General features: G+C 42.1%; 2 protein-coding genes, 1 long non-coding RNA gene and 1 pseudogene across 8 annotated transcripts; 2 read left to right on the forward strand and 2 right to left on the reverse strand.

The window, feature by feature from the left end:
- Positions 1-1,750: 1,750 nt before the first annotated feature.
- TRDMT1 (tRNA aspartic acid methyltransferase 1) lies at positions 1,751-47,468 on the reverse strand. Of its 6 annotated transcripts, none has more exons than XM_077808172.1 (11): positions 47,361-47,468; positions 33,074-33,183; positions 26,717-26,793; positions 21,142-21,213; positions 16,526-16,591; positions 14,454-14,523; positions 13,453-13,536; positions 12,216-12,586; positions 8,397-8,454; positions 7,184-7,313; positions 1,751-5,337 (listed from the first exon to the last, which is right to left on the reverse strand). In XM_077808172.1, the coding sequence occupies exons 3-11, from the start codon at positions 26,752-26,754 to the stop codon at positions 5,237-5,239; spliced, it is 990 nt and encodes a 329-aa protein (XP_077664298.1). In that variant the 5' UTR covers positions 26,755-26,793; positions 33,074-33,183; positions 47,361-47,468; the 3' UTR covers positions 1,751-5,236. The 6 variants fall into 6 exon arrangements, with proteins under 6 accessions (XP_077664298.1, XP_077664292.1, XP_077664297.1 ...); XM_077808166.1 differs by lacking the exon at positions 47,361-47,468 and adding an exon at positions 47,264-47,358; XM_077808171.1 differs by lacking the exon at positions 47,361-47,468 and adding an exon at positions 41,487-41,620.
- A 21,086-nt stretch (positions 47,469-68,554) lies between these two features.
- Positions 68,555-79,231, forward strand: VIM (vimentin). Its single transcript, XM_077808173.1, has 9 exons — positions 68,555-69,193; positions 70,109-70,169; positions 74,971-75,066; positions 75,146-75,307; positions 75,897-76,022; positions 76,977-77,197; positions 77,304-77,347; positions 78,119-78,204; positions 78,869-79,231. Exons 1-9 carry the CDS (start codon positions 68,643-68,645, stop codon positions 78,908-78,910), a joined length of 1,389 nt encoding a protein of 462 aa, XP_077664299.1. The 5' UTR covers positions 68,555-68,642; the 3' UTR covers positions 78,911-79,231.
- A 27,331-nt stretch (positions 79,232-106,562) lies between these two features.
- On the forward strand, positions 106,563-107,144 carry LOC144260721 (ubiquinol-cytochrome-c reductase complex assembly factor 1 pseudogene; annotated as a pseudogene).
- A 1,035-nt stretch (positions 107,145-108,179) lies between these two features.
- LOC144259896 (uncharacterized) lies at positions 108,180-112,040 on the reverse strand. Its single transcript, XR_013344925.1, has 2 exons — positions 111,997-112,040; positions 108,180-111,875 (listed from the first exon to the last, which is right to left on the reverse strand). It is a non-coding gene; the product is annotated as an uncharacterized LOC144259896 (long non-coding RNA).
- Between the last annotated feature and the right edge of the window lie 3,927 nt (positions 112,041-115,967).

Here is a 115,967-nt window from a genome sequence, read left to right on the forward strand (position 1 = left end):
GTGGGCATGTAACAATTTTGAGTGCATTAAGACAACTTAAAATAGAGTTTCATTATGCGTACAAACATATGAATAGCTGCTGTGTATGCACAGTTTATCTTAGACATTACAACAATTTTTTAAAAATCTTAAATAACAGAAATTCTTTCTGAACTGCTTACTCAAATTTGACTTTAATGCCATGCTGCTTTTGAGTTATACATTCTCCATTTGATCCACACCTATAACTCTCATAGATAAGATAGCACCATTTATTCCTAAATATCAGTCTCGCAGTGCCCAAACTTTGCAGCATGAATGGCCACTTTGGCAGCTTACCATAACACATTCCACTTTGTATTATTAAATTACGCCATTTAAAAAAATAAATTAAAAATACATCTATATTTGCTTGTACTCATATAGATCGCTCGAAAGAGGAACAAAGATTCCCTTTACTTTGAGTCCACTAGCAGTAAAAACCTATTGCTGATTAACTTTGTCTTCACTGTACGATTACAGGGCAGTTACTGATCCTGTTGACAAATACATTTCTAACGCACCCCATCAACACAGTTTGTAGGGCTGATAATAAAACTATGGGTCAAAATAAATTCTGCTCAAAATAGGACTTAAACTCCTTGCCCTATAGTAGATTATCCAGGAGAACATCGAAGGGTTCTTCTGCTACTCAAGGGGTGTCCAAACTGTGGCTCTGTTACCATTAAAGTGTGGCATACGGAGCCCCCCATGTCCCTCCCATTCTCCACCTACCAGACTGGGAGGCAGCTCAGGATCTCTGCCTTGGTGGTGTGATAGAGACTTCTGCCCAGTGGGAAGTGGGGTCTTGGGGCTTCTGCCCAGTGGGGATGGGGATCTTGGGGCTTCAGCAGAAGCAGGGCTGAAGCCCTCCAACCTCCGGCTCCTGGCAGGTGTTCCCCAGCTCTTGAACTTCTGAAGATTGTTGTATGTGGCTCGGAGGTCCAGTAAGTTTGGCAACTCCTATGCTACTCAATTAGTGCAACAGACCAAGTAAAGAAATGGATCTAGGTTTCATCCTCACCTAAGAGGAGAGTTCAGCAGCCAGGGCTTTTCACAAGAATGTCCTGCCCCTGCCCTCAGACAGTATGTCTACACTGCAACGTAAGCCCAGGGTTAGTGAGACTCGAGGCAGCTGACCCATGTTGGAGAACCTGGGGCACTGATGGTTAACCCTACATTAAGAATTTTCTAACCCAGACTCAAACCTGTGGCTCTGTCATCCACATCACAACAGCACGCAGACCCGAGCCAAACCAAACATATCTCGGACACCCTAGCCCCCACCTGAAATGTGGCCGCTGTAGCCCTTTGATTGTGGTGCACCGTGAAAAAACTTTACTCCCTGTGATGGGTTGGGTCACAGAAACCCCCTTGGGACTGCCACCTGATGTGCTGAGACGACCTCTGAGCCTGTTTTCCCTGGCAGCTTCGGACTTCAGTTCCTTGCCTGGTTGTGCCAGACACACTAGCCTGCTGCAAACACAGACCCAGGTCTGAATTACGTCCCCCAAAAGCTGCAGACTTAACTGAAAACAGCTTGAGAAGTGCTCCTGTCTCCAGCACCCAGATACCCAGTTCCCAAAGGGATCCAAACCCCAAATACATCCATTTTCCTCGGTATAAGGCTTATACAGGGTAAACTCATAAATTGTCCACCCTCTATAACACTGATAGAGAGATACACACAGCTGTTTGCTCCCCCAGGAATTACTTGCCTACTCTGGGTCAATTAATAAGCAAAAAGTGATTTTATTAAGTATAAAAAGTAGGATTTAAGTGCTCTCAAGTAATAACAGACAGAACAAAGTAAATTACCAAGCAAAATAAAACAAAAATACGCAAGTCTAAGCCTAATACAGTAGGAGACTAAATGCAGGTAAATCTCACCCTCAAAAATGTTCCAATAAGCTTCTTTGACTGGCTAGACACGTTCCTAGTCTGGGTCCAGCGATCACTCACACCCCCATAGTTACTGTCCTTTGTTCCAGTTTCTTTCAGGCATCTCTTTGGGGTGGAGAGGCTATCTTCTGAGCCACCTGAAGACCAAATGGAGGGGTTTCCAGGGCCTCTTATATTCTCTCTCTTGTGGGCGGAAACCCCTTTGTTCTCCGGTGCAAAATCACAACAACAAGATGGAGTCTGTAGCCACCTGAGCAAGTCCCGTGTCGATGGATGATTCAGCTTTTTGCAGGCTGATGCCATTGTTTACATGTTAGTTTGAATGTTCCCAGGAAAGCTCAGATGTGGATTGGCGTATCCCAAAGTCCATTGTCAATTAAGTGTTTCTTGATTGGGCACTTACAAGTATAGTCCTTTCTCAAGAAGCTGACCAAATGCTTTACTGAGGCTATTTAGAATCAAACAAGTACATAGCCAATATTCATAACTTCAAATACAAAAATGATACACACATACAGACAGCATAATCATAACCAGCAAACTACAACCTTTCCATAGACACCCCACTTGGCCTCCTCTGTACAAGACCTGGTGCAACCGTAGGACCCTTGTTGCCACAATGATCTATACGGTCACAGTTCCTGTCAATAACGTCACACTGCACATGACAGGAAGTTTGAACAGCCAGCCGAGCAACATGGTGAAGGCAGGCTTTTTCAAGGATTTCTCTTGCTTGCACTTTCACTCCTTTGTCAGGAAACGGGCAGAGCTTCCATGGGGTGTTGCTGGACATTTCAGCAGCCTTTTCTGGCCCACCACACACACCTGACAGAGCTTATGATGGAACAAGAGGATTACCACCACCACCACCACCACCACCCAGGCATGCTGACTCACGCTGGCTGATGAAATCATTACTCCAGTATAGCTGCGGATGCTCCCTACATAGACTGGTGCTTCTGGTGCAGGGTCGCAAGCACAGACTGGTGGGATCATATGGCCATGCAGACCAGGGATGACCAGCAGTGGGTCCAGAACTTAAGCATGAAGAAAGCTACATCTCTGGAGCTTTATGAGCAGCTTGCCCTGACCCTCCAGCATAAAGACACACGCATGAGGCCACCTTTGCTGGTCCAGAAGGGGGTTGCTATAGCTGTCTGGAAGTTGGCTACCCTAGACTGCTACAGGTCCAGTGCCACCAGTTTGCTGTAGGAAAGTCAACTGTGGATAAAGTGGTTGCAGAGATTTCTGAGGCAGATGTTTACCCCAAGGGGGCAGACATAAAAGAGTTAACTACTGGAGAATGGGGTTTCCTAACTGCGCCGCGGCCACTGATGGGACTGATGTCCCTATAGTTTGTCCTCCTCAAAGAGCACATAAGTACCTAAACTGCAAAGGGTACTATTCCATTATTATGCAGGCCCTCATAGACCAGAGGTGAGTTTATGAATGTTGACGTGGACTGCACGGGGAGAGTTCATGATGGTAGGGATTTTCACTGATTGGGAGTCTACATTAATGGACAGGCTGGGAGACTATTCCCACCAAATAACAATGTCACAAATGGAATTACTGTCAACACTATTCAGGGGACCCTGCACACTCCCTTTTGTCTTGGCTTATGAAACCATTCCCTGATGTCAGAGGCCCTGGTAAAAGGTTTAATTACACACTCAGCAGGTGGAAAATAGTTGTTGAATGTACTGTTTCCCAGCGGCCCCCTCTGCTGCTAATTTCCTGTTTTTGCTTGTTGCTCCTCAGCTGGGCTCCCTCCCTCAGTCAGTGGGTTACTTAACCACCTGATTCCCCTCAGCTGTGATCTGTCGGGTTAATTAGCCTCCTTCTCAGACTGCATTAACCCTTTCAGGGCAAGTGCAGTATGAATGCCTGATCACAAAGGGGGCTTGATTGTCATATTCACCAAGTACACTGCATGGTAACTTACGAAATAGGGGAGAGGGGGAAGATTAACAGTATGGAAGTGATGAAGTGTGGATTGCTGTACCTAAGTGTACAGAGGAATAGAGTTTGCTTACTAATACCTAATTGGTCTTGATCATGTGTTTACCTTTATTATTTTAAATACTGATTGTAAGATGAGATGCAGTGATAGCAATAAACTTTCCTGATGACATAAAAAGCTTTATTTATAGCTTGTATTAAAACAATACAACATTCACTCATTGCCAGGCAGGCCTGCTGCCATTACCACACCAAAGCACCAGTCACGACAGAACCTTTCCAAAACAAAAAGTGCATGAACAAGTGCAAACAGTGAAATCAACCTAACGACAGAAACTCCCCACCTGCAACGGCATGTCCCCTGCCCCCACTCGCTTTCCCTTCTTTACCCTTTTTCCATGCAGTTGGCACGGGGGTGGATGCATCTGCAGGGGAGGGGGTCAAGACGGAGGACTGTATGCAGCTAAACTACCTTGCCCAACCGCTTATGGGGCCCAACTGCATGGGCCACGCCGCCACGGAGTTTTCCAAGCTGTTTCTGGACTGAGGATATGTTGCAGGGGGCTCAGGCCAAGGTGTGGTAGAGACAGCAGGGAGAAAAGGTAGCACATGATCAGTGAGGTCAGTGTCAGGGTTGTAATTTTTCTTAGGTTACCATTAAACAAGTCACACCAGGCTCAGCCATGATTGTGAGCTGGGGACATAAGTACCTAGAAAGATTAGATGGATACTTATGTTAGATTTGGCATCTTGTTTTTTTTAAAACTATTATATATAAATACTGAACTTATCAGTTTTACAAAAGTTACATTTGTTGTAAAAACCTAACAAAATTACAATAAATTGTCAGAAGATATTCACAATAGCTTTTTCTTTTAAGAATAAAACAAAATAATATTTACAGCTAAAGAGATTCAACACGTAGAACACATTACCTGAACTTTATTAAAATAACTGCCTGTCACATATTTTTTATTCTAAACGACAGCTTCTAGACAAACTTGTTTTAAGTTGAAGTGACAGTTTTACCTGTTTTCATTGGCAAATGCTGCAGTTCGTATTTTACAAGCTAGAAATAAAAATTAAATAGTACAAGTATTGGCAACTTCCATTTTAACAGTGTAACTGTTTGCTCCAACAGTTCAGATCCTCCATAAACAAAAGGTATTCAAGATATACCAGTTGTTCAGCAGAATAAATCTATTCCAGATAGATACTTTGCATGGACATTTAAATGTCAGTGATGATTTTTGTGAAACTGCTACAACCTTTACTAAGTTTCTCAAAGAAGGAAAGTATATGCTGAGTTAGCAGGACCTATATCAGAGAACACTCATCAAGTTTGGGTTCAGAATCATCCAGTCAGAAGTGAGATCAGTTTAGCCACTACATGTACATTGAGACTGTTTCCCAGGAGACGGTAGCGTTGCTTCATTGTTATCTTGTCAGGAAAGCCTAAAACAAAAACAATGTACAATACAAAGTTAGTCTGGTCTGTTCCTGATCTTCCAATCTATTGGAACTTGCACAAACATTTCCTGATGCAGTTACTGAGAGCTGCAATACACGTGTCCCCCACACTGTATCTGAGCCACACCCCACTGGAATAACTCCCACTGAGCTCACTGGATTTTGGATCAAGCCGACGGAGAGCAACACACACATTGTTAAGATTTTACTAACGGCCATGAAGCACAGCTTTCCCTGCAATCTATGCTAATTCAGCTTCACTGGCATAGCACAGATGTGGGGGCAGGAGGGCTAGCAGTCTAGCAGTAGAGCCCCCAAAGATGGCAATTTTGGCTGGAAGGGGGATGTGGTCATAGCAGCCAGAATGTGCTGATTCAGCAAGTTTCCTCGCTGGGGAGAGGCTGAACCAAGGGAGGGATGCCCAGGAGATGGCTGGGAGACGTTGTTCCAGCTTTCTCTGCCAGCTATTAAGCCCCTGAATGCAAACTACTGTAGTAAAAAGCATCTCCTGCCAGCTCCAGCCATTCTGCCCAGCTCCCTAGCACCTAGACTTGGGCAGCCACTCTCCTCCAAAGGCTCATTTGTGCCTGAATTCCTCCCCGGGATCCCCATCCACATTCCCCAAGCAATCCACTGTGTTAGGCTCAGGATTTACACAGGTTTAAAAAGTATATATAAACACACACATATATATATATACACACCCACACACACACACCCCTATAAGCCAGCTAGAACAGTAATGGCTCTTGGGCTGAACAGACCACGCTGGACACGTTTTCTCAGACCCTGCTCCCTCACCTGCCTGTATGAATTATCTCAGACTTTGTACTTCCTTGGCCTAAGTCTAGCCAACATCACCAAAGAGAGAGTTAGTGCCTAATACAGTTTGTGGGGGGCTCACTGCACAATTTTGGACCTTGTCTCACATAATTTAGGTCACATTTGCTTTTTAAGGATGCTGCTCTGCTGGTGACACCCGCTGGCAGAGAATGCAGACTCTACTTGCTTTCAGTTTGTTTTCCCACAAAACATTAAGGGCCTGATTTTCATTACACCATGGCCCCTTTACAATGCACTGGCAAAGCTGTAACATCGTAGATGAGAATTATGCCCCAAGCATTGGCTTGTTTTGGGTCATTCTCCTACCTCTCTCTCTCTCTCTCTCTCTCTCTCTCTCTCATTCTGTATCAACAACAGGAAAGAACAGGAAAGAGAAAAGCATGAGGTCATCCTCCTGAAAGCAAGTCACAGGTGCCAGAAAGAAGGGGGCAGTTTTGATAACGTTGCTGTGTTAACCTTATGGGACCTATAATATTGACCGCAATAAAACAGTTAGTCTTTTATGGTTCCACATTGTAATTACTTTTGCCAACAGCTGAATGCTAGAAGCACCAGTAAATCTATTTTTAAAGTCAAAGGAGAACATGAATTACGATAATGGACAGCTTTCTGCATCTCACTTGTTGGAAACAACAAAACCAAACCCCTAAATTAGAAGAAACAAAAACTAAGTCAAACGAGTGCCTCTCATCACTGCCTTTTCATGATACAGCAATTTTTCATTCCAAAACGCATTGTTTTTCCCATTTTACATTCACAAGCCTATTTGGCTATACAACACATAGGTTTGATCTTATAAACTGGGAAAAACTGATAGAAGTTTAGAGAAATAGTCCAAATAATAATAATCCATCATTAAAATAAAGTCATATTGTAGTAACTAACACACACAAAAAGTGAAGCATTCTTCTTCAAAATGCCAGCTTGGCAATTCTGGATGTAGTTCTGAAAACTAGATGAGCAACAGGGGAAATTCAGAGGCACATACCAAATTCTGGAGGGAATCCATGGAGATTTTCTATTTCTCTAGGAGTAAAATATCTTAGTTTTAGTGTTGACAATTTCATAAGCTTCTCTTCTTCTGATAGCATCTCAATGGATTTAAACACTGATTCTAGCTGTGGGGAAAGTACAAAACAACAGATATGGATGATGGACAACGACTACATAAAATTACAGCATAACGTATCTTTATGAAATATTTAAGGTGATTGCATTGCTGAAGACAACAGTACAGCTGTGCATTCAGTTTAAAAGTATAGTTTGTGCTATACTTTTGCACTCAACAATGTCTCAACAATTACAATTTACAAGAAAAACCGTCACGCTGTCAAGAATGAGTAATCATTTTTTCTGAAGTCTGAGGCTATACAAATATTCAAATATGCAACCATAGGATAATAAACTGCTGTCGAACACTGGAGAAGAAAGATGACTCAATAAGCAGGAACTAACATCCTGTACTAAAATTATGCTATGTATACTTTGTTAAACCTGACAGCTTTGATATTCCTCTATGTTCCAACACTGCATTCCTTGTACACCCAAAAATGCTATTTAAATTCTGGCCAAGGATTAAAAAGTGAAGTCTTTCCATATATGAATGATGGGGTCTGTAAAACAGTAAACAAATTTCTGTGATGTTTCATCAAAAAAAGCCTGCCATTTCATTGTTTTACTTTTCCTGTGCTAAAATATCACTTTTTAATGAATTTCACATTAAAAGTGGACAATTTCAAAATGTTGTGTGTTTCAATGCAAAATAGAATACTTTTGAAATTTAAAAAAATTGAGTTTTAATTGTTTGACATTTTTGCTGTAAAATAGGGTCATGTGTGTGCAAAAACTGGCCCACAAATGGCCCTACAGGCAAAAATCTGTTGTACTGTAAATTATCCACAGACCCAGCCCATATCAAGGTTTTCAGGTTTCATTGTGAATATTACACATAGCAATAGGCATGATAAAACAGTCGCATACCCACAATCTTCCCACAGAACCATGACTTTAATATACTCCATCTGGGTACTCAGAGTAAATTAATTGGAAATACTGGAAGATCCGGAGAGATAGTTGGTCTGTGCTGTAAGATTTAGTCCTGAAGACATTTTTGGTTATAATAAATCCAGAATAGTTAAGCCAAAGTAGTAAGACAAAAAAATAATAAATCATTCTGATATGATTTACAATACATCCTGTACCTGCACATCCTCTGCTGTCTGCAGCACTGAGCCCGTTCCTTCTACATAGTGACCATACCTTAAAAACAACAAAAAAAATCATACATGAAAAGTTCTATTAGGCTTTACAATATTGATGAGTGAAGAAAAGCATGGAGGTTAATTTGCTGGCACTAACAAATAGTCTTCTGGAAAGGTTACACAAAGGCCTTCTTATTAACACAACTAACCCTGGGACTACAAAACCAGCCTCTGAAAATAATCTTTGGGGATTATTCTCCCATCAGTGCTCAGGAGATTTATCCCTGGTAACAATCTATAGAGCAATCAGTCAAGGATTTCAGGCATAATATCTTCAGAAATGGCCACCTAAGTTTCATACACAAATTATGCATTTGTAAGTGCAAATGGGCTTTTGGGTACACAACTCGGGAACTTCTCCAATTTAGCATCTATTTAGATTTGCATGCAAAATGAAAATGGCCACTTTTGAAAATTTGGTTCTTTGTACTCAAAAGGAGGAGAGGACCATTAGCGAGAGCCTAAAATTTTAATTTTCACTCATGAAGAGCAGAGAAATTCAGTCAGATTTTGGCATTAGCTGAACATATTTTTACTTGCTTTCTTGTTTACAGCAGTCAAAAAATATCCAGCATATAATAGTAAAAGTTGACATTATAAGCTATATTTTGGCTCTTTTGGAGGGTTTGTGGTTTATACTGTAAATACATGTTTACTCAACAGTCTCTCACAGACTATCATTTAAATATAATTATAGGGTTGCCAGACTGTCAGAGATATACACTGCTTGCATGATAACTATTGTGCAAGGAAGTCCTGAATAGACAGGGATTTAGAAAGCAAAATAAATGGGCTTTGCACAGTGAACATCTAAGGAACAGCCAGCCATCTGCATCACGCCTCTGGATGCACTTATTCCACACAACCACTAGCCATGCCCTCACCTTATGCTACTCGCCACACTGCTCCTCACCATTGTCTAGACCGCTTTTATGGAGTCCTCTGCACAGCTTCTTGGGAGCTTAACTCACCCCTTCCAGATGCACTGATAAACTATGGTGGCTGCCTTTTGTTTTGGGCTTTACATACCTCACAAAGGGAAAAAGCGGTGGGAAAAGTCCTTCCCTGCCCCCCACAGGTGCAATAGTCTGGTTAGAGCTCAATCCTGCATGAAGCTGAGCACTCCTGCACTGATTCAGGAAAGAACTTCAGTGGCCCAACTGAAGTCAACAGGACTACTCATGTGATTAAAATTAAGCTTGTATGTAAATGCTGTGCTGGATCAGGGCCCCAAACACAGTTATGGATTATAATGTAAGCAATTAAAACCATCTTCTAAATACATGGTCTTCAATTGATTAATTTTTTAAACATACATTTTTAACAAATATTTGTTTTCACAAGGTAACCCATATGAGAGGAATTCTAATGTATTATATATACACAAAGTACCTGCATTTATAAATAATAATAATAAAAAACTTTGGCGGCAAAACAACTAAAATAATTGCAAGTAGTTCCTAAACTGGTACTTCAAATCTGCCTTATTCTGGCAGGTGATCTTTTTCATACATCCATATTATTATAAAAAAGATGCTAAATGATTCTAAATGATTTACGCTGAAGGAACTGTGGAAAACATGGTAGCATGATATATACTATGTATGGTGGAACTGCCCAAAAATTACAATATTTTGGTTTCTGTAGAGAGATAATGTAATATAATTCTAAGCGAATACTCTGAAAGGTCGCCGGCTCTTTACAACTGAATAATAGTTTTTATAAATTTGGGAAGAATTACATCTTTTCTTATTAGCTGTTCATATTTCTTTTTATTGTTGCTGACTAGAGATAACTCAACAACCCTAACCTAGACTGAGTACTTAAGGAAATTTGGGAAATTTTGGCATAAGAAAAAAAGAACATTAGTACTTGGGCAGTTGGTTACTTTTCAGTACTTATATGGAAAACAGACGCTGGATTAGAAAGCCATGTTCTACCTTTTTACTTTACTGAAGTTTTATTATTTTGTTGTTCTTCTCTTTATGTACGTAAACTACTTAAAATGTCTTAGTCTGACTCAGGCAACCTAGTCTCTGTCTGGGTATAGTGTATTCCCTTGTGACTCTAATAAAAAAATCAGTTTTCTCTACATTATATAGAGCTCTCAGTAACTTGCTTTACATGAGTTTTCAGGTGATTGATTCCTTTGGCAATAGCATATCCTTGTCAAGGCTACATGGATTTATAAAGGGATCCACCAGAGCAGTCTCTGAAAGAGGGTTTAACTTGCTCTGTCATTCAAAATGTCCCATACCTCCCTCTCATTGCCTGCACCACAGCCTACAGTGCTGTGAAATGCTTTGTACTTGTACACTCAGTCAACAAGATAAACATGTTCTTCCCCCATCCTCAATCCAGTTCAACAGCGAGGGGTGATCGAGTGCTGTAGTTATTCCCAAAACCAGCTGTCCCACAACTACATTAAAGCACTTCAGTGAGCCAGACATTTTTCCTATTTTGGGCCATTTTGTAACATAAAAGTATATTTTAAAACCAAAACATAATGAGCCAAATTCATCCTTGCTACTGCAGTGAAATGTCTGGAGTTACACCAGGAATCAGTTTGGCCCAGGGTTTTTAACTAAGTGTGCTAGTTATGGGCCCAGTCTGGGTATTCCCCTCAACTTGTATTGGTGCTGATGTCAGTCAGGGCTGGAAGAAAAATGATCTTCCCATCCTGTAAAAATTGTCAAGGTTTCAAAAAAGTTTCCTGCCCTGAACAAAAAAGAGTCAATCTTAAAAAATGTTCACAAACTGAAAGTCTGGGGGGAAAAAGTGGTTTGGGTGAACTGAAACATTTTGTTTGGATAAAATGAAATATTTTGAAATTGATTGACCATTTTTTATTTGTAAAATGTTTTTGCTCTATAAATTAGCTTATGGAAACATTGTGTTGAACTAGAGAACCAGACATGTTTACTTTAGAAGTCAAAATATTGTTGACAATTTCAAAACTTAAAAATATCTGAGTCACTAAATTACTTAAAAACTGACCCGTTTCCTGTGAAAAGTTTTGGTTTCAATGAATCAAGTGTTTTCTGACCAAAAAACAAAACAAAAAACTTTTCATCAAATAATTCCCAACTAGCTCTAATGTCAATGGGAATTGAGAACACTCAGCACTGATTGTGTCTTAGAAATGCAGAGTACAAATTAGGAAGCTACTAGACCAGTGAGCAACAGATATTAAACTGAATGAGCTGTCATTTGTGCATTTCTTCATTAAAAATGAAACTAATCGTTGTAAATAAGGACTGTATGGCCAGATCCTTACGTGATGTGAATGGACATAACTCCATTGCCTTCAGTGGAGCTACAGCTGAGGATTTCGCCCCACCGTTTACAACATCAATTAAATATACATTAGCGACAGTTTTAATGAGGAAAGGAGCTGTTACTGAAGTTACAAAGCATTATGTGTAAGTAATATAAAGAAATTAATTAGTGCATTAGCTTTCCACCAACCTACTGGAACAATGTTTCCGCCAGGGGTAATTAAGCTTCTCGGAAGGTCACCAAACAAATGGCATGGTCTTTGTGAGTGCTTTTGTGTGTAGGGCACACGATGTTCTGCCAGAGCGATTCTCATGCTCATATTCTATTGAATCAGGAAGCATGCAATAACGAGAAATGTGTTACAGTAATGTCTTGCTTTTTGATGGAACACTGCTTTTGTTTTTTCAGATGACTGCAAAGAAATGTTTGCATTTAACATGTCTGGATAAGGTCCCCCAGAGGACTCTCCTGGACACTTACCCTTTTGTGAAGCAAGTGGATCTCCTGCAGCTGGGTGTCACAATGTCTAACAGGAAAGCATAGCGCAGTAAGGCCTTTGGTGGCAAGAAGTACTGACTCATTTCTTCTCCATCCTCTTCAAGGAAGTCTTTTAGCATTTGAATAGAGAGATCACTGTCCTGGTTCCGCTTTCTTTCCATTTCTTTCGCTGTTTCAAGTTTAAAAACGAACGCTTCCTTCTGCGAACACTGTCCGCTGCCAGCATCAGAACCAGAGTTTGGCTCAATGTGCTCCTCTTCAGGTGACGTGAAGGAGCTCTCTTTTTCCAAGCCTGCAGCAACTCTGTGCTTCACTGAAGCTTTTGGCTCCTGATCTGGGAAATTTTCCAATATCTAGCATGGAACAAAATAGGCAAATGATTAAAATACTGTACTTAGTACTGTAATAGGTAACTGCTGAGAGAAGTCCATGTAGCAATGTCTGGGAAGTCATACAGAGCTGTCCAGTATAAAATAAGACTTGATTCTGTGTCTATTAAGATTTTGAAAGGATTCTGGCATTATGAAGCGCTAACTTGTACATGCTTTGTAGATGTACGCAGCCAGTTTAAGGAATATGGATCTTGACGTTTCACTCCCATGAAACAGGGGAAGAAAGGATTGTGCAAAACTATCATAAAGAAAGCTAGGACCAGGTGAAAGTTGCTTGGTTAGAGGCTTGGCTAGTAACCTGAGACTCAGATCAGATTTGCTGAAATGTTTGTGAACCTCTGGTGAGTTTCACACCCCCTCCCACACATGCCTATGTCCATCTCAATAGGCTTGGAATTCACCATTACCTTTCTACGTCGTCTGGGCATCTTCTTCACTCTTTTCTGGGAACTTGAGGCTTTGTAGGCCACTCCCTCCTCTATGGAGATCTTCAAGGGGCACAGGGTGGTCCCCATTTTCTATCTCTAAGGGTCCTAGAGGACATTGCTGCATCCTGCACCCTTCCAAGAAAAGGTTCCAGAGTGCCCAGCACCTTGGTCTCTTCTGAGTCAGCAAAATTGTTCCTAGGAACTACTTTAAGCTATCTAAGCCAGTGGGAGCCATTTCAGTCCCCAGCGAGGCCAGAATCAGGAAAAAAGGAAAGGTGGCTTACAGCCATTTTACTTGTGCACACACTCCGCACCTGAGCATAAGCTTTGCACAGATGAAGATCTAGCCCTCAGTCTCCTTGAAACAAAGAGTAGTCAAGGAATAGCAATGAATCTCACCTGACCAGGAGCTTGAAAGGTAAGTAACTCTGACTGAAGCTTTGCAATCAGAAAATATCGCAGCCTGGAATTGGGAATGCCAAGCTGTAAGCAAAACCCCATAAAAACAATCAGTCCACATGGTACAAAGAATCAAAGCAATCTGCACCGTCACCAAAGGAGCAAGTTACCACTTTTTGTATTAATATAATATTTAGCACTTAAAATGTTTACCATTTCAAAGCTGTTAACTTTAACCAACATTACCCTAGACTAATGCAATTTTCAACTGGCCTAAAATTGTGTCTTAAAATGTGCCCATGAAGAAATCTCTACATCATTAGTTTGTAGTTAAGGATCTGCAATACAGGCAATTTTCATACACTGTACAACTCAGATCTTTCCATCCATTTGCAGTATGGTGCGTGCCCTCACTTCCCAGAGATTTATTGTGCCTCTGATCACACCTTCCCTACCTAATCTTTCTCAAGCAAGAGAAATACTTGATTTTTCTCAGGTTTCTGACTGTTGTCTGCAAATCAATAGAAAAGTTAAACTTTGTATGTAAGGTGGGAAGTCAGAGAAAAACTGAAATGTCTTTAACTACAATTTTTAGGGCAAACATAGTGCCCATTACCTGTCACAATGAAGAAGCAAGAGGAGATGTTCAATCACATGAACAAGAAAATTAGATAAGACATGTCACAATGAAGGATGACCCTGGATCGCAAAGATACAGAGATTTACATGTAACACAGTAATGGCCTGATCCTGTCTTGGACAAGCAAAACTAATTTAATTACTGATTTAAACAGTACCCATTGGATGTTCACGCAGTAATAAGCAGAACAAATACGTAAATATCCTAACCTAACCCAAAGCTAAGTCAGATGGCACCACCAGTCCAAAGAAATGTCCACAAAATTGGACATCACCCTTTCTTCCAGCATGTGAAATTCTTTCCAAATATCCCATTTATTCTTTGGTACAGTTGGATGAGTTATAATAATCTTACTACTCACGTATGTTGGAGACAAGAGAAATTCTTGGTATTTAAATCCACACTTCTTTAGTGTTTCTACAAGTTTGTCTCTGATAATGAAAAAAATAAATAAAACCAATTACTGCTCATATGCAATTAGACACAGAATGCAATATACTCTCTGTTCACATCTTTTCTTTTCTTAAATAAAGATCCATTAAATGCAATACTGTAGTCACTAGGACAGTCAGCAGACACACTAGAATACTCAAACACAGCTTTGTAGACATCCAATATGGTCATACATTTACGTTCCAGGAAAGAACGCAAAGTATAGCATTGCACTAGCCAAGCAAGGAGCAATTACAAAAGACTTTCATGGAAACACCACAACTACTTTGTAGCAAACATCCTCCGAAGAAAGTATCCGGTCTCTCAAAAGTACTTACAACGTGTTGTCCAAACAGTAGGAGACAGTCTCATTAGATGAGGTTTGCAAAATTATTTACAAGCACTGGATCAGAAGTAGGATATTAAAACTCCTACTTAACGATTCTTGAGTTGACACCTCAGTATCTCCCTATGTTTACGTCTGAGCTTGTTTATTTAAGTACTACACCAGTACAATAAAGGAAAGACTGTTTGAAGTAAGGGATTCACAACAATTGGTTGCTTAGCACAGGGGATTTCTAATAAAAGTCTACTTCATATATTTGGAGGAGACTATTAAAATGGAAGGTTGCTTACTAAGGATAGTGTCTGATATAAGGTATACTATACTCTGCAGCCTAACAGCAGGCTGGATCCACATTGAAAGTAAGGACTATGAGCTAAATCCTGGCCTGGCAGGGACCACATGGAAAAAGAGGAATGTTCTCTGGTGTGTTTTCTGACATACAGATCATTTCATTTATAGGACAGGATCCCACAAGGTAGACCAGGGACACGCACGGGCCAGTTTACAGCTCTTGCAAGCAGAAGGGCGCCTAGAAGCCAACAGGGAGCTGGCAATTGGCAAACAGTGTTCATGAAGGCATGTGGTGATGTGCAGGCTGGCATATAAGGCAGCTTCCTCTCTCTCCTACTGCTTTTATCTATGGAAAGATCCTGACCTATTGTTTGCATGGGGGGAGGAGAGATTAGGCAAAAGAGGATCCCTACAGCCTCTCCCCACCTGGCACAGCAGTGGATAGGATTTAGTTTTCCATTTTTGGGTTAAGCCCCAGTCTCTACCTCCCAATTACTAAGGCTATGGCTATACTAGAAAGCTTACAGCGGTGCAGCTGCACTGCTGTCAGCTCTCTGTGTAGTAATTAAGCCCATGGGAGAGCTCTCTGTGTAGTCACTCTATGCTGACAGAAGAGAGCTCTCCCATTGGCTTAATTACTGCAGCCCCCACGAGTGGTGGTAGCTATGTCGGCAGGAGAACCTCTCCCGCTGACATAGTGCTGTCCACACCAGCACTTAAATTGGCATAAACTATGTTGCTCAGGGGGTGCCTAATTCACACCCCGAGTGACATAACTTATGTTGACTTAAGCTGTAGTGTAGCCGTAGCCTAAATTTCAAAATGTAAGTCGAATTACGATTTCCAAAACTTTTCCAGGTTAGAAGCCTACTATTTGCCTGTGCAGTTTGCTGATGAGGTCACACCAAATTCTCAGTGCCAGCAGTCAGTCAAGCAGGGTACGAATACAAGGTTTTCAGCTAACCCTTGCCCCTCTACTATGACCACTAGAAAGGAACCACAGTAAAAGCTGTGAGAGCTACACCCACGCCCTGTGTTGTTCGATAATATTGTTCTTTGAAAATATAGATCTCTCCTGAATGAAGCAAGATGACAAAACAGGCAATGAAGATGCACATCAGCTTCTACCAGCTAGCAAAATATTTTAAATTATGTTATCAGTTTGGAGAAATCAATAACTTTTCAATAAAGTCCCCCATGCCCTAAAAATTTAATTGTAAAATTAAAATAGTATTTTTAACCTGAAACTGATAAATGCACTATTTCACTCCACTCCTCTTTTAATCTAACTTCCAAAAAAATAAAATTACCTGCCCCTCCCCTTTACCTAGTACTGTTCCTAATTAAAAATGATCATACCAGACCTGGCAGAAGACGTTTCAAATCCTTTCACATTTTCTAAAAGTATATATTTTGGCAGCCTCTGGAGCCTAAAAGAAAAGTCAATGTAGTTTAGTAAGATGTAAACCATATTACATCAACAGCACAGATTTGTTTAGTAATAAGAAAGATTTAGGTGAAAGTTGCCAAATTTAGGCTAAAAATGGTCTGATTTTCAGAGATGCTGAGCACATGTAATTCACAATGAAGTTAATAAGAATTGCAGAGCCTCGGCGCTTCTGAAAATCAGGCCACATTTGCTTAGGTGCTAGATAAGGATTTAGGTGCCTACCATTGAAAACACTGACCTTTATTCATTTATCAAAGCATCATTCTCATTCATAAGGCTATAAGTTAGTGGTCTGGATGATACATGATGAGAAGAAAAAAAAAAAAACCCTCTCATCCAGTGTGTGGAAAACTTGTAACAAAATGGGCCTGATCCTGCTCCCACCCAAGTGAGTGTCAGAAATCGCGTTAATTTTAGTGAAAGCAGGATTAGACCCAGTGTTTCGTTTTAGCAGACACTGTTTTCAGAGCGTTTCGCGTTCAGACATTTTCTGTTGTGTCTAATTAGCTTTTGTGGAAATTTACTTTAAATATGGGGCTAGTCTGAAGACCTGTGGCATCAGTGCTAGGCAGGAGCTCAGAGTCTGGAACCAAGCTCATTGCATAGGCAGTAGGCTTAGTCTCTGGAGGAGGGAGCTCCTCATTTTGTTCTGGAGCATTCTTCTTTGGCTGATTCATGAGTCACACATATGAGCTCCACAGAGCTTCCGCCAGTTTCAAACATTTCAAACATGATTGGGAAGGTTAAAAACGGAGCCCCAACACACAAAACAACTGCATCATGATATACTCCTAAACTCTGATAGCAAATACAATAATGATAAAGGAGGTGTGACACCTTCTTCAGGTGCCCAGGACTCGAGTCACCTTGTTACCCTCCTGCCTCAGCAAGAGAGCAACTTGCTGATGCTTAACTGCATGTCAGCTCCCTGAAACCACCAGTCTGATGGCTACCTAAGCAACCTCCTCCCAGGCCTTACTTTGCCTTGCAGGTTAACAAAAGGTACACCCCAGCCCACAAGCCCTTCTGAAAGCATCCCCCTGTAGTATTCAGCCCATCACTGGCCACTCATAGAAATGATCAGGTTTGTGAACCCCAAGGGAACAGAATGCACCAGCTTGACTGGTATAACTCAGGATCAGGTCTTTTGTAACACCCCAGCACTGAGATACAGTTATAGTAAAAATACTCATAAGTTTTTCATCAAAGATAAAGATTTAAGAGATACAGAGTCAGGATAATGGAAACAGAAATGGTTACATATAAAACAAAAAGTATAACCCCTTTCTTAGAGTCTAAACTTTAAACAGGCTAAAACCCTTGTCTAAAGTTGCTTCAGCTGAGAAACTATCTCCCAGCGTCTCCACCCTTCATGAATGTAAAAGGAGCCAGAACATCTACACTGCAATTTTATAGCCCCTCAGCCTGAGCCAGCTAACTTGGGCTAACTTGCTATGGGTCTTTTATTACAGTGGAGACATGCCCTCTGTGTCCAGACTCCACCTCCACCGGCTGAAGACTCCTGGGCCTCCTCAGATACAGAATATCTCCAAGTTCTCCCTTTCCATGCCTTCATACGTTAACCACCCCCAGCGTCCCCGACAGCCCCACTTCACCAGTATTCCTCTATAAAAGATTGGAAAAAAGGTAAAAAACAGGAAAGGAAGTTGCAATTACTTTATAATACTGTGCATGAAATTTGTGCAGGATATTACAATTACGGATACAAAACAGGAACTCCTACAGTTTACACACTCCAAACTTTACTGAACGTTTTCCCATTTGGGCTAGAATTTTTCATGTCTGGTCTCTGGCAAAGAGGTCATTTCCAAAAACCACATGCACACTATCTCAGCAAAACACGCTCCCCTGGAGCTGGAGGACTCTGCAGCCATGGCTACCCCAGCCTTTTTGTGATCTCTCCGCAGCCATTCCAGCTTCCTTTTGACACTCTGCCCAAGAGAGATTAGCAGCATCTTTTGGGACACAGAGATAAATTCTCCCAGCCAAGCCCGACTCCTTTGCCCTGTCATGATAAGGGTCACATGTACCACAGTCTTATGTCTTTTAGCTGAGAAAAAGAAAGTTTCTATCTTCTCAGTCTAACCACGCAGCAATCAGAATGCGCCATTTCCACTTTGAAAGCAAAAAATTGTCTCCAAAGAAGAGCTGCCCCCTTTCAGTTTCCTCAGCTGTAAAATAGAGACAATGGTACTGACATTCCTTTCTGAAATGTGTTGTGATCTATGGATGAGCTTAGTAGCAATCTAATAAACAATTAACTGATAGACCTATTTTTTACAACAAATTCAACATGGAGGAAGGATGCAATTAATTGCAATTAAGGCACAGGACTGGGCAAGATGTGGGTCAGAATCATAGAATCATAGAATATCAGGGTTGGAAGAGATCTCAGGAGATTATCTAGTCCAACCCCCTGCTCAAAGCAGGACCAATCCCCAACTAAATCATCCTGGCTCAGCCATTCATTTCCTTCGTGACTTTGGGCAAGTCACTTAATCTTCCAGTTCTTCAGTTCCTTATTCATAAAATGGGGAAAATAATCAAACTTCCTTTTACTTGTCATTTGTCTGTCTTAGCTATTTTGATCATAAGCTCTTTGGGGCAGGAACTCTCTTACTATGTCTCTACAGTACTTACCCCACTCTCATGTGGGGCCTTTAATTTCTACTGTAATACAACAGTAATAAATCTATTTTTAGCATACATAGCACACGAGACTTGTGAAGATGAGACTCAGAAGACCATCAATTTATTTGAGAATTACATTAACGTTCCGTTCGTGGGCTCCAAGAACATTTAGTATCTTGGTGCTGATCCTCCCACTATAATTCAAATAGCTAGTGAACCAAAGTGCTCAGATATCCAGTGGGTGTGAGTTTCATGCTAGATTTATGCCTTCACTGAAAGGGAAGAGGTGAGGGCGGGGAGCCTACGCTTGTTGCTTGTTACCCAGAACGATGAAAATACATCTTCTACCATCCTTCTTATAGAGAAGAAGGATGATCCAATGACTAAGGTTCTAGCCTAGGCCTTGGACAACCTAGGTTCTATTTCCTGCTGTCACTGACTTCCTGTATGACCTTGGGCAAGTCACATAGCCGCCGTGACTGAGTTCCGCATCTGTAAAACGGGGACAATAGCACTGCACTGCCTCACAAGGGTGTTATGAGGAGAAATACACGAAAGATTGTGAGGTGCTCGGAAAATAAAATTATGGAGACCATAAAAGTTTAAACTGACCATAGCACGTTGTGCTAGATTCCATCAGAAGCCAATGCAGCATTCCATATGCATGACAGGACACATGAATCTCAGCCCTAGGCAAAGTGACACAATGTCACCATGTGAGAAAACAAAAATAAAACAACTGACACTACTGCTGTCATGCACCCAGTTACATGTGCAGAAAACCTGCAGAGATAGTTTGGCTGGAGTCAGGATCCTTGGGACCACCTCCTTCCCCTTGCCATCAATATCTCAGGAAGAAAGAAGAAGAAAAGATCTTCCAAAGACAACAAGATATTTTAGAGGAAAGGTTGCTGATGGCCCAATTCCCACTTCGTGTAGCAAAAATTTGAAGAAAAGCAGAAGGTGGCCAGATCATAGATCATAGAATATCAGGGTTGGAAGGGACCTCAGGAGGTCATCTAGTCCAACCCCCTGCTCAAAGCAGGACCAATCCCCAATTTTTGCCCCAGATCCCTAAATGGCCCCCTCAAGGATTGAACTCACAACCCTGGGTTTAGCAGGCCAGTGCTCAAACCACTGAGCTATCCCCTCTGCGGGAAAGGATTGAAAAGCAGGAAGCTGGCAGCCTGATCCCAACTTCCAATATAAGTAGGATCTCCGAGGAATGACTGATGGTTAGCTGATCCCTCACAGGGGCAAAACCCAAATGCTCACATTGATGCCACCTGGTGCCCAATCCAGCTGTGTGGGAGGGGGAACAATGGGGGAGGCACCGGGGGCTAGTCTCCTGGTCCAGGACCTCAGGGGCGGGGCAGGAGGGTCCTGCGGGCCGGATGTGGCCTGCGGGCCGTAGTTTGTCCAGCTCTGGTTTAAACCATAATCAGTTCAAAAGGTGGAACCAGAAATCTTTTTCACCTGGAGATTTCAGATGTACTGGTCTTGATATTTATACAACACCCACCAACAAGGACTACAGGACCCAACCCTGCTCCTAAGTAAAGTCAATTTTGCCATTGAATTCAAAAGAATATTCTGCCTCTACTCTTTATGGTGCGTCCAGAGTTTTTTAATGGACTTGTGAAAGTCATGAAAACCAAACATGGAAATCAAAACAATAAGCTGTAAATTGTTATTAGTGTTAGCAAGAAACTAGAATTTACAAGCAACAAAAGATTCTATGAAAACAAGTGGATGAGCACAGTGCAATTATACTATCATCCTTTAAAATCAATATGGATGGCTTCCCTTGGTAGCAATATTATACATGCCTAGTAACTTCAAAAGTTTAAATGGCTGAGCTAGAAGATCAGTTTATACCTTGGGAGAATATCAAGGATGTAAAGAAAACTGTTTGTCCTTGGATCAGATACATCACCTTGCAGGCCAATTCTAAGGGAGGACAAAGAAAAAAAACCATGTATAGAACACAATTATCAGCTTGTCATCTTAGGTATTTGCTTTTAAAACAAAACATTTACAACTCTTCACTTAGGTCCTGCTTACACAAGGGATTCTGCACAGGCACCAGTGTCTGCACACATGGATATACTTGAAGGATCAGGACCTTTTTCAGCGCTCTAAGGAATGAATATTTACTCCCAGACTCAGTCACAAAGAGGTTAGGGATTAAGAATCACATAGGACCCAATCCTGTAAATATCTAACCTTGGTCTGGACCCTGTAAAGTGCTAAGCTCTCTGGCCCAATCCATCAAAGCACTTAAACGTGCTTAACTTTAAGCACATGAGAAGCTCTGCTGAACTCACGGGACTACTCACATGCTTAATGTTAATCACAGGCTGAAGTGCTCTGCTGGATTGGGCTCAGAGTACTCAGCAGCTTCCAGGATCCAGTCCCACGAACATAATTGTATTTATATGAGTAAATCCATAGACTTAAATGGGATTACTTGGCAATTTTGCAACAGAAAAGCTTCAAAAACAGACTCCAAGGAGAAACTGCTGAGCTTGAATTAATATGCAAACTAGACACAATTAACTTGGGTTTGAATAGAGACTGGGAGTGGCTGGGTCATTACACATATTGAATCTATTTCCTTAAGTTAAGTATCCTCACACCTTCTTGTCAACTGTCTAAATGGGCCTTCTTGATTATCACTACAAAAGTTTTTTTCTCCTGCTAATAGCTCATCTTAACTAATTAGCCTCTCACAGTTTGTATGGTAACTTCTAACTTATCTGTATGTGTGTGAAAAATATATATAATCTATCTCTTATTATCAAAAAGAAAAGGAGTACTTGTGGCACCTTAGAGACTAACCAATTTATTTGAGCATGAGCTTTCGTGAGCTACAGCTCACTTCATCGGATGCATACCGTGGAAACTGCAGCAGACTTTATATATACACAGAGAATATGAAACAATACCTCCTCCCACCCCACTGTCCTGCTGGTAATAGCTTATCTAAAGTGATCATCAGGTTGGGCCATTTCCAGCACAAATCCAGGTTTTCTCACCCTCCACCCCCCCACACAAATTCACTCTCCTGCTGGTGATAGCCCATCCAAAGTGACAACTCTTTACACAATGTGCATGATAATCAAGTTGGGCCATTTCCTGCACAAATCCAGGTTCTCTCACCCCCTCACCCCCCTCCCAAAAACCACACACACAAACTCACTATCCTGCTGGCAATAGCTCATCCAAAGTGACCATTCTCCCTACAATGTGCATGATAATCAAGGTGGGCCATTTCCAGCACAAATCCAGGTTTTCTCACATCCCCCCCATCCCCATACACACACAAACTCACTCTCCTGCTGGTAATAGCTCATCCAAACTGACCACTCTCCAAGTTTAAATCCAAGTTAAACCAGAACATCTGGGGGGGGGGGGTAGGAAAAAACAAGAGGAAATAGGCTACCTTGCATAATGACTTAGCCATTCCCAGTCTCTATTTAAGCCTAAATTAATAGTATCCAATTTGCAAATGAATTCCAATTCAGCAGTTTCTCGCTGGAGTCTGGATTTGAAGTTTTTTTGTTTTAAGATAGCGACCTTCATGTCTGTGATTGCGTGACCAGAGAGATTGAAGTGTTCTCCGACTGGTTTATGAATGTTATAATTCTTGACATCTGATTTGTGTCCATTTATTCTTTTACGTAGACACTGTCCAGTTTGACCAATGTACATGGCAGAGGGGCATTGCTGGCACATGATGGCATATATCACATTGGTGGATGTGCAGGTGAACGAGCCTCTGATAGTGTTGCTGATGTTATTAGGCCCTGTGATGGTGTCCCCTGAATAGATATGTGGGCACAGTTGGCAACGGGCTTTGTTGCAAGGATAAGTTCCTGGGTTAGTGGTTCTGTTGTGTGGTATGTGGTTGTTGGTGAGTATTTGCTTCAGGTTGCGGGGCTGTCTGTAGGCAAGGACTGGCCTGTCTCCCAAGATTTGTGAGAGTGTTGGGTCATCCTTTAGGATAGGTTGTAGATCCTTAATAATGCGTTGGAGGGGTTTTAGTTGGGGGCTGAAGGTGACGGCGAGTGGCGTTCTGTTATTTTCTTTGTTAGGCCTGTCCTGTAGTAGGTAACTTCTGGGAACTCTTCTGGCTCTATCAATCTGTTTCTTTACTTCTGCAGGTGGGTATTGTAGTTGTAAGGGCCTAATAACATCAGCCACACTATCAGAGGCTCGTTCACCTGCACATCCACCAATGTGATATATGCCATCATGTGCCAGCAATGCCCCTCTGCCATGTACATTGGTCAAACTGGACAGTGTCTACGTAAAAGAATAAATGGACACAAATCAGATGTCAAGAATTATAACATTCATAAACCAGTCGGAGAACACTTCAATCTCTCCGGTCACGCAATCACAGACATGAAGGTCGCTATCTTAAAACAAAAAAACTTCAAATCCAGACTCCAGCGAGAAACTGCTGAATTGGAATTCATTTGCAAATTGGACACTATTAATTTAGGCTTAAATAGAGACTGGGAGTGGCTAAGTTATTATGCAAGGTAGCCTATTTCCTCTTGTTTTTTCCTACCCCCCCCCCCCAGATGTTCTGGTTTAACTTGGATTTAAACTTGGAGAGTGGTCAGTTTGGATGAGCTATTACCAGCAGGAGAGTGAGTTTGTGTGTGTATGGGGATGGGGGGGATGTGAGAAAACCTGGATTTGTGCTGGAAATGGCCCACCTTGATTATCATGCACATTGTAGGGAGAATGGTCACTTTGGATGAGCTATTACCAGCAGGATAGTGAGTTTGTGTGTGTGGTTTTTGGGAGGGGGGTGAGGGGGTGAGAGAACCTGGATTTGTGCAGGAAATGGCCCAACTTGATTATCATGCACATTGTGTAAAGAGTTGTCACTTTGGATGGGCTATCACCAGCAGGAGAGTGAATTTGTGTGGGGGGGTGGAGGGTGAGAAAACCTGGATTTGTGCTGGAAATGGCCCAATCTGATGATCACTTTAGATAAGCTATTACCAGCAGGACAGTGGGGTGGGAGGAGGTATTGTTTCATATTCTCTGTGTATATATAAAGTCTGCTGCAGTTTCCACGGTATGCATCCGATGAAGTGAGCTGTAGCTCACGAAAGCTCATGCTCAAATAAATTGGTTAGTCTCTAAGGTGCCACAAGTACTCCTTTTCTTTTTGCGAATACAGACTAACACGGCTGTTACTCTGAAACCTATCTCTTATTATATGTTCCATTCTATGCATCCGATGAAGTGGGCTGTAGCCCACGAAAGCTTATGCTCTAATAAATTTGTTAGTCTTCTAAGGTGCCACAAGTACTCCTGTTCTTTTTACTTGGCTAAGTGGTTCCAGGCCCAGAGCTTGTATTTTTATTGGCTTATTTAAAAAGGAAAACAACAACAACATCATTTTGGTGCAAGCATTTTGGTATTTTTCGTTTCCCAATTAATCTTACATAGCATTGTCTTATCAGTACATAACCAAAACAGAAAAGGAGTACTTGTGGCACCTTAGAGACTAACCAATTTATTTGAGCATGAGCTTTCGTGAGCTACAGCTCACTTCATCGGATGCATACCGTGGAAACTGCAGCAGACTTTATATACACACAGAGAATATGAAACAATACCTCCTCCCACCCCACTGTCCTGCTGGTAATAGCTTATCTAAAGTGACCATCAAGTTGGGCCATTTCCAGCACAAATCCAGGTTTTCTCACCCTCCACCCCCCCACACACAAATTCACTCTCCTGCTGAGTTAGTCCCTAAGGTGCCACAAGTACTCCTTTTCTTTTTGCGAATACAGACTAACACGGCTGTTACTCTGAAACCTGTCATAATCAAAACAGTAGATTTGGGAGGAAACAAACAACACCACCCACTTCACACATTGTTTTGAATCAAAAACACATTCTTAAAGATCATCTTTTTGGAAATTAAAGTCATTGGGATGATCAGAGGGCCAGATTCTGATACCCTTAATCATGTTGAGTGGCATCTTACTTCACGAGTAGTTCCAGCAACATCAATGGGACGGTTCATGGAGTGAGGGACTACTCAACAAGAGTGAGATTATTAGAACCTGGCCATGTGATCTGTTCGAGTTAAAGTAATTATTAAGGCTGTCAAGCGATTAAAAAATTAACTGTGATTAATCGCGTGATTAAAAAAATTAACTGCGATTAATTGCACTGTTAAACAATAATAAAATACCAGTTATTTAAATATTTTGGGATGTTTTTCTACATTTTCAAATATATTGATTTCAATTACACCACAGAATACAAAGTGCTCACTTTATAGTTATTTTTATTACAAATATTTGTTCTGTAAAAAACAAAATAAATTGTATTTTTCAATTCTCCTCATACAAATAGTGTAGTGCAATCTCTATCATGAAAGCTGATCTTACAAATGTAGAATTACATTAAAAAAAAACCTGCATTCAAAAACAAAACAAAGTAAAACTTTAGAGCCTACAGGTCCATTCGGTCCTACTTCTTGTTCAGCCAATCGCTCAAACAAACAAGTTTGTTTACATTTGCAGGAAATAATGCTGCCCACTTCTTGTTTACAATGTCACCTGAAAGTGAGAACCGACGTTTGCATGGCACTGTTGTAGCCCGCATTGTAAGATATTTTTACGTGCCAGATGCTCTAAAGGTTTGTATGTCCTTTCACACATTATCTCCAGTATCCACACAGGTGTCAAATAGGTTTCAAAATCCTTGTGACTTTATATAAACTCTATCTAGACCCTGATTCTGATCCCCTTATTCTCTGTCAAATCATAGTATTTATTGCAGAATAAGCCAGTACAGTTTAAAGTACAGTATGTGTCCAAAGTCAGTGCATATACAAGGGAAGATTGTACTCTTGGCGTAACCCTGGAGTAATTCCAGTATTCTGTCTCGAGTTACTCTGGATTGAGAGAGATCAGATGCTAACCATTAACAAGCAAGGGGAGGTACCTTAAAAGGCCAAAAAAAAAAAAAAATCACAAACTTTCACTTTCACAGGTCACGTACAGGATGCAAAATAAGTGGTACGTCAAGCTTCAGTAATTTTGACTGAAGTATGAAAGTATGACTAGCCCATCACCATTTTTACTGTAGTAGTAAGGGACTACTCAACAAGCGTAAAATTATTAGAACCTGACCATGTCATTTGTTACAGAGTTAAAGTAATTATATTCATCTATTGAAACCTGACTGTTACTTGGAATTAATCAAATAAATGTACATCCTAGCAGAGCTACTTCTTATCCAGTAAAGATCTGTCCAGTACCCACACAGAAATAGGCATAGCAAAAGATACATGGGAAAATATAGATAGATATGAACCACAAAGTGTATGGATCTTGAGAATTTTTTTAACTTAATAAACATTCACAGTTACTGCATTTTTCTCCAGAACTGGAATATTTGTTATACACACCTTGTAAATGGCTGACATGGAGGACTCATCAAAATCATATCAAAAGATAATCTGTTTAACTCCGCCAGTGTTATGCCCTGAATAAGGAAGAAACATAAACATGCTTTTGGGATTGAGAGTTTTTTCTTTTACTGTCAATTACTGCTTTCTAGATACCAAACTTTCTGGTTACTTCCACTGTTAGCAATCCCCTAGTAAAACCTTTCTAACCTGGTTCTTTGGCCTAATAACTGCGTCCTTCTCCAATACTTGGCAAACACCGTAAAGTGCAGATTTGTATTTACTTCGACAGTGCGCTAGCAGCACTGGTGAGGGCAGAGCACTTTCTTGATCCTGGGTTTGCCAATCACGCTTTTAGAGCGGCAGGAGATAGCTCACGTTTCTTTCAGTGGTCACATCAAAAATGTTAGCTATATTTTTCTCCCCCAAACAAACAAAGCACCTTTATTCAAGTATTTAACCATTTGTTGGTCAGAAAAAATATTTTAAAAAGCATCAAAAAACTCAACAGGAGAACAGAATTAGATTTTGAAAAAGCATTTTCCTCTCTGTAGTCACCTGTCCATAACAATCTCTCAAATAATAGTCACTTGTCCATAACAACCTCTCAAATATTATGTCTTTCTGGAAAGATAGCAAATTCCTTATGCGGAATCAAATGCCCAGAGGCTTTGCAGAGAATCTTCACGAAAACTTGGGGAACCTGTTTTTTCCACGTAGGCCACAAAGCATTAGGAGAGGTACTTACATAATGACAGGTTTCAGAGTAGCATCCAGGTTAGTCTGTATTCGCAAAAAGAAAAAGGAGTACTTGTGGCACCTTAGAGACTAACCAATTTATTTGAGCATAAGCTTTCGTGAGCTACAGCTCACTTCATTGGATGCAGTCCACTGAACGCATCCAATGAAGTGAAGCTCACGAAAGCTTATGCTCAAATAAATTTGTTAGTCTCTAAGGTGCCACAAGTACTCCTTTTCTCATAGCACTTAGGAGCCCTAATCATGGACCAGGGCCCCCAGTGCTAGGTGGTGTACAAACACCAAACAAGAAGTGCAGCCAGGCTGTTCTCCAGCCATTATTGCAATGTATGGGCTACAACAGCAGGTGTTGCCCTGGCACTCTTCCGACAGGGATAGCATGGTACTTACCAGAGCTGTTTTTTACCACATAAAATCCTGGTTTTTACCACCCTGGGAAAAACTAGCTAGGCATTTTCTATTTTAAAAATGGTTTCATTAATACATACCACATTACACTTAGTTTTATTTACATATACAAACTGTGGTTACATGAGGCAGTAGATTCAGAGATTAATATAGGGTTGTACAAATAAAAAGTAAAACTGCTGTGGGTGTAATCCTAATATAGGTAATTATAATACTAAACATCAGAATGTCTGTACAGTGGAGTCGCATCTTACGCGGTGGTTAGGTTCTAAAGTCAGCGCATAAGGCGAAAATCGCTTATAGTCAAAAAGACAGAGAAATGGAAGAATGAAAGAATAGAAAAGGGAGAAAGACAACTTCAACATCGTTATGCGCAAACCAGAGTGACTCAGGATGGCCAGGAGCATTGTCTATGATCAGAAACACTTTAAAGTCAAGTCCTTTCTCTTAGAGGTACCGCTTGACCTCGGAATGAAATGCTTGTGGAACCAATCCAGAAATAATGCTGCCATCACCCAAGCCTTTTTATTTGATCGCCAGAACACGGGCAGGAGATTTTTGTTCTTGCCTTTTAGGGCACGGGGATTTGCAGCCCTGCAGAGTAAGCCCAGCTTTATTAAATGCCCGGCCGCATTGCCACAAAACAACACAGACATACAGTCTTTAGCTGCTTTGAAACCAGCGGCCTGTCTTTCTGCTTTTGAAGTGTAAGTGCGGTTGGGCATTTTTTTTTCCAGAAGAGCCCAGTCTCGTCAGCATTAAGAACTTGTTCAGGAAGATAGCCCTTTTCTTCTATGATTTTCTTTAATTGTTCGGGGTAGGCTTTTGCTGCCTCTTCATTGTCTGATGCAGCTTCACCAGTAGTCTGCACGTTTTTGAGGTTGAAGCGGTTCCTAAAACTGTTAAGCCAACCTTGGCTGGCTTTGAATTCCTTCTCATCAGAAGGCTGTCCCTCTTCAGTGGGAGGTTTGAATAGCGCGTAGAGGCTAAGAGCCTTTTCTCACAACGTGTTGCCATTGATGGGCACACGTTTATGGTTCATGTCTTCCTGCCATAATTAAATGCCTTTTCAGTCTTCACTAAAGTCTTATCATGCACCTGGCTCATCACCTTAGCCGTTATTGGAGCACTTGATGCCATGGCTGGACGAATTTCTCTCTCTCGAATCTTGATGGCACAGATGCTAGATTCGTTGCAGCCATATTTACGCACCACGTTGGAGACCGACATACCGTCTCTCAATAAGTCCAACACAGCCAGTTTTTCCTCCAGTGTTGGAACAGATTGCTGTTTCTTCGGTTGAGCACCAGATGAAGTAGTTGGCTTGCACTTAGGGGGCATGTTGTATGAAAAATACGTATCTTTAAACACTAGAATCACACTCAGCACGGCAAGATGCTCACCGGATGGGTGGGCAGCGATCGATCCAGCGGGGGCTGATTTATCGCATCTAGTCTAGACGCGATAAATCGACCCCCGAGTGCTCTCCCGTCAACTCCTGTACAGTACTCCACCACTGAGAGTTGTTATTTTTCTTTTTTGTTGCCAAATGCATATAGTTGAATTTGCGTAAGTTAAATGCGCGTATGATGCGACTCCACTGTATACATTTTGGTTAAGTATTTTCTTGAGGAAGTTTATACATGTTGACTTATTTCAGTTTTCAACATTACATAAACAAAAATGGAAATTATTTGATTACATTGAAACAATAATAATGCAGAGTTGTAAACTTGAAACATTAAGCAACACAATCAGAAGCACACAGAGCTGCAGATAACTGGTCCAGGTCCATTTGGCCATGCAACATTTTATAGCAGAAGAGCAACCCTGAGGTAGTGGAGAGACTGAACCTATTCCTCAGTTCTGCACGTGCATATCCAAAGTTTGAAAAGATTCATTCTGTGCTTGCTGGACACTGCAATTGCACCACCAGTTCCATTCAGTCAGATGGAATATCAGCATTCTTCAGATTTTTCTACCATGTTTCAGGGGAAACGTTTTCCTAGAAAGCAGATGAAAAATGCTGATTTTTGGATACAGGGCTTCTGCTACTTTAAATGCAAGAAAATATGGCAGAAAGTTGAGATTTTTGCTGAGCATCCAGAGTCCTGCAATTTCTTCTTGTTCAGCTGACAATTTCTTTCCTGCATATTCTGGATGAAGGCAGTTGGCAAAACGTGTACTGGAGTAATTGTCTCACAGAATCTTTTTGTGCTTCTGCTTTGTGTGATACAAGATCTTCATTTATCATTAGCTCCAACCACACTTTGCATGCAACAGCAATTGTTGATGTGTCCCTTTGGAATGCCAACGTGGATCGGGCTTTGTTGAGATGTACTTGGCAATGATAATGCAGTTTTACCAGTACCTCCAATTCAAATCTTCACACACGTTTAGCCAAAGTCAGTTATTCCAGTGTCTCTTTGTCCTTTCCACTGCATTTTGCAAAATGTTTCCTCATAGGGTCTGCCTTCCCACTCCATTTTGCTTCACAATTTCTGCATCAAAAGACTCTTTGCCATCGTAATGAACTTTCTCAACATAACCATGAATCGGGTCAAGTGGTCTTCCACCTTTGTGCATGTTGAAATATTTTTACTTAAGTCACTGTACTCAGAGTTCAGTTACAGCAGTTGCTCTCCAGCCAGCCAGAGCAAGAGGCAAAGTACTGGCCTGGACAGTTAGTTCAGCAGCTTATCTCAAATACTGAAACTTCTGAATCTGGGGATTTCTCTTCTTTGCTAAACAAACATCTGATTTTCATTACTAAACAAAGAAGGGGAATTCCCAGATTCAGTAGATTTTGTTTTAAATAGCCAAGGCAATAGCATACAGCACTATACTGAGGCTATATTTTGTGTTATTTTATTTGATTTATTCAAAATTAAACAGACCATATTACTGAAAAACTATTTTCAAATTCCTAAATGTTTTTCAGTAATATTCATTAGTCTATTCTCAAAGTAATTTTATTGTTCCCAGTTTAAACTAGTATTTACCAAGGCCCCACGCTGAACTAGTTTTCCCTGGGAAACTCCCAACTCTGTCTCCCTATGCATTTGCTTTTGGCCAGCAGATCCACATGGTTGTGGAGCAAATAACCAGGATCGTATACTCAACGTGGCATCCTACCAAATCTCCTCTCCAGACTGACAAGGACGACAGGGCTATTGCTTCGCAGCAGGCAAAGAGTGCATCATTCCCACGTGCTGTTTTTCCATGGCCTGCCTGCCTTCTGCTGTTACTTTTAGCTTTGGGGGCCAGGACTTGCTGCACCATACTCTGCTAAATAATGTGGACAAATTCTTACACAGAATGATACTGTCCAATTAAATGCGTGGGGTTTTTAGGTTTATTGTTAGTTAGGACAAAGATTTTTTTAAAACTAGTAGACTGAAAGTTGTATGTTTAACTGGCATGTCTAAGGTTCCAGAAGTGTTAGACCGTAAAGACTCACATTTCATCCAGAAATACCATTATAAACAGAATATTTCATACCATGTCATGTGCTGTTGCTTAACAAGTCATGTGTTATAGCTTAACTGTTGGGTAACCCTAACAGGAAGGGTTTTAACTTAGATCTTACTAGTGGTGAAGATGTTTTTTCTTTAAGGTACACTGTGAAAAGTTTATTCTGGTCCTTTCTGTGTAAAATCCCACAAAGCTAGTTTTATGGCTTACTGGTCATACAATACAAAAAGACTTTTGTTTAAAGGAGGAAGAATTAGATGTGTGTTGCAGAATTACTACCAGAGCTACAAGTTCATTAAACTGCACCAGAAGGTTTAGCTAATACTATGTGTGGTTTTTTTTTTTTTAAATAACTTAATAATCAGCCAACCTGTAACATCCCACCTAGAGAAACAGAAACAAGAAAGTAGGTCTGATTATGGTCATGAAAAATAATTGCTGCTTTTTATTTATTTCAGGGGTTAGCTTTATAAAAGAAAAGTTACTAAAATTCCATATAAAAACAGCAACACAAGAGAGATTTTACTGTTTTCCCACAAAGCTTAAGGAAGATTTTATTGACTTGAATATACTCTTAAAATCCATCAAGGACATAAAATGTAATTCCTCTTCTTTCTTTTCCCCCATTTAAGAAACTCAGATCTGACACTAGTCAGCAAGTACCAAGTGCTGAATAAGCAGGCAACCTTTAGCCATCCACTCTGGTTTTACTTAAACTGGTGTGTTAAAACAAGCTCAGAAACTTCTACTATCAGGCTGAAAACTGTGATGGGAGATTAAAAGGTGTTCAGTAATTTCTAACCACTCTGAAATGGACGTATATTATACAAATCCATGTGGCTAATTTATAATTCCCCTGTCATATTAAACATACTAGAACAAAAATGTGTAATTAAAATTTGTGGCATAAATCAACAAAAGCATCAAGCCTTTTTATAAGCACTGAAGTTAATTTTACAAAACTCTTTTTCAAGGAAATTAGAGAGGGAAGAGACTTACTAGGTCACCTGATCGATCCAGCCCTCTAACAATGCAGGATTGTTCCCTACAGTGTATTTTAAATTGCTTTTTCCAATCCAGTTTTAAATGTTGAATAAATGAATGTCTCTTACTAATCTGACAAAATTCTTTTACACTTCTTTTTATTTTGGGGGTTGATGCTTGGCTATGTAGCCTTTACTGGCACAGTAATCAAGCATCCTTATACAGCAGGGTTTCAGGAAAAACAAAATCCTTCTCAGCTAATCAAGGGCTTGTCTACATTGAGACGTTGTCAACAAAACTTTTTTCTTGCATGGGTACTTAAAAAAGCCTCCCCGCAAAAAAACAAGCAAGTTTCGCCAACGCAAGTGGCAGTGTGAATGCGGCTTTGCCGCTTGCAGGGCTGGAAGTATTTTGTTGGCAGAAGTGCCAAAAAAATACCGGTAGAGAGCGTTCACACGTGCTGAATTTTAGCGCCAAGGTTGTGTCAACCTTAGTGTAGTGTAGTGTAGACTATGCCCTAGAAAGCATCAGTCTGTACTCTATGCATGTGTGTATCTCCCTCAAGCAGTAGTTACACCTCTAGGAATCTACCAAAGTCATTACTACACATAATCCAATAAAGCAATCCTTTTACATTACTGCCTCCCAGTTTCAAGTGTTCTGATTTCACATTCCCCACTAATACTCAACTGAGATGGCTAGAGCAGAAAGAGACACGTGTCCATTACTCACCTCAATTGTCTTTGCCCACAATGGCGTGCTGGGAAAGTTGTGTTTGTACACTTCGTTAGCAACAGTGTTCACATCAACAGCAGCAACGACTTCTGCAGATATACAGCTTTCTGGAATTAAGAAAGGAATTTGCAAAACCATACCTGTGCTTTAAAATACACTACATTTTCTCATGATACCAGAGCTAATGCACAAATAGTTTTACAGGTAAAGGAAAAAAGAGAAATAATGTGCTCAGAGCTGCTGTGTCGACTCAAACTTTACACAAAATGTACCACAATCACTTCATTTTATAGCCAAAGCTGCCTTTCTCCACCCACTGCACTCTAAAAAATTATTTGTAATCACTGTAACACACACACGCACACAAACTCCATCCACCCTCTTCTTGGTCATTATTCTAGCTATATTTTTTCTAAGTAAGAACACAGGGGACATAGGGCTTTGCAGATCAACATGCCGCACCATGCAACAATTGACAGAAATACTCTAGCTACTAATCAGAGATCTTACACCCTGGAAACCAGACTTGCCACTCTTGAAGCATATTGTTTGTCAGTTTGGGAAACTGGGTTAGTAAAGTTGCCCTTGAACTTGGGTCATCTATGTTGCTACACTGCAACATCCAGAAGGAGGATTTTTAAGGTCACTGAATCACTTTATTGCTTGTATTGCACCTTGGGCCCTGACTCTGAAAATGTTTTGTATGAGTGCAAGGATCCCCTGGCATAGAGTAGCTTGAAGGACAAAGACATTAGACAGCTCTTAATGTAACACCATAGCTTCTTAGATGAAAAGAGAAATGACTGACTTCTTTAAATATATTAATGAAAAAGCAGGAGACTGCAGTATAAATCTAATAATAATTATCCAAAAGGAAAAATGCAGAAAACAGACACAAAGTACACAATGAGTTTATAGAGCAACAGAACAAGCCAATTCTACAAAAACTCAGATCACAAAAGATGCTGTTCAGTCTATCACTGATCATAGCACATTGCTTCCTGATAGTAATCACATCCTCTAGAGCAGGGGAGGGCAAACTACGGCCTGTGGGCCGCATCTGGCCTGTCAGGGCTTTCAATCCGGCCCACAGGATTGCCAGCCCCATGGCATAGCGGGGCTAAGGCAGGCTTCTCACCTCCCCTGGCCCCGCACCGCTCCTGGAAGCGGCCGGCACCACGTCCCTGCAGCCCCGGCAGGGGGGGAGAGGGACAGAGGGCTCGGTGCGCTGCCCTCGCCTGCAGGTACCGCCACCCGCAGCTCCCACTGGCCAGGAATGGGGAACCGCAGCCAATAGGAGCTTTAGGGGTGGTACCCGCAGGTGAGGGCAGTGCGCAGCAGAGCTGCCTGCCCCACCCCACCCCCCAGGAGCCACTGCTGGACATGCTGGCCACTTCTGGTAGCGGCCCGGGGCCCAGGGCAGGCAGGGAGTCTGCCTTAGCCCCACTGTGCACCACTGCCACCCCGGAGCTACTCGAGGTAAGCAGTGCTGGGTCAGAGCCTGCACCCCAACCCTCTGCCCTGAGCCCCCGCCACACCCCTCCTGCATCCCAACCCCCTGCCGTGAGCCTTCCCGCACTCCCTCCTGCACCTCCAACCCCCTGCCCTGAGCCTCTTGCCGCACCCCATACCCCACACCCCTACCCCCCGCCACAGCCCTCCTGCACCCCAACTCCCTGCTCTGAGACCCCTGCCACACCCTACACCCCCCATGCACCCCAGCCCCTTGCACTCCTGCCCCGAGCCCCCTGCCACACCCATCCTGCACCCCAATCCCCCACCCTGAGCCCCCTCCGGCTCCTCTCACCCTTCCTACACTCCAACCCCTTGCCCTGAGCCCCTTCCTGCACACCGCACCCCCTCCCACACCCCACACTCCCTCCTGCACCCCAACCCCCTGCCCCAGCCCTACATTCATGGCCCTGCATACAATTTCCCTACCCAGATGTTCCCCTCAGGCCAAGAAGTTTGGCCACCTCTGCTCTACACTGAGCCATTTTACATAAATAAATCTTTATGTTCATCAACAGAAGCACAGGAGGCAATCATGCATGCACTTTCTACTGTAAACTACATCAATTCCAACAGCAACTCCACAAGCTGCTTGCCATGTTATTCCAACTTCAGCATTAACAATTTTAATTTGTTTTAGTCCAAAAAGAGACAAGATAGACTTCTTTATTTTAATAACATCACTTTTCAAAACGACATGCTCTCAACCTGAGTACATCATATGAATGATTGCTAATTATCCGTTGAGTACTGTAAATGTTCAGGATACTTTACAAAACAGAGTTAAACACTTTCCATGCCCAGCAATTTCGGAGCAGGAAAGCCAAGTACAGGATTCCAATAGTGACAACTAGAGCACTGAAAATTAAAGCCTCATCTACTATATCTGATTGGTAGAGCTTTCAAGCCTCTTCCATCTTACTCACATTTCTCTGCTGTTCAGAAATATTTGAAAGGTCACAGTGTGAAACAATATATAGGAATTTTCATTCAGGCAACTAACATTTTCTGGTTTGCTCACTTAATTTAACCAATGACAATCTGAGCCTCATGGGAAAAAGATGAATAGATGAACTAAGTGAACATCTATTAAAGGCTCGTTTTATAGCGTCTCTTATTTTCCTTCTTGACACTGTGAACACACACTGTTACAGATGTATTACACACAGGTATGTTCATAGCAGAGCAACTGTGATGACTACACCTGGGACTATGGATCCGGTATGGTAACGCTGACATCCAGTGCGGAAAAAAAAAGCCAGTTTAGCAAATCAACTATCTAAATTTCGAAGCGTATTTAAAATCCAATATGATGGACTTCCTACAGCACAAAAGTAAAGCTTAGGTAATGGATACAGATTTCCAGTACAGCAATGGAGATTCCTTTCGAAGACATACTGCCCCTAACTAACAGTGCCTGCCCTGTGGTGCCCTGTCAGGAATGGAAATTAACCATCTCCAATCATTATCCCATCAAACAAACAATAAAAGTGGCAGAAGCTGGAGGCTCTGACAGCCACTCTTAGGTCAGTTGTTCACCCTTTTCACCACCACTATTTCCATCCCCTTAATAAAAAATTAAAAACAAACAAAAAAGTGAGGGACTTCAATCAAGGGCTTTGTAGGCCCTAAAGGCTGGCCCATGGTGGTTACTTTTAACCCAAACCATAAAGGCTAATTCTGGAGGGAAAGGTATAGAAACTTTGTTCTAATTCTCCTCATCCAATACCTATTTCTCCAACTCCACAATGCTGGGATCTTATAGGATCTCATTTTCATGCAAAGGATGGATTTCACTTTCCTCCTATTGAGCTGAAATAGCATTAAACTCAAAAAAATTTACTAATAAGACTTTTCTTCAGTGTTCAGATCCCAACATTCAGAAGTGAGTAATGTAATGGAAAGCACGGCTATTTTCTTTTTTTAGATGAGCTTTTTCAAGAGAAGCGGGGAAAACAATGCACCTGGTATGACTACAATAGTTTTCCTGAGAGCACAGCATAGGCAGCGTGATGCCATTGCCCAGCAGAATCAAATTTGTTAGCATAATTAGTTACGTTAGCCTACTTCCCACTATATCTATATAGTCAAGTATAGAATTTTGTCTTTACAAAAAAACACTGTTACCAAGGTCAGGTTTTTCTATGGGTTTGGAGAAACAGCAAGTGTGTCTTATCTATCAGTCTTAGGTTCTTCTACAGAGATACTTCAGCACAGTTCTAAGCACCTTACAAACAACATAAAGTACTAATAGCTTTTCTTCTATGTTACAGTAAGTAAAAGAATATACGAGCGTTTCAGTTCACAAAACCTCTTGGCAAACTAAGAGCACTGCTGCTTTATATGAATTGCAGACTCTGCATTACAAGAACAGTAATTAATCAATATATACTGGGCAAGAAACTTCCTGGTGCAACCAAATTGAGGTCATCACATGAGCAATAGGAAGGATAGGGTCACCTTTACAGTCACATTTCCTGGGGCCCCATTCAATCTCTGGTGTAAATCAGAGGAGTCTCTGGGCTGCTTTGACTTACTTCCAGCTGTTCATGGCCCCAAGGAACTGTTCTGGCAGCTCAGAATTGCAAGGACACAGGGTAACCCCAGCCACTATCCCTCTCTACCCAGGATATCCCACAATGGGGTACCGGGGCAGAGCGTTGCACAAAGCCGCCATGCCAATTCTGCATTCCTTGGGAGTTCCTCTTACACAAGTGATTTCGTCAGAAGGCGGCTTTCTGGTTGCTTTACACCACTGGAACTGAACAAAGCAGCTGGAATGGACAAATTAATCTGGACCACTGTATCTAGCAAAGGAAAATCTGCATACCCAAGATCTCACCAAAAAAAAAAAAAAAAAAAAAAATTAAAATCCTTTGTGAGATTTTATTAAAATCATTTAAATATTTAATCTGGATGCTAAATTTTGATGTGAATAACTCAATGGCCACCACATTTCTGTATAATTGTCTTTTTCCATCATTCAGGGCTTTTTTCTGAAACCAAAAGAACAAACTTACGCTTTATTTTTAATTATACATTTTACTTAATTATCCAGCAATGGGCAAAAAATCTATTTACTTGTCTAGAAACATGTAACGTTTAGGCATTTCTGACTAGGTTACAGCCAGTTAACTGAACTCCCAAGAAAAAAAACCAGCACAAATAAAGAAACATGCATTGCCCTCGAGATGTCTCTTAAAAGAATAGGTGTCAGTTTTCAAGGGCTGGCAAAGTAATTAAACTGTAGCTGTGTAGAAAACAACTTAATGTTAGGAAGACTAGGAATAAGGCATACATTTTTAACAGTGAGGGCAATTAACCACTGAACAACATTCTTAGGGACATGGTGGATTCTCCATCACTTGAAGTCTTCAAATTCAGACTAGATAGCATATCTTTTGGAAAGCTATAAATTCAAACTGCAGTTATGGGCTTATGCAGAAAGTACTGTGTGAGGTCATATAGTCTGTGCTACCATAACATCATAGAAGACTAGGGTTTGAAGAGACCTCAGGAGGTCATCTAGTCCAACCCTCTGCTCAAAGCAGGCCCAACCCCAACTAAATCATCCCAGCCAGGGCTTTGTCAAGCCGGGCCTTAAAAACCTCTAAGGATGGAGATTCCACCACCTCCCTAGGTAACCCATTCCAGGGCTTCACCACCCTCCTAGTGAAATAGTTTTTCTTAATATCCAACCTAAAATCTCCCCCACTGCAACGTGAGGCCATTGCTCCTTGTTCTGTCATCTGCCACAATTGAGAACAGCCTAGCTCCATCCTCTTTGGAACCCACCTTCAGATAGCTGAAGACTGCTATCCAATCCCCCCTCACTCTTCTTTTCTGCAAACTAAATAAGCCCAGTTTCCTCAGTCTCTCCTCATAAGTCATGTACCCCAACCCCCTAATCATTTTCATTGCCCGCTGCTGGACTCTCTCCAATTTGTCCACATTCTTTCTGTAGTGGGGAGCCCAAAACTGGATGCAGTACTCTAGATGTGGCCTAACCTGTGCCGAATAGAGGGGAATAATCACTTCCCTCGATCTGCTGGCAATGCTCCTACTAATGCAGCCCAATATGCCTTTAGCTTTCTTGGCAACAAGGGCACACTGTTGACTCATATCCAGCTTCTTGTCCACTGTAACCCCCAGGTCCTTTTCTGCAAAACTGCCGCTTAGCCAGTTGACCCCCCAGCCTGTAGCAGTACATGGAATTCTTCCGTCCTAATTGCAGGACTCTGCACTTGTCCTTGCTGAACCTCATCAGATTTCTTTTGGCCCAATCCTCCAATTTGTCTAGGTCACTCTTGATCCTATCCCTACCCTCCAGCATATCTACCTCTCCCCCCGACTTAGTATCATCTGTGAACTTGCTGATGGAGCAATCCATCCCATCATCCAGATCATTAATGAAGATGTTGAACAAAACCAGCCCCAGGACTGATCCCTGGGGCATTCTGCTTGATACCAGCTCCCACTTATGCAGGAGGTCAGAGTTGATCCTAAATCTGGCCTTAAAATCCAAATTTTAGAGCACTCGTGTCCACTTACTGCTATGGCGAGAGGGGGAGATAGTGACCTAAAGATGCAGAAATTCAAACAGAAGGAAATAAAGTGGTTACCTCTGTTCGTTTTAGATTTGGAAGAGGCAATCCACAGTTTATAGATCTTTGTAAAAGCTTGAAAATAAAATTTCGTTTGCTACCAAATATGTCCTTTTACACTTGACAAACCGATTCCCCTGTCATGTGTTTCTAACAGACCTTAAAATTAGCATAGATCTGTTTACATTTATTGCTGCACTCCTGCACCAGAATCATCAATGTCAGCACAGCACATGGAATATATAGCATACTGCCAAGGGCAGGGTCTGGAAGATCTGAAAACAAAGGGAATTCAGAACCAAAATAACTATCTACTGTAGAAGATTATGAAAGCAGATGTAAAAAGAGAGAACGGACACATTTTATGCCAGTTCAGTTTCCTTTTAGAATAAACAAAGATTTCATTTTTGGTCTATTATCGACTTTTAGGTATAGATATTAGCCTGGACCATCAGTCAACATGATGCTTGATTCCTGCAACATAATCAATTTCTTCCTTTCCATCACCACACACTCAGTATCTATGCCTGCAGAGTAGAACAACCAAATGTTGATTTTTATAATTTTTAACCAACACTATTCTTCTGCCAAAGAAGCTACCTTTTAGAAATTAATGAGAAAGAGACTGCCCAGATTGACAATATGGTTTCATCTGGGGTTTTACTGGACTATATTTCTGCCTGCCAATTTTTCTTTTATTTAAATGTAACTGCTCTTAGTGATAAAAAATAATTACTTATATTGAAACTTACATTAATCACTGGGGAAAAAAATATACAATTGAACTTGTAACCTAGAAGTGGTACCTTTTAAAGTTCTTCTCTCATATTTCATGCACAAACAAATTTTAAACATGGGTGATCCAGATAACTAGACGTTTGCATGGAACAGACTTGGAGTTAATTGTGCATGGGAAAGCTGCCTAAATTAATAAGCCACGAAAAGTTTGTTTTATTTTGTTGGGTTTTTTGGTTTGGTTTTGATTTTTGCCTGTTTGTTTGGAGGAGGGTTGCTGTGGAAGAGGACTAGATGGAAAGATGACTTTTCTAAAAACAAAACATAATAATTACCATTGCAGATGTTCTGTGGTTAAACAAATATATATGGCAGTTTTTGGTGTCTGACATCTAACTGTCAAAGTCTCCTATTTCTTAACAGTGGAGAGTCTGGCCTGGAGCAGCAATCAATCACATTACCTTGTAATGGGAATAAACAGGATTACATTCTGCTTTCAGACACCCCGAGGTAAGGGCCCAATCCTGAAAGCCTCAACAATGTGTGCGATCCCGTTAACTTTAATAGAACTATTCACACACACAGAACAGGGCCTCAATGAGGGGGATACTGCATTGGCTTCAACAGACTAACCGGACATGTCTGAGAGCACAGACTACTGCATTCTAATCCTAGATCTGTCACTGACTCCCTTTGTGACCTTAGTTAAAGCACTTATCAGAATTATACTTATGTTACTAAACATTAGAAATCTCCTTACAAAATTGTAAAGCTCTAAAACAACATACTACAAACTTCACTGTGTATACTGAAGTATCTCTATGTAAAGTATAAGCAAAGAGCTGCAGATTTTTCACCAGGAGTTTCAGGACTGATAGCTAACTTTAGTAATAAAGGATTGAACCAACACTCATGTCTCCATTGACAACAATATACTAATGCTCTCTGTGTGCTACTGAAGTGAAAATATTGGGGAACACGCCTAGTCTGTATAAATAAGTCACCACCACGCCACATGTGTCTCCTACTATTGGATAAAAACTGTGGATATCTCAGAAACTGCTATATTGAAGTACTGTTGCCAAATGTTGATTTTTTTAGGGCTTCATTTGGTATGTTGGTTGCCATTATCTTGCAAACTCTTACACATATACTTTAATTTCAATATGATTACTCACTCATCTTAAATACACATGTAAGTTGTTTGCCAGATTAGAAACTAAAAAGATGCCAGGAAGCAGGAGGGAAGGTATCCTTAAGCTTGATTATGGAAAATATATATTCACCAATTACAAACACTAATGATTTTACAGAAAAACACAAGTTAATCTACCTCTAAGTTAGATGCTAATGTGTTAGGGAACCAACACTGATACTCATCTTGGCAGCATTGTAGAAATCCTTTTGCAGAACTAGTTTCTCTTGCTGCAGACTGTCACTAAGGTTTTATATACAATCTTTTCTTTTTTAAAATAACAAACAGCTTCTTTTCCTCTCATTTTTCTTGGACAAACACATTTACTGGAATCATTATTAAAAGAAGCCAATGAGCAACTTACTCTTGATTTCTCATGAATCCTGCTGACTATACCACACACCACTGGTGAATGCAGGATCTCTTTTCTTCCCAAACATTTGGAGGAAACTCCCATAATGCCTCAATACCAGATGGTGCTGAGAATTCTATTGTCTCCTGTCACATGACAGCAGAAGAATTCTATTAGAGAAATGTATGCCATGGTACCACTCTGTTTATAACTGCATATGCACAAGTTTGAAGCACACATGAATTCTTGCTATTATACATGAAAAAGTAATTGCAAGGAATGTTTACTTTCTTCATCTGATCTTCACATGAAAACAAACATTTGAGTCCCACTTTGCCTTTACTTTGTACCTTTATAAGGATAAACATCATGAGTAAACTAAATCCAAATGGCTAAAAGACACATAAAAAATGTGGATAAAGTAATAGAATAGAACCCCTTTTTATTCATGCTTCGCAGTTATTAGTCTTAACAGGACTCAAAACAAGACTCGTCTGCAAGTGCAAAATTTGCAGAATTTTAAAGGGACATGGAAATAAGGAACCAAGGGGCAGTTTGTACTTCTCATCACACACTTCCAATAAAGAAAAATAGCCGGATCTGAAAAAAGTAATGTCAGCTGTGATGCAAATGGTATTGTATCCATTTGATATGCAAATTTCAATTGGTACTTAACCTTCAACACTATCCAGGGTCATTCAAACAAATAAGAATTCAAGCCTTCCCCTAAAGACATGAGTCGCTTCATCTGCTCTGGCTGGTACCTCTAAAAAGAATCTCAGCCATACTATTTGTATTTATTGTAATTTCTTCATTTGAAAGTAACCCCAAAAGAACGGAAATGTAAATTACTATCGACACTGACACTGCTGCAATTGTTCAGAAACTTCATCTGTGATTCTAAGCTGCAGCTGAAAGTTCTGGAAATAAATGGAACCTTTCTGGGACCAACAGCAGTGATTTAGTTCCCTCCCTCCCCTCACAAAATAAACATATCCTAGAATCAAGGGTGATGATTTGGTCACACTCCCAACATTCTCAAGCACAAGCGGTATGCAGTGTGGTGTTATACAATCATCGTACTTTTTGCACACCTATTTGCAATATTCTCATATTTCTCCGAGGCTACATCTCAGAAAGGCTCATCTCTCATAGCTAATTTGTTGCTTTTATGCTGTGGTATTACATTTTAATTGGACCATTGGCATCTGTAGGACCTCCTGAGATTCCCACCAACTTTTAACACATTGGTATCAGTATTTGTTAATCATTGGAGGATGTTACTGGGTGTTCACAGCATGTCTATTATTATGTTAACAACAGAACCAGATAACATCCGGGGATGATTTTTCCCATACATATAGATACTAACATGTGACAAGTGAATAATGCTGTGAATTCAGTCTGTTTTTCATGAAATCTCATGGAAAGCAAGATAAAACGTTCAGATTTTCTTTTAGAATTAAGACTATGTTAGACAGGAATACAAGAAACAAAGTATCCATCTCTTTTGCTTTCAGTTAAGATTCCAGAATCTCTAGAACTCTCAGCAAAAATACCTGTGGCCCATATTCTCTTCCAAAGACATCTTTAGGGAATGAGAGAGGTGTTTGGTCCCAAAGACAGTTATTAAGGCTTAGTTGTATCTTTAACTAGTCCTACTTTTTTGCATGTTCACATATTTTATTGTCTTGCCTTTTAGTTACTGTAACACAATTACACACAAAAATATTAAAATAAAACACAATAACCTACTTTTTGCGTGTGTTGGGCAAGACATTTTAAATACCTTGTTTTTCTCTTACATTTTATTCTGCTGGCAAGCTCCTCCAGGTGCATTCTAAAATCCTTACTGAAAGCTTTCATATTAACTGTATTTATAAACCACAAACAATGTCTAAAAAGCTCTTCTTTAAAACTATGTTCCTTCATTTTCCACCTCCCAGTGTTCCGGGAACTTTAACAGGCAGGCACCTGGCAAAAGAAGAGATGAAGCTGCCTGACTTTCCAAATAACTTAAAGAAATGAAGAAAACAGATGTTACTGGCATAGAAAAAAAATGAATCCCTTTATGCCCAAGATAAGCACAGTTATTCACAACAACCAAAGAAAATGGAACTGAAGGTAAGGCGGGTTCAGTCAAAAGGAAGATCTCTTAGTCTGGCATAGGAGAGTGAAGTGACAGCAAGTCTAAGGGCAGTCTACACTACCACGCTGCATCAGCGCAGCTGCGCCACTTAATGGGTCTGGTGAAAATGCGCTATGCCAATGGGAGAGTGCTCTCCCATGAGCATAGTTACTCCACCTCCGTGAGAGGCAGAAGCTATGTCGGCGGGAGAGCGTCTCCCACTGACATAGGGCAGTGTTAACAGCACTTAAGCGGATTAAATTGCATTGCTCACGGGGGTGTCTTTTTTCACACCCTGAGCAACGTAAGTTACATCGACTTAAGCAGTAGGGTAGACCAGCCCTAAGGATATCACCTTAATAGTCTGCAGAGCACCTGCGTTGGTGTGCCTAATACAGGTTTTAAATGTTTTTATAAACCACTTGAAGAAACCTTGGTAATACCTGGCCAGAGTATTTAAGTTGGTCCCCCTTATTAGACCTTTAGTAGTTAAAATGCTGCTTGGGAGAAAAGGGTGTGTGTCTAGATTATGTATTTAATTACAATACTTTCCTTCAGGCCAACTAGTGTTCTCCCTGAAATACTTTTTCATAAATTTAGGTTTCAACATAATCCAATTTAATTTATGATTTGGCAGGAATCGTTGTAATATTCACTAAAATCTTTACAAATACTTCAGCCCTAATAAAGGCTAAAAATTAGGGCTGTCAATTTTTTGCAGTTAACTCGCACAATTAACTCAAAAAAAATTAATGATAAAAAAATTGTGATTAATCACAGATTTAACTGCACTGTTAAACAATAGAATACTAATTGAAATTTATTAAATATTTTGGATTTTTTTTATACTTTCATATATTTTGTATTCTGTGTTGAAATCAAAGTGCATATTATTTTTGAAAATATTTGCACTGTAAAAATGATAAACAAAATAAATAGTATTTTTCAATTCACCTCTTACAAGTACCATAATGCAATCTCTTTATTGTAAAAAGAAAAGGAGTACTTGTGGCGCCTTAGAGACTAACCAATTTATTTGAGCATGAGCTTTCGTGAGCTACAGCTCACTTCATCGGATGCATACCGTGGAAACTGCAGAAGACATTATATACACACAGAGACCATGAAACAATACCTTCTCCCATCCCACTGTCCTGCTGGTAATAGCTTATCTAAAGTGATCATCAAGTTGAGCCATTTCCAGCACAAATCCAGGTTTTCTCACCCTCCGCCCCCTCACACACAAACTCACTCTCTTGCTGGAAATGGCCCATCCAAAGTGACCACTCTCTTCACAATGTGTATGATAATCAAGGTGGGCCATTTCCTGCACAAATCCAGGTTTGGATTTGTGCTGGAAATGGCCCACCTTGATTATCATGCACATTGTACGGAGAGTGGTCACTTTGGATAAGCTATTACCAGCAGGAGAGTGAGTTTGTGTGTGTGGTTTTTGGAGGGGGGTGAGGGAGTGAGAGAACCTGGATTTGTGCAGGAAATGGCCCACCTTGATGATCACTTTAGATAAGCTATTACCAGCAGGACAGTGGGGTGGGAGGAGGTATTGTTTCATGGTCTCTGTGTGTATATAATGTCTTCTGCAGTTTCCACGGTATGCATCCGATGAAGTGAGCTGTAGCTCACAAAAGCTCATGCTCAAATAAATTGGTTAGTCTCTAAGGTGCCACAAGTACTCCTTTTCTTTTTGCGAATACAGACTAACACGGCTGTTACTCTGAAACCTCTCTTTATTGTGAAAGTGCAACTTACAAATGTATATTTTTTTTGTTACATAACTGCACCCAAAAACAAAACAACGTAAAATTTTAGAGCCTACAAGTCCACTGAGTCCTACTGCTTGTTCAGCCAATCACTCAAACAAACAAGTTTGTTTACATTTACAGGAGATAATGCCGCACTCTTCTTATTTACAAAGTCACCAGAACGTGAGAACAGGCATTTGCATGGCACTTTTGTAGCGGGCATTGCAAGGTATTTACGTGCCAAATATGCTAAACATTCGTATGCCCCTTCATGCTTTGGGCACCATTCCAGAGGACATGCTTCCATGCTGATGACGCTTGTTTAAAAAATAATGTGTTAACTGACTTGTGACTGAACTCCATGGGGGAGAACTGTATGTCCCCTGCTGTTTTACCCGCATTCCGCCATACATTTCATGTTACAGCAGTCTTGGATGATGACCCAGGACATGTTGCTCATTTTAAGAACACTTTCACTGCAGATTTGACAAAATGCAAAGAAGGTACCAAAATGAGCTTTCTAAAGATACCTACAGCACTTGACCCAAGGTTTAAGAATCTGAAGTGCCTTCTAAAATCTTAGAGGGATGAGTTGCGGAGCATGCTTTCAGAAGCTTTGTGCAGGGGGTTGGACTAAATGACCTCCTGAGGTCCCTTCCAACCCTGATATTCTATGAAGTCTTAAAAGAGAAATTCTCCAGACTCTGTAGTTTACACATCGAACCATCAAAATAGAAAATCACCTTCTACTGGTGGCATCTGACTCATAATGAAAATGAACACATGTTGGACCACACTGCTTTGGATTGTTATCAAGCAGAACCCATCATCAGCATGGACGCATGTTCTCTGGAATGGTGGTTGAAGCATGAAGGGACATATTAATCTTTAGCGCCTCTGGACGAAATACCTTGCAATGCCGACTACAAAAGTGCCATGCAAATGCCTGTTCTCACTTTCTGGTGACATTGTAAACAAGAAGAGTGCAGCATTATCTCCTGTAAATGTAAACAAACTTGTTTGTCTGAGCGATTGGCTGAACAAGAAGTAGGACTGAGTGGACTTGTAGGCTCTAAAATTTTACATTGTCGCGAGCACTGTACACTTTGTATTCTGTGTTGTAATTGAAATAAATATATTTGAAAATGTAGAAAACATCCAAAAATATTTAAATAAAAGGTATTATATTATTGTTTAATAACACGATTAATCACGGTTAATTTTTTTAATCGCTTCACAGTCCTACTAAAAATACTTCTTTTATAACTATACATCACAAGACACAGGCCATCCTAAACCAAAATCCAGTGTTGTTGTTGTTTTCCAGGAACTGAAAGCAAATATGCACACAGGTAAAAACCCAACAGGTCTCACTCACGCGTGTTAAATACACTCTTTAAATTTGGGATCGGTTTTAAGGCACCCTTACAGAATTCTACTTGTCTGCAGCCCTGGAGTACGAATGTTTGCTCCGGTGGGTTGTTTGACCAGCCAACTAATACCTATCCATATATTAACAGCAAAGAACCTAACAACCACTGAGGCAGCAGGCAACCGAGCAGATCTAGGCTTGGGCAGGACAGTCTGCAGAGCAATTTTGCCACCCTGCTCCCCCCGAGTTTGCAGAGCGGTTTTCGCCAAGCACAGCTCTGCAGCCGAGCAGCTCAGGCGCTCCTGGCTGCTGCTATCGCCCCCCCCCCGCGACCAGAGCCGGTCCCTTGCGCTCCTCTGCCTGCGCACCGCGCACAGCCCAACCTGCACAGGTGCCTGCGCAAGCCCAGGGCGGGCACCGCCAGCCCAGGCCCGCCAGCGCTGCGCCTGGGGCGGCACGGGCCGGGCCGAGCGGGGGCGGGAATCCCAGCGGCGGGGGGACCACGGGCGGCGAGCGGGACCGGTACCTCTCAGCGCCTGGTGCATCCCACCGATGCCGCTGTACAGCTCCAGCACGCGCACCGGCCCCATCCTCCCTCCCCACGCGCAGCACCTGGCTCTTACTGAGCCTGCGCGGGCGCTCTGCGCATCCTCAGTAACGTCTGCTGAAGTCAGTGCCCAGCCCCTCGCTCCCTCCGCTCTCCCTTGCCCCCAGACTCTGCTCCCCGGGTGACAGGGAAGCGCGGGAAGGGCAGAGTCGGAGCCGGGTCACTCCGCTCCCAGGGTGACAGGGGTGGGAGCTGACAGGAGGAGAGGCGCTGCCGGATGGGGAAGCTGGGGGTGGGGAGAGAGAACAGGAGCGGGGGCGAGCCATGGGCAGTGGCTGGCAAAGCAGGGGGTGGGTGGCAGCCTGGCTGCAGGTGTTCCTGGCTGGCTGGTCCATGCCAGCCCCCTCTCTCCACGGCTGCCGTGTTAAAGGCCCAGTGCTGCCCAGTTCCTGGGCTCCAGATCCTCACTAACTTCTGAGGCTCTGGGCTCTAGGAGACTGGATTCTGTGTAATGTGTGTGTGACTTACAAAGCTCCCACCCACCTGCAGTTCAAAATGTTCAGACCTGTTTTTTACTATTTGACTTGCATCCATGTTTTTAACCTTTCAAAGAATCCCTTTCCAGTTTTCCCAGCTGTAGCGTGTCTGGATGCAGCTTTATAGCATTGCACAAAATTGTCTTCTCATCCGACTGCCTGAACTGGACTTCCGTTTACTTGATCTGCTGTAACTGTAGCTTCCTTCCTTTCAGTTATTTATGTTTATTTTATTAAATGTTATTTTTATCTTGCATTGTTTTTAGCACTCTGTCATTTATCTTGGTTAATATTGTGCATATTCATGTCATTGTGCTATTTATGTTTTTAATAGCAAGCAATAATTTAAAATACTAATTGAGGCTAGCAGTTTAAGCAATCACATCTCAGTGTTTTGAAGTAATAGCACTTTGTTGTTATTGTAATTATGTAATTTATAATTTTTATTTCTACAGTTTTAATTTTTTCCTCTTGTACCACAAGTTTACTCTTTTTTAAGTTTCCTTTGATCCTCCAGGGCAGATTGCCTTTCTCAACTGATATTTTGGTCTATGTTTTTTCATGTAATCACTTGTGCATAGAACTTACTTCCCAAATATTTGCAAAGGGCACTGAACTATCTTATATGAAATCCCTCCAAAGACAAAACTTCTACTGTAATTTTCACTGATCATAGATATTGGGGGGAGGGATAGCTCAGTGGTTTGAGTATTGGCCTGCTAAACCCAGGGTTGTGAGTTCAATCCTTGAGGGGGCCATTTGGGATCTGGGGCAAAAACTGGGGATTGGTCCTGCTTTGAGCAGGGGGTTGGACTAGATGACCTCCTGAGGTCCCTTCCAACCCTGATATTCTATGATTCTATATAAATTATTCACAATGCTAAGAATTAAAAATAATCACATCATGCACCAGAAAGTTATGATATGACTCACTTCAGTGTTGGTTTTCATTCTGACAAGTTTACTGTTTGTTCTGCCAAAATCACTAAAGATTTTTTAACATAAAATATTTAGTTATTTCTTTGATCTGGTCTCACAAACTCTTTTATTACTGTATGATGGTATTTAAAACTATGTGTCTCACATTCCAGTGTGCAGTTCAGACCAGGGAAGGTTTGGGTCACTGCCTGTCCCATAACCCTGGGTGCCTTGCAATGCTTTTCTGTTGTAGCTCCCAACCTGGGTCACTCACAAACAGCCTACCAGCATGCAGGGCACACCCTGAGTGTCTGTGTATAGCTACAGCCCTGGCCCAGTGGCCTGTCAGCAACACACCAGTCACACTCTGGTTTCCATCAGCCTTGGTTACTACTTGCAGGGCGATCCCAACACACTCCCAGTCCCAAATTTTCCCCAAAATGTGTGCTCTGCACTTTCCAGCCCTCTCCTTGACAGTTCAAATATTTGAGGTCCGTTGCTTCTGTAAGGGGTCAATATTCAATAGTTTGCTACTTTAACTGGAGTTACCAAACAGTTCAGTTAAAGTTAAAGACAGTACTGGATTAGTTTTGGTTAAAACATAAGTTTGTTTAACTACAAAGAGATTTTAAGTGAGTACAAGCAGAAGGCATTAAAGTCAGAAATAGTTACAAGAGAAGTAAAGATAAAACACTTCCTAATACCAAGAATTTAACGAGCTAGACTTGTTAAGGTAAAATCCTTACCACAGGTTTTCAACAACATTGCTGACCAAATTCTCCGGTCAGGATCTCCCCTCACAGTCAAAAGGCTAGTTCCTTTGTCTTCTTAGGTGAAAGGGATAGGTAGTGAGATACCTTGGAGTGTTTTTGCCCTTTGCTTTTATAGTCCAGTCACCCTTTGAAGTGGATTCTTCTGAGGATTACTCTTCAAAGTAAAGTTTATTCAAAAAGTAAAGAAGCTGTCATAGAATGTATTGGTGTTGGTGGCTCCATGCTCTTTCTTCTCCCCTGGGTATACTGAAATGCAGATTTGCCTTGTTTCCTGCCATTTCCCTCTCATGCTGTTTCAAGGACGCTGTTTACTATTTATATGTAAATTGAGGTAAATACACATTCCTTTATTTAGGATAGGCCTGCTAAACAACTTTGGCTGAGGCAGGGCTTTGTGGGTTTGAACACATGCTAACAACTACATACAGGGGGAGTTCATAACTTTACATATAATGTTGCTATGTACATTTCACCATGATATTATTGACCAAAAACTTACTAGTTTTCAGATAATACCTCACAAGGCTTATTTTCTACAAAGATTATTACAATAGTGTGTATACAGGGGTGCTTTCAGCCATAATGTGTATATATTAATTTTAATAAATCAATTAGGTGTACTTTATCACATGTCTGCTATATGGAACATTCTTGTCTCAGGCTGACTGCCCCCTTCAAAGGGAGATGGGCCGAGCACCTGCTGTGACTAATCAGCTGTCTCTATGCCAAGTTCTTTTATTAAAACTCTTCATACACTTTACATCATAACAGCATCAGGCAATACACATATATTAAGTCATTTAGAACAGGGCCAAACCATCTTATAGTATCCATAGTCACTTTAGCTACCTCCTGGGCTTCCATTTCCTTTGCCCAGCTAAGTGGAGAAACCTATTGCTCAAAGTTAGATGAGAAGAAGGAGCATAAGGAAGGACAGAGGCTACAAGGGAAGGAAGGTCTATCTGAGCCAGGTCAAAGTCCTGTGAGACAGATGCCATCTCACCCACTGTCCTACTATCAGCAGGCATGAGACACGGAGAGAGCGCCATTCCTCTCCCCTGACCCTCCACCTCTCCTATGAAAGGATATGAGTCTTTAAGAACCCTTGCACTCAAATGCAACAACCACCTCAGAGGCTGCCAACCTTTTTCCCTCCCCTCTTATCCTTTGCCAACTGTGGTATCCCCTGAGACCTCTCCACTCCTATTCCAAAGTCACCCTTATGCCCTAGCTTCCTCACTCTGCTGTTGTGGATACTGCAGTTGTGATGTTTTCTGCATCTTCCTTCACCTAACCTCTAACACCTTTGTCCATGTGCTACTATTGCCCATCTCTGGAAGGGGAGCATCTTCCACATGTTCTTTCCCAATTCCTCTAACAGCAACAGGGATTGTGCTATTACTGTTCCCCTGTCCCTCATTCTCAAATACCACATTGCGCCATCCCCATCTCTCCATTACCCCTCTAACAGCACCCTCCCCACCTAAATGTGCTTTCTTGGCATATGCCTCCTCCCTGTACCCCCAATTTCCACACTGTGCATGTCTGGTGTAATGTAGACACAGGCCTGCTAAGTGACCAAACTGCCCACAGGGGCAGCATTGTACCAGACGGCAACACACAGAAGCCCCACACATGATAGGTGTAAGGCTGTCCAACATAACTAACTTCCGCTATCATGAAACAGCTGGGCAACTGCAAAATCTGATGGTTGTACAAGGATCTTGACAAGAGCACCACGAGCATGCATTCCTACATCCAAATCCCCAGTCAACTCAGGATTTTCTCACCTTAGCCAACACAGTTGCCTGTCTGCTTAGCCAATCCACAATCAGCTCATTGGGTACTAGATTACTGAGGAACGTGATAATAACCTTCTTAATACCCAGTCTCATTGGCGGAACTACCACCAATCACTTCCAATACCCCTTACCTTGCATCCTTGCATATGCCTTCCAGAAGGTTTCCATTAACTCATTTGACCAAAACCACAAATCAGTTTCCTTGGACCCAGGTAGCTGGTACAAGATCCACTGGAAAGAACTGCATACCCCTCAGTATCTTTGTGCTCAGCTCTCTAGAGTTGAATGACCCATAGCTCTGTACCATAACCACATCACATGTTTCTCTTTTTCACCTTACTTCCCTCATTTGCCCTTAACCCCTGTGACTCTAAGAGCCCCTTTATGCCAACTGGCAAAGGGTGCTCCCAACACACTGTTGCCAGAATATTTAGCCAAATGGTGCAAGATATCATAAAAACTGGTAACATGCTGGTCATTAATATAATAGCATAATGTTTGTACAGTTAGTACTCCCTACCCACAGTTGTTTGTGAAACCCTAATGGGAGGTACATGAGAAAAGATGATACAGCCTCTGTGGGGCCAGGAAGAGGGGATGTGGAGATGGGGTCATCAAAGCAGGTGACACACTGGTCCATCTCGGAAGGGGTTGGGCGGGGGGAGCAATCCAGGCCAGTGACATTGGGGCATTATTGATCCTTAGGATTTCATGTCTGTAGAAGTGAATTTATTGGGCGGTGATGTTTCTAAAAAGGTCACTTTAGATCATAGACCACTGGCAGAGCAGGAAGGAAGGAAGTCACTGACAAAACTGTTCTAATTTTTGTCTAGTACAACTAAACTACCTTTGCCAAACACTTGAAATGAAGAGATGATTCAAAGATATTCAGTACCACTCAGAAGAGCAAGTTTTCAGCCCAGACTTTCAAACTATAGCGTGTATACACTGAAGTTCTTGATCCTGCAAACACATATTCACAATAATTCAAGGGGACTACTCAATTTGTGTGAGTACAGTCACTCAAAGGCATATGTGCTTGCAAGACTGGGCCCTAAATAGTTTCAGGGGGAACATACATACATACATACATACATACATAAATGTTATTTTCAAACAAATCTCTCTAATATTTCCATGTCAGTCATGAGTTCTTGGAGCAAATTCATCTTTGCTGCATTTCTGTTGATGTTGGTGAAATTATATTAGAGATCAGTTAGCCCATTATGTTTATATTCTAGCAGAACTGTACAGAGCTGGACATAGTGCACAGTGCTGGCTGTCAAGAGCCAGTTGTGGCTCACTCATCCAAAGCCACTCAGCCATCAAGAAGGTTAAGGCTGCATGGACATATCAGAGATACACTCTGCTTTCTCCCCTCCTTTTCTGCCCACCCCCGACTCCAGATAGGGTGACCAGATGTCCCGATTTTATAGGGACAGTCCCAATATTTGGGGCTTTGTCTTATATAGGTGCCTATTGCCTCCCACCCCGTCCCGATTTTTCGCCCTTCCTATCTGATCACCCTTAACCTCAGAAGATCCTCTCCTTCCCCTCACACCAGGGGTAGAGTCTGGCATAGGAGATGGCAGATCTACTGCTGCCAAATTATGCCTGTGGAGAATGCTCCACTGCTCTTTTCTTGCCACTTCAAGGCCACTCTACACTAAGTGGACTGGAGAATCTGACCCATAATATTTATATGCTATAGCAATAAAAAACAAGAAGCAGGAACTCATGAGCCAGAGAGGGACATTACTGGTCTCCTGTGGAAATGAATGGAAAACACCAAAAGTTCCCCAAGCACTCATGTCTGAGTAACTTCTTAGTAATCAGTTCTGTAGTTCACATCACTGGAACTAGCCTTAGAGGTTTTAGCTACTTATAGTAGAAAAAAAGAGCAAATGCAAGTGAGGAATCTGGAAGCAATTCTTCTTTATGGGCCCTTTATGGCCTTGGTGTCAATGGAAGTCTTTGCAGGGATTTCAACAGGCTTTGGATCAGGCCCTGTGTGGCAGTATTTCTGGTGGACTGTTTACTTAACAGGCCAGAACCATGGTCAAGAAATGTCATTCTACCTTCACTTCCAAATTTCTTCCACTCCTTCCAAGAAGGATATGTCATTCCACGTATGGAATGTCCTCAGGGAAAGTGATCATCCACCTGTAACCTTTAACAATTGACAAAGGAGGGAGAGTCTCCAATCCTATCAGAATCTATAGCAATCAATTGTAATTCTCCGCTCCATCCCTAGACTGGGGGTTTCAAAAGTCACAACTAAAGTTTTGTATAAAAGGTAACACTGATTAGACTAATAACTGTAAATTTTAGGCCAAACTGCATCTGATGTGTTCTATGCTACTGCCAGTGAAGATGCTGCTTGAGCTCCCATTGATTTAAAGGGATTTAAAGTTCTGGGACAATGGAAGGTGAAGGTGCTCAGCACCTTGCAAGACTGAACACATAACATTTGGGGTGGGGTGTTGTAAATCAGCTATGCCTTAACAATACATAAGTCTTTCAATATAAATTGATAGAGTTCCTATAAAAATGTTAGTTTATTCTAAATCAGTGCATCTCCACAATACTATGATTTATTCATGAACTGTCTGCTATTTTTCTGCATCCCCTTCTACATATATATATATTTATAGCACAATAAAGAATTGTTGGCATAAACACATTAGACCAGCATTGCTATCCAAATAGTCTTTTAAAACTCCTTCCTCCTAGCAACAGAGGAGTATTTCCTCAATTCAGCTACTGTTTCAGAAGTTTGCCACAACTTTGATAATCAGTCTGATAATACAGTTAATCACAGTGAATCTGACAGATGTTTCCCTGGTAACCGACACACACATCCAGTGAAACAGATGTATGTGCTGAAAGGAAACAAGCAAACAAAACCACTACACCATTTCCACTTTTTACAATACTTTAAAATTGCTATGAATGTTACAGATACCAGGGCGGGGAAATTTTTTCACTATAGCAATAAGCAAAAATGATGACAGGAGGACACTGCATTTCACTGTGAAAGGAAGGATTACAGACTGTGACTACACGAAATACCTCCTTTCACTACAAGCTATTATGTATATACAACAGCCACCACCACACACACATTACATTTTTACCGGGGCCTCATGTCCTCTGGGGTTACATTAACTCTGCCTCACTCCATGCCACCCCTGCATTTCCTACCACATGAATCCAGACTATCTCCACTGGGCCAGTAGTCTCCTCTGTTTGCCCCTGTTCTGATTCCTATCATGTTTATGAGCATGAAATGTTAACATTCTACAGGTCACATAAGTTCCAATATGTAACAGAGGTTTTACTGGAATCATACTTCTGCACTGACAGATCTAACTTCAGGCTTCATTGCCAGGCTTTATTCTGGAGTAAAAGCCTACAACTGAATTACTCACAAACTCAGAAAATAAGGGTTTATAATGGAAGCCCTCGTAGACCCTTAACTATGAAGTGCCTGGGGCTGATTTATAGAAAGTCAGAGAAAATGAGAGATTCAGATACTATATATCAGGCCGTAAGACACATAGAATGGTATAAAATGGTAGACAGATTCAATGATCATCTGAAACTTGGAGATAAGTAAATGTTAGTATAGGAGACTGAAAAGAAGGATCTGCTCTAAAATAGCTGGTTTCAGAGTAACAGCCGTGTTAGTCTGTATTCGCAAAAAGAAAAGGAGTACTTGTGGCACCTTAGAGACTAACCAATTTATTTGAGCATAAGCTTTTGTGAGCTACAGCTCACTTCATCGGATGCATCCGATGAAGTGAGCTGTAGCTCACGAAAGCTTATGCTCAAATAAATTGATTAGTCTCTAAGGTGCCACAGGTACTCCTTTTCTTTTTTCTAAAATAGCTGTATACCAAAATGTAGATCTGCAAAAGCATGCAGATCTCTCAGCAGACTGGAAATGAATCATATACTCTGGGTCAGAAATCACTCTAGCTAGGAAAGAATTTTAGGTATCTACATGTCATATCCTTGCTATGTAATCATTTGAGTTAAAAAAATCACTAACATCCACTATGGACAGAATTGAGCATAAAATATTGTTTTCACAAACCTTGCCCAAATATTTTAATTTTTAAAAATGAAAACCTTCTGCAGCTTATCAGAATTGAACTTTGTTTAATTTAATATTTCAGGAGAGAATGTTTCACACCTGACTTCTGACAAAAAATATAAAGTAAGTTAAGCTTTCCAGCCACTAATGTGGTATTTCTGGGAAACCAACTGTGCCACCGTTTTATAGCTGCTGAATTCAAGGTGGTTCATATACTGTACCTTGAATCTGTCACGCCAAAAATGAAACCAGCATCAGTCTTCATTTTTTAGTCTCACCCACTCCTTTTCTAAGAACTCTGCAAAGGGGAAGTTTTGTGACTGAAGTTACAAATGATTGATGAGACAAAATAGAGTGTTTTCGAAGGGAGTGTCAAATATAATTTTTTAGAGGTTCCTTGTTTCATACTTTTAAAATGTTTTTAACTTCCCAGTACAGTACTAAATTTCACCTTCTGGTGCTTGGACCATGGATGTATTCTCTAGACAATAAGAATTCATGTCAAAATGATGTTGCTTCTCTAATTGTCTTTGAACTTCTGTTGCTCTTCAACCAATTCCAGCCCATTGGTTACATTTGGCCTGCAGTGGCAGCCCAGGCCAGATCCAGATCATGTGTTTACACTACGTTATTGACTTTTTTGTTGTAGCTGCACATTCCAGATCAAAAAGAAAGGGATTTAAAAAAAACCCTATTGAACAGTAAAATAAATAAATAAATTCAAATCTTCCACCGGACAATATAGACTCTGAGTTCGACAGCCCTGCTCCAGAGCCCACTCAAGTCAATCAAAAGATTCCCATTGACTTCAGTGGGCTTTCAATCAAGCCCCAGTTGCATTTGGTTCACAAGCAGACAAGCAACAGGCTGAGAAAGGCTTTGCAATTATATTTCAGTACTGACCATGTCTCTTGCTAACATGCCCACATTGTATTGCTCAAAGCGGTAATTTGTTTACTTCTTTCACTGTGTGGACTAGCCCTTTAAGGGATTTTGGCTTTCCCTCACCTTTGGCTTTTCATTTAGTCCCAGATGTCGGGTTTGGGCTTGGACCTCTCCTCCCCTGCCCACTCTGTGGTTGGATCAGGTGACCAGGCATCACATGGCATGATGGTAGCATGGAGATGGAGCTTCCAATAGAAAATTAGGGGCTAGGGAAGGCCTAAGGGAGCACTTGCTAAAGAAGCCTGGAGGGGGAGAAATTGTGAGGGATGAAACTGTGAGACAAGATTGCATAAGAGTAAATAGAAGTAATCCAAGATAGCTTGTGAAAGATCCAGGTGAAATAAAATTAGTCCAAGCTGTCCCTTCTGGCTGCCATTATTTTTTCCATATTAAGTTTGCATCCAATGAGAATAAAAACGAGCTCACGAAATAAAAATGAGCTCACGAAAGCTCATGCTCAAATAAATTGGTTAGTCTCTAAGGTGCCACAAGTACTCCTTTTCTTTTTGCGAATAAAAACCTTGCAGTTTTTCCAGAGGTTTTTTTTTTTTTTTTTAAGGCTATCAATTTTAATGCTGTTTTTCTGAGATAGACAGGAAGGAGTGAATCCACATGTAGCCCCAATTAGTATAATTTAATTGGAGAGAGGAGAGCACTAAATACCGCTGCTTAAAGAGGAGAAATCTTTTTGCAGAAGAAGAGAATGAGAGAATATGTGTTGGCAGTGCCAACATCCAGCCGCACAAGAGCTGGATTGAATGAAGTCTTGTAGATGTCGAATAATGAATGACATATTTTGCAAAAGAGGTGTTTTCTAATACCAGATGCATAGGCCCTAGCTGAAATACAAAAGTGAAATGCTGGATTTGTCAATTGAGGACCCTGTGCAACAGCTGTAAAAGTCAGTGGGGGGTTACTTCACTGCAGTGATGATGAGACACTGATCTCCAAGTGGCAAATGGCAGAACTGACAAACACAAGAATTCAAAACTCAGGAAACAAAGCAAAATAAACCCATCTGATTCATTTCAACCTGAAACGTACACAAATCTCATTCCCGGTGCATATGCCACTAGCCCAGACATTATGTGCAATATGGCTCAGTAGCTTCCATAGTGCGTTCTTGTCTCCACAGCCATGGAAACTGGCCAAAACTTAAGGGACAGGAACTGTCCCATTTCAAGCCCTACTGTGGAAGCCACAAAGCTCTTAAATGGGTGCCCAATCCTTCCCCCTCTATAGGCATTGACTCTCTCCCACCCAGTTACTATATACAAGAGTCTGACTTTTGAGGAAGATGCCAGCTAGCAACTGAGCTTGTCCTCATGAAAGGAAGAGGGACTCCTTTACAGCTGATGAACATAGACTGCCGCTGAGCTGAGCCAGACCACTATGCCAAAGAATTTCTCTGTTCCTGAGCTGAGATGTATTTGCTGTCTCCATTCCCCAGCAGATATACACCATCTGGAGAAGGGACATTTTTGTCTTTAAACAAAGGAGGTCTCATTTCCAGACCCCCCGCCTCAATCTGTCCTCTCCCCGCCCCACCCCCACTACAGATGTCTGGGATTTACTCTCAATCTGCATCTGGATCATTTCCTTTCAGTCCCACCAGTGAGGGAGAGTTGGTCAGGAAATTCATAGATTTGGAGGGTAGGCAAGGAGTTGAACTACATGAGTTGCCCACCCTCTGGGTGGTTCCAGGTTTTTCAGCTCCGGGGCACGTGTGGGTCTCCTCCTTCTCCTTGTGTGTACCAGGCCAACAAGCTTCAGGATCCTAGCATGTCCATTTACGCATCCCATTGGAAGCAAGGATTTGGCATGTGGCCCTCAGTTAATGCTGCTCTGCCTGTCCTGGGCATCTCAAAGGAAGAGGCAGTTGTTGCAGATAATTAATAATTCCACAGGTGTGTCCTGCCTCACCCTCAGAAACAACATCAGCATTTCCTGGTGCATCATCGAATGAAAAATTGTACACTTATGTTCAGCATAGTTGATGGAACTGATGGAGCAAGGGGGGTGGGCTAATCACCTCCGCCAAATCTGTTTGCTGGTTAGATGACCCCTTTACATAATTCGCTTTTGCAGGAGCTTGTCCAATGTGAACTAATAAGAGTTCGGCTGCCCGTGCTCACCAATGGTGCATACCCTACTAAAATCACTGTATTTGGCTTTTTCAGAAAGTTTCGCCTACAGAAAACAAGGGATGTGTCATAAATATAAAGGGAAGGGTAACCACCTTTCTGTATACAGCACTATAAAATCCCTTCTGGCCAGAGGCAACATCCTGTTACCTGTAAAGCGTTAAGAAGCTCAGTTAACCTGGCTGGCACCTGACCCAAAGGACCAATAAGGGAACAAGATACTTTCAAATCTTGGGGGTGGAGAAGGCTTTTGTTTGTGCTCTTTGTTTACGTGTTTGTTCTCTCTTGGGACTGAGAGAGGCCAGACAGAAATCCATCTTCTCCAACGCATCCTAATCCAAGTCTCCAATATTGCAACCAGGATAAGTAAACCAGGCAAGGTGGATTAGTTTATCTTTTGTTTTATGTGAATTTTCCCTGTGTTAAGAGGGAGGTTTATTCCTGTTTTCTGTAACTTTAAGGTTTTGCCCAGAGGGGGATCCTCTGTGTTTTGAATCTGAATACCCTGTAAAGTATTTTCCATCCTGATTTTACAGAGGTGATCCTTTTACCTTTTCTTTAATTAAAATTCTTCTTTTAAGAACCTGATTGATTTTTCATTGTTCTTAAGATCCAAGGGTTTGGGACTGTGTTCAGCTGTACCAATTGGTGAGGATTATTATCAAGCCTTCCCCAGGAAAGGGGGTGTAGGGCTTGGGTGGATATTTTGGAGAAAGACGTCTCCAAGTGGTCTCTTTCCCTGTTCTTTGTTTAAAACGCTTGGTGGTGGCAGCATACTGTTCAAGGCCAAGGCAAAGTTTGTACCTTGGGGAAGTTTTTAACCTAAGCTGGTAAGAATAAGCTTAGGGTGTCTTTCATATGGCTCCCCACATCTGTACCCTAAAGTTCAGAGTGGGGAAGAAACCCTAACAGGATGAATAGCATGACCTGTCTTTGTAAGGGCTTGCCAACCTCAAATTTTAAAACAGGAAAGGGACAGATCAGGAAGATGGAGATTCAGGAATTCTGGAAATGGGGCTTATAGCTTGGCTATGTAAAATGACAAATGCATGTGCACCCAACTACAAAATGGCTATTACCTGCCCTAGCAGCATAATACAGGCATATCAACTGAAGGCTGTTACTGATATGCTGAAGACTGGGATGCTCAATAACAGGTAGACCAATTATGTCACCTATCCATCATAAATCTTTAGGAACACTTAAAAAAAACAGGTCTGAAAATATGTTTCAAGAATCATTATGATGGATTGCATGTAAACAGTTCTAAAAAATTCTCTCCCCACTTCCCACTCCTTACTTAACTCCTCCCTCAGGAAAAGCCAGAGTAAAGAGGCCACTGACAGAGTGGTCCATCAGCTGAACAATACTTTCTGTCTGAGAGGTCTGAAACTTCACTGGTTCCATCAATCTCCAAGAGTGAATCAATAAATAAGAGTAGCAGTTATCTCCTGTTTTCCCAGTATTTTCTCCTGGGCATCTTGCTGTTTCCTCAAGTTACCCATGGGTAAAACCAAGCTCATTTTTCCTCCCTAAACCTTTCATGTTTTTTCTTCTCCTCTGCCACCGATATTACCTTGGGTCATTTTTGACTCTGACCTCAACTTTTACCCATGCATCCAAGCTATCATCAAATCCTGCTATTTATTTCTTTACAGCATACCAAAAACCCATCCCTTCCTCAATGTCCCTACAGATAAAACCTTTGTTTATGCCTTGGTTATCTCCTACTATGACTCTGGCAAGCTCTTTCTCTATGTCCTCCCTTTTCCCCATATCATTGCTCTCCAACCCATCCAGATTGCAGGGGCTAAAATCATCCTACTAATTCCTCAACTCAGACCATATGACTATTATTCAGATCTCTCCATTAGCTCCCCATACTCTGTTGAATCAAGTTTATGGTTCTTGTTCTCATGCTCAAGACTCAGCATAACATTGCCCCTGCCTACATCTCAGCTCATCTCCTCCTCACTCCTCTAGGCTCTACCAGCAATGCCAACTTTCCATTCCCTTCTCCTGGTCGTCTCTCTCCCAGAAATAACCTGCCTATCTAAACATGCAGCCTCTCACCTACTTTCCATTTAAATCTCTCCTGCTTCTTCCGCAAGCCCTACAAATCCTAGGCCACATCAATGGAACACCATCACCACTTCCATTTTCATTTCAAAATGTCCTAGATCTTTACTGTTCTCTGACTTTCAACATGAGATTTTTTTAACTGAACTTTGTCATGCTTGTAGAATGTAAGCTTCATGGAGCAGAGTCCATAGTCAAGATTTGAAATGCCTCAATCTATATATGCTCAACTTGAGACATAGGTGCTTGGCACTCTGTGGAAATAAGCCCCTCTTAAGATACTTCAAGTTGAACATCTAAAAATAGAGTGCCCCTCCCCCCCCAAATCACTAGTCATGCTGGAAAATTTTGGCCTGTGTTTTTAACTGTGTCTTGTCCAGCACTGAGCATATTATCGGCACGTAATGTCTAGTGATATGTTAATTATAAATGCAGCGAATCATAGAGGAGCATACAATATTTTTATAAAGGGGTTGAATACTAGTCCCACTATAGTTACAATGCAGGCTGAGGAACTTTTCCTTCCCTCTTTCCGAACCCCGGAATCTCTTCATATTCTTTGAGGCAATCACAGACCTCTTACACAATGTCCCACTTGGCTTTTAAAATGGTTACCTCAGTTGGCCAAAATGGGGTCAGGAAGAGAGGAAATCAGCTAGAAATTGTGGGTGAATGCCCTCCTATTATGACAACCAGTAAAGCCAAGAGCATAGAGTAACTGAATGCAAGATTCTCAACTACATTAATTTTGGAAATATAAGTCATATGGTCTGGTGGCATGAGTCATGTTCAGAGCACTTCCCTAGCAATAAAATACCCTTAGTTTCATATACTTCATACTTCAGTAAAATATAATGTTACAGACACAGTGGGTTGATTTTGAAAAGCTGCTAGTCATTTCCTTGACTAGATAACCAGCTATTCATCCAAGTTGTGTATATTTGGTTTGGTATCATAGCAACTAGCATTGACTTATATATTTCTGATACATGTTATAGAATAAATTAGGGGTTCTCAAACTTCATTGCACCGCAACCCGCTTCTGACAACAAAAATTACTGAGTGACCCCAGGAGGGAAGACAGAAGCCTGAGCCCACCTGAGTCCCACTGTCCCGGGTGGAGGGGCCAAAGCCTGAGCCCCACCGCCCCGGATAGGGGGCGCAAAGCTGAAGCCCAAGGGCTTCAGCCGCAGGCCAGGGGCCTGTAACCTGAGCCCTGTCGCCCCGAGCTGAAGCCCTCAGGCTTGGGCCTCAGGCAGTGGGGCTCAGGCTTTGGCTCCGGGCCCCAGCAAGTCTAAGCCAGGCCTGGTGACCCCATTAAAACAGGGTTGCGACCCACTTTGGGGTCTCAACCCACAGTTTGAGAACTGCTGGAATAAATTATTAATTTGGAGCTCAGTCCTGTGGTCCTTCCTTAGGCTAAACGCCAAAGAGCTGAGTAAAAGCTGGATAAGAACTTCAGGATTTAAACCATTGGCTTGAATGGAAGTTGTGTCTGCAATTTCAGGTTTTGGGGCTTGTTCCCCTTGAAGTCAATGAGAAAACTCTCAAATTACTTGGAGCAGACCATTTGACCTTGGTTCTTACAATGGACATGTAATTATAACAGTGAATGTGACTTTAAGAGGATAATTTTCATATGACAAAATTAGTATGGGAAGAATCAATTAAAAATCTCAATAAGGTAGAACAAGAGTATAGAGTCCTGGATTGCTTCATAGCTTTGATTTATTTTAAAAAAAACATTTTCATTTTCATTTCCACAGTATCATAAATTAGGATCTTTTTTTCTGGATATTTAATATTGGTAAGTGAATATGTACTGAATTTGAAAACAGAAAATGCCACAGTCATGCTAATCTATCCAGTAAATTAAGATACTCAATGGAAAGCTTGTTTAATATTTGGCTTGAACTACTGTAGTCGCTAGCTCACTGAAATGAAGTTACAAATCAAGAAACATGAGAATCATTATGTATACAGATGTTTTTAGACATATAGATACAGAGCCTGATCCTACAAACGTTTTTCTTGTACAAGTATTCCTTATACAAGTATACAATATACAATATTTTTAATATAAGATGCTAGGTAAAAATAGCACACCTAACATTGAGTAATATCAATAAAAGTTATGTGTAAATTGAGAGAATTCAACGCAAACAGAATGTGGATATTTTGTTGCACTTGCAGAGCCTGATTCTTCATTCCATTCAGGGCTCTTTTTGCTGCATGACTGGAGCAAAGGGGCCATAAGTTTATGTACAACTGACCCCTGGGGAAAATTCAGGAATCACTGATATTTTATATGTAATTAATAGTTCATAGCTAATGACTCACATTAAAAATGCAATTTAAAAAATCATGCCATTAACTTAGCTCTGCTCTGTACCAACTCAAGCTAGAACCATGAGTTTAATGTGCTAAGCAAGGCTTGGCCAGCTCAGTATTAGGATGAGAAGCCAGGGCATTGTAATAAACAGAGCTGGAGATTCTTTAATGGAATTTTACTTTTGGGCATTACTGAATATATCCTAGTATGGTGTTAGTGTCAGCAGACCAGGTCGTAGGCAGTCACGCTGTGATGGAGAGGGAATTTTCCTGTAATATTTTGTACGAATGGTGTGTGTGCCTTAGTTTCTCCTATATGCTGCATTGTTAACTAGGTGGTAGGAAAAGGTTGTTTACTCTCTGCATAGGCCCAGAGAAACAGGTTTGACTGAAACTAACTGCCTGGGGTCTGGGCCTCATGCCCATGAAGAGTCCGAGAAGACACTGGCCACTCCAGTTGCCTGGGCATTTGGTACTTATCAACTAACGACCATGGATGGGCCACCTCTCTGCAGGAAGCCAGCCGTGTTTGACCAGCTCAAGAACAAAGGGCTGAGGAGGAGTGCCAGGTGACAATGTTTGCCCAAGAACAAAGGGCTGAGGAGGGGCCAATTGGGTTGTTGTTAAGTGTGGGCTGCTAGAAGGAGGAGCCGCTTGTGAAATGGAAAAGAAGAGGGGTCAGAGGGCTCTGGGCTGACCAAGATGGACTATGCTGTAACTTTCTGTTCTCCACACTAACCAAGGACTTTCTATGCTGTGTTCCAGACACCTAATATATCCAACTGTTTCTACAATGCTGGCTGAGAGTCACTGCAGATGCTGATGGTGGGGGTGCACTGGGAGCTTTGGGTGTACAAATCTATCTTAAGTCTCCAACTCAGGTGGACTCCCTGAAGGGAGCTCACGGTGTGAAGTAGGAGTGACGAAGGCTCCAAGCTTCAGTCTAAGGAACGGTGAAGCCGAGTGGCTTACCCTAGTGAAAGAATGTGATCCTAAGTAGCTCTGACACACTAAAGGGTTCCTCCATCTTAGGGACTGTTCCAGAACTCCAAAACTGTGGATCCATAGATAGTCCAAATGCCAGAGCCAAGGTTCAAGACAGTGCCGGGACCAAGGCCAAAGGTCAGAACTGCAGTCATGGTCTGAACACCAGAGCCAATGATCAGAAATCAGAGCTGAAGGCCAGAACTGGATTATCAGGAGTCAGAGAAGGATGGAGCAGGGCTGGTTCTGAGGCAGGAGCAAGGCTGGGTGCAGGACAGGATCTGAGCTGGAACTATGGAGAAGCAAGCCAGGAGCAGGGCTTGGAGAGAGACAAATATAGGGAGGCAAAGAGTTCATAGGCATGTGTATTGAGTACTGCTGCTGCTGGGCTTAAGAACCAGCCTCCTAGCTTTCTCAGCTGATCAGACAGGCTGGACCATCAGGCAGTCTACCTGACTCATTAAAGTGTCAGGAGTACTGTACAGGTGCAAGTACAGGGCCTTACTCATGACAGTTAGTGGCCACAGTGCTCCTAGAAATGCCATCTTTCTGATGGGTCAGAAAATGAAGGTCCTGACCAGTTATGGCCATTAAGGACTCCATAGCACTTATCCAAAAGTAAGGGTTTTAGCCATGGTGATATGTCCAAATTCCAATTCTGGGCCTGCCTAAAATCCCCTGTGAAGTTTCAACTGGATACAATATTTCCCCACTGCCATTGGATTTTCTTGCATCTCAGGAGGTGCATGGAGAGGTCAGTCCATGCACTCCTTTGACAGCATGGAGTGCACATGGCAGACTGTATGGACCCTGCAATAGGGGAGAGACTCATTGCACCTTCCCCCACTTATGACCTGTGTAAGGGCCACCCAACAAATGACATTAAAGCTTTAATGCCACTCTGATTATCACACTCTGGCTACCAACTTCTTAACACTTCTAGGAAATTTCATGGCAAAAAGCAACAGTAAGGCTGCTGGCCAAGAAGTGCACAGGTCAGAAGGGAACAAACATATGGCAAATCATATTTAAATATTAGGGTTTTCAAATTTATTTGCCAAAGCAAACACACCTGAATTTGGGGGAAAGTAAATGCTGAAAACCTAGGGAGGTGGTGGAATCTCCTTCCTTAGAGGTTTTGAAGGTCAGGCTTGACAAAGCCCTGGCTGGGATGATTTAGTTGGGGATTAGGTCCTGCTTTGAGCAGAGGGTTGAACTAGATGACCTCCTGAGGTCCCTTCCAACCCTTATATTCTATGATTCTATGAAAACATGACACTCATTGTCAGCATGTGAAGCATAAACAATTAGTGTTCTATTAGTAATAATACAGTGCTGACTGGGTGTGGTGCATCTTTTTTTAAAAAGTACTGCTAAACTATCAGTACTTACCACGTAAAACATTTTTAATCTATGAGGCTGCTTGTTATGGGCTGCCTTACTTTTGCTTTCTCATGGAGGGAGGGTGTATTCTTGTGCCAGGACTTTAAGAAGACTCACAAAGATTTATAGCTGAAACTTGATGGCTGAAATAAAGAGCTCTCACAGAGCTGGGATGTCACATCTCAGGACAGTCCAGGATGCCAGTAGAGTTAGCCCCAGGAATGCTGTGTACGTGTGTGACCCCTGCCACCTATTGAATGAGTGAATGAAGTGAGCTATTGTGCAGGACTTGTGTTGCAAACACTTCTGTAGCTCAACCATGTCAGCTTCACTTGCTTGACTAAGTTGCAATGAAAACAACAAAGTAAGGCCTGAAGGAGGGCAGCAGAGAGGTCCAAAATAAATCCCTTCATTTAGATCCAAACTACATTCTTTTGCTTCCAGATCCTATCCAGAATAAAAACACAGCACAAATTCCTTTATAAAACATCTCTTCACAAAATATTCTGGGCCTGATTCTTCCCCATGGGATATGAGTAACTCCCATGCACTTGATTGTGGCCTGTGATAGGAGAATCAGACCCTCTACTTTGTAACTTCGTCATTGTCCATCTGTATGGTCACGTCTATCAGCATATCCAATATAAATATTAGTTTTTATGGGGTTGTGAGCAAGATGGTGAGAGATTTAAAAAAATAAAAACAAAAAAAAGTTACACTAGATCAAATAGTTTTTCATAGCAATTAAAGATAGAAAAGACCTAGAAAGTCATTTAGTTGCTCTGTCGATGACAGGTCTTTTCCCCAGGAGGGAGGGAGGGAGGAAGAGAGAGAGAGAGAGAGAGTGTTTTTCCCTGATGTTCCACTATTTTTTCCTTTTCTTAGTTTCATTCCATAACTCCTAGTTTTAACTCCTGAACTACCTACCGGTACATAATTTCTCTTCCCTGCTGAGAGCCCAATCCTTCCAAGGCAAAATTCCCATTGACTACAAATGGGAGTTTTGCCTCAGTATAACGTACAGCATCTGATCCTAGATATTTATATCCTTCAAATAATTGCTGCCAGTTATTGTCACACTATAGTTGTCATTTAGTCAATTGCTCTCTTAAGGCCTGATCCTATGCCCATTGAAGTCAATGGCAATGCTCCCATTAACTTAAATGGTTCTGTTATTAAACTGGAGCCTGGTCTCTCATCCAAATCATAGAGGGTTGTGCCAAGAAGCAGGAGCAAGATCTTAATCCAGTGCCATTCGACTATTCTGGTAACACTCTATTATATCTACTTTCAAATTTTAACTAATCAAAGTGTTTCTTGTTAAAACATTAACAACAAAACAGAACAATGAAAGAAATCTGCACCTTCACCGACGCAAAAAACCTAGTCCATTAGCTCACCCAGCCAAAGGGAATTCAGAAAATCTCATTTGGGCCTGACAATTTTGTGCCTAATAAGTAATACCTGAGATTATAATAACTGAAAGAAGTTAACAAAAAAGGTTTTCTCCATTTTTCAGTGTATATTTCATATATTTGACAGTCCTTTGCATATAGTTAATTTCACTATTTTTCTGATATCAATTTCCCCTGAACAGCTATAGGGAAGAAAAAAAATCCCTTATGCAATCTTTATTTTATAAAATAATCAGCATATACTATTTAATGGTTGCTTATCAGAAACTGGACTTTTTTTCTTATCAATATCAAACCATTCAAATTGTCACTGTCCCTTTAAAATAGATGTCTATAGTGTCTAGCCTTGAGTTGTTGTACACAGTCAGTGATTGTTTTTATTTAGCCCCGGATGTTGTTACTAACATGCCTGTTCTGTGCTGTGTCAGGGTTGCAAGGTGTGTTTTTCTGCTAGAGTACTTTTTACAAAGGGTTTAAAATATGCCGAGCAGAAGCTGTGTTTGGGAACAAGGTGCTGTGGGGGGAAGTTTGCGTTACTTTGATTCAGACAGCGCAAAGGAATCAGCTCAGGGATTCCCCTCCTTGCTTTCAGGCAGACATCAGAGCCTCTGGGCACCCCGTGCCAAACTACGAGCTTCAGACTAGCCACTGCCTCCCCACAAGTTGCCCCTCCTCCCCCACAAGCAGCAGCCCAGCTTATGCACAGGCTTGGTGAGAGCAGAGGGCCTATGTACACCACCAGCTACCTGGGAATGTATCCAACATGAGCAACGCTGGTATGGTGCATGTCTTGGACATCAGCACTCAGCCTTGAGCATGCGCTTAGTTCACCCCCTCTGCACACGGTTCTGGCATGGCAGAGCGGGCATCAGTGACGCCTAGAGAAAGGGAGATTGTCCGCCTCCCTGCTTAATCCCAAACACTGCTCCATCACCCTGAACCCAGCCTCCCTGCCAGGGCACTAGGGGAGCATGGAGGGTCCTGATCCCCAGCTCCATAAAGCACATGGACACCCTTTCCCATGGCATGGGAGCCCATGCAGAGTGCCCAGCTGCTACCCATAGGGCAGGGAAAGGCTTGCAAAGTGCTCTGGCCCCTTCCCCTCCCTTCTCTAGCCCCCCTCCTCGGTCACTCCTTCCACGTCTGATTCCTCCTTCTTCCCCTCCTCTCCTTTGCTTGATCCTCCCACCCTGCCTCTTGCTTACCCTCCTCCTGCTTCCCCACCCTGCCTCCTCCTGATCCCCTGATCCTCCCTGCCTCCTGACCCTCTCCAGCTCCCTGCACCATGCCTCCTCCTGACCCCTCCTGTTCTCCCCACCCTGCCTCCTACCAACCTCTCCTACTCTCCCCACACTGCCTCCTACTGACCCCGAATCCCCATCTCCTTCCCACCCCCATCCTGCCCCCGACTGACCCCCAAATCCTCTATCCTGCCCCCTAATGACCCCCTCCTGATTCCCCCTGCCTCCTGACCCCTTTCCGCCTCCCATTGACCCCGATTCCCCCCGCCGCCTACTGTCCCCCTTCTGCTCCCCCCACTCGCCTCCTATTGACCCCAATTCCCCCCGCCTCCTAATGACCCCCTCCTGATTCCCCCACCCCACCGCCGACTGACCCCCTGCTCCCCCGATCCCCACGCCCTGTCGCCTCATTCCGAGCCCGGCAAACCGCTCCGTCCCTCCCCGGGCCCGGGAACCCTCCCCCCGCCGCCTTTGTGCGCACTGCCGCGCGGGCTGCGAGTGGGAGTGGAGAGACCCTCGCCCCGCCGGGCCCCGCCTCTCGCTGTGTGTGCAAGGCAGGGCCCGCCCGGCGGGCCGGGTTGGCTGAGGGCGTGGCGGGAGTATAAGTACCGCGGCGGGCAGCCGCCGTCGGTCTCCTTCGCCCCTCTCGCTCGAGCAGGAGTCTCCGGGACCCAGCACCCCTGGAATTACAAAGCGCCGGCCGCCGCCATGAGCACGACCGCAAGCAGCAAGAGCTCGTACCGCAGGATGTTCGGGGGCGGCAGCCGCCCCAGCACCTCGGGGAGCCGCTACATCACCTCCTCCAGCCGCTACTCGCTGGGCAGCGCCATCCGCCCCGGCAGCAGCCGCCTGGTCTCCTCCTCGCCCGGCGGCGGCTATGCCACGAAGTCCTCGGCCCTGCGGCTGCGGAGCAGCCTGCCCCCCGCGCGGCTCGTGCACGACACCGTGGACTTCTCGCTGGCCGATGCCATCAACACGGAGTTCAAGGCCAACCGCACCAACGAGAAGGTGGAGCTGCAGGAGCTGAACGACCGCTTCGCCAACTACATCGACACGGTGCGCTTCCTGGAGCAGCAGAACAAGATCCTGCTGGCCGAGCTGGAGCAGCTCAAGGGCAAGGGCACCTCCCGCCTGGGGGACCTCTATGAGGAGGAGATGCGGGCGCTCCGCCGGCAGGTGGACCAGCTCACCAACGACAAAGCCAGGGTGGAGGTGGAGAGGGACAACCTGGCCGACGACATCCTGCGGCTCAGGGAGAAGTGAGTGCCCCCGGGGGGGCGGATGGATGGGGAGGGGGCGCCCTGGCTTCTACCCAAGGGCAAAGTGGGGAGCGAAGGGAACAATCTGCATCCCCAAAGTGCCAGACGCTCCCCCGCCCCTCCTGCGCCTAAAAACCGCTTAAAGTTGTGCTGGTGTCAGCCCCAACTAGATGGCCATGGAAACTGAGCTTCAGAATCGGGGAGGTGGAGGGAGTGCAAAACAGATCCAATCCACATGGATAACTAACTGGTGTGCACCCATAAGCTAATTTGCCTGGAGCCAAAACAAGGCTGATGTGTATATTAAAGGCTTTTCTAGTCCAAATTAAAGTTGAAGGCGCAGGCTTTTGTGGAAAACCATCTTGGGCGGCTACCATCTTGTAGGGGCATCTCAAACTTGGGTCTCTAGTATTTTGTTCAGTGTAGTGAAAAGACCAAGTAAAAAGTTAGCTTTGCCACTCTCTCATCTGATTTTTCAGTATTTACTGTTGTACTGTAGATCTTATCTTGAGGTTTTTGGTGGGTTTGAAAACTTTAGCTTGGCAAATCCACTTCTTAAATATTGCAACCTAACAGAATCTGAATTTAGCAAAAGATTATTTAAAACCAACCCAAATCTAGATCAGCCTCTTGTTGCTCGTTAGCTGAATAAGCAGTAACAATTTTTTGGCACTGCTTGTGTTAGGCTATCTGTGGATTTCAGACTGCTGTAACAGCAGAAAGTCTCAAAGCCCAGTCATGCAAACTTAATAAAGAGGGCACAGACCAGAAAAATGTCGGAATGAGATGCCTTTTTGTCAGAGGCCCCATTTTCCCCCTCTGACTGGGTGTGGCTACCAGCTGGATTTGAACAGACTAGTGCTGATTTTTTCCCCAAGTTCATTATTTGTTTAATCAATATGCTACTATTTTCAGGTTGCAAGAAGAGATGATTCAGCGAGAAGAAGCTGAAAACACCCTGCAATCTTTCAGACAGGTTTGTAATCATTTCTGCATATTAAAATAAGGAGCACATTGAATGTAAAGCCAAATGTGTAAAGTTGGCATAATGTACAAGTGAGATGTAGAGCCACCTAGTGGTAAAAAGCAACTGTTAAAGGTGCAAGACTTCTCTCAGTAACTCCAGGAAGTTGCTCTATTCAAGGGCGTTGCCATTCCTTGAGTCTAGACACTGATAAAATTGGAAACAGTTAAGTTTTAAAGTATTATCTGGAGATTCTACAAAAACATATAGCAGATCTGACACTTTTGAATGTATTTGCAATGAGTAAATTGAAACAGAAATGTTGTCTTGCATGACTAGGTACAATGTCTAACACATCAGAGGTGAAACCTTAAAGCAGAGAATGGATAAGTGTAGAAATAAGACTCTAGATTTGTGGGGTTCTTTTTTAACAAGAATCCACCAGTCCTCATGTAGTAACTTGTTTTCTTTAGTGATGATGTAATCTTAAGTGGGGAGGGGAACAGCTATTGTTTAGCTTTATCCAAGACTAGCCTATTCTACAAAAGCACTCCAATGTGGAATCACTTTCTGATCCAATAAGGGTGAAAGGGAGCCATCTGTTCGCTTGGCTGAAGGGTATTAATGGTTTCTATGGGATTCACTATGGAATGCAGATACAGGCATTATGGCAAGCGTGGTGGCTGCAGATTGAAATAATAGAACTCTTTGTATTGAAGAGTGGCTTGCTGCAGGCTGCATTCTTACTGAATGTGTAATGATGTAAGCGTATTTTAGAGAAATGTTTTTATAACATCAGTTATTTTAGATATGGCCCAGTCTTAAAATTCTTAGTACAGGACTCCATTATGGGAATTGACCGACTTAGCTATGCTGCTCTGAAATTCTTGCAAAATAAGAACTGCCCTAACACCTGAGAATTTTTCTGTTAATGTTGTCTACTGATAGGTCAGACAATTTCTCTTTCTGGCTGCCTTCAGGTTTTAGAGGAGGGTCTGACCAGGGATCCTAGTTATCTGTGATAAACCCACAAAATTCTGATTTTTTTTAAAAAAACAAATCATTTTTTCTGTGATTAGGGAATTAAAGTTCAGCATTTCATTTTAGTAACTATATATATTAGTTGAACACAAGGTTTTTACTGATACTTACAATTTTTAAGCAAGTTTGAAGTCTACCAGTGCCATTGATCATTATTAAAATTAATAGAATTGCAATTTGTATTTCTTATGCCAAATACTTCTGTGTTTTATACAGTAGAACCCCATTTATCCGAGCCTCCATTATCCAGCTCTGTATTAACTGAACCACCAGCCACCTGTGTCTCACTGCCCAAGCTCTCCCATCTTAAAATGCGGGGTAGAAAGCTCTTTGCCAGTTCTCCTGATCATCAGAATTTTTTTATTCCTATCTGGCCCCGGTCACAATTAGATCTGATAAACAGTTTCACACACACTTTTCACAATATGTAAAAACTAAATATTCTCTGTAAGAACACAAATTGTTTTTCCACAGCAAACAGATTTCTAGGATCCCTGGTCATGATCTCAAAAGTTAACAGCAATCAAGTCATAAGATGGTGTGTATACTGGAATTTTTCTTTAAAAGAAATTCTCAAAGAATAAATGAGAAAGGTGATCAGTCATCTAAACTTTGATGTGAGTTGTAAATTACCTAGACAGCTTACTTTTTAGTAAGAAACTAGGCTTCAGTTCATGTACAAGTTTTGAGCTCTTCAGAGCATTTTACAGTGTTGGACTGCAACTTGGAAGACCTGGGTTCTATCCCAGCTCTGCTAGTAGCCTGCTGGTAATGTTGGACAACTCACATCACCCATATGTGCCTCTGTTTCCCCATTTTACAGATAGGGGAGGGAAGTGTAAAGTGCTTTGAGATCTACTGATCACTATATTAAAAGCAACTATAGGTGTTCTTGCAACCTCAGCCTGTCTTTTCATTCATTAGAAACAAACCCAAAACTTTTAACTTGAGTTTGGACTTTTTGATATTTTAAAGAACTTGCCTCTCAGACTTTTTTTTCAAAAGAGATTATCACTGTGGAAAGGCATTACTAGAATTCCTTTTATCTCCAGCCAGCTGGGCTCAGATGTGTCTTGGGTCACAAAGTTGCTTAGTCTGGTATTCTAGAGTCCCTAGTGGATGTACGTCTAAATGACAACCAGAAGTTTGCCAATCCAGCTGAATTGTGCAACACAGTCCCAAGCCTTGCTCAAGACAAATAGCATGATCTCTTTATGTAAGAATGAAGGCATATTGAAAAATGGAGTTGCTTGCCTGAAATGTGGAAGATGCCAGGCATCACCTCAATGAATTTCAATTTCTTCTGTATTTAAAGAATATATTGTATGTTTCACAACATCAGGCTTGTCTTAACACATGTTGCACTGGCTTGCCTAATAATGTAATTGACTTAAACTGGTGTAAAGTCCTGCATAGACACTCTTAAATGCACTTAACCTTGATCTAGTTCCACTGAGCTGAACTCGGCAAAGAATCTAGTTAAACTGGTTGAAGTCTGGCTTAATTTATTAAAAGCGTGCAAAGGGTCTTGTACTTAGCTGTGTTTTTAAAGGGACACAGTTCTCTTTCAAACTAATGTAACGGTCTAGACTGGGGGCAGCGGCAGCACTCTCAGCATGCACTCGCTCATATTCCTTGGTGTCAAACATTTTAGCATAATCCATAGACTGGATTACACTTAGCTGCCGTATGCTAATAATATAAATGATGATTGTATTCTAATAAACAGGTCACTCAGAAGTGATTTTTTTTGGCTCTGATATCTCAATCTTTGCTGTAACTAGATACCCAGTACCACCATTAATATTAAAGAAAATGGGATACATGTACTGAACCTTTAAGATGTAAGGTGTCAGTAATACTTGATGCATAGAATTCAGTATTAAATACTTGTCAGAAATACAGGCACTAACCATAAATTTCACTGAAAACCTGTTAAGACTTAACTCACATTCAGTATGAGTGCCACTGTCTTGGGTCTGACTACAAATGACTTACGCACTTTAAGATAAGAAAACTGCAGGAAGCTTTAAAGATGCATGCATTTGAGGAATAAAAGACCAATGAAGCATTGGCATGACAAATCTTTCCCTTGGTAAATGGATTGCAAAAGTTTGACATGCAAAACTAAATATATAGCTTGCTCTGGACTTTCCTTCTTGAGAAAACAGCCTGCATCTTCCTACCAGAGCACAGAAGTGTCATGCTATTTCAACCTTTAAGTATAGTTTCAGAGAACTGTAGGACACTATTTTTATGGCACTTAAAATTCCACATCAGAACAAGAAAATAACACTCACGTGGTAAGAGCTGTTCTTGAAGTAAGCAAATACGTTCACTTGCATTACATAGTTCAGCAGGTAACCGCTTCAGAATGAAAAGCTATTTGATGCATCTGTGTTCATCCATCATCATTTGGTAAAGCTTCAATGAATTGCTTGCTTTTGGGGCACAACTAGGTAGTGCATCAGTACAATGAATGAGTTACTGCAATGTATACCCAGCTAGTCTGGTACTAGGGAATACGTCTAATGAGCCCATGATGGCAAGACTGACCTCTTGGCTTAAATTCAGAGGTGCATCTAAAAAAATACAGACATATCCAGTCCTCTAAACTTGTTCTGTCCATCATTGAGTATGTTTCAATTAAAAAAAAAAGTCCTAATAAATATTCAGATCTATACATGATCTAATTGCATATCTGGCTCCAACACACTACTTTGAAAACTTAGCCCTGATGCTAGGACTATGGGGCTTCTTAAATTCACTCTAACATGACCTTCCAAACTGGCGAAAAGACTTTAGTTTAATCACAACTTGTAATCAACTTTAATGAATTGAATGAAGTTTAACTATATTGCATTGTGCTCATGTAATAGAAGCACATGTAGGTAAGTTGGAACTCCTCCAACTAAAGCTTATCAAGTTAGTCCCTCTACTGTAGGCTGTTATAATGCTAATGCACCTGTTAGGACAATTTGAAGCTTATGGCAAGTCTTGAACTACAAGCATATCAGGTACCACTGGTTAAAATGGGTGGGGGGAATACTAACTGATGGCACATCTGGCATACAATTTAAGATTGAATATGTAAACAATCCCCTTAAATTCTATGAATCCTTGACAATCTACACAAGGTAGATAATTAATTTGTATAACAACCTTCTCCCAGAAAGAGTTGACCTTAAAAGCTCTTTAGATCATGCACAATTAACCCATCAATGAATTCTTCCCTTCTGAGATAAAGCATGGTGCCAGCTGAGCACTACTAGTGCTACCTAGTCATGTGATGAGGACAATATACAGTGACATTAAGTAGAAGGCGGGGAGGTGTTCTGATGGATAAAATATACCAATTTTTTTCTTAAGGATAGAATTTTGGCCTGAGCTAGGATTTGTGTTGCCAGAGAATTTGGCAAGAAATTCTCTAACTTTTTGTTATCCTGACTCTCGTTATCTTCTGATGAAGAATGCATAACAAATACTTCAGAAAAATCCAAATGCTTTTGAGTTGGACTGAAACGTGCTGCTTGATTTGATGTTGATGTATAAAATACACACAAACCTACAGTTGACATGCAACTCTGTGCATGCCAGTACCCAATTTGCAAATAGATTTTCAATTCTTTCTGGCAACAGACTTTCAGATAGGTCACTCTGCTGCTTGACTTTGGATCAAACTAGCAGTAAACTTGCTTGTTACACTGATTCATTTTTCCCCCCCTTACTATTAGTATAGTGACCTTGCTAAATGATCTTTCCCTTTAATTAGGATGTTGACAATGCCTCTCTGGCACGTCTTGATCTTGAGCGCAAAGTTGAGTCCTTGCAAGAAGAGATTGTCTTCTTGAAGAAGCTTCATGATGAGGTAAGATGCATCTGCATTAGAATATTAATCTGTACGTTCTATCATAGAACAATACTTGACTGTCCACTCTTTTATTAAGGAAATCCGGGAACTGCAGGCCCAGATTCAGGAACAACACATCCAAATTGATGTAGACGTTGCTAAACCAGATCTCACTGCTGCCCTGCGTGATGTCCGTCAGCAGTATGAAAGTGTTGCTGCTAAGAATCTTCAGGAAGCTGAAGAATGGTACAAGTCCAAGGTAAGTGAATGGCTCTTATGTGACTATAAGGATATTTGGCTTAACTTTACCTTTTAGATATCCAGGATAGCTTTGCCATAATGCATAACTACTTACATCCAGGAGGCAAGGCTTTATCTAACTTTCCCAAATCAGGAAAACAGGTACAGCATGTCACAAATCTACAGTAGGCCCTGAGCCATAATACTGTGTCAAGAACCTAGATACTACATAGTTTAACTTCCTGTTTTGTCATCTTTCCTATTCTTTGCATAGTTAGAAGCATCCCGTGCACTGAGGGGTGGCTTGTGTACTGATGAGCTGGTAGAGAAAGGAATGGATGGGTAAAGATATAGCGCAACATACATTTTTAGATCAAGAATAATGAACGCTAACTTTAGAATGTATGTATTTCATTTTAACCATCAAATTAGAGAATGAAGAGCTGTAACAGCATGGCACTAGTTTAGAGCCTCTGTTTCAAGTATTAAGATCTTTGTATGTGCAGTTTCTTAATCACCTCAATCCTCTTACTCCTGTGTTCCAGATAACCGTATGACAAATTTTTGTTAAAGTATTATACCAACTGTAAATCTGTGTTTTTCAACAGTTTGCAGACCTCTCTGAAGCTGCTACTAGGAACAATGATGCCCTCCGTCAGGCCAAACAGGAAGCTAATGAGTACCGCAGACAAATACAGTCCCTCACCTGTGAAGTTGATGCACTTAAAGGAACTGTAAGTGAAACATACCACTGCAGCTGTTACTACTTGTGCTGATATCTTGTCACATTACAATATAACTAAATACTAAGATGGATGTGAATGGAGGTGACCTATCAAACAAGATTGCAGACTAATGTAAATATGGTGTGCTTCTAAAATAGAAGCTAAAGGGCCCTTTTGATTAACTTGCATCTTTCAGCTGTGTACTAGCTGGCTATTTACGGAATGGAAACTTGGGGTGACCCGTTTGACACCTTTATTTTTAAAGCTGAAGTATTGAGCTGTGTATATGTTCACAAGCTGAGTAACTGAAAGATCAATCCACTGTTAACTAACCTTACACTTTGCACCATGTTTACTCCTTGTTATATTTCCTTTTGAAAAACAAAAGGCTTCAGATCTAATTTTAATATTTGTATATCAGTACCTCTGTGAAACAAAGCAAGATTTAAAGAATGGACCCATTTTTTCCCCTGTTTAACTAAGCAAATCTTTAATATTGTCAAACTCTACTTAATGTAGAAACTTCAGTAGCTAGGCACACTGTCAATGCTACAAATGTAGGTCTCTTTGAAAATAAACCATTGACCAGATTTGTACTACATGAAACTTGCTGGTGAGGTTTCTCAGGGGCTGCTCTTGTATTGAGACAAGGAACCTAGGGACAATACCACCAATTTCCACTCCGATGCAAGGTGGGCACTGTGGCCTTGCCTCTTCTGATATGTAAATGTTGCTGTTGGTTTGTAGTTAAACACTACATTGCTCCCGTAATTCCCCCATGAGAGGATGAAAGCTAACAAATGGCAGACATTAGTCATGTAACCTTTTTTGAGCACCTTCCACTAGTGGTCAGGGTATTAAACTTCTATTATAGAATAGAATATATGGGTTTAAACCACCAATAGGTGAAGGCTGACAGCTACTAAACTGCAGCCAACACTTGACTTGAAAATTCTCTTGTAGAATGAGTCCCTGGAGCGCCAGATGCGTGAATTGGAGGACAACTTTGCTGTTGAAGCTGCTAACTACCAAGACACTATTACCCGTCTGCAGGAAGAAATTCAAAACATGAAGGAAGAAATGGCTCGCCATCTTCATGAGTACCAAGAACTGCTGAATGTCAAGATGGCTCTTGATATTGAGATTGCTACCTATAGAAAACTGTTGGAGGGAGAGGAGAGCAGGTAGATAAAACTAATGCAAATATGACCAGCAACTCTGAAGAGTAGCTGCTAAAGAATTACTAAATTCCAGAGACTAGCTTCACTAAACATGGATTCTCTTTTGCAGAATTACCATGCCTATTCCAACTTTTGCTTCCCTGAACCTGAGGGGTAAGTAGTATCTAATTTCTCATGAATAGTGTAGGAAGCTTCTTTGACAACTTGTATCCTTTTGCTGTGGTAAACTAATACTCTAAAGACAGTTTCCTTTTAGTCTGGTGTAACTGATTCAGGTTTTATATCAGAACCCAGATGTTGCTTGTTTAACAGAGACCACTAGTTCAAATGTTGGTATTTTAACTACTTTTTTAAGTTCAGGAAGAGATTCCTTGTAATAACTTCATAACAAAACTCTACAACCAGTATTTTGTGGCTAGTGATCTTGGATACCCAACTAAAGACCATTTAAAAGGGTTTTTTCTGAATGCAGGAGCTTAATGCTCCCTGAAAATCAGGCCCTTTTGAGGTTCCAAAAGGATCCCCTGAAAATCAACACCCAGGATCACTAGCCACTTCCAGAACTCTTGCCTATATCAAAGCAAGATATCTGAACTAAAGAGTTAATTGTAGCCAGTTACTTGTCATTAAAATCTCAGACTGGAGCCCCTAGAGTAGTTTCTGTAAGTGATCTGGATAGAGACCTCCTAAACAGTGTTTGAAAACTTACTTTGACAATGGGTGATCAGATTTAAGATATGACTAATTACAAAACATCTAGTAATTTTAGGATCTTATTGTTGGTGCCTGGCACTTGTCAGCTATCAAGTACATCAGTCTTTCCTGTAAAGAATCTGTCCATTCTATCGTATGTGCAATAGCAAATGAGTAACTTAAACTAGATCACTGAAGAATCATAACTGACTAATAATTTTACATCTGCAGAAACCAACATTGATTCCCACCCTATGGTTGACACCCACTCAAAGAGGACACTCTTAATTAAGACTGTTGAAACCAGAAATGGAGAGGTTGGTGCCTGTATCAGTTTCTTTTAGTGGAGGAGGAAGTAAAACAAATGACCAATATAGACAGAATGGTACTAGATGATAATAGCTAGTTGTGATATAGCGTTAACTTTTTACCAAACAGTGCATGCTTTAAGTATGTTACCCAAGCTACAGTAGTGCTAACTCAGTATAGTAACATGCACTTGGGCTGAATATTTTGTACAGATCAGAATGTGCTAACTGCAACCTTCAACAAACTAGGCGCCTCTCTATGCAGGGATAGCAAAACATTCATAACCATGCTGTAAAGACACATCTATCCAAGGCTGCTACTTCTGTTTCTAGATATTAGACCTAGAGAGATGGGTTAGCTGGTTCTGAAGTATCATTCCTAAAAGCAACTTAGTTCTGCAATATGGCCAGCAAATAAGGTGCTTGTAAACAAAGTATATCTGATTTCCCCCATGCCTTTTTTGCTCACTCTTTTTCAACTTGGAATTTAATTGACCAATAGCTGACTTTTCCACAAGTGAGTGGCTATCATCAACTTCCACTATGGCATAGTGGAAGTTTTTATTAGCTGTGTTAATATACCAGAATAAATCTAGAAAACTAATTTTACAGTCAGATGTCTTGAGTATTGAAATTGCTCAGAATTAATGTAAGCTGCCTTATTCTTCAACAGGTTATCAATGAAACTTCCCAGCATCACGATGATCTGGAGTGAAAACCCTAGAGAAACTGCACCTTTCTCACTTGTGCAGTGAAAAGATTCTTACCAGCAAAATTTAAAGTCCCTGTCTTAAAGGAAGAAACAGCTTAAGTGCCTTTCTGCAGTTTTTCCAAAAGCGCAAGATTATTATGCTAGAGAATAGGTATTAGATCTTGCAAACTGACTCTCCCTGAAGGTTTAGAGTTGACAATGGAGTCTAGTTTACAGATAGCAATATCTTGTGCTACAATACTGTTTAAGTTTCTGAATTCAATAACTGCTTTTTCCAGCACAGTATGAACAATTTCACTGCTTCAATAAATATTTGGAAAATGGCTTTCTAATGTGTGTGAATTTTGTTAAACTTCGATCACTTTTCCCCAGAAAGCATGGGAATAGCAACTTGATGCTGAAAGTACCTAACCTGCACAACTCCAATTAATGACAGTTGCATGGAACTTAACATCAGCAAAAACACTTGGAAAAAACTTACATTTGTACTCACTTCCTTAACTTTGGCTTGCTTCAAATTATACACAGGGGCACTGGACCACTCACATTGAATTAAATGGACTACACAAACTGGCAGATGCAAGTTGAACTGACATTATTTCTATCAAATTACTAACTAGCTATTAGTGAACATAATCAGTTAGTATTAGCCTTGTTTTCACAGGTGAGCATCCAAGTTCATGAGCTGCAGGTGCTTGGATTCAAAACCAGGCTACGGAATCATATCAAGTGACTATCTATAGAAATTTGCAGTTTAAAAAAACAATGAGAAAAGCTGCACCAATGCCTCTGCCTGGGTGTTTAGATGTACACATCACTCATCAGTGGCACCTAGAGCAAGGGCCTTTAACTATATTAAAAAAACAAAACAAAACTGACTCATGCCATCCTACAATTGGTAATCGCCATCCACAATAAGCCTGGAAGGGGGGAAACAAATCCTCTCAAAGTAAAGAACAAGCCCTAACACAACAATTATGGGCTCATTGCCTCTTGACACTAGATAAAAATCACTAAGCTATGGCTGAAAATGAGACCATACAAAAATAGGTCAGCTGTAAAAATAGCCCACAATCAAACCATTTCCTCATGCACAAGTGAGGCTCTGTGCGTTTAATAACAGGTGAGCATAGGCTTTAGTAGCATGAAACAAAGTTATGCTTTTACTACTTTAGCTAGGGCAAGAGCCACAGTCAAGTGACTTACTGAACATCTTAAATCTGGGGCAGAGTTACACAAACTCTAAGTATTTTGCATCTGTACCTCACAGGATCAAATTTTATATAGGTTAAATGAACAAGTAGTGCTTGGGAGCTTATGCTGATGGAATGGCAGTAGTAGTTACATTTGAAACCGTTTACCATCCCTGTCAATAAACATGTCCTCTACAACTAAGGGTAGCCTATTTGTATAAGATTCTGTGTACTCCCCCTCCTATGGTGTATAGACCCATACTTACAAGGATATACAACCACATATCAGCAATTGGAACAAGCTCAGTAATACTTAACTGGGGGTTTCCAAAGGAAGAGGTGAGCTCAACACTTACTTCCAGATATGTAGTGCATAGGATAGTTTGTCTGCTGGGGGTGAAGCAGAATTTTGGCTGTAGGGTCATTGCCTCATATGTTGTAGAAGCATATAGTTAGAGACAGGGTATTGCAGAAAGAGGATTGTCTAGGCAGTTGAATGCCACCCTAAAGAACTAGATTTTATCCGTACCTCTGCCTGTGTCATGCTAAGCAAGTCACTTAACTTTTCACAGATGGTCACTGGTTGTGTGTTTTCTAGTTGGTTGATGGGAGGCCTTGGGACTGAGGGGAAGTGGCTGGAGCATCTCTATTGTTGGGTCATGAGCATCTGGGAGAAGTATTCATGTAACTCAGTTGGGTACATTCCTGTCTGTGGGGCTTGTCTAAACTGGTAATTAATAGTGCTGCAATTTTCTTGCTTGGGGTGTGAAAAACACCCCCCTGAGCACAGCCAGTCACAGTGCTGTAAAGCATCAGTGTAAACAGTGCCCCAGCCCTGGGAGCTATGCCTCTCGTTGAGGTGGCTTTTTAAGAGCCACACAAGGCATGTTAAAGCGCTACCAGTGTAGACTGTCCCTAAGTGCAGCACCTGCCAGAGGTTTGTAGCTTGGCAACAGCACCATAGTGTGCAAGGGATACAGGAGCTTGGTGAGACAGAGGGCTTAGCAGTCCCCATCACACATTCTAGAACTTAGTACTGCTCACCAGCATTTTTCAGCCAGGTAGGCTGACCCAATAAGCCATGCTTTCTGCTTGTCCCCTCACTAAATGATGTTGAATGTAACTTGGATTCTCCAAAAATCCACTGTCTTCACCTGTAAGCAGAACTCCCTCCTGCTGCTTTATTTCTGCCTATAAGTTCCCTCTCTAGAAGATCTCACAGTCCCTTCATTAGCATTCGGTTCAGACTGCAAATGAGTATCCAGTGTGAACACCACAATACTCAGTATACTTGTAGTCAGACAGTAGGGTGACCAGATGTCCTGATTTTATAGGGACAGTCCCAATTTTGGGGTCTGTTTCTTATATAGGCTCCTATTACCCCCACCCCGTCCTGATTTTTCACATTTGCTGTCTGGTCACCATATCAGACAGCTAGATTAAACATCTCATGCCTGAAAGAAACCAGTTTCCCACCCTTCGGTGATCACCCTCAGTCACAGATCTTGAGAACATAACTTTCAGCATATATACATAACTCCTTACATACTATCCATCCATACATTTCACTATGATTATGAGGAGCAGTATGACACAGGCTCTCAGAAGACACTTTGCATGGCACCCTGAGGAATTAACGTGTAGCTATCAGACCCAGGGGATCTGTATAGCTCTTATGCACCCCTGTGCCCTCTGCCAGTTAGCACTAAGATATCCCTGGGTCACACCTGCACAGAAGGGGGCTGAATTAAGGTTGAAGAAGCAACCTTAATCTGGCATTTCCTAACATTTGAGTGCTTCACTGCAACTTCAACGTTATTTTAATGGAATTTCTTTTCGGATGTAATAGATTAACAAACCTTGTAGTGTCTGTTATTTTCTTCCTGTGCAGGGAATTATAGCCTATGATCAATTCACCTCTGGCCCTTTCCTTCATTAACGTAAGTATTGCTCAATTTGTAGCACGCTTTCCAGACATCAAATCATTCTTGTCGTGCATTCCTAAAGCCTTTCCAACTCTTTACCACATTTTTAAAAGCGAGGACACTGAAGCTGAACACAGTATTCCAGCAGTTGGTGCACTGCTGATCTCACTGGACAGTGGTTACAAACAGGGAAAGAGTTCAATGAAAGGCAAAAAAGAGACATCCCTTGATCAGGGTAGAACAGGTGCCACAGTTAACCAGGAATTGTTTTTAAGCCTTTCATATTTTACTACTTTTGTCTAACAAATTACATCACACAAGGGCCAGAAAATGCAGGGACATGGCTGAAACAGTTCGTGGTGGTTAGAGGTGATGTGAGGTTATCCTTTGGTGACCTATGTATTACGCCCTACATAATTTCTACATATATAGAAACTTTCATCCAAGGATCTTACAAATCATCCAAATGTTTTACAAATATTAAACTCCACAAAATCCCCATGAAGGATGGACTATCCCAATTTTACAGCTGGGGAAACTGAGGCATAAAGCAGTTATGTGACTTAGCCAAGGTCAGGCAACAGGCATGGAGCACAGCTTGAATAGAATCCAGATCTGCTGTGTCTCACCCCTCCACTTCAGAGAGATGATAATATTTCTTCCCTATAAGTAATACAAGCCTCAGAACATTTGCAAATACATTATTTGCTTTAGAAATTTGGATCACTACAGGATGAGTTAGAGTAAATCAAATAGTGATCAGTCTTGTACAAACAATGTATTCCTAGGCAGTTGGACACTCTGTTCCCCGGTAGCTATTTTAATATTTCTTTCCAACACTATACAAAAAGAGGCCTTATGGTGAAATGACCCAAAGTACACAAATGGCTGGAAACCATAGGCTTCTTCATTTTGAGCATTAATATTATTGACTGTGAGCATGGATCACAAATTGTGGTGTTAGTGATCACTCAAAAAATCGTTAAATGATATGTCAGCAATGATCCAGAAATAAATTCTATATAGAATTTTGCTTAACCAATCACCCAGAATGCGATGGTAATTGGACCCAGTCTTTGAATAGGCTTTCCTTAGCAAAGGCAACCAGCATTTAACCCTGGTCACCACACAGGGACCATGTGAAGGGATGACTTTCTGTTGTGGCAGCCACTTGGCAATAGTTGACATTGTGCCCCCCAGTGGCACTGCTCAGCCAACGGAGACCACTTCATCGGTACTTTTAGAGCGTGCCCCAAGGCAGAACAAAGCCACAATCTCCAATAGCATCTCCACAGCTAAGGCATTACGGTGGGAAATATAGTTTTCTTATGAGGTTAGTTGTTGGATCAGCAGTAAGTAGCTTACTGCAGTTATATACTAACATCTTCCTGATCTGCCTAGATCAAACAGCATGAAGGTGACACAGCCATCGGCCACCCTCTTAGTACAGTGAGACTATTCAGGTAGATTTTGCTGTGGAATAATTTGCAGTATTCTTGCTCTTTCCCTGGGCAACTGGTTTTGTTTTATTTTTAAAGCAGGATTGAAAGCTCTATCCTGTAGTCCTCCTTTAAGCTTCAAGTAACACTGACCATAAAAGAGCAGGGATAAATCATATGATGCACTGATACCACTTCTTTTCATCTTGTTGCCAAAGAAATCAAAGACAATGGAAACTAATCAGCATGATGTTTGAAGGTGGAAAAGCTGCATCTGAAATAAATTGTGAGGGAATGGTAGCTACCTGTGTGTACTGTTACCATGTTAAGGGCAAGGCCCATCTTTCAAAGTAATATCTACCTTTCACATTCCTTTCTACAGAGCATCAGTAATAGCCATCACCACCTGACTGTGGTGGGGGGGTGGGGAAGGAGTCAGGTTATCAAACCCCAGCCATCTAGAGTTGGGAGGCCGTTTTCTAGTGTGTTTCTATGCACCATTACTGCTAAAAATGGCACCGAGTGTTAGCTTAACCCTTCCATTGCTGCCAGCTAGATGCCTTGCTAGGGAAGGTGACATTACATTTCAGCTTTTTTGTAAAGGCCTAGCATACGTACATCAGCTAAGAAGGGGGAAAGGCTGCAAACTTGCTAATCATATCCACAAAACAATTTTACTGCACTCTATTTCTCTGTTTGCACAAGATCAGTTCATTCCTAGCACATTTGTTAGTACAACTAATGTTCTGTCATAGCAAGCTGCTCTATTTCCGCTCAACAAGGCAGAGTTAGTGGGTTTAAGGCTACAGAACATTGCCACGTCTACAGAAAACAAAGCAAGTGAAAAGGGAACATGGTACACTTTGTATTCTGTGTTGTAACTGAAATCAATATATTTGAAAATGTAGAAAATCAGCCAAAAATATTTATAATAAATTTAAATGGCAATTCTATTCTTGTTTAACAGTGTGTTGTTTGACAGCCGTAGTTTAAACCTATGCTTCAGAGGAAGGTAAAAAAAACCCAGGGTCTCTGCCAAGCTGAACCAGGGGAAAATTCCTTCCTGACCCAAATATGGTGATCAGTGAGACCCTGGGCATCTGGGCAAGACCCACCAGGCAGATACCTGGGAAAGAATTCTCTGTAGCCACTAGCTCTCCCTTCAGAAATGACTGCTCACCCTTTTACTGTTCATGACTGGAAGTTAATGAGACCCACCTTTCCTAAGAGAGTTAGTAGAATAGTGACGTGCTGGTGGCTGCTGGCTTCTTGTCTTTGCACAGAGGGCATCCCAGACCTCACTGACACCGAGTGTTGTGCTGGTCACCACCAGGTTAACTGGAAGAATTAAAATGAAACAATAGAAGCCACCTCCAAAGGTGGTGGGCTGCATGGCAAAAGCCTGAGCAAGAAATAAGGATTAGAGGGGTTTCCTCAGGACTGACTGAAAGTGCAGGGGCTGGGACATTGATTGGTAGACCTGTGTGTGTAAGAAAGAGAAAGCAAACAGAGAGCCAGGGAAAGCCAGAGAAGCAGTTACAAGGGTGTCTGAGAGGAAGCAGAGTGAGGGCTTCTTGAGGCACAGGTCTGGCTTGGACGTTAGGAGCAAGGAAACTGCCTCCTGTTGTACGTTCCCAGAGTCTGCAGGGAAAGAGGACTTTGTGTACATTCTTTGTAAACAAACAGGATTATACCAAATGCCTGACTCGTATTAGCAATTTCTCCTCAACCCAACAGGGCCCCAAATATTGGCTAAATGCCTGGGCCAAGGGGCAGGAGTAACTCTGCACCGCCATCCAGCGGTTGGTGTTTCTTCCCCTTATAGAAGCAGAGGAAGCCGTTTTGCCACAGGCGCTAAAGTCTACTCACACGCTCACAATCACACACAAGGTACCTACTTGTATAAATATGGTAATAATGGCCCAAATCATGGAGCTCAGAAATCAGGCATGTTCCTTTGGGAAATACTAATGTCCACAGTCACTGAATCACTGTCAAAGAACTTAAAAGTGTATACAAAAGAATATGACACTCAAACGTCTATTGCACTAGTTCCAGAAATGTAGATCAGCTGCCCCCATGCGGTAGGCAGCATGTACTGCAAAACAGAACAAGTATGTACTACCTGCATCATGACAGGTTTCAGAGCCGTGTTAGTCTGTATTCGCAAAAAGAAAAGGAGTACTTGTGGTACTCAAATAAATCAGTTAGTCTCTAAGGTGCCACAAGTATTCCTTTTCTTTCTACCTGCATCAGCACATATACATCCTGAAACTGCTTGGCTTTCTGCCACAGGGATTGTCCTGTCATTCTCTTTTCTCTCTCTTCTTCGGGCTTATTTTGGCTGATGTCTGGTCTGGATCATGGGCATGTATTATAAATCTGAGGGTGAGTGTGAAGGGCCAGCTCCCCTCTGTACTGGATGCCAGGGTCTCGACCTCTCCTCACAGGAAGGAGGAAAGATGAGATGAGCTGCAAGCTGTGCCAGACAGAGACATCCCCCCCATCAGTGCCGGACCATTACCCAAAAAGTGCTCTAGGTTTTAGGACCATCACTGGGAGATTCCTCACCCACCAACCACACTGGCACCTGCTCATGTTGCAAAAATCATAATTACCCCTCCCTCCAACCAGCCAAATTGAAGGCGAAAAACCCCACACAGCAGTTTGCCAGTTTCATCATATGGGGAAAATCCCTTCCAGGCCCTAACCCAGGTAATCAGACCAACAGCCAGCAACACCAGAGGTGACCACCTCCATGTCACAACCTTCTACATACTTGAAAACTATTATCATGTCCCCTCTCAGTCTTTACTTTTTTCCAGACTAAACAAACCCAGTTATTTCAATCTTCACTCATAGGCCATGTTTTCTAGACTTTTAATAATTTTTGTTGCTCTTCTCTGGAATCTCTCCAATTTGTCCACATCTTTCCTGAAATATGGCGCCCAGAGCTGGACACAATACTCCAGTTGAGGCCTAATCAGAGCGGAAGAATTACTTCTCGTGTCTTGCTTACAACACTCCTGCTGATACATCCCAGAATGATGCTTGCTTTTTTTGCAACAGCGTTACACTGTTGACTCTTATTTTGCTTGTGGTCCACAATGACCCCCAGATCCCTTTCCGCAGTACTCCTTCCTAGGCAGTCATTTCCCATTTTGTACGTGTGCAACTGATTGTTCCTTCCTAAGTGGAGTACTTTGCATTTGTCCTTATCGAATTTCATCCTATTTACTTCAGTCCATTTCTCCAGTTTGTCCAGATCATTTTAATCCTATCCTCCAAAGCACTTGCAAACCCTCCCAGCTTGGTATCGTCCACAAACTTTATAAGTATACTCTGTATGCCATTATCTAAATAATTGATGAAGATATTGAACAGAACTGGACCCAGAACTGATCCCTGCAGGACCCCACTCGTTATGCCCTTCCAGCATGACTGTGAGCCACTGATAACTACTCTCTGGGAATGGTTTTCCAACCAGTTTTGCACCAACCTTAAAGTAGCTCCACCTAGGTTGCATTTCCCTAGTTTATTTATGAAGTCATGCAGGACAGTACCAAAAGCTTCACTAAAATCAAGATATACCACATCTACCACTTTCCCCGTATCCACAAGGCTCGTTACCCTGTCAAAGAAAGCTATCAGGTTGGTTTGTCACAATTTGTTTTTGAGAAATCCATGCTGACTGTTACTTATCACTTTATTATCTTCTAGAGGTTTGCAAATTGATTGCTTAATTATTTGCTCCATTATCTTTCCGGGTACAGAAGTTAAGCTGACTAGTCTGTAATTCCCTGGGTTGTCCTTATTTCCCTTTTTATAGGTGGGCACTATATTTGCCCTTTTCCAGTCTTCTGGAATCTCTCCTGTCTTCCATGACTTCTCAAAGATAATCACTAATGACTCAGATATCTCCTCAGTCAACTCCTTGAGTATTCTAGGATGCCTTTCATCAGGCCCTGGTGACTTGAAGACATCTAATTTGTCCAAGTAATTTTTAACTTGTTCTTTCCCTATTTTAGCCTCTTCTGATCCTACCTCATTTTCACTGGCAATCACTACATTAGATGTCCAATCACCACCAACATTCTTGGTAAAAACTGAAACAAAGAAGTCATTAAGCACTTCTGCCATTTGCACATTATCTATTATTATTTTCCCCCCTCATTGAATAATGGGCCTACCCTGTCCTTGGTCTTCCTCTTGCTTCTAATGTATTTGTAGAATGTTTTCTTGATACCCTAGTCTCTGGCTAGTTTGATCTCGTTCTGTGCCTTGGCCCTTCTAATTTTGTCCCTACATACTTGTGTTAGTTGTTTATATTCATCCTTTGTAATTTGACCTAGTTTCCACTTTTTGTAGGACTCTTTTTTGATTTTTAGATCATTGAAGATCACCTGGTTAAGCAGGATGGTCTCCTGCCATACTTCCTATCTTTCCTACGCAGTGGGATAGTTTGCTCTTGTGCCCTTAATAATGTCTCTTTGAAAAACTGCCAACTGTCTTCTATTGTTTTTCCCCTTAGACTTGCTTCCCATGGGATCTTACCTACCAACTCCCTGAGTTTGCTAAAATCACCCTTCTTGAAATCCATTGTCTTTATTTTGTTGTTCTCCCTCCTACCATTCCTTAGAATCATGAACTCTCTATCACTTCATGATCACTTTCACCCAGGCTGCCTTCCACTTTTAAATTCTCAGCCAGTTCCTCCCTATTTGTCAAAATTAAATTTAGAACAGCCTCTCCCCGGTAGCTGTCTCCACCTTCTGAAATAAAAAATTGTCTCCAATACATTCCAAGCTGAAGCAAAGGGAAATTAAGTCTTTAGCACAGAAAGCTTGTGGCAGTGATAGGAACCCAGAGCTCTTGCTCCCAATCCAGAAACTTAATCACAAGATCATCCTCCTTCTCTCTTACTGAAGCTCACATGGAGAGAGTCTTAGCGGCAAGAAAAAGGGGATTGCCCCAGGTGGCAACTTGCAGGGTTACCAAATTATCATCTGCAGGGAGTGGCAGCACCACATCACTCAGTCAGGGATATTTTCCTTGACCGGTTGGCTTAGGGGCCACCAAAAACATTTCCTTCCCTGGGTGGCAAAACACCTGGGGCCAGCCCTGCTCACACAGCCTGCTAAAGCTCATGTAGGCCCAGGTCCTACAGCAATTTATGCCTGTGCTTAACTCAAAACACATGGGACTATGCACATGCTTAAAGTTAAGCATCATTATAAGGCATAGAAGGACTGGGGTCTGAGATACGAGATTTCCCTGGCAAATTATGATCTTGGTGTATCTGATATCTATATGTAATATCCTTTCCAATAGCTTTGCTATAGAAATATAGTCAATTGTTTTACACCGAGGATAAAAAAATATCAAAAGATCCTCTTAAGATACTTTCCATATAACAATTCCTTCCTAAATATAAAATCTTAGGTTATTAAGGTGAAATCATTTGAAATATCAAATGCTTTGCTGTTGCTTTTCCATTGTGCTGAGTGTGAACAGTGGCCTCTCTTGTCCGTTTGACTCCAAACAGAGAGTGAATGGTCCCAAAGCACTAGCACACCCTATTATACCTAGAGAGGGAAATAATGAAATGTTTTAAAACTACATCGCCTGACACTTTGTTTAAAACACTGATCACATTTCAATTAATGGAATAGGGTTAGGGTTTTTAAAAACGTGCATTGTGTAAGTTTGAGGTGGAATTTTCCAAAGCTCTTAAGTGTTGGCCAGACCGGGAGCTTTTCTCATTGACTGTGATGGGAGTAGGGTTTGATCAATGCCGAAAGCTTTCGAAAATCCCAACCTTGGAGTTCTAGTGAGTGGCACAGTACAATTTTTTCTTTTCTCAATATTTGTCTGGGGCTTTATAAAGCAAGAAGCTTCTCTGATACCTTCTAAATTTAACTCCCAACATTTAAGTCTTTGTTGATCCTGTGGCACATATTAGAACCAAAATAATAAGATCTATTATGTACTGGAAATACAAAAGGCTCAAATGGCTGATGTAGATTGCTGTAAAGGACTGATCAGTAGAGCCCTGCAAATCTGCGGATATCCGCTTTATATCTGCGGATTCGGATATCTGCGGACCATGTTTGTGGATCGGGATTGGACGCATATACAAATTTTGTATCCGCACAGGGTTGTACTGATCAGTCAGATGCTGAGCACCTGCAATTCTTGTAGATTTCAATGGGAGATCTGGGAATGCAGCACTTCTCTTCCCAGATTCAAATCCTAATAACTGAAGAATTCAGTCTGTAATTAAGCTTGTAGACCACTAGATGTTACTGTTTCTGTACATGCAATATAGCTTGGTTAGCACCACTTTGCACTGGAAATCAGGCAGTTATTCTGTACCAACTGAAATACATGCATGGCTACATCCACAAAGGTACGTAGATGTGGTAATGCTGAGTGTTGCCACACCTAACTTTTAGATATCCAGAAAATCACTGGGATTCACAAAGCCTGAGTTCAGTGCCTAGGGCTCCCCATACAATGAATGGGGAGAGATAGCTTATCTTCAGCGGCTTATCTTCTAAGCTAGCCAATGGAAGATGCCAAGTCAAAGGGAAGTGGGGGTATGCTAAACCCTTATCCTCTCTTGGAGATAGGCTCCTCCTTCTGGTTGGGGTCTCAGCTGCTGTCTTGAAGGTAGGTGCCTCTCTTATCTTAGCAAGAAGAAGAAGCAGCAGCAGCTGCCACTCCCTCATCTCTTTTAGCCCAGGTGTTAGGGTATTCACCTGGGTTGTGGAACTCCCCCCTCCTTGAATTCTGCATGCAGATGTGGTTTCCCCCTCTCAAAAAAGATATATTGAAATTGGAAAAGATTCAGAAAAGAGCAAAAAAATTATTAGGGGTATGGAACAGCTTCCATATGAGGAGTGATTAATAAGACTGGGACTTTTTATCTTGGAAAAGAGACGATTAAGGGGGGATTTGATAGAGGTCTATAAAATCATGAGGAGAAAGTAAATAAGGAAGTGTTATTTATTCCTTCTCGTAACACAAGAACTAGGGGTCACCAAATGAAATTAATCGGCAGAAGGTTAAAAACAAACAAAAAGAAGTATTTTTTCAAACAATGCACATTCAACCTGTGGAACTCCTTGCCAGGGGATGTTGTGAAGGCCAAGATTATAACAGGGTCTAGTTCTAAAAAAGAGCTAGATACATTCATGTAGAATAGGTCCATCAATGGCTATTAGCCAGGATTGGCAGGGATGGTGTCCCTAGCCTCTGTTTGCGAGAAGCTGGGAATGGGCAACAGTGGATGGATCATTTGATGAGTACCTGTTCTGTTCATTCCCTCTGGGGGGACCTGGCATTGGCCACTGTCGGAAGACAGGATACTGGGCTAGATAGACCTTTGGTCTGACCCAGTATGGACATTCTTATGTTCTCTACCTGAGGGGAAACAGGATTTTAATTGGGCTCTGCCACCTTTCGGGAGAGTGCCCTAACCACTGGTCATTGGTATATTCTGCTGAGGGGCTCCCTCAGTCTCTTCTTTTGAAGCTAAATAATCATGAGTCACCATGTCAGGACAAAAAGGGAGAAAAGTGAGTACAGGTGGTGGTGGTGAAAGCCCTTAAAAAGGAAGCTTGAAATGGAAGTTTCTATCCAGAAACTGACGGGCAGCCTCTAAGCAGGAAGCTGTCCGTGAAAGGCTGGATCCCTTCTCTGACAGGGGGCATGCTGGGAAACTGTTCTGAGGTACCAGGTCACTCATATTAGAAAAGGGAATGTGTCTGATAAGTGCAAAGCTGGGGGTTGCATCTTCATGTCTATTTTCTGTGTACCCTGTCGGTGTTTATTTCCACTCACTCGTTCAGCTTGGAATCGGTGGTTTTTCTATTCAACTTTTTGTTGATGTTCACCCCAAGCAGGTCTCCAGGGTGCAGAGTGTGTGGAGTGTGTGTGTGCCAAAGTTAACTGATAACTGGGGGCTGTTTTCATACTTTTGGGGGTGATGAACCAGAGGGGAAAAGTCAGAGCATCTGGTAGTTAAGAACTCAGGGGATCTGGGGAGACTTGGAACTGGAAGGGAGCGTTGGGGCCACCCTGCAAGGAATGACTAGGCTGGTGAGAGCCTGGGTGAGACTTTATGTTTGAGGGTTGGCTACTGGTGTAGGGCTGTGAGCCAGAGCAGCATAGCATTAGGGCAGAGGCAGCAACAGAAACACAGGTGTCTAGGGAACTTTTACTGCAAAAACATAGGCGCCAAGTGATTTTAGGCACCGACAGATTTTGGGGGCAGGGAGCAAGGGGTTTTGTGAACCCATGGGGCCTGGTTCAGGGATTTAGACACTTAAAGTGGCACTTTTTGTACATCTGGCCCTTACTGTTTACAGTTCAGTTAGCATTGTTCCAAAAGGAATAACTTTGGAATGTTTAGCACAATGACAGTTACATTACCAGCCTTCTGCTCAGGGAATGCATACCGAAGACCAAGTACTAAAGGAAATGAAAAGGCAACTGAGGGTGCGGCTCCCATTGAGCTGGGAGGTGTGATTTCCGGCTTGCGTAGATGTACCCGCGCTAGCCATACTCAAGCTAGCCTGCTAAAAATAGCTGTGTAACATGGGTAGTGGCTCAGGTTAACTGCCCACGTACTCACTCACCCAGACTCCCTGGGTATGTACTCAGGCAACTAACCTGAGCTGCCTCCCAGGCTACCCCCGATGCACTGCTCTTTTATGCATGCTAGCTCAAGCAGAGCTAGCGCGGGTACATCTACGCACACTGGGCATCACACCTCCCAGCTCAAATGTAGCCACACCCTTAGCCTAATAAAACCAGTGATGCTGGGATTCAGCTATCCGCATCTAAACATGTAAAATGCAAAGCAATTGCTTCATCTCTTTCTCAATAGCTTTTTAAAACAGCTTGTTCTCAAACAAAGAGCTGCCACTGTTGATTTAATCTTAACACAGGAGTTTGGTCATGAAGTAATTATAGGTGAGCCAGTAACAAATAGTCACCACCATATAAACAAGTCCATAATCCATAAGGGAGGAAAGATACTGAAAACTGGCATGGCAACACTAACCTTCAGAAAGAGGAATTAAAAATAAAGGCTAGTCAAACACAACATGAAATCAAAAGTGAGGGAAGCAGACAAGAGAGGAAGCAGGAAGGGCAAATAAAAAGCCAGGATAGTTAAACTGAAAGGCGTAAGAAGTATTTGGGCCAGACAAATGTAGAAATCCAGGTCATGTGAGAGAATGGCCAGTGGATCCACGCAGCCATGTGATTAACTCCACCCTGCCCACACTGTTCCAATATTCCAACCCCACGGCAGCTTGGGCTCAATGAACCTCCACACAGCTATTCTCTATGGTGTGAAGCGGTGCAGACCTCCCCTCTTCGGTTTCAATAATCCTGCCTCACCCTCCTTTCCCCACCCGCAAGCACACAATTCCAGAGATGAGGGCAAGGTCAGATTTTGCACTTCTGGAGGTAGGAACGCCAACCAGAGTGACGGAACGTTCCTTGGTTTCTGTTCTTTGACTCCTTCATGGCCTACCGCTTAGTTTCTCTGTGCTTCAGTTCCCATCTTTAAAATGAGGATTATAGACATTTACGCCCCTACACACAGGGGTGTTGTAAGACTATGTGAGTTGCTACAGCAATAGGGACCATTTAAGTACCTTACACCAAATTTTTGCCCCCTCCACACAAATTCCAGTTTCTTCTCTGCTTCTGTGATATTTATCAACCTAATGCACAGTTGGTTGGTCTCTGAACAGCTCAACAGTTCAGAATGAGCAATCTGAATCACAAGCAAAGAAAACACAAAGCAAAGGGCAAGAAGAAAGTTTTATAATTGTGATCAGCCTGTCTTCTCAGCATTTAATTTAAACCAGAACTCTGTTTCTTAGTGCCTGTAGCAATCATCCTGCTCAAGGAAATGAAAATATACTTAGTAAGCTAATACATGTGAATCTGTTTGGGGAGATATTTATTTATGAGCCTGGCACTTCAGGGTGTTTAGAGGGTAATTTCAAACTGTGAGGACTGTGCTGTGTAAATTTAGAAGCCATTTTTCTAAATGTCAAGTATTTATTACATGAAAAATCATTTTGAGCGCAGAGCAGCTCCCCTCGGAACTGTAATGCATTTTGGGGAGAGCTTTGTGGATGAATAGAAATAATCTTTGAGAAGGGACAAGAAAATGTTTTGTGTGAAATTGCATTGTGTGTGTAGTAACAGGAAAAAATGAAGAGGGCAGGATGGGCAGACAGATATTTTTCTCTGTCTCCTGCACTGGGTCAAGTTAAACGCAATGTAAAATATAACTGGATCTGGCTTTCAGGGAAAGGCCATGATGTATGTTACTGTGCCTGATAATATCATAAATTCTGGGAATTAATTGAACCAAGGTGAAAATCATAGCAAGGACTGTGCTCACAAAGGTGCTTTGGCACCTAAGTTTAACGTTTAGGTGCCAATGACATTCTCAAAGCCACGGCTCAGCTGCCACCTAACCCTATAGGTGCCCAAATCCCCATGGTGCCTAAGTTTCCATTGGTGGGCATGTGCAAAGCTGCCTATGTTCTGATGCTGTCCTACCATTAAGGAGCAGCTCTGAGTCCTAGAACAAACCAAAGTTCTGCTGGTTCCTGAAGGGAATTCTCCCACTATCTCACCAACAGAACTCCAGCTTGTAGGTGTGCTCAGAGCAGGCCTACAGGCTCAGGACCGGCCCAAAAGATAGTGGGCATGTGTATGCTTCCAGATTACCCCCTACCCCAGTGGTTAGGGAATTCATGTGGGATATGAGAGACCCTGTTTGAATTCCCCCTCTGCCTGATTTAGAGGGGAGTCCTGAACCCAAGTCTCCCATATCCTATATTTGCTGCATTCAGTTTTCTTTCCAAGTTCCTGATGTCTTTCTTAATTACATGGTTTTGTTTGCTGTCACACAAGAGCGTAATCAGTGGAATTCCCCAGTGTGCATCAGGCTATTCAACATCACTACTGTGAAACCCTTTATTCTAGCACCTGGGAGGTACCCTTCCTTTTGTCTGTGTGTGGGAATGGGGGTCACATATTACTCTGGCCACATTCCTCATTGTGGAGTCACTATTCAGTATCACTCACCTCTTCCTTTTGGTGACCCCTGGTTAGTGTTTGCTTTTCCGTCAGTGGTCAGCCTACTCACTTCCCCTAGACTCCTCCTAACCTGGACTTCTAAGTTGTCAGGGGCAGAGTAATTAATGTTACTGGATCTATTTTTCTGACTATAAAAAAACTGAAAATAAAATGTTTTAAATAAATGAACATAAGAAAGGCCATACTGGATGAGACCAAAGGTCCTTCTAGCCCAGTATCCTGTCTTCCAACAGTGGCCAATGCTAGGTGCCCCAGAGGGAATTTACAGAACAGGTAATCATCAAGTGATCCATCCCCTGTCACCCATTCCCAGCTTCTGGCAAACAGAGGCTAGGGACACCATCCCTGCCCATCCTGGCTGATAGCCATTGATGGACCTATCCTCCATGAATTTATCTAGTTCTTTTTTGAACCCTGTTATGGTCTTGGCTTTCACAACATCCTCTGGCAAAGAGTTCCACAGGTTGAATGTGCATTGTGTGAAAAAATACTTCTTTTTGTTTGTTTTAAATCTGCTGCCTATTCATTTCATTTGGTGACCCCTAGTTCTTGTGTTATGAGAAGGAGTAAATAACACTTCCTTATTTACTTTCTCCACACCAGTCATGATTTTATGGCTCTATAAATATTTCCTTTCCACTCTTCCTACAACATTTTTTCTTCACTGATAACACGCCCCTCCATCTTCATTCCCCACCACTATTTCATATGGACTCCCATGCTGTCATGTCTCCCTTGATGATTCCTCTCTGGCTTGGTTTTATCACCAGTTTCTCTTCTGAATAGAAACTAGCTTACACAGCATAGACATCTAGCCCTCATGATCTCCATGCAAAGATCGGAATACTATTTACATGTTTATCTCATACTGGACTGCCTTGGAAACTTCAATATCCATTCTTCATAGCAGTTATTGCTTACATCAGGGTCTCTTTCTTGTATAGTTGGGCACTTAATGCCATGCACTCTACTAGTCCATGAAACACCCAAACTGCAGTTCACTGATAGATTACACAGCAATTAATCCCCACTCAGAACCAACTCTCTCTGTGTCTGGGGTCACCCTGGTAGCTCTCTCTCAGCTGATCTCTTGTCCTCTGGCTTTGTATCCAATAGCCTAAGCAAATCACCCAGCTCCTCCAAAGCACAGTCAGCATAGTTACCTTGAGTCACACCTCAGTTCACACTCTAGAGAGTCACTTCACTTTAATGGACGGCAGTTTAGATGAATTTAGAAACAGCTATAAGTTAATGTTCACAGAGTTTCTATTTCAGACTCACTGTTAAATGTCTCAGCAAAAGTGATTCTCCACTTTGGAAATTATCTGTATTACAGTAAAACCTACAGGCCCTAACAAAGGCAGGTTGCCTCATACAATGGGACCCGTTAAAAGACATAGTAAGAGATGAGACAGACAAAGGCTAGAAGGGAAAAGAGAGGAAATGACTTGCCCAGGGTCACAGAGTGGGTCAGTGACAGGACTAGACCCAGCTCTTCTGACTCCCTGTCCAATGACTTGTCCCTAAGACCACTTGGGCTTCCTTTAAAGGCGCCTTTATTATTCAGTGGTGATTACTGCACATTTGATGAAGAACAGTTTACTTTTTACAATAATTCAATCTGGGACCACTGCAACCCATCCCTTCCACTTCAGGTTGTTGATAGTGCCACAGCTAATCTTTCTACAATCCTTTTTGTACTATCCACCTACAATTTATTAAGCCAAGATGTTTAATTTTTAAAAAATGACTTCTCACTCCTGAAAGAAATGGAGATGGTCTTCCTTTGGAACTCTGCTGTTTCCTGTGTCCCAGAGCCCAGGCTCTAAGACATTATCGTTGTTTGCCTTGGTAATGTAGTTATTGACCGGGTGGCGCTCAATGATTGCTGTGCTGAGTGCCAGAGAATAAGAATTGGCATCTGGAATACGGTTTTTCACCTGCAATGTGTGCACTGCAGCTATACGAACAGTGGAAGGAACAAATGGGGCTGAAAACACTGAGAAAACATATTCCAGTCCTCTGCACTGCACAGGGGTTGAATTTATTAATGATGAAGTGCGCAACTTCAGAAGCATTGAAGTTATATCCCATAGGAAGCTCAATTGTAAAGGGTGCTTCTTTGATAGGTCCAGAATGTGGAATTCAGAGGATCCAGTCCTATCTCAAAGACTTTGTGTTATCAAAATTGAAATGCAAACCATTTCCCATCCTAAACCAGTAACAGAACATAAATACGTATGTCTGGATACCACCAGTAAAGACACTGGGAAGTGTGATAAAGCTCTGTCCTTGCCTCCGTGGGTCTCCCGTTTCCTGGCGGATTTCACTAGCCTCAGAGGCTCACTGTGACCCTCCATGTAACCCTTCTTTCTCTAGAGACAAGGGTCACAGTCTACTGAGCCATTTTCATCATAAGCCAGCAAGGGAGGTGAGGAGAAGTTATCCTTCCTTGCACAATCTCTGTTGTCTCCCAGTCTCAGTGATTAATCAGGGGGCAAAGGTGGGCATGGGGGGGGGGGAAGCCCAGGCCCACCCTCTACTCTGGGCTCCAGCCCAGGGACCCTAATAGTATCAGCTATGGTAGCTGACCTTTTAGAAACATGACATGTACAATTCCCTGGGCTACTTCCCCCACAGCAGCCCTCACTTCCTCAAGCTCCACTTCACGCTCCTTCCTTGTGCCTGATATGGTGTGTACTACTTAGCCTCTCAAAGAGTGCAACTTCCTTCCACAGCTCCTGACATGCACCCCCACCTGACTGGCTGGGAGGCTTTTAACTAGTTTCAGCCAGCCCCTGATTGGCTTCAGGTGTCCCAATCAACCTAGCCTTCACCCTGCCTTCTGGAAAGTTCTTAATTGGCCCCAGGTGTCTTAATTGACCTGGAGCAGCTTCCATTTCACTTAACCTAGTACCAGGGATTTGTTTAGCCTGGAGCTAATATATCTATCTCCCACTACTTTTCTATAGCCATCTAGCCTTGCCCTGTCACAGAAGGTAAGTGCAATGTGGTTATGACATGGTGAGAGAATACAAAAATAATTTCTGAGCAGGCTACCAGATAGCCTGCACTGTAAGACTAGTAGCACTTCAGGTACACCTACACTTTGAACTTGGGGTGTGATTTCCAGTTCAGGTAGACTTACCTGCATTAGCTCTGATCTGTCTAGCACACTGTAGCCACGGCAGCGAGAGGGGCTAGCCATCCCCAGCTACCTACCTACTAGCCCAGACAGGCTCATACTAGGGGCCCCTCTTTCCTCCCACCGCATGTGCCATCCCAGGCACATTTCTATTCTTAGAGTGCTAGCTTGATGAGTTATTACACCTCCAGTTCAGAGTGTACACACACCCTTGGGGGCATGGTGCCTCTCTCTCTATTTGTTTCCTCATATGGCTTTCCCATGGTGAAGGAGGTAATCAAGTGATGTGCCTGTGGTCACACTGTGCTATTCCTTCTCCTTGTTTCTGAATGCTAAACTATATTAAAGACAGCTTGAAATATATCAGTATTTTCCTGCCATATCATCTCCAGCTAAACAATTTATGTCACTGCCACAGGGGTGTTTTATGAATGGGAGGTGAGGGATTCCCATGACAATATGTTACAATGATGTGGACCATGCTATAAAATGTTGGTGAATACCTTATTTTTGCATCATTGCACAGCAGAGCCTAACTGCATGAAATTCAGTGTCATCCACTGTATGCATCAGCTTCTCTATCACAGCACTAAAGAGGCAGGTCACTATCTATTCTTTTTAATCTCATCTCATTTATTATGTACTTTTGTACAAAGGCTTGGGTGAAAGCAGAAGCTGGACTAGCTGAAGAGCTTGGGTCCCATGTAATCACCAGAGCATGCTGCTGTGGGAGTCTGTAGAGAAAGACAAAGAAGTCATGTCGGAAAGATAAGAGAGAATGGCTTCATCGAAAGGCGAGAGAGGCTGAAGCAGCATCTGTGAGAGGTTGCTCTAAGAAACTGCAATTCCATTTGATGGATGCAAAGAAGGTGAGAAATTAAATGTTTCACTGTTAGAAATTTCAGAAGCAGAACTAGAGAAAGCAATTAAGCAGTTAAAAAATGGCAAGCATCCAGCCTGCTGTCTCTGTCACTGCTGCAAGGGCCACGCGTAGGGCTGCTTATGCTAACCCTGTGCCACCACTCCCCTGAGGAAATGCCCCCTAGGGTAGTTGCTATGCTTTATGCTGCCATCACAGCGTAAAGTGGCTGAAATAGGGAACATTATCTGCCCCCTTCACTTCTGGATTCAAGGTGGTTTTTGTTTTGATTTTTGTCTTTTGACAGGATCAGCCCATTTCCACTGTTACATGAAACTGTGAAAGCTTCTTGAGGAGCTAACTTGTTGCTGTTTCAACCACAGTCTGATTAGTCTACTTCCTTCAGTGCTTAATTTTTGTCAGGATTGAGCCCCGGTACCTCTGGGCTTGGCAGTTCATAGTCCCAGCACCTCTGGACTTGCTGCATCACGTATGAATGTAAAAAAATTGCTTGAGCCCCAGCACCTCTTTCATTACAAATTAAGCACTGACTTCCTTCCCCTTACACTGGGCACTTCATCAGTCAGCAGTTCTCACAATCAGTGAGAATGCAGGGTAGATAAGCACTCCTACCATACTGCTTTCTATAGCTTTGAGCCTGTCCTTTGCATTACCATAGTTATGCTCACTTGCCAGGTTTTACTACCAAAGCCTCCAAAATAATCCCAGTTGTGCTGATCTCTTTTTTTTTTTTTTGGGGGGGGTGGGGGGAGGTCATTTACAGAGGTAGACCAAAGGGCCACAGAAAATTTACCTCAATTACAACATAGCAGTTTAAAAACCTTCTTTAAAAACCTGCAAATAACTTTAAAAGCCCCCCCAAAGTCTTGCAGCACTGGCAATATTTTCTTCTCTCTCTTGCTAGGCAGTCTCTCTTCAACTCTGTGCTAAAGATAACATTTTATGCCCAGCTTCCACAAATCAAGGGCTGTGTGCTCCAGTGCCTTGCCCTAATATAGGCACTTTCACCTGTGCACAGTGAATGTAGAACATCACCACCTGTTAAAGAGAGTGAATACTGCTGGGGTGGCATTTTATACTGCCTTGTGCTCAGGTGCAAGTGATTTAGCCGTAAAGCTGTAGAAAATGAGGCCCTCAGAATAGCCTCAGCAAAGAGCCACAACATAAATTATCTGCTGAATCAACACCTCCCCCTGCTAATACAATAATAATACCTGGTTTTTATATTGTACTTTTCATCAGTAGATTACAATACAAAATTGCTACTGTCCCTAGTGACCATTTTCCCTACCTTGTGCCTCATAAAATCTCTCTTAGGTCAGTACATTTTAATTCATTTCACTTTCTCACTAAATGCCCCTCTTTACCATATTTGTCTGTATTGACAAGTATGACAACAGGTGAACAGTAGCAAATGTCCATACATGCCTCTGAAAAGTAATAGCAGAAAAACACCACAGCCATCATACAATTTAGTACCAGGAGGTTTTAGTGGGGAAAGCTTTTCACTCTATACATATGTGATATTGAAGTTCTGATGGAGACTTCAGTCCTGCAAAGAGCTCTTTCTGCATACAGCCTCATTGACTCCAACAGAAGCCCATGCAGGCACAGGGATCTAGCTATAGAGAACTCGTTGCAGGATTGGCACCTCAGGCCCAGAGCTGATAAGGGACTTAGATGTGGCAATGCTGAATTTTGCAAAAGTTTAACTCTTAGGCACCATGAAAATTACTGGAATCCATAAAGCCTGTGTTAGGCCCCTTGATTCCCTATACAATGCATGGGGAAAGCAGGCACCTAAGAGGGTGATCCACAAAAGACTACTGATAGGTGGGGAGCTGCCTATGCTAGCCAGAGGAAGATGGCAATGGAAGATGTGTCCTAAGCTATACCCTTTTCAGAAAGTGAGGCATCTAAGTCTGGACTGCAGGGAGGTGCCTGTCTTTGTTAGTGAGCCACAACCATGGAACCCCTCTCCTGGAGTTATGTGTTTCAGGCTCCTAAGCCATTTCTTGCAAGACATGATTTAGACACTTGACTACCACCACACAAAGCTTGAGGGAGAAGACGGCAACTTCCTTATGTACCTTAGCCCAGTGCCTATGATCTAGGACACCATGAGTCTATTCCCCCTTCTGCCTAGGAAAGGTAAAGGCTTTGAAGAGGGGTTTCCTACTTCTCTGATGAGAGTAACTGACACTGAACTATGGGCTATTCTAACGTGGGGCTCTGTGTTGAACTATTAGTTGGGCCATAGAGCAAGTGAGAACCTCTCCACAGCCCAGTGATTAGGGCACTCACCTGAGGGGTGGGAGATCCCTGCTCAAATATTTTCTTCTCCTCAGGCAGAGGGAGTAAATGAACCTGGGCCTCCTACATGCTGTGTCAGTGCCCTAACCACTGACTTAAAAATGATGAGGGAGGCAACTCCTTCCATCAGTTCACCACCCACAACCATTTTGTGTGGAGCCAGGTGTACTCAGAGCACGTCTACCCGATCAGCCCCATAGGCAGTACCGGATTTACCATGGCGCCAATGGCTCCACAGCGCTGGGCCCAAGCTCGGAAGGGCCCCATAACACTCACTTCCTCCCCTCTCGCAGCGCTGCAGAAGTGGAGGTTCTGAGAGTGAGGAGCCTCGGAGCAGCAGGGATCTAGCGTGAGAGCTGAGAACCCACGGGGCCCTGGGAACTGTAGTTCCTTGGCCAGCTCCCTGCCTATAGAGCTGGCCCTGGAGCAGGGAAGGAACTACATTTCCCAGCATTCCCTTGGCAGCGATCAACGGGAAAGGGAGTGGAAGCTGAGACCCCATGTGCTGCAGCTTGCTGTGGATGCAGAGCTGGCTGCTAGAAGGGGGTGGCACTGTGAATGTGGAACAAGTATGCCCAAGGAGTAGAAGGCTTTGGCCCAGATATCACACTCAGAAGACTTCTTCAGACTGGATTAGGGATGCTGGTGTGACCTTGCCTGGCAGCCCCCAAAGAAGGAATTGGGTGGACTAAATGGACAGTGCACCTCTCTATCTGAAGCCTACCAAGGGAGGTATGTGTATCCCACCAGAAGTTAAAATGAAAAGTAAGTGAGAGGAGGCTCTACTAGAGGACCTGGGCAGCTTTAGATACAGAACCAGGCATGTAGAAGGATTTCCACGTCTGAGCACTGGAAGCAGAAATTGGCTTTTCCTTTCCAGGTTTATCTAATATTCAGAAAGGGAATCTAGCATCTGCCTTCCAGATTGAAACATCCTCAAAATTCAGGAGTGCTCAAGCTCAATTTAGGCTGCTGTTACTTCATTTCTCCCAAATCAAATATTCCAATCCACTGTAATTTGCTGTAGAAAAAGTAAGATAAAATTGAGCAACAAATGCTGGCATTGTCCCAGGGCTGGAATTGCTATTTTCAACAGCTATTACCATTTTTTTTTTTTAGTTTTGCTTGTTTAAAAGGAAGACAGCAATATTGCACTGGCAAATTCCCCACAGAAATGGAGAGGAACAAAGGAATAACAAAGACACCTCAACTTTTCCTCATTTATGTAGGACAGTCTTATAATATGGATCCAGACATCCTCCAGTCACACAAGCTGAAACTTGTTCCACTTTACTGCAGTTTTGTAACCATGCGGGAACCAGTCCTGTCTGTGTTCTGTGCACATCCAAAATTCCTGCTGAATTCGGAAGTGCCTTGCTTTTGTAACCATACTGCCCGATATTTTCAGCCTTTGTAAGCAAAGCAGGTTTACATTTAGTAAGTGGGTGGGAAGCCTCTCAGAAAATGTTAGGTACCTTAGGAAGTGTTGCTTATTCACTAGGTAATGTGAGACCTTCTCACAACAGTAAACCAGTGAGCATAGAATGCACTTTGCTCCTAGAGTCTAGAATGGGGTCCTTTGCTTCTATACACAGCCTATTAAAGACAACGAAAACACTCCCACTCACTTCAACAGGCTTTGGACAGAACTGGTTATTCACGGGGTAACTCCACTGTCTTTATAGGGTGCTGGTCCCACAGCGGGGGGGCCATGTGAGCTGGTTAGGCAAATTACACCGTTTTTACTTGTTTGTTGCCTAAAGATGTTTTGAAATACCTGGAAAAGAAAGAGGAAAGTATGATAATAAAGTTATTCCATTTTAAACCCTTATTTCATATGCACCTGTAACCCTTCTGCCCGTCAGAGTTGGCAGCAACGAGGGCTGGGTTCAGTATCTAGGGATTCCATTCCAACAACACAATGCAAAACCACCTCGAGCCCCCACCCAGTGACCTGGGACAAATATATACCACCCCCGCTGGGCGCCTCCAAAAAGCAATACTTCCCCTCTCTCAAGCACATAGTCTGAGTGTAGCAAAAAGCCTTCTAATAACAGAGAGAAACAATGTGGCATTATGTTGGGGAAACACCACCAACAGGATTCATAACACAACCCACGAGCAAAATCCACCCCAAGCAAATTGGGGCATGTTCTTTCCCTTTGGTTCTTGAGTCCAGCAACCCAAAATCACCCAAAGTCCCAAAAGTCCAACGACCCAAAAGTCTCTGTCCTTGCTCAGGGCAGGCCCAGAGTTCAAAAGTTTATCTGCAGAGTTTTTCCCTCCCACCCTGGGTGGAGATTGGGGGGGAAGGGTGTTAGGGGGCACCTTACGTGGTCCAACACTGATGGCCCCACCTCTCCATGGGGCTCTGCTCTGCCAGCCGCTCCGCTCGCTGTCCCACAAACTGCTCTGCTCCGCCAGCCGCTCTGCTCACCGTGCCGCAAACGGCTCCCCCACTACTTAACACAACACTCAGCGATTTCGGCTCTTTTGTAATTTCAGCTTGTAGTAGGGGAGCCACAGTGCTGGTGCACCATTAGCCCAAAGTGAATTCAGCTCAGCAGCCTGTAACTAGACTCCTAATGGAATAAAAATTAGCTCTGATATTCCACAGTGGAGAGAGGAGGAAGTGCAATTAGCATGTAAGGCCCTCAGCAGCAGGGCCCATACCACCAGGTATTAATACCTGTTCCCAGCCTCTCTCAATTCACAGAGTTTTAGAACCCATGTCCCTTGCCTAGCGAGTGCTACTTAGTGAGTAGCCTCCATCATAACAAAAGGCCAAGTACAGTTCCACTGTCCTTGATTCCCATAAACAGGGTAATAACAATTTATTCTTCCTGCCCCAATAACAGAGACACTGGGGATCCCACAGCAGCCAAAGTGACCATTTGGGCAGCTCTGGCCTCATTCTAGGTGGGGTGGGTGTGCCTATGCAAATGAGATCAGCCCCTGAAGTTCTTTTCCACAACTTGCCACACCTCACCACCAGATGTCAGGGTGGAGCTCATCCTGACCCTGCTTACACACCTAATACCCAGGATTTCCTCTTACTTTGCTAGATAAGTGACAATATGAATCAGTTTAGTGTCCCTGATAGGAAGAAAGCACAAAGACAGTGGTGCACATTCAGTCCTGAGTTACTGTGAGTGTAATGGGAATACTCGCAAGGATCTGCCCCAAGTGAAATTTGAACTGTAAAGCCGTAGAACTTTCAGGATGGTGTCACATTTCCCTCACGTGGTTAAACAATTTCAGACCCATTTACAGGCTCCAGGCTGAACATTTTAATTTTGGCAAAATTCTACCATCCAGTATCCAGGTGGCTCAGTCTAGTGCTTTGTGCGCTACTCCGTTCCATACAGGTTCTTAGAGCATGCTCATCGCCATAGTATCTGAGATAATGTGAGACATTAATGTTCATATTCTTCTTCTTCTTCTTCTTCTTCTTCATTCTTTCCAGTCACCGACTAAAGAAAATAGCAGTGTGCTGGTTTCTATAGTTAAGACTAAATTTCATACAAAGAAGGGACAGCAATTTTTCTTCTTTTTTAAACAGGAGCTTAGATTCTGAGGGAATCACAAACTTTGTGGGAAAACTTGTTGACATACCTACTCTTACTTCTCTCTGAGGAGATTACAGAGACCTACTGCCCCTAGATTAACAATCCATCAGGTTTCATTACCAATAAGGGAGTGTTTTCAAAGACAGGTTTTAGTTAGCAAGCAGGATTATATGTGAAAATATGCCTTAAGATCACAGCAGCTGAGAAACTGGCATTTGCATTTCTGAATATTTGGCAATGCTTTGACATCAGCACAGCAAATAGCATACCCCATGGTGCTCTTATATTTCAAAATTAGTGTATGATATCTCAAGTCAAATGGCATCTCATCAGATAAACACTTCAGCTTGCTTAAGTGCTCTAAAACATTCTAGAGAATTTTCTTTTTGATGCAGAAAGGCATATCTGATTAGCAACGCCACATATAATTGGGACCTATTATTCTCTTTGTTTCTCAGGTATGCATCTTCAGTTGTTTGCATAACAAAGAAAAGAAATGGTTTGTTTTTAAACATTGTCAGAAACTGACAAAAATGTATCCTTTCATTACTAATTCTCTGGTCTGATTCAAATATGTTTTGGCAATTGCAGTTCAGTCCCTAAGGGGCTCTAGAGCAGTGGTTCTCAAACTTTTTTCATGGACCACTTGAAAATTGCTGAGGGTCTTGGCGGACCACTTAATGATCTTTCCAAATGTTGTTTGTACTGTTAGCTAACTATTGTAAAGCGCTTTGGATAAAAGAACTGTATATAAAAAACCACAATAATTAGCTTTTTTTGTTCTAAAAATAAAAAGCACCCAACCCATATTTTAATATCAGTAGTCTTACCTTTCTAATGCGATGGATGTGGCCTCTCTCCCCTGCCATGGCAGCCCCCGAGCTGGGCTGGGAAGAAGCGGGGGGTCTCTCCCTCTCTCCCCCACCATGGCAGCCCTCAAGCTGGGGTGGAGGGGGGTATCTCCCCCACCACAGCAGCCACATTGCTGAGGCTGGGAAGGAGGGCCATCTTTCTCCGGCAGCTGCAGCCCTAGAGCTGGGGAAAGTCACCTCTTTCTCTGGCCGTGGCAGCCCTGCATGTCCCAAATTCCCCCCACTCCCTCTTTTCACCCCACTGCCCCCTCTCACCTACACCCTATTCCCACCAAGGCCACCACCTCACCTCACGTGTGTGTCTTCTCCAGGATCCAGGCACCTAATTAGTGGAGCCAGGCCTGCACAGCTTCACTAATTAGCTGGGTGGCCCTTCATTGTCTTGTGTTCAGCCACCAAGGCGCACAACTTAGAGGGAACTATCCACGGACTACCTGAATGGAGCTCCGTCTGCAGACTACAGTTTGAGAACCTCTTCTCTAGAGGATAAAAGTTCACATCACAAAAGCCACACCCACTACATGTACATATTTGACCTACTTTTATAAAACAGTCAGATTCTATTTGGAGAATCTCACAAATAAGTAGCATAGAAGCTAAATCACCTGCTATTCTCTTAGATTGAAAGGCAAGGAATGTAAACTTTCCCTCTGAAATTCATCCGCTTGAGGGTTGTTCTCTTGTATGTGCCAACTTAGAACTACTGTGCCCTAGATTTCTATATGATCAAAAATGACTTTAATAAAGAAGCCATACTATTGTCTTACGGTACTCACTAAATACCTTCAAACCAGGTGTTTGTCACATTTTTACTTAATTGCTGTTTTGAAAATGTTTAACCTTTCATTTTTTGAAAAGAGAAAAGCAGCAATGATTTATTTTTTAAAAATCTTTGCTTTCTTTTAACCAATCCACTAAAATAAAAAAAGGCATTTCCAAGTCGTTCAAAACAATGAAGCAAAGAAACGAAGGGTATCCCCACACAGGAATGGAAAATATTTGCTTGTGGTCTGCAATTGCTGGTATTTATGAAACAGAATATATATACATACATTTATTGACTTGAAGTACAGTCCAATTTTTCCCCCATCTCTATTTGAGAGCCTCAGTAAATATACAGACCATTGATAACCTTGCAGTAGAGGTAAGTCTAGGGCATTATTAACCTACTGCACTAGAAGCAATGGGATTCACAGGACCACTGAAATATAACAAATGGAAGATTAAGATAACAGCTCTGCGCATATACACTTGCTGTGTGGAGAGAACTGACTACGAGGAATTCTTTCACAGGTGCCATATGCCCGATACATTGAACTCATGGTTTCTAGTAGCCCCACTTCATGTCTGTATATGTCTGGTACGAATGAAACAGGAGGGTGAAGCTGGGAAATACATGTGTCACTATATAGTTCATTCTATGTGGGAAGATGTTGAACAGCATGGTAAGGTGATGGGGATTGATTCGGTTACTCTGAAAGAAGCATGACAGAAAATTTCTATGCAGCTATATTGGGGTATGATGAGGGGATTTGGTCTGATGACCATGTACTGGCAGCAGCCCTTTGGAGAAACCTTTTCAATAAGCACGGAGGGCCCCAGGCAGCTAGTGGAGTATGTGTGCAAGCGGTTGCAGTACCTGGATGCTATAAATGGAGAGGACTGGCTACTGACTGGTGAAGTGGCTTGGCACCCTCTTGTGGAGAGTAATGCCCAAAGCATCCTGAAGCCAACTTCCCCAGCGTATAATAATGAAGGACTCTGAGACCTTCAGTCAATGAACAAGGTGTTAAAAGTCAGCTTGTACCTAAAAGTGAGGTTCTTATTCTGTGGGGTACCCAAGAAGGGAAGAAATAAATATTTGCTGTTGAAAGAATATATTTAAATAAATAGCCTTTTTGTATTGATTTTACATGTTGGTAACCTGACAGCAGTACTCTTTTGAATATTCTATCTGGGATTAGATGCTGCTAGTTCACTTGAGGAATGCCTGGCTGTTGCAGAAGCATAAAGTTGACCCTGTAGGTAGGTTCTGAGAGACAGCGTCCATCCTTTGAAAACCAGATATCTTACCAAAAGTGATAGCTACCTCAAGAACCGGGTTCTCTGCTCTTTAACTGGCAAGAGGGGAGCTGCTTCACACAGATACGACATTACTCTTTCTGCTCCATGAAAAGTTGCTAAGCACAAGGCTGAGTTCTGCGTGTTCTCAACATTGATATGCCTCTATCCTGGCTTTGAGGGGACAGAGTCTATTTTTGCATTAAAATGCTTGGGAATTGGCTGAGAAGATCTTGAAATGATTTTTGATTAAAGCCCAGGTTAGGGTCAGACTGTGACTGGCCCTTTGCACAGATGCACAAGGAGAGGTAGGTGCAAGGAGCTGGAGCCAGGGCCAGGCATGTTCACAGTCCTTGCTAACCTCCTTGGGTACTAGCCACCAAGAGGGAGGGGATAGGGCCATGGTAGGACTATGGCTAAAAGTCACTTTAGAGTTTAGAGCTGTGCTCTAGTGATTGCTTCAGTACAGTAACATCTCAATGGTCTATTCACGTTCTCTAGGGGATAAAACTATGCTCTACCCACAAAGAAGAGGTTCAAGACCTTTTCTAGTTAACATTTTAACTAGTTAAGCAGGCAATAGTTACCCCAACAGTATTATTCAATGAAAACCTGCACCAAATAAATCAACAGAAAGTAGGGCTTTATTGCACAAACTAAAGGTCAACATGGGGTTTCTAGTTCAGTGACTGTGTTTTTTAATAGGTACGTCTTAAGGATAAAAAAAGCAGTACACAGGTATGTCTAATAAGTCTTTATTTCCAAACAGAAATTGCAAAAATATTCCATTACAGAACAATATGGAACTGGTACAGTGTCCTAAGAATGCATCATAACTGTGAAACCAATGTGTTTTTGACATAAAATCATTAGGCACTTTAAAACATAAAACAAAGTATAAATTAAAATCAACTGACTGATGTCTCAACAATACAACTTCACCTCAGTTTCCTGTTATAAAAGCAAGTGGTGATGCACACGTACAGTAGAGGGGCATTGCATGCCTCCTCCTAAATGCTACAGACAGACAGTTATACATTATACTGTAACATCTTAATATGTGAGAACAGACAATAGCAAGTGCATATCTTAAAGCATAAGAATGTACAATGATAGATTTTTAAGAGACCTTTTTCGAAATAACATTAGCAGAGCCTACACCATCAGCATCATTTTTTCTGGTGAAATGCACAGTCCTAACAGCTCAAAGAATGTGTAATAACTAGTGTGATATTCACATATAAAAGAAACAAAATAAAAGCAAACCCAAACAATACACATTTTGGAGACATTGAAACCTCAGGCAAGGGACACAAGTTTTAAACCTTTCTGAGACCATAGTTATGGGTTATGATGCACGGAATTATCTTGAAAATGAAAATGTATGTTCACTTATAACCTTATAAACTGTCATGTAGTTTAGAATCTCCCCATTTACCACTCTCCCTTAATTTCAGTCTGTGCATCACATGGACTAAAACAAAAGTAGAGATGGTCTGTAAAGAAGCTTAAATCGTAAATCTGCTTCAACCAGTATCTCAATTTGCAACCATGATTTTGCACCTATCAGTTTTGCAATTGTCTACAGGCACAATTAATCTCACCAAGATGTCTAACTGATATGTACAATCAGTTAGCTGGATTTCAAAGAGCTAGATTCTGGAACTGGATCTACCCATACACACCCCTGCACCTGTGTCTATCATCTTGGATTCCGCAGTGTGTGAATTCAGGAGAAGGTCTGCAGGGGTGCACTCGGGTGATCCAGTTGCAGATTAGGATGTTAGGTGACATTATTTGAACTCACAAACTATCCTTGCAAATGGGAGGCTAGGTTTTAAAATCTGTCCCTTAGTATGTCTGTAAGAGTTTTGTATTGGGTCATTCTGTAATAAACGGGGGGAGTCACAGGAAAGGCAAATTTTGGGGGGAAAAACCCAAAGTTTTTTCCAATGGATTAACTCCTATAAATAAAAAGGCAAATGGAAGAAAGATTCTCTCACTTCTGAAACCACCAGGATAATGAAGTCTTGGTGTAACATGGGTCTTTATTTGCTCTGACTTTTCTAGAGGAAGTAAATCCAGGAAGCAATTGTTCAAAATAACAGATGAAGACTTGTTAATGGAGAATTCAATGAGATAATCTCAAAATTCTGCCATTGGGATGCATCACTTTTTTTTCTTCTATTTTTGGAAAAATAGTTTGTAACTTCTCGGTCTCATTCTAACAGAATTTAATTTAATTAGGTATTTGATGTAATTAACATTAAGAATATAAACAAAAGGGCCAAATATGAAGCAGTTATAAAAATGCACATATAAAACATGTGTAAATTACAAATATATTAAATATACTTCAATTTCACAGGGGTGTAGGAATATTTCTATAACAGATAAAATTTAAAGAAAAAACAGTTTTGTTTTGTTTTTTACACTTTATTTAAACAGTCTTTTCCCCAATACTTTGCTCTCAGCTAAGCTCAATGATTGGAATATTTAATGTTTAATCTAATGTAGAATGAAGAATTAGTGTTATCTGGTCAAAGATGATATTTAGTAAACAAATATCTGAGATTTAGCGGAATATGTACAAAGGATAAGAAAATTATATATTTGACTTGATCATTCAATAGACTCCCCAAGAGATCATGGAGATTCTGCTGGTAGCAGAAACGGGTTATTAGAATTTTGTCCTATTCTATATTAAAATCTGTGAGCAATAATGTGCAAAGGAACATCACTTCCTGTAAATCAAAAGCACAGAAACAAAGGCTCAGACCAACTCCCACTAACGTTAATAGGGCTCTTTCCAGTGGGGCCAACTTTGCCTCTGCTCTCGCCCCTATAATCTCCACTGGTGTTTAGGGACCATACAGGAGCCACAAGGGGCCAGGGGAGAACTGCTTCATCACAAGACTAGTATGGGGCTTTCCATACACAACCCCACCCCCACTACAATCCCTGGCATAGGGCATGTGGCTTGGGGCAGGACACTGGAAGAGCTCTACTGGGGAGTTTTAATGGAACGCATCAGACGTCCTAACTCCTTGGAAGGTTTTATGCCTGAATGTCAGCGAGTTGCAGGAAGAAATGTAAAGGGTGACTGAGGTTTTGCGGTTGGTTTCTTTGGCTGACAGGTCCATTTTGTATGCGGGCCGGGATACTCATCTAGGGTGGAGGAGAAATGCCCATAGTGGTGTGCACTACCAGGGTTCTGGGAGGCACAGCATAGAATCTAGCCCATTGTCCTTAGCAGGAGTTGAACTGAACTGAGAAGAGAATACAATTAACTAAACTGGTTTAAAACAAAACAAAACAAAAACAACCATAGGCCTCTGATCCTGTAAACACTTACACACATTCAAACAAGTAGTCCCATTACATCCATGAGTTTACTCACAGTGCATAAAATTAAACACATGGGTAAGGGCTTATCTACTTGGGGAAACTGACTAGTGGTATAACACCCTAGTGTGGGTGTAAAGCCAACAGATGCCCATTCTCAGTGGGCAGAATCGAACTGAGGACCTCTGGAGCTCAGTGCATGAGCGTCTACCGCTCAAGCTAAAAGCCAACTGACTGTTAGCTAAGGCTATAGAGCAGTCAGTCAGTCTCTCTCTCTCCACCCCCAGCCCCCACCCACTAGAGGGGACAACACCACACCCAGAAGGTGTGTAGGTTACATACTTCCCCTAGCTGAGGAAGCACGTCCTGAGCTTCAGAGACTTCTTCTGAGTTGAAATCCCGGACAAGCTCCCACTTGTAACACCAACAGACCCTGGTTGTCGGCGGGCAGGATTGAACCTGGGACCTCTGGAGCTAAATGCATGAGCCTCTACTGCATGAGCTAAAAAGCCAACTGCCTGTTAGCTAAGACTGTAGAGCAGACTCATTTTCTCTCTCTAAGTGGTCTCGTGCCCGTGCCCTCTAGTGGCACCAGCACTCTATTGCACACTCCAAATGACTTTTTTCTGCAATAATTACTCTTAGTGGAGGAATTTGCAGGATCAAGGCCTTCAGTAGAAAAAGTTAATTGCCAAATGTAAACACATCAGACCGTGGAGCTAATAAATACACACTTTTGTCCACCTTGTGAGAAATGAACAAAAATGTCAAAACGTTTTTAAATTATAATAATTTGACAAGCAAAAATTACAAATGTCACATAGTGGCACCATCTTAAGATTGTGCTTTGTTAAATTTAACCAATAGTCCAAAGATTTTCCAGATAAATTTTGTTTGCGTAAACAATTTTGATCACAAGAAGTTCAAAAACGTAGCAATCACTATGTCAAAAATCATTCACTTTTCTCCTTAAGTGTAAAATATTCCCAAATTATAATAGTGCAGTTTAATACTCACAAATCATCATCATATCAAATCCAATACCAAACTTCTGATATACACACAAATTTTCTCCTTTGGAATCACCACCCTGGAATGAAAACAAAAAAACAACAAGTGTCACTGTTTCTTGTACACAAGTAAACGGTATATTAGATTCAAAATAAGCCAATTTTTTACAGTTCTTGTAACTTAAGCCTGTTTTGCCTCACACATCTGTATTCAGCCTTATGTTAGAATAGAGTCTCAGACATTTGTCATACAACATCATAGACTCAGAATCCTCAGGGTGTGGAAAGGACTGATAGTGAGCTATCTAGTTCAAACATCTGTTCTCTTTAGAGGAGGGCTCTAAGATCACTAGAACATCTACAGTAGTGGTTATTCAGCCGTGCCTACAGTTAGGCCACCGTATGGTATGCCTCTATCACCTTATCAGCAGCTCCTATCAGCTAAGCAGGGTCAGGCCAATGGGCCTGTACATGGGAGATACAAATATAATATAATATTTCTATGTCTGTAGAGGTAACTTTCAGCGTTTCAGATTCTTGCATTTCTTCTGGAAGATGGTTCCCTCCCCTTCCTGATTAAAGTTAGCAGAAATTAATTGTAAATAAAATTGTTTTCATTTACAATTTCAGATCCATTATATCTATTCTGAGGCTTGCTAATTAGACAAGAACAATTTATTTTCATAGTCATTATCATTCCCATTGCAGCCCAGATCCAGCATAGCACTTCAGCACATGCTTACCTTTAAAGTGTGTGAGGCGTCCCACTGAGTTCATAGAGTTGATCATGAGCTAAAAGTTAAGCACATGCTGAAGTGCTATGCTGGATCAGGACTTATATGCAGTACTATAGCAATGGCAGCTGCTGCTAAGGTTGCATGGCTCCATAAGGTGCTATATAGTCTTCTCTAGCTTGGCTGGAAAGACATTATTGCTTGCCTTTTTATCAAAACTAGCTGCCTTTGGACCATCTGACTATAGCTGAAAAGCCCAACCCCAATTATTAGGCTCCACAACCACCACTGACCTCAAATATTCAAACTGAGGCTCAGATGAAGGCATATTCAGCTGTACCTTTCCGTCTGGCCCTACCTACCGAGGCTTTGCTAGCATCAATGATACCCATCCCCTTCCTCGCCAAGGAGCAGCTCAACTCCATCACTCTGCTCAGCCCCTCCTCCTTTTGCTCCTCTGATGGGCAGCCCAGTAATATTAACCTGCTTAGCTACCTCTCCTCCTCTTACCTCTGAGGTGGCTCAGTCCTCCCTGCTTCACTCCTGCTCAGCTTCTCTGGTCAGCCACCCACCCCAGTGAGCAGCAGCTTAATGCTATGTCAGATACCCTTCAGTCTGGAGCCAGTCTCCTTGTCTCTTTCTGGCAAGCAGAACTTCTGGCACGTTTGCTTATCCAGGTACTTGAATGAGGCTTCTGAACAATAAGATTTTTGCCAGACTAATTAATTTATCATTTGACATTTTTTCTTGAAGCCAATTCTTCTTCCTGCTATTTCTAAGCATGGAAAGGGGCTATTTTTCTCCTCTGGAACCTATGTTTATTTGAATCCTCCAGGCTTATCTGGTTTAACCAATGAGCAAACAAGACTGCTCAACCACAGAGCCATAGCAAAAATGACTTAGTTATCTAATACAAAATAATCCAGATCAGTGATTCTCAACTTTTTTGATACCATGGACCAGCTCACTGCCTTCCTCATCTGTGTCAGGGAGATGTCAGGGACCAGTGCTGGTCCATGGACCGGTCATTGAGAAACACTTCTAGATCATTCTTTTAATATAATTCCAGGATTCTGCTGCATCTCTCATTTTCTCTCTCTGTGACAAAGTCTGCATGTATTCCAGTGCAAATACGTGTGTGCCTAAGGACGTGCCTGCATGAGGGTGTATTTAAGTAGATGGAGCTCCCATACTGCTCTGAACTGATTCTACACATACTAGCCATCAGCTGGTGGAAAATGGTGCCGCCCCATTGACATCAGTGGATCTGCGCCAAATTACACGGCTGGAAGATTTAGCCCACAGCATGAAGTGCAATCTTCCCCTCTTCCTGGGGTTTGCCTTTATGGGTGACTCAAGCTGCAATGGAAACATAAGCCTCAGGCTAAGCTTTCTTCCTGACTACTCCTTGCGTTTCCTTGACAACACATCAGTAGCCCAAACCATAATTTCCTCTCTCTAATTTCCTTCCCTTATCACCAGGGTGGGGTTAACAAGCCACACCTGCTACAAGGATTTATCAGGAACCAGTTACCATCTCCCTGCAGGGTTCGTACACCTGCTAAAAAGGGTGGGTCAACAGGAGAATCCTGCCACTTTGCTACAGTATATGAGAGCATTGCTCAATTGAGGTCAACAAAACACAGTGCTCATTTACAGCCACAGAGAGAACACTGTGGGCAAGATTATGGCTGAAACCTCTGTGGGTGCCCCAAAGAGGAAGAGAATATAAGGAACCTGCCTCAGTTGCACACACATTCAGGGGACAGACCCAGACCTAATCCTTGTGCTCGCCAGAGTGGAATATTTAAAAAAAAATTATGAAAACATCTGATTTTTACAAGATCATTTTTTCAATGAAAAGCTTCATTAAAAATTTCAACCATCTCTACAGGATATCTTAATAAAACATTTCACTTCTTTGTTGTTAAAGGATTAAATTCTTTCCTTTTGGAAATACAAGCCATTAAAGTCAAAAAGTTTTAATGTTACGGCAGTGCAATTTACTCCTCAGATTGTTTTTTTTTTTTTTTTTTTTTTTTGCAGTTTACCATGCAAATCTGGCCACAGAAATGGTTTTCAGATCCTCAATCTGTCAAGCATTGACAGTGTTTAATTCACCCATACATATGCTTAAGCTTTTTTGTGACTCCTATGTGCTCCATTCTGATGAAAAATTCATAAATGGCTTCCTATTCGTTTTCCTAGCTGGCATACTTACTATAATTAAAGTTATATGGCATAGTTATCATGATTAATATTATATGAAGTGCAAACAGGGGAAACCGCAGGATGTAAAAAGCATAGCAACTGTATGTGTGATTACAAAATGCATTATGTATTTCTCAATATTCCCTATATGCCATTCCTTTTTACAGTTAGAAAGTATAACCTAGTAAAGTGTGTACCTCCCCATCCCCCATTCTATTAGGTATTGTAATGTTATGTATAAGCAATCCTCATTCTGTTTTCTTCTTTTGAACATGGGAAGATCTGAAACCACTGGAAGAAAATTGTGCTTATTTGGCTTGGCCCAGCAGTCTGAAAGTTTAAAAGGTAGCAATCTTATCGTTATGAAGCAACTGTGAAATATATATTTGAAAGTGCGTTTTCTAAATAGCACTGAAAACCATTTTGAAATCAATTTCACAGTCTAAGCAGAAGAAAAAGTAGTTCTTAGCTTTTGAACTTTCAGATTGCTGGGCAGTTTTCTTTTATATAACTTGAAAAATACTGGAGAAAGATTATATCAGTCCAATTAAAATACTATATTCAGGTCTCATTGTAACCTATTTATTGGTGTTTGGACTCCCATCTTTTGGAGAGTCAAAGTCCTAGTGACTAGGAGTCATTTTGGAGAGTCATAGTGAGTAACAGTACGAGATGTTGAGCTGGAAATTTTGACGTAGCTGAAGGATATTGGCAGGTTGTGTTTTGTCAACAGGTCAAAAGAATCTCACAACCAAATCTTTCCACAGTCAACTGTAATTTGCACTCAAGATCTGGGGCAAAGTTCTGTGCTGCATCTCTTAGGATGCAGAACAAAGAAGATGCAGCCCAGGCAAAGAGGGTGCAGTGCTTCATGCCTCTATGATTCTGGGATGCTCTGTGGGCCAGTGCAATCCCAAAAGTAAGTTACAGCAGTCCCAAGAGCTGCTGTAACCTATGGCAGCTTCTCCACTTTCATCAACCAGCTGCTCTGCAGACCAGAACTGCAGCAACATGGAGTACTGTAGTCACTCCCTCTCCTTTTGCCAACCTGGCATAGCCACTCTGCAGGGACATGTGAGTGGGGGGCACAAGGTTCCATACACCTGCCATATGTTGCCTCTTCTCTGGGTGAATTTCTCCATGGACTGCTTGGCCCTTTTTATGGTCCCGTACACTGTTGGAGCAGTGTAGAAAGGTTTAGGCAGCACCAGAATCTTGCCTCTTCTC

This window comes from Eretmochelys imbricata, chromosome 2, assembly GCF_965152235.1.
Source record: "Eretmochelys imbricata isolate rEreImb1 chromosome 2, rEreImb1.hap1, whole genome shotgun sequence".
In the NCBI taxonomy this organism is placed as follows: Eukaryota; Metazoa; Chordata; order Testudines; family Cheloniidae; genus Eretmochelys; species Eretmochelys imbricata.

What these genes read in the sequence shown, in the direction of transcription:
- VIM (XM_077808173.1), top strand. Translation starts at nt 68,643, where the DNA reads ATGAGCACGACCGCAAGCAGCAAGAGCTCGTACCGCAGGATGTTCGGG. An exon ending in ATCCTGCGGCTCAGGGAGAA is followed by an intron (nt 69,194 to 70,108) that starts GTGAGTGCCCCC and finishes TACTATTTTCAG; the next exon opens with GTTGCAAGAAGAGATGATTC. An exon ending in TTGGAGGGAGAGGAGAGCAG is followed by an intron (nt 77,198 to 77,303) that starts GTAGATAAAACT and finishes TCTCTTTTGCAG; the next exon opens with AATTACCATGCCTATTCCAA.
- TRDMT1 (XM_077808166.1), bottom strand. Translation starts at nt 47,327, where the DNA reads ATGGGGCCGGTGCGCGTGCTGGAGCTGTACAGCGGCATCGGTGGGATG. An exon ending in TTTGAAACGTCTTCTGCCAG is followed by an intron (nt 14,524 to 16,525) that starts GTCTGGTATGAT and finishes TTTCATTATCAG; the next exon opens with AGACAAACTTGTAGAAACAC. An exon ending in TCCACTTGCTTCACAAAAGG is followed by an intron (nt 8,455 to 12,215) that starts GTAAGTGTCCAG and finishes GTTGTTTTTAAG; the next exon opens with GTATGGTCACTATGTAGAAG.